The 127,977-nt window shown below is 53.5% G+C and overlaps 2 protein-coding genes and 1 long non-coding RNA gene across 8 annotated transcripts in view; all 3 read right to left on the bottom strand.

Annotated features, from left to right (window-relative positions):
- The window catches only part of LOC132085142 (uncharacterized), a 5,685-nt gene extending 3,782 nt beyond the window's left edge, over positions 1-1,903 (bottom strand). Inside the window, exons 1-2 of one of the 3 annotated variants that reach the window (XM_059490520.1) lie at positions 1,234-1,903; positions 1-1,179 (exon numbers count right to left, since the gene is read on the bottom strand). The exon at positions 1-1,179 is cut by the window's left edge and continues 2,407 nt beyond it. The gene's annotated coding sequence lies outside the window, so the exon portion shown is untranslated. The other 2 variants (XM_059490519.1, XM_059490518.1) reach the window with 2 other exon arrangements.
- A 4,437-nt stretch (positions 1,904-6,340) lies between these two features.
- Positions 6,341-50,849, bottom strand: MEF2D (myocyte enhancer factor 2D). 4 transcript variants are annotated; one of them, XM_059490144.1, is made up of 10 exons: positions 50,672-50,849; positions 44,849-45,052; positions 34,608-34,742; positions 30,961-31,171; positions 25,646-25,702; positions 18,627-18,820; positions 17,164-17,184; positions 12,893-13,022; positions 8,017-8,251; positions 6,341-6,696 (listed from the first exon to the last, which is right to left on the bottom strand). In XM_059490144.1, exons 1-10 carry the CDS (start codon positions 50,723-50,725, stop codon positions 6,366-6,368), a joined length of 1,572 nt encoding a protein of 523 aa, XP_059346127.1. In that variant the 5' UTR covers positions 50,726-50,849; the 3' UTR covers positions 6,341-6,365. The 4 variants fall into 4 exon arrangements, with proteins under 4 accessions (XP_059346127.1, XP_059346126.1, XP_059346129.1 ...); XM_059490143.1 differs by lacking the exon at positions 34,608-34,742 and adding an exon at positions 34,862-34,999; XM_059490146.1 differs by lacking the exon at positions 17,164-17,184.
- Positions 50,839-100,175, bottom strand: LOC132084871 (uncharacterized). The gene is made up of 3 exons (XR_009420110.1): positions 100,088-100,175; positions 71,348-71,416; positions 50,839-50,981 (listed from the first exon to the last, which is right to left on the bottom strand). It is a non-coding gene; the product is annotated as an uncharacterized LOC132084871 (long non-coding RNA).
- Between the last annotated feature and the right edge of the window lie 27,802 nt (positions 100,176-127,977).

Raw genomic sequence — 127,977 nt, forward strand, 5'->3', positions numbered from 1 at the left:
CACACCCAAAGTGATGGGGGGAACCCCCCAGACAAGCATCACAGGGGGAGGAAAAAGCGTAGGAAGTGAAATTTTCAAGGAAAAGGTGCGGATGTTTTTTTGTGAATTTGCTTTTTCCTTGGTTTGCTGAAATTATTCTGGAGAGGAAGAGGGAAGTGAAAAGGGGGAAGGAAAAGGAAATCTTTTCTTTCTCTTTGCCCCATTTTCCCCCAGGCCCATCACCACCAGCTCTGGATTTAACACTTCCACTGCCCCCAGACCCCAACCTGGCAGTGGCCTCAGACACCCCACAGCATCAAACCCCTCCCCAAGGGACCCCCAGAGTGTCCCTGCCATAACCACAGCCCCCATGGGGGTTCAGGTGCCCCTGACACCCCCACAGCCACTGCCAGCCTGCCCCAGCACTGAGCTCTTCATTCAAACACCCTGCACAGCCAGGCTCTGTCCCTGTCCCTGCACAGCCAGGCTCTGTGCTACCACCAAACAACCCCCTGAGCAGGCGTCACCCTGTGCACGTGCTGACCACCTGATTCCAGCTGACCATCCCATCCCAGCTGACCACCCAACCCCAGGTGATCTTCCAACCCCAGCTGATTCCAGCTGACCACCCAACTCCAGCTGACCACGCAACCCCAGGTGACCACCTGATTCCAGCTGCCCATCCAACCCCAAATGACCACTCCATCCCAGCTGACCACCCAACTCCAGATGACCATCCACAACTCCAGCTGATTCCAGCTGACCACCCAACTCCAGTTGACCATCCAACTCTAGCTGACCATCCAAACCCAGCTGATTCCAGCTGACCACTTGATTCCGGCTGACCATCCAACTCCAGCTGACCACCCAGCCCCAGGTGACCATTTGAGCCCAGCTGACCATTTGGGCCCAGCTGACCATCCAACCCCAGCTGATTCCAGCTGACCACTCCAACTCCAGCTGACCATTTGAGCCCAGCTGACCATCCTGCCTCAGCTGGTTCCAGCTGACCATCCAACTCCAGCTGACCACTCCAACCCCACCTGACCACCTGATTCCAGCTGACCATCCAACTCCACCTGATTCCAGCTGACCATCCAACTCCAGCTGATTCCAGCTGACCATCCATCCATCCCAGCTGACCACCCAACCCCAGCTGACCATTTGAGCCCAGCTGACCATCCAACTCCAGCTGACCATCTGATTCCAGCTGACCACTCAACCCCAGCTGACCATCCAACCCTAGCTGGCCACTCCACCCTAGGTGACCATCCAACTCCAGCTGACCATTCAACCTCAGCTGACCATCCAATTCAAGCTGACCACTCCATCCCAGCTGACCATCCAACTCCAGCTGACCATCCAACTCCAGCTGACCATGCAATTCAAGCTGACCATCCAACTCCAGCTGACCACCCAACCCCAGCTCACCACCTCCAGAGCCCCCAGAGCAGGCACGACCACCCCCACAGGTCCATCACCATCCTCACTGCTCCCAGGCAGCATTTTAGGCCCCTTTTAGTGCCCTTCCCACTATTTTAGGTGCTATCCTTCATTTAGGGTCCTGCTCCAACCCCAAATCTCCTGCAGGGCTGGGCAGGTGATTCCCACCCCATCCTACTCCTACAGCTGCCAGCAGCAGCATCACCTGAGCCACACCCTGGGAACTTCTCCCTTCTTCCTCCCTTCATCCTCCTCCTCCTCTCTGCACACACCACGGCCATCCCAGCCCATGGCAGAGCTCTGTGCCCCCCAAAGGATGAACCCCACACCGGAACACAGACCCCAAAAACGGGCACAGAGACTCCAAAAATGGGCACAGAGACCCCAAAAATGGGCAAAGACACCCCCAAAATGGGCACAGAGACCCCAAAACCCGGCACAGACACCCCAAAAAAGGGCACAGACACCCCAAACCCCAGCTTTGCCAAGCCCTGGGAAAGACCAGCCTCCCCAGGCCGGGGGTCACAGCCCCCCTGTGCCAGCCTCCCCGGCTCAGCCCCCTGGCACCCCTGGCACCCCGCGGGCAGGGGGCCGTGCCGCTGCCCCCACCCCGCCTTACCTGGGCTCAGGTGAGGGCTGGAGCATCCACAGAGAGAGAGTTTTAGAAGGTAAAAGATCAGAAACAGACTTTGGTTAAGTAACCACACGTTTAGAAAGGAATATATCAGTTTGGAAACATCTCAGTGCATACTTCTTATATGAAAATATACACAAATGTATTTCATTCTCCAAAAAAGGAACAATTAAAAACAAAAGCAAACTAGCCCAAACACAATATATTAGCTGTTTTTTTGTTGGTTTTTTTTTCTTTTTTTCTTGTTGTCATCCTTTAAAATCTTTAACGCTACACTTTGTTCAGGTTACACTTTTTTTGTCTTTTTTTTGGTTTTTTTGTAAATGCTTTTTTTTTTTCTTCATGCATTTTACACCTTTATAGCCTTTGAGAATAAATAAGCTCCATTTTGCTTCCACATCTCTAAAAACTGCAGCATTTTAACTATTGTCATTTAAATCGTGCAATTTTTTTTTTGCAACACCCCTTTTTAAAAAATGGAAAATATATATATATATTTTAAAACTAAACCCTATACAACGCAAAAATTCCAAATTAAAAAAAAATTATACACAATTGTAACTGTCAACAGTACAGATGAGCACGAGAAATAAAATTAGATCAGAAACATATTTATAGAAGCACAAAGGAGGGTGTTGGTTTCTTAGATTGTCATTCTTCTCGTTGTCTTTTGAAAATTAGGAGGAGTTTACCAGATACTACAGGCTGGGGGAGGGGGGAAATAAAGGATAATGACCTGGACAAAAAAAACCCAATAGAATATAATAATAATAAAATAACCCCAAGCCCCCAGCAAAGTGAAGACCCCGACAAACAGCCCCCAAACCCTTTCACTGTGATGTGAGGCCAACGGCGTGTCTGACCTGGGCATGCCCACCTCCCCATGAGCCTGGCACAGCCCAGGGGTGTGGGTGCCAACCCAGAGCTGGACCTGCCCCTGGCACAGCCCAGGGCTGGACCTGCCCCTGGCACAGCCCACAGCTGTATCTGCCTGTGGCACCAGAGCTATCCTAGCCCCGGCACAGCCCAGAGCTGTTGGTACCAACCCAGAGCTGTACTTGCCCCTGGCACAGCCCAGAGCTGTACCTGCCCATGGCACCAGAGCTGTACCTGCCCCTGGCACCAGCCCAAAGCCATCTTTGCCCCTGGCACCAGAGCCATCCTTGCCCTGGGCACAGCCCAGAGCCATAGGCACCAACTCAGAGCTGGACCTGCCCCTGGCATCAGCCCAGGGCTGTACTTGTCCCTGGTACCAGAGCCATCCTTGCCCTTGGCACCAAAGCCATCCTTGCCCCTGGCACCAGAGCCATCCCTGTCCCTGGCACCAGAGCCATTCTTGCCCATGGCACCAGCCCAGAGCATCCTTGTCCCTGGCACCAGAGCCATCCTTGCCCCTGGCACCAGAGCCATCCTTGCCCATGGCACAGCCCAGGGAGCGTCGAGTGCTGCAGCTGCAGATCCAGCTGGGCAGATCTGACCCTGCATGTGCCCATCCCAGCGTTTGTCTCTTGGTTCCATGGTTCCAGCCTCTCAGCTTCATGGCAGAAGTGTGAACTTGGGAGTCAGGGCGTGAAGTCAATGAGCAAAAATGGGTTTTTTTGGTTTTTTCCCCCCTCGTGATGGGCATCGAGTGCTGGGGGGTCTCCACTGCTGCCTCCTCTCTGGGGTCTCTGAGCCAGCTGGGCCCTCCTGCCACGCTGCTCCTGTGGGGTTCCTTGGGTTGAGTTTATTTTTTGTGAAGAAAAACAAAAAATAAAATAAAATACAAAAAAAAAAACAAGAGCGATGAGACGTCATTATCCCGCCTAATTTCCAAAGCAAGGCCGTGCAAAGAGAGCTCAGGTGCGCGTCCAGGTACGTCCGGCGGGGCGGGCGAGGAAGACCACGGTCCACAGCAGCTCTCCTGCTTCCCCAAGGGCTTGGCAGGGGTGAGGGAGGGAGGAAGATCAGCTCCTGGTGCTGGCATCGCAGAGGTGAGAGCCCAGCCTGGGTGTGGCTGGGGAGGGGGCACAGGGGGCTTCAATGCACAAAACCTGCCAGGGGTCCTTTCCTCCTCTAGCCCACCCAGAGCATGGAATTCCAAACTGATGGCTGGAGAAGAATAAAGCTGTCATTTGTGGCAGGAATTTGGTCTTTGGAGGTGTGGAGGGGAGGGTTTTGTTTGTTGATCTGTCTCCATGCCTTGATCCACGAGCAGGGATGGTGCTGAGGGCACCCAGAACGCCGGCACTGCTGAGCACCCACCACCCTGAGCCACAAAACCAGCTCCTACTTCTCACCCAGCTCCTGAAGGATTTCCTCTCCTCCAACCACTCCCTTTAGGCAGCCCTGTTCATCCCACAATAATCATCAGGGTGTTTTTTTTTTTTTTTTGTTTTTTTTTTTTGTCCTGTTTTTCCAATTAGAAACTTTTTGGTTGGGAAAAGTTTGTAAAACCCCATAAATTTGGTTTTACCCTCATCCTGGGAGGTTTTTATGCCATCTGCCCCATTCCAAGGCTGAGCTGGCTGCTGACACCTGGCAGAGGGATAAAGCCCACCCTGACTCAGCTCCTCTCCCTCTGCTGAACCCCAGGAACCCCCAGCTCCTCCACAGCCCCCCAAGGCTGGCCAAGCTCCAGCTGGCAAAGGTGGCACCTGGGCAGGTTTGGTGCCTGTTTGGGACTGTCACCTTGGGGTGACAGGGCAGCAGGCTGGGAGGGGACACCAGCATGAGCACCTGCAGGGACAGAGCCCATCCCTAATGGCAATGCCAGCCAGGAATGGCCCCTTCTCTAAACCCTCCAGGAACGGCCCCTTCTCCTCTAAACCCTCCAGGAACGGCCCCTTCTCCTCCAAACCCCCCTGGAACAGCCCCTTCTCCTCCAAACTTTCCTGGAACAGCCCCTTCTCCTCCAAACCCTCCAGGAACGGCCCCTTCTCCTCCAAACCCTCCAGCCATGAGCAGGTTGATGCATTTTGGGATCAGGGCACCGACACCCATCCCTGGGAAACTGCCACAACAAGTGGCAGCATGAGGAATTTTTCCTTTTTCCTTCCACCAAATCACTGCTCACTGTTGCATTTTGAGGCCCAGAAACCTTCAGGCAAAATCTCATTTTAGGATCATTACTTCAGTTGCATTTTTCAGTAAAAAAAATCATTTCTTCCCATTTTCCTGATTTAAAGCTTTGGCCCATGTGTAACATTTCTCAAATGTTTTTATGGACGTTGTTTGCTAAAATCCATAATTTTCTCTCCAAACCAGCACTAAAATCCCTTCTCCACACACCTGCTGTGCCCAGGTGGAGGTGAGGGAAACAGGAACTCCAGTGTTCCAGTGACCCTGGTGAGGAACAGTGGAGTTCCCTGTCCAGGTAGGAAATGGGACTGTCATGCAAATGGGACTAAGCCTTAAAAATCTCCCTCTTCTTCCTCCTGATGCAGCTTTTCCTGAAGCAGGCTGTGGATGTGGCTGCATCCCTGAGCTGCTCTTCACCTCCCTTCCCAGCTTGTGCAGGAAAACCCTTCTGGAGGAAAACCCTTCTGGAGGAAAACCCTTCTGGAGGAAAACCCTTCTGAAGGAAAACCCTTCTGAAGGAAAACCCTTCTGGAGGAAAACTCTTCTGGAGGAAAACCCTTCTGGAGGAAAACCCTTCTGAAGGAAAAGCCTTCTGGAGGAGAACCCTTCTGGAGGAAAACCCTTCTGGAGGAAAACCCTTCTGGAGAAAAAGCCTTCTGGAGGAAATGTCTTCTGGAGGAAAACCCTTCTGGAGGAAAACCCTTCTGGAGGAAAACCCTTCTGGAGGAAATGTCTTCTGGAGAAAAACCCTTCTGGAGGAAAAGCCTTCTGGAGGAAAACCCTTCGGCAGGGAAACCCTTCTGGAGAAAAAGCTGTGCCTACCAAAGCCCTTCAAGCTTCCACAGAGCTGCCTCATGTCTGACCTGCCCCTCCCTGCACGGGCAGCCACAGGAATGGCCAGGAAGGTGCATTTTGGGGTGCTCTGTGCCCCATCTCCCCCCAGAGCCCATCCTGCTGCAGGTGCTCTGCTTAGGGCTGGGCTCCCACCTCCCAGGGGGTCCTGCTGGTCCTCAGGGGAGCATCCCTGGGCTTGGTGAGCACACATTCACCCCCCTGCAGCCCCCATTCCCCCAGCCCTGGCCCGGATGCCCTGCATGCGTCCCTGCTGCTGTGCTAGAATGAACGCCTACAAAATCCTAAAGCTATTTCTCAGGCAGTTTATGATAACATCCCCCCCCCAACACCCCACACCCCATCACCCGTTTCACCCTCCCCCTGCCCTTCTGCCAGCCCCTCTGCGGCTCGCTGGTTATGTGACCCAGGTATCCAAGCGCATGCGCTTTACCGAGGGGCTCTCCCCCTCGGGCTCGCCGCTGGCTCGCAGGAGGCCCAGCGAGGAGCCAAAATCGGGCCGGGCGGGGTCGTCGCGCTCGCTGCTGCCCTCGTAGGAGCTGGTGTTGCTGCTGAGGCTGTCGACGGGCGAGCGGCCGGTGGGCTCGTGGCGGGGCTGGTGGGGGAAGGTGCTCAGCGGGGTGGCAGTGTTCCTCTCGCGGTTGGGCGACACGGGCTCCGACTTGATGCTGATGTTGGGGTTGGTGTTGACAGTCAACGTGGTGGTGTGGGATAAGTGACTCCCTTGTCTGGGTGGGGGAGAGGGTGGGAAAGAAGGAGGAGGAAGGGGGAGAAAAAGATGGAGGAGGAGATAATGGGAAATCGCTCATTAGTATCTTTTTGGTGGCCTTCTAGCCTCCAGTACACAGAATTCAGAACTTTCACACACTACCATCCATCCATCCATCCATCCATCCATCCATCCATCCATCCATCATCCATCCATCCATCCATCCATCCATCCATGCATCCATCCATCCATCCATCCATCCATCATCCATCCATCCATCCATCCATCCATCCATCCATCATCCATCCATCCATCCATCCATCCATGCATCCATCCATCCATCCATCATCCATCCATCCATCCATCCATCCATCCATCCATCCATCATCCATCCATCCATCATCCATCCATCCATCCATCCATCCATCCATCCAGCCCTGCATCCATCCATCCATCCATCCATCCATCCATCCATCCATCCATCCATCCATCATCCATCCATCCATCCATCCATCCATCCATCATCCATCCATCCATCCATCCATCCATCCATCATCCATCCATCCATCCATCCATCCATCCATCCATCCATCCATCCATCCATCATCCATCCATCCATCCATCATCCATCCATCCATCCATCCATCCATCATCCATCCATCATCCATCCATCCATCCATCCATCCATCCATCCATCCATCCATCCATCCATCCATCCCTTCATGGTGGAAATGTGGCTTTGGCTCAGTGTTTGGGCAATCATTGATCCTCCCTCTTAAATTCTTGCTTCTCTTTGTCCCACGGTCTCAATGTGATCATGGGCAAGTGGCTTAAATCTTTCTTTTGACTGTGTGTGGGTGCTTTATTCCAGAGTAAAAGCAGATCCACACCAAAAATCCTGCTCTAACGTGCAAGTGCCTGTATTTTCTGCCCTGGAGAAAATCAATCTTTTTGCAATTTTAAAAGCCACTTTCCTCTATTCCAGGCACCTTATCCTGCAATGTCCATCCCATCCAGCCCTACCTGTTCCCAGCTCCCCCCAGGTGAGTGCAGGGATCAACCCCACAGTGGACAGGCAGCAGGATGAGGCTCTGGGAGCATCCCCAAATACCCTGATCCCAGCCAGGGACTCTGGGTCACCCTTAGAGCCACAGGGACAGCACTGCCCAAACCCCACAGCTATGAACAGGCACACAGCTCCTGCCCCCAGGAACACAGCGTGACCCACCAGCACCTGGCACTGGGAGCCTGGAGAAGACAGAGGGCTCTCCCAGCTCTCTGGGGCTCTACAGATGTAGCACCCCCATGGAACTGCCCATTTCCCTCTGGTGTCACTCACATTAAGTTTCCTAGTGACACCGGGACCAGGTGCTGCTGCTGCGGCTGCTGCTGTGGCTGCTGCTGCTGCTGCTGCTGCTGTTGCTGTTGTTGCTGCTGCTGCTGTTGCTGTTGCTGCTGCTGCTGCTGTTGCTGCTGCTGCTGCTGCTGCCAGGCAGAGATGTTGCCAAGGGACAGCCCTCCAGGTGAGCTGAAGGCTGGCAGCGAGGAGAGCTCAGCGCTCGTCAGCTGATAATCTGCAAGGGAGGAGCCCTGCAGTGAATGCCAGGTCAAAGCTGTCCCCAGAGTGCCCTGAGCACTGAGGGAGGATGGACACACACCAGAGACACAAACACACGGTGTTTGGGGTGTCTGTGGTAAAGCACACAGCTCCTGAGTGCATGGCCTGTGCTGGAATCACAGAATCAATCAGGCTGGAAAGACCTCTGAGATCCAGCTCAATCTATGACCAAACATTCCATCAGCAAAGGGACATTTAAAGGCCATCTAGTCCAACATGCAGGGACATTCTCACTATCCCAGACTGTTCCCTGTTCAACCTGGCCTGGGACACATCCAGCAATGGGGCAGCCAGAGCTTCTGTGGGCAACCTGTGCCAGCACCTCCCCACCCTCAGTGTGAACAATTCCCTCCTTCCATCCAATTCCCTCCTTATATCCATTTCCCTCTTTCTATCCAATTCCCTCCTTAAATCCAACTCCCTCCTCAAATCCACTTCTCCTCCACCCAGAGGGTGCTGCTGGCAGGAGCTGCCCCTTCCACATCACCCCCAGTGCCCCTGGCCCAGCAGTGCCCATGGTAGCTGTGTCTGGGTACCGCAAGGAAGGGCCATGAACACATGAGACCCCCAGAGCCCCCTCCAGCCAAATGTACAGAGCCAGACACAGCTCCTGCCCTGCTGGGACAGCAAACCTGGCAGCTGGCACCCACCTGGGCCTGGGCACCCTCACCTGGGCTTGGGCACCTTCACCTGTGCCTAGGGCACCCTCATCCGTGCCTGGGGCATCCCCACCTGGGCCTGGGCATCCCCATCTGTACCTGAGGCACCCTCACCTGTACCTGGGCATCCCCACCTGTACCTGGGGCGCCCTCATCCATACCTGGGGCATCCCCACCTGTGCCTGGGGCACCCTCATCCGTGCCTGGGGCATCCCCATCTATACCTGGGGCATCCCCACCCATACGTGGCGCATCCCCACCTGTACCTGGGACACCCTCACCTGTACCTGGGCCGTACCGGGGACAGCCCCACGGCATGCGCCGTGTCCCGGGTGGCAGCAGGGGGCGCTCGCTGCCCGCCATGATGACACGGGACTGTCACCGTGACCCCCCCTCTCCACGGACACCACGGGACCCCTACCCCTCGTTGTTCCCACCCAATCCACGAGCACCCCGGGACCCTTCCCCACACTGTTCCACCCCCTCCATGGGCACTCCGGGACCCCCTCCCCACATTGTTGCCACCCCCTCCACGGGCACCCCCCACACCCCAGGACCCCCCCTACATTTGCAGGGCAGTGCCTGTCCGCATGCAGAACCCACTGAAAACCCCAATGGGGCACCTCAAACCAGGGTGGGGGCATTTTACAAAGAATGCTGGTGGACAAAGCCAGGGAGGGAAGTGCTGCTCCTTGAGGAGATGGTCAGACCTTGGTCAGCCGTGTCAGCCTGACACAGCCACCCAACAAACCCTCCTCACCCCCTCTCCTCCCCCTTCCCAGCTCTAATTTTGGGTGTCTCGTGGTTTCAGCCGTCCCCACCCCAGCAGCACACACAGAGGTGGCTGTGCTGGTGCTGAACTGCTGCCAAATCCCCAGCACACCCCACCCAACACATCCTGGCACTGGGTTCCCTGCTCCACACCCCCCTGCACTGCCTGGTCTGCTTTGGGAGCTCCTGACACTCCTGGCTGCCCCTCAGCCCCCAGCAGGGCTGGAGCTGGAGCTGCCCCAGGTCACAGAGCTGGGGATGGGCAGGTTTGACACCCAGCACAGGAATGGGCACAGAGCTGTGGGCAGAGGCAGCTCAGCACAGCCGCACCAGCCTGGAATGCAGGCAATGCCCACCCAGTGCCCACCCAGCTACCAGGTGAGTCCTGGGCAATGCTCCAGGCTGGGAGTTTGTCAGGGCATCTGCAGCATCACAGAATCACTGAATTATCTGGGCTGGAAAGGCTGTCCAGGACCATGGAGTCCAATTGCTCCCCCAGCACTGCCAAGGCCACCACTAAGCCATGTCCCCAAGTCACATCTGTTACAGTCACATCTCACAATCACATCTGTTAAATCCCTCCAGGCAGGGGGACACCACCACTGCCCCAAGGCACTGGGGTTCCAAGGCCTGAACACCTTTTCCTCATAGAATTTTCCCTAATATCCCACCTAAACCTCCTCTGGGGACGTTTTTTCTTGTCCTGCCCTTTGTCACCCGCGAGCAGAGCCCAGTCCTCTGTCCCCTCCTGTCAGGGAGTTGTGCACAGTGACAAAGTCCCTCCAAACCTCCTTTTCTCCAGGCTGAGCCCCCTTAGCTCCTTGTGCTCCAGACCCTTCACAAACCTTTTCCACATAGAATTTTTTCCCTAAAATCCCACCTAAACCTCCCCTGGCACCACCTGGAGTGTTTTCTCCTTGTCCTGCCCTTTGTCACAGGGGAGCAGAGCCCAGTCCTGGCTGTCTCCTCCTGTCAGGGAATTGTGGACAGTGACAAAGTCCCCCCAAACCTCCTTTTCTCCAGGCTGGAAAGGCTGTACAGGACTATGGAGTCCAATTGTTCCTGAGCACTGCCAGGGGCACCACTAAGCCATGTCCCCAAGTGCCACAGTCACCTCTGTTAAATCCCTCCAGGCATGGTGACACCACTACTGTCCCAAGGCAGTGAGGTTCCAAGGCCTGAACACCTTTTCCACACAGAAATTTTCCCTAATATCCCACCTAAAACATCCCTGGGGATATTTCTCCTTGTCCTGCCCTTTGTCACCCAGAAGCAGAGCCCAGTCTCGGCTGTCCCCTCCTGTCAGGGAGCTTTGCACAAAGTCCCTCCAAACCCCCTTTTCTCCAGGCTGAGCCCCCTCAGCTCCTTGTGCTTGAGACTCTTCACAAATGAAGCCAATTCCTGCCCAGCTAACAGAAGTGCCAGGTTCAGAGTTTGTACCCCACAGTGGTGCCCCCACAGCACCTGGGCAGCAACACAGCTCTGCCCACGGTCAGCTGGGAGAAAAAATAACTACAGAGAGCTGAAATTCAGGCTCCTCTGCTCTGAGCAGGGCACAGGCCTCAATTAAAACCTATTTTGGGGACTCTGGCTGACTGCTAAACCACATGGTCACACAGGAGAGCAGCCCCATCACACACAGCCAGCATCTCTGGGGCTGCACCTACTCATTAGGACAGGGAGTATCCAACTGCCACTTCTGCCTTCTCCCAGACAAGCAGCTTCTGGACATTTCTTGCCAATTTTTTTTTCTCAGAACAAGTTGCACAGGCAGCCAGCAAGGCCTCAAAGTCTTGCTGGAGGTCTGACAGGTGAGAGATGAGCAATTCTTGTGTCTGGGCACTGTCCCTGTCGCCTCAGGCTGCTTTCAATCCAGCACTCCAATCAGATGTGGCTGGGAGCAGGTTGGTTTGCATTCTTCCCAAACTTTTTGAGGGATTTTTTTGTCATTATTACAACACCCCCTGAGCTCTGAGAGCCTGGGGATGGGTGTAGCTGTAATTAGTATCCACAGCACAGTGCACTGGGCTGCACCAGCCCTCACAGCCCTGCTGGCTATGACAGTGAGCTCTCACCACTGACACAATGAATTTCCCTTGGTTTTAGTCCTGTGGGACCCTTGCACCATGTGCTGGCTGCAGTGCAGAGTTCCAGGAGCAAAACTGCAGCTGCTGAGGGAGCCCCAGGGATGTTCTGCAGCAGCACAATTCCCTGTGGGGCTAACTGAGACACCTGAGAGCTCTGCCCTGGCCAGGTCCTGTCCGTCTGTCTGTCTGTGTCAGAGCACTGTCCTGGCCAGGGCCTGTCTGCCTGTCTGTCTGTCTGTGTCAGTGCTCTGGCCTAGCCAGGTCCTGTCTGTCTGTCTGTCTGTGTCAGAGCTCTGCCCTGGACAGGTCCTGTCTGTCTGTCTGTGTCAGTGCTCTGGCCTAGCCAGGTCCTGTCTGTCTGTCTGTCTGTCTGTGTCAGAGCTCTGCCCTGGCCAGGTCCTGTCTGTCTGTCTGTCTGTCTGTCTGTATCAGAGCTCTGCCCTGGCCAGGTCCTGTCCGTCTGTCTGTCTGTCTGTATCAGAGCTCTGCTCTAGCCAGGTCCTGTCTGTCTGTCTGTATCAGAGCTCTGCCCTGGCCAGGTCCTGTCCGTCTGTCTGTCTGTCTGTATCAGAGCACTGTCCTGGCCAGGGCCTGTCTGTCTGTCTGTCTGTATCAGAGCTCTGCTCTAGCCAGGTCCTGTCTGTCTGTCTGTCTGTGTCAGAGCTCTGCCCCGGACAGGTCCTGCCTGCTCAGAGCTCTGCCCTGGCACCTGTGTCAGATCTCTGTCCTGGCCATGTCCCACCTGTGTCAGATCTGTCCTGGCCATGTCTCACCTGTGTCAGATCTCTGTCCTGGCCATGTCCCACCTGTGTCAGATCTCTGTCCTGGCCATGTCTCACCTGTGTTAAATCTCTGTCCTGGCCATGTCTCACCTGTGTTAAATCTCTGTCCTGGCCATGTCCTGCTTAAAGCTCTGCCTTGGCCGTGTCTCACCTGTGTCAGAGCTGTGCTGGCCATGTCTCACCTGCTTAGATCTCTCCCCTGGCCATGTCCCGCCTTAGATCTCTGTCCTGGCCATGCCCTGTCTGTGTCAGATCCCTGCCCTGGCCATGTCTCACCTGTGTCCTGGCCATGTCTTACCTGTGTTGTAGGCTGTGGGCATGGCAGAGAAGGGCAGCCCCTGTGTCAGCAGGCTCGGAGTGGCCACGGACACGACTGGTGTGGTCAGAGAGTGAGTTGCTTGAGAGACACCCAAGCGCTGTGTGTTTTGCTGTGGGAGCAAACAGGGAGGGAGTTAAAGCTCAGAGGGTTGCATTGGGTCATTTTCAGGGGTTGTGGCCCCCCCAAACCCCCTGGGCATGCACTGGGGCTGAGCATGGAGAGCGTGGGACAGGCAGGATTGATCCTCTGGCCATTCCACACTGCAAAAAAAAAGCAAAGTAAAAACCACACCAGCTACTGACACTCATGTGCAGGTCATGGCTGGGCTTCACCCAGCAGCACCAGCCATGCCCTGAGTGCATGGAGGGGGAAAGCACCAGGAGGCCTCAGACAATTCCTCACTGCTTCCAGAGTGAGCCTTGCAGTGACAAAGGCACCAAAGCAAAGCAGAACCAGCTGAGGCAGCACAGAGCTGACATCTCCCTGCAGCTCTGGTGGCCAGGAACAAGCCCCTGCCTCAAAGGGAAGCTGAGGACACCAAGCATTGGCCTCAGGATTTTAAAGGGACTCTGGAATATCCCTAAACTCCAAGCCCAGTGCTCAGCAGCCTGCTGGCTCAGTGCCCTCACAAGGTTTTGGTGACTCAGGTATTAACAGGTCCACCGTGGAAAAATTCTGCCCTTGCACCAGAGCACCCCAAACTCCCCCCTTGGTTTTCCAGGCAGTTATGTGGGCAGATCTATAGGTCAGATTCAGCCCTGTTTACAAGGCAGATAATCTGGGCTGTCTCTGCTGATCTGGTTTAAATCAGACTCAAGAGGCTTGACTCTAATCCCCAGCACCCAGCACACGTCACCCTGTGAAGACTGGGGCAGTGCCCAGCTTGAACCACGCCTGGCACCAGGGTGGAACTGAGGAACTGAGGGCCCCCAGGCTGGGCACACACTCTGCAGAGCTCCCCCATGGCCAGGGAGACTCTCCTGGGACAAAGCTGGATGCTGGCACCCTGCCCTGGCCACCTGAGAGCACCTGGCTGTGCAGGATTTGCTGCCCCTGCACCCACACAGTGCCCAGCCCCAGGTGCCCCCCGTGGCCTGGGCAAGGAGATTAGCAGGGCTCTGAGTGCTAAAGCTCTGGGGGGCTGCAGGAGAAGGTTTTCCTGGCACACATCCTGCTGGCAGCCAGCCCTGGCCGTGCTGGGTGTTAAGGACATGGCACTGAATGTCTTCACAAAGGCACAGCCCTGTCCCTGTCCTGCCTGCAGGAGACCAGGGGGATGCAGGGGCCACAGCCCCACAGCCCCATCCCCTGTGCAGCCCCCACACCCCATCCCCTGTGCAGCCCCCACACCCCATCCCTTGTGCTCACAGCCCCATCCCACCTGCTCCTCTCTGCAGGACCCACAGCCCCATTCTGCCCCTTTCCAGCCCCCACAGCCCCTATCCCTTCTGCCCCCATTTCCAGTCCCCACAACTCCATCCCTTCTGCCCCTCTCTGCAGCCCCCACAGCCCCATATCCCCTATGCCCCTCTTTGCAGCCCCACACCCCATCCCTTGTGCCCCTCTCTGCAGGAGCCACAGCCCCATCCCTTCTGCAGCCCCCACAGCCCCATTCTGCCCCTCTCTGCAGCCCCCACAGCCCCATCCCCTGTGCAGCCCCCACAGCCCCATTCTGCCCCTCTCTGCAGCCCCCACAGCCCCATCCCCTGTGCAGCCCCACAGTCCCATTCTGCCCCTTTCCAGCCCCACAGCCCCATCCCCTGTGCAGCCCCACAGTCCCATTCTGCCCCTTTCCAGCCCCACAGCCCCATCCCCTGTGCCCCCACAGCCCCATTCTGCCCCTTTCCAGCCCCCACAGCCCATCCCATGTGCCCCTCTCTGCAGCCCCCATACTCCATCCCTTCTGCAGGGCTCACAGCCCCATCCCTTCTGCCCCCCTTTGCAGCTCCCACAGCCCCATTCTGCCCCTCTCTGCAGCCCCATATCCCTTGTGCCCCTCTCTGCAGCCCCCACACCCCCATCCCCTGTGCCCCCCTTTCCAGCCCCACAGCCCCATCCCCTGTGCCCCCACAGCCCCATTCTGCCCCTCTCTGCAGCCCCCACACCCCATATCCCTTGTGCCCCTACAGCCCCACATCCTTTGTGCCCCCACACCCCATATCCCTTGTGCCCCCACAGCCCCATTCTGCCCCTCTCTGCAGCCCCCACAGCCCCACATCCCTTGTGCCCCTCTCTGCAGGGCCCTGTGCCATCCCTGGCAGGGCACAGGCACACCAGCAGGGCAGGCTGTGCCAGCCCCAGGAACCTCCCTGACACCCCAAGGTGAGTGTGGGCACTGCTGGCACTATTCCAACCCCCCGATTTTCACCACAACCCATGCAGGGAGGAGGTGTGCAAGCTGCCCCCCACACTGTGCCCACACACAACACTCCCAGCTGGTACCAACCATGCAGCATGCTGCCAGGGCATGGACCCTGCTGGCTCCCAGGGCAGGGATCCAGGGCATGGAGCCTGCTGCCCCTGCAGTGGTGGGAGTGTGGACAGAAATGGGGGGACACCTCTCTGAACCCTGGCAGGGAGGAAAGCAGGCTCAGAGCTGCAGGAGCAGCACTGAGGGTGCCAGGGCTGGGGCTGTGGGCACTGGGGAGGCACTGGAGGGATCCTGACCCATCTCACAGCTGCCTGGGGTGAGGTGGGAGCTGCCATTTGGAGAGAGGATCTGCTGGGCGGGTTGTGCAGTGTGGAGGGAGCAAAGGTTGGAGGAGCAGGGGGGATCTGTGGGGCACACACCCTGCAGCAGTGCCAAGGGGCCTGTGCCACCCTGGCCACATTTCATCACCCTCACTGGCAAACACCTCACTGCTGCCACCTTGATGGGGCGAGTGGCACAAACATCTTTTATGAAAAATCCTTTCCTTAGGAATTTTCCTCCTGAGAAGCTGAGAGGCCTCAGGAACAAAATGTAAACAATGATTATCTGCTGCTGTGGAATGCAACAGGTGCATCTGTGATTGGTCTCATGTGGTTGTTTCTAATTAATGGCCAATCACAGCCCAGCTGGCTCAGACTCTCTGTCTGAGCCACAAACCTTTGTTATCATTCTTTCTTTTTCTATTCTTAGCTAGCCTGCTGATGAAATCCTTTCTTCTATTCTTTTAGTATAGTTTTAATATACTATATATCATAAAATAATAAATCAAGCCTTCTGAAACACGGAGTCAGATCCTTGTCTCTTCCCTCATCCTCAGACCCCTGTGAACACGGTCACAGGTGAGGACGTTTTTCACTTCAGGTTAATTCAGCCCAACAATTAAAACTGGAAATGCCACCCCAGTGGATTTCCACCAATGCTCTGCAGTGTGCAGCCAGGGAATGGGCACAGGGATCAGGAATGAGCAGATGGGGAGTGGGGAAAACACTGGTCCCCCTCCATTCATGGGGAAACTGAGGCACGGAGATGCTGCAAGGGTTTGGGCACACAAAGAGCAGCAGAATTTGTGCCTGCCATGCCTGGCCCACCCTTGCCCTGGCCAGGAGTGTCTCTGCAGCTTCCAGAGGGATACTGGCTTTCTCCTGTGTTTTTGGAGAGCTTTTCCCTGGCTGTGTGCTCTGCATCCTGCAGCAGCTCCTGCCCTTCCCTTGCTGGCCTGACCTGTCTCCCATCTGCCCTGCACCAGAATAGCAACAGAGCAGAGTGAATCCTTGCCACAAACAAGGTGGCATTCACTTTGCTGCCAGGGAGAGGAGGGAAAAAAAGCCATAAAAATAACACAGAAAACTGCCCCGTGCACAAGGGAGGTTTAGGGAGTGGATTTCCACAGGCTTTAAATAATATCTTTAATATGGGAAGAGCCTGATTTACTCCCTGTCTCTCATGTGCTGGCCATGGGCCAGGTCTCCCTGTGCTGCTGGCTCCAGCCAAACCCCATGGGCAGCTCCAGGGCAGGGACAGTGCCCAGCTCAGCTCCACAGTCCCCAAAGGGACCCTGGCTGACCTCCCCAGGGGGACCAACGCAGCAATTTTGGCCTTGGAGGAGAAACAGGCCCTTTGCAGCTCATGCCAGCTCCTTTTCCACAGGGAACTGGGTTTTCCTAAGAGCTGCTTTCCTCTGGATTTATTTTCTGCGGCAGGATCCAAGCTGGTGCCCACATCCCACCACAGGAGCCAGTGCCCACCCCTGTGTGTGCCCCACAGAGGGGACAAACAGCACAAGTGCCACCACACCATGCACACCCAGAGGGGAACTCACCAGAGCCAGGTGGTCCTCGGTCTGTGCAGGGGAGAGCGGGGAGAGAACCGAGAGCACTGTTAGCTCACACTGCCCCCCCCAGCAGCACTGTGCCCACTGGCACCTCACCCTCACCCCCATGGGGCACACACGGGTCAGGGTGGGGAATGGGAGAGGGTTTGTGCCATTCATGGGGCACAGACAGCTTAAATGGTGATTGGGAGAGGGTTTGTACCAGCCATGGGGCACACATGGGTCAGGGGGGTGATGGAGAGAGGGTTTGTGCCATCCATGGGGCAGACACAGCTCAAATGGTGACTGGGAGAGGGTTTGTGCCATCCATGGGGGACAAACTGGTGAGAATGGTGTCTGGGAGAGGGTTTGTACCTTCCATGGGGGACAAACTGGTCAGGGGGGGTGATTGGGAGAGGGTTTGTGCCATTCATGGGGCACAAACAGCTCAAAATGGTGATTGAGAGAGGGTTTGTACCATCCATGGGGCACACATGGGTCAGGAGGGTGATTGGGAGAGGGTTTGTGACATTCATGGGTCACAAACAGCTTAAATGGTGATTGGGAGAGGTTTGTGTCATCCATGGGGCAATGAAGGTCAGGGGGGTGATTGAGAGAGGGCTGCACCATCCATGTGACACAAATAGGTCACAGTGGTGACTGGGAGAGGGTTTGTACCCTTCATGGGGCACAAACAACTCAAAATGGTGATTGAGAGAGGGTTTGTACCTTCCATAGGGCACACACGGGTCAGGGAGGTGATTGGGAGAGGTTTTGTACCATCCATGGGGCACAAATAACTCAGAGTGGTACCTGGTGTAAGGTTTGTACCAGCCATGGGGCACAAACTGGTGAGAATGGTGCCTGGGAGAGGGTTTGTACCATCCATGGGGCACACAGAGCTCAAAATGGTGACTGGGAGAGGGTTTGTACCATTCATGGGGCACCACCAGCTCAGATGGTCCCTGGTACAGGGTTTGTACCAGCCATGGGGCAGTGCAGGTCGGGTGGTGCCTGGTGTAAGGTTTGTACCATCCATGGGGCACAAACTGGTGAGAATGGTGCCTGGTATGGGGTTTGCATCATCCATGGGGCACAAACAGCTCACATGGTGCTGGTACAGGGTCTGTACCATCCATGGGGCACAAACAGCTCACAGTGGTGCCTGGTACAGGGTTTGCACCATCCATGGGGCACACAGAGCTCACAGGGTGCCTGGTACAGGTTTTGCACCATCCATGGGGCACACACAGCTCAGATGGTGCCTGGTACAGGGTTTGCACCATCCAAGGGGCACACAGAGCTCACAGTGGTGCTGCTCCAGCATGCTGCAGGCACCAATCCCATCCTTCCCCCTCAGATCTCCCCTCCAGCACGACCCCATCCAGCTCCCACCACCACAGCCCCAAATTGCCCCGCTGGCAGCCCCTTGGTGCCCCCTGGCAGCCCCAGCAGCGGCACATGGCACTCACCAGGTGGTGCATCAGCCCCTTGCTGCCCTGCGAGGTGATGACTCGCAGGTCGGGCTTGCGGCTGTTGGGGGCCAGCTGCGCTCCGTGCGCCCCCGGGGGCGGAGGGGACTTGGCCGGGATGATCTTGCCCAGGCTGCTGCCGTTGGACACGGGCAGGAGCCCCGGAGAGGCCCTGGCACTCACGTAGCCGTTCCCTGCAGTGGGAAAAATGTGTGTTTTACCGTTGGCTTTTCACAAGTGCTAAAATAAATATGATACGTGTTGTGTTAGAAAGTAATGCTGGGTTAATTCTCTTAAGTAGTGTGTTAAAGAGAGTTTTAGGTTATAAAAATTGTTACAATAGAAACTATGTAGGATACTTTTTGTAAAGAAAGGATTTGCAACAAGATAGCAGCCACAGGACACCTGAATCTTTCAGAGAAAGAGAATTTATTGCTTTCTTATCAGAAGAAATGAACTTCTTCCTGCCTCAAAAGCGCTGTTAGGATTCGGAGGAAGAAGTTGGCAACGACCAGACAGAATCCTGTGTTTGAATGGAATTTATGCATCATGTATGAGGTGTATGAATATGCAACAGGCTGTTGGTTTTAAGAGTTAATCCTTTCTTAACATGTGTCCTTCTTCGGGCTCGTGCTGCCCAGTAAAAGGTACCCAGACATCCATAACTCTTTGTCTCTATTGTCTCATACTGTCCTAATTCAAATTGCCCAAATTATAATTACTCTAATTGTATTACTATTTTCATAACCACTTTATTACTATTCAACTATTAAAATTTTAAAAACAAGTGACTGGCGTTTTTCACAGGGAGCACAGAGAGGGAGCAGGTGAAGGTTGGTGATGGTGATGGACACACTGCAGCTGTGGGGCTGCACTGGGGCTGCATCAGTGCTCCAGTGTAAGGGAAGATGGAACAGGGAAGCCTTCTAAATATGATTAGCAAAAGATTTTGAGAATATAGAAACTATAAGTGAGATTGAAATGAAAGCAAGTTTTGAGATACCTTGAACAACTAGAAAATAATGATGTGGCTGAACTGAAGGTGATCCCCTATTGATGGAACAACACCCTCTGCTTGCAGACAGCTCCAAGGCTCAGAGCAGACCCTGCCAGCTTGGCAGAAGGGGCCCAAAGAGGAGTTTTTAGGGTTTAAAATGTAACACAGTGTGGTAATGTAGTGATTCTTATAGGCTGTATGGAAATGCTGTAGGATTTGTATCTTGTACTAGACTGGTTAGTGAGAATTAGAATATTCAACACAGAAGAAGATTTATTGTATTGTAATGGGAACCTCGCCCTCTTACCCATTTTACTCCTTTACTCTCTCACCCTCTCACCCTCTCTCTCCCCCTCTCTTCTCTCAGTCCTGCTCTGAGCTGTGGCTGCAGCTCCCAGCAGGGCCCTGCACCCAGGCCCTGTGCAATAAACCCCAAATCCCAGCAGGCCCCTGCACCCAGGCCCTTTGCAATAAACCCCAAATTCCAAAAGGTCCCTCACCCAGGCCCTTTGCAATAAACCCCAAATCCCAGCAGGGCCCTGCACCCAGGCCCTGTGCAATAAACCACAATTTCCAAGCCCTGGCTGCAGAGATCTCTCATCTCCATCCATCCCGACCATCCTACACTCCATGACTGCTCCTCCTTGTGGGAAAGCAGCACCTCAAAATCCCCCCCAAATCCCTCCTGCACCCCAGCAGGTTCACCCCAGGACAGGCAGCAGCCCCTGAGCTCCCCAACCTGCAGGGACTCCCCTGTGTGTTCCTGCAGAAACACCCAGCAAATCCCAGAGCCTGATGTGCAGCCAGGCTCTTTCCCTGCTCTGCTTGGGCTCCACAGCCCTGCCAAGATGGGTAATTATTGGCAAATTCACTTTTAAGGTCTCTTTATGGTGCTGGGGCAGTGAAAAGGGGCTGTGGCACAGTGAGCACTCAGTTCACTGCTCCCACTGCCCCTTTGAAGATCTGAGGTTCTCTCCTCCTCCTCCTCCTGCTGCCCCACTTAAAGATTTTATGTGCAAAGAGAAAAAAAAAAAAAGAAGAAAGGAAAGGAAGAAAAAAAAATAAAAAGGAAAAGATTTGATGAACATCAGGAAAGGAATAAATTGGATCAGATTACAGTTCTGATGAGGGCTGGTTTTTTTTTCATGAATAGGCCCCAAAGATAGAAAGGCGTTCAGCAATCACCAGGATTCAGCCCTCACATTCACTGCACGTTAGACCGGGAAAAATAGGTCGCTGATTGCATTATTAATGACATGCACATCGAGCTGCAGCTGCATTTCACAGGGGCTGCTGCCACCAGCACTGCAGCCAGGGGGGCTCAGCAAAATCCCTGCACCCCTGGGGCTGCCAGGGTGGGCACAGCGGGCACGCGGGGTGGCATTGGGCACAGGGGGTGGCACTGATCCCCTTGATCCCACAGATGGCACAGGAGGTGGCAATGATGGCACAGGGGGTGGCAATGATCTCCTGGATCCCACAAATGGCACTGGGCACAGGGGGTGGTAATGTTCCCCTTGATCCCATGGATGGCACAGAGGGTGGCAATGATGGCACAGGGGGTGGTGATGTTCCCCTTGATCCCACGGATGGTACAGGGGTGGCAATGCTCCCCTTGATCCCACAGATGGCACAGGGGGTGGCAATGATGGCACAGGGGGTGGCAATGCTCCCCCTGATCCCACAGATGGCATTGGGGGTGGTGATGCTCCCCTTGATCCCGCAGATGGCACAGGGGCAGCAATGATGGCACAGGGGGTGGCACTGATCCCCTTGATCCCACAGATGGCACAGGGGCGGCAATGATGGCACAGGGGGTGGCACTGATCCCCTTGATCCCACAGATGGCACAGGAAGTGGCAATGATGGCACAGGGGGTGGCACTGATCCCCTTGATCCCACAGATGGCACAGGGGCGGCAATGATGGCACAGGGGGTGGCACTGATCCCCTTGATCCCACAGATGGCACAGGGGCGGCAATGATGGCACAGGGGGTGGCACTGATCCCCTTGATCCCACAGATGGCACAGGAGGTGGCAATGATGGCACAGGGGGTGGCAATGATCTCCGGGATCCCACAAATGGCACTGGGCACAGGGGTGGTAATGTTCCCCTTAATCCCATGGATGGCACAGAGGGTGGCAATGATGGCACAGGGGGTGGCAATGGTCCCTCTGATCCCACAGATGGCACTGGGCACAGGGGGTGGTAATGTTCCCCTTGATCCCACCACCTGTGCCATCTGTGGGATCAGAGCATTGCCACCCCTGTGCCATCTGTGGGGTCAGAGGGGAGTGGCACCAATGCTCCCCTTGGTCCTACAGATGGCACAGAGGGTGGCAATGCTCCCTTCTGATCCCACAGATGGCACAGGGGTGGCAATGATGGCACAGGGCCGGTGACACTCCCCTGTATCCCACAGATGGCACAGGGGGTGGCAATGATGGCACAGGGGGTGGCAATGCTCCCCTTGATCCCACAGATGGCACAGGGGGTGGCAATGATGGCACAGGGGGTAGCAACGCTCTGATCCCACAGATGGCACAGGGGGTGGTAATGCTCCCCTTGATCCCACAGATGGCACAGGGGGTGGCAATGCTCTGATCCCACAGATGGCACAGGGGGTGGCAATGCTCTGATCCCACAGATGGCACAAGGGTGACAATGCTCCCCTCTGATGCCATGGATGGCACAGGGGTGGCAATGCTCTGATCTCACAGATGGCACAGGGGTGGTGACACTCCCCTGGATCCCACAGATGGCACAGGGGGTGGCAATGCCCCCCTTGGTCCCACAGGGGCACTGGCTTTTAGATTTATCAACAACAAATGTGCAGAAATTCCTCAGGTGAGCTGCAGTGCTGGTGGCCATAGAAAAGCCAAAAGAAATGTTAAATCCTTTGATTTTCTCCTTCCCAAGTCCATGGAAAAGCCAAAAGAAATGTTGAACTCTGATATTCTCCTTCCCAGATCCATGGAAAAGCCAAAGGGAATGTTACATTCTTTGATATTCTCCTTCTCAAAGCCATGGAAAAGCTAAAAGAAATGGTAAACTCTTTGATATTTGTCGCAGACATCTTTTATGGAAAATCCTTTCCTTAGGATTTTTCCTCCTGAGAAGCTGAGACCTCAGGAACTAAATGTAAACAATGGTTATCTGCTGCTGTGGAATGCAACAGGTAGATTTGTAATCAGTCTGATACAGTTGTTTCTAATTAATGGCCAATCACAGCCCAGTTGGCTCAGACTCTGTCCAAGACACAAACCTTTGTTATCATTCCTTCTTTTTCTATTCTTAGCCAGCCTGCTGATGAAATCCTTTCTTCTATTCTTTTAGTATAGTTTTAATGTAATTTATATAATAAAATAATAAATCAGCCTCCTGAAACATGGAGTCAGATCCTCATCTCTTCCCTCACCCTCAGATCCCCCTGTGAACACGGTCACAGATATTCTCCTTCCCAAGGCCATGGAAAAGCCAGAAGAAATGTTAAATCCTTTGATATTCTCCTTCCCAAGGCATGGATGCACATGGGGCTCTCGTGCTGACCCTGTTTGAGGCACTCTCTGGATCACTGTGGGCTGGGGTGGCTCCCTGTGCTGGACTTTGGGTTCCAGTACTGCCACCGCTCACCCCCAAAGATGAGGAGTGGCCTTGGGCTGTCACTGCTGCTGTCACTGCCATGTGCACCCAGCATGGATCCAGCCAGACACAGAAGGGCTGCACTCCCACCAGGACCCCCCAGCCAAGGGAAGGAGTCCAAAAGAGGAGCTGTGACCGTGTTCACAGGGGTCTGAGGATGAGGGAAGAGACGAGGATCTGACTCCATGTTTCAGAAGGCTTGATCTATTATTTTATGATATATATTACATTAAAACTATACTAAAAGAATAGAAGAAAGGATTTCATCAGAAGGCTGGCTAAGAATAGAAAAAGAAAGAATGATAAAGGCTTGTGGCTTGGACTCTCTGTCCGAGCCAGCTGGGCTGTGATTGGCCATTAATTAGAAACAACTGCGTGAGACTAATTACAAATCTACCTGTTGCATTCCACAGCAGCAGATAACCATTGCTTACATTTTATTCCCAAGGCCTCTCAGCTTCTCAGAAAAGAAAGAAAGGATTTTTTCAGAAAACACGTCAGTGCCAGGAGCCCTCTGGGCAGCCTCTGCATCAGCCTGGTGTGAGTTTGAGCAGGGACACCCAGGGCTCAGCATCCCCCACGGGGCAGGGGTGGGTGCCGCATGCCGAGGGTGGCACAGCCAGGGAGTGTGGGCAGGATGCAGGGACACAGCACTGCAGGATCCGGCCAGAGGCACCCGCAGCTGATGACTCAGAGGCAGCAGGTGATCACTGAGTGCTGCAGAGACTGCAAGGGAGGAGGAGGACGAGGAGGAGGAGGAGGAGAAGGAAGAGACGTAGCAGGTATTTGAGACCTGCCAGAGCCACATCCCCTCCCAGAGGCACGAGGGGAGCCCCAGGGAGGGTGCAGGGCTCTGGGGACAGCAGGGCTGTGGGGCTGGCCCTGCTGCTCAGCCCCATTTCCTGCAGTGGCAGCAGGAACGCAGGGAATGCTCGGGTGACGTCAATGCTGACATTCAGGGGCCCTGCCAAGCTCTGCACCCGCAGGGGCTGCTCCGACAGCTGACACGGGGGTGGATGGGGGCCCCAGAGCTGCCTGGGGGCTGGGGCACCATGGCCCCTTCCCTGTGCCCTCCAGGAGCAGCAAAGCTCCGTGCTGAGTGATGGGAGACACTGCCCCACAAAGCACCTGCAGGTTTTGCTCTGGGAAGAAATCCCTGTGGTTCTGCCCAACACAGGGAAATGGTTATTCCTGAATAATCCAGAATCCAGAGCTGCACCATGGCCCCTTCCCTGTGCCCTCAAGGATCAGCAAAGCTCAGTGCTGGGACAGCCCAGGGAGACACTGCCCCACAAAGCACCCTGCAGGTTTTGCTCTGGGAAGAAATCCCTGTGGTTCTGCCCAATACAGGGAAATGGTTATTCCTGAATAATCCAGAATCCAGAGCTGCACCAGGGCCCCTTCCCTGTGCCCTCCAGCAAAGCTCAGTGCTGGGTGCTGGGAGAGCTCAGGGAGACACTGCCCCACAAACCACCCTGCAGGTTTTGCTCTGTGAACAAATCCCCCTGGTGCTGCCCAGCACAGGGAAATGGCTGTTCCTGGCACAGTCCAGAGTGCAGGGATGGGGTTGGGTGGCCACGGTGCTGCAGAAGCACAACTGGTCCAACCCCACCCAAAAACCAGCGGGACCTGGCTCCAGTTTGGCTTAAACTGGGGCGATGTGGGATTCCACACTGCTCTGTGCTGCCAGCTGGGCACCTACTGCAAAAAGGGGTGAGGAGTCAGGCTCAGGAGCTTTTGCTTCTGCCCTTGCCCTGGGAGGGATGGCATCTACCCTGCCAAGCCTGGGAGCACTGCCAAGGCCAGTGCTGAGAGCAGCAGCTGCTTCCCAGCACTACCCAGGGCTGGCTCTGCTCTTTGGGCTGTGCCTGCACCAGCAGCGGCCCAACATCCTCAGCCTGCAGATGGCAGAGGCAGATGTGGGCATGGAGATGTTGTTAGTGCATTTTACAGCTGAGGAGCTGAGCCACGAGGCCTGAGCCTCATTAGCACCGTGGCTCTCACAGTGGAAAAGGCCCTTAATGAGCTTCTTTTGCTTGCAGTAAAGTTCCTTTATAGGGCCCAAGCACGAGGAGGAGCTGGGTGTTAATTGATCATAGAATTGGCTGCAGCAGCAGGAGCTAAACCCAGAGCTACTCAAATCCTGGTTTTTGGGGGTCACCTCCCTGCTCTGCAGCTCTCCCCAGAACCCTGGGTAGATGGAGACTCCTTGGTCACTGAAACCAGCACCCCCACCAAAGGCAGCCTGGAGCTCCACATGCCAACTCCTTGGCAAAACCTTCCCCATGGGCTCAACAGCAAAGCAAAACCCTGTGGGAGGTGTGGGGAAAGCAGGAGGGCCCCACGGAGCCAGGCAGGGGCTGAAGGCTCCTTACTTACCCACAGGGCTTGGGCAGGCTCCGTTGGTGTTGTTCAGGTCTCCCCCAAGCATCGCCCCTGCAAAGCAAGAGGAGAGATGGCATCAGCACCAGGGCAGGAACAGGGGGAGCATCCCTGCCTTTGGGGGGCCCAGAGCACGGTGGAGGGAGGCAGAGGAAAGACAAAGTCCTGGGCAAAAGGAGCAGCATTCCTGGTGATCAGGTTGGGAAATGTTATCCAGGCAGATCCGTTTCCTTTGGGAAGGAGCCAAGTGCACAGAGCCTGCTCCAAAGGAAGGAGGCAACTTGGAAAACACTGCAGCTATTTTATTCCAAGCCCCCCTTTTGGGGGGGACACAGAGCTGGTGCTGCTGGGGAAGAGAGAGAGAGAGAGAGAGAGAGAGAGCCCCAGCAGCATGACAGGAAATAAAATCCCCCCTGTAATGTTCACAGGGATGGAAACCATCCCACACTGCCAGGACACCACAGTGATCCCCACTCCCAACACTTCCAGCAAAGCGCTGAAATCCCCACCAAACTGGGAAAAAACTGGACATTTTTATTCCCAAAAGGTTCAGACTGATGGAAACCATCCCAAACTGCCAGGACACCAGAGAGATCCCAACTTCTATTGCCCCAACACTTGCAGCATGAAATTCCCCACCAAACTGGGAAAAAACTGGACATTTTTATTCCCAAAAGGTTCACAGGGATGGAAACCATGCCAAATTACCAGGACACCACAGTGATCCCCACTCCCAACACTTGCAGCATGAAATTCCCCACCAAACTGGGAAAAAAATGGACATTTTTATTCCCAAAAGGTTCACAGGGATGGAAACCATGCCAAATTACCAGGACACCACAGTGATTCCCCACTCCCAACACTTGCAGCATGAAATTCCCCACCAAACTGGGAAAAAAATGGACATTTTTATTCCCAAAAGGTTCACAGGGATGGAAACCATCCCAAATTACCAGGACACCACAGTGATTCCCCACTCACAACACTTGCAGCATGAAATTCCCCACCAAACTGGGAAAAAACTGGACATTTTTATTCCTAAAAGGTTCACAGGGATGGAAACCATGCCAAATTACCAGGACACCACAGTGATCCCCACTCCCAACACTTCCAGCAAAGCGCTGAAATCCCCACCAAACTGGGAAAAACTGGACATTTTTATTCCCAAAAGGTTCACACTGATGGAAACCATCCCACACTGCCAGGACACCACAGCGATCCCCACTCCCATCGTCCCAACACTTGCAGCAAAGCGCTGAAATTCCCCACCAAACTGGGAAAAACTGGACCTTTTTATTCCCCAAAAAACCAGAACGCTTTGCCTCTCCTGGAAGAAGACTCGCTCTTTCTTCTGCCTTGCTCCGAGTTATTTCTGACAGCCACCGACTCCCCAGCCGGGGCTGCCTGACCGCGGCTGCAGCCAAGAGGCGGCGCGGAGGCTCCGGAGCTGTGACCGCAGTCAAGCCGGAGCCCCGGGCTGGCCAACAGGGGGCTGTGGGTGCCAAACCCCACCTCCGAGCACTGCCCAGCCCTTCCCGAGGCAGATGGAGAAACCTGAGACACCAATCTTGATCCAGCCCGCGGCTCTCGGAGAGCCCCTGGAAGCTGGAGGAGGCTGGGAGGGCTGAGCTGAGTGAGGGAAGGAGTTACTCCTCATATGGTCCTAAAAAAATTGTATGGCCTGAGGAAGGGTGGATGAGCCACTAGACGTGATTGCAGCATCTCCCTGAAGGGATGGATGCAAAGCCAGAGGTCCCTGTGCCTCCAAAGTCCCACAGAAGGGACCCTGTCGACGGAAGGAGACTCAGACATCAATTTGATCATCACAGGCTTTATTGGCAGATCCTCCTGGCAAGATAGTTGAAACCACCACTTGTTTGAATGCGCCCCAAAACCGTGGATCTCCTATCTGGCTGCAGTCTAAGTCATGTATGCTACGTTTTTTCCTGTTTGAATTTTGACTCAGCTGCATTAGCAAGGACACATTAGGATGAAACAGTGACAATTTTCCCAACCCACCAGGGTTTTGTGGCTGTGCCCTGCTGTGAGACAACACCAGCACCCCAAGCACTGTGCCCATGATGCCACAGAGGGCTCAGCTCCTTGGGTGAGTGATGCCAACCCAGCCCCAGCGCTGTACACCCCTCCTTGGCTGCCCTTCTCCCACAGCACCCCCGAGCCAGCAGCACTGGAGGGCACCCAGGGCCCTCCCTGTGCATTTGCTTTGGAAACAACACAACCAGCTAAAAGAAAATTTAGGGGAAAAAAAAGGATTTTTTCTAACATGCAAGGCCCTGGCTCCTACAAACAGGATTTCTTCCGTGTCCCAGGCACCCCCCTGAAGGATGGGGATGCAAAGCCAGAACTCCCGTGCCTCCCATGTGCAACAGAAGGGAATCCACCAAGATTTTGTGGCTGTGCCCTGCTGTGGCACCCCAAGCACTGTGCCTATGGTGCCGTAGAGGGCTCAGCTCCTTGGGTGAGTGATGCCAACCCAGCCCCAGCCCTGTGCACCCTCCTTGGCTGCCCTTCTCCCACAGCATCCCCGAGCCAGCAGCACCAGGCACTGTCAGGGCACCCACCCAGCCCTCCCTGCGCATTTCTTTGGAAACAACACAACCAGCTAAAAAACATTTAGGGGGAAAAAAAAGGATTTTTTCTAACATGCAAGGCCCTGGCTCCTATAAACAGGATTTCTTCCGTGTCCCAGGCAGGCAGTGAATGAGACACAGATGGCCAGACTTGGAACACCTCTGAGCTCACAACCACAAAATGATCCCCCTGAAAGGAGCAGGGAGAGAGCTGGAAACAGCGAGCCCCCAGAGGGGTCTGCTCCACCAGGAAGCCTCTGCTGCTCTCAGCTGAGGGGCCTCAGAGAGGGCAGGAGATCCCTGCAGCCTCAGCCATGGCTGCCTGTGCCTGAGGAGGGCTCTGCCACCCTGCCTGCAGTGAAATGCTGCTCTCTGGGATCAGTCCTGGAGCAGAATGAATCCTTTCTGCTCTCTGGGATCACTCCTGGAGCAGAATGTCCCCTCTCTGCTCTCTGGGACCAGTCCTGAAGCAGAATGAATCCTCTCTGCTCTCTGGGATCACTCCTGGAGCAGAATGATCCCTCTCTGCTCTCTGGGATCAGTCCTGGAGCAGAATGAATATTCCCTCTCTGCTCTCTGGGATCAGTCCTGGAGCAGAATTAATCCTCTCTGCTCTCTGGGATCAGTCCTGGAGCACAATTTCCCCTCTCTGCTCTCTGGGATCAGTCCTAGAGCACAATTTCCCCTCTCTGCTCTCTGGGATCAGTCCTGGAGCAGAATGTCCCCTCTCTGCTCTCTGGGATCAGTCCTAGAGCACAATTTCCCCTCTCTGCTCTCTGGGATCAGTCCTAGAGCACAATTTCCCCTCTCTGCTCTCTGGGACCAGTCCTGGAGCAGAATGAATCCTCTCTTCTCTCTGGGATCACTCCTGGAGCAGAATGAATCCTCTCTGCTCTCTGGGATCAGTCCTGGAGCAGAATTTCCCCTCTCTGCTCTCTGGGATCAGTCCTAGAGCACAATTTCCCCTCTCTGCTCTCTGGGATCAGTCCTGGAGCACAATTTCCCCTCTCCTGCAGCTCTGGGGTCTCATCCTGACACCTGAGTGCTGTGAGGCACCTTGGAGACTGTGGTGAGAGCAGTGAGCAAACAAGCTCTCTCTGCACCATGGTTCCTGCTGCATCCCATTCCTCCTGCGCACCCTGATCCAGCACAAACCTTCTGGAAGCATCTCCCAGCCTTGTCTCCCAACCCATCCTCTTTGCAAAGCTCCCCAGAGCTCTGAAAGCCCCAGGGGCCATAGCTGAGGACCCAATGTTCAGGTGGTCACTGGCACCAGCTCTGCCATTTGCAGCCTGGGTGACTTTTACAGTGACATCCAAAATAGCAGGAATATTATTTATGATCATAAAAGAGAGCCAGGCTGTGGTCACACATTGTCCTTGTCCCCTCTGCCACTGCGGGGTGACAACTGCTCTGCCCCAGCCTGTCCTGTGCCACCCATGGGCTGTCCCTGCTGGAAATGACTGCTCCTCAGATCTGTCAGCACAGCCACATGAGTAATCACCCACAGCCAACTGCAGGCAGCACAGCCCAACTCAGAACAGCCCTTTTTAGGCAGCCAGACCCATGTCACCAGAGTGCCACCAGCGAGCTGGGTGCCAGCAGCCACCCCCAAGCCTGGGCATGGTGCCAGGTGAGTCATCCTGCACTGCCCAACCCAACCCAGAGCCTGCAGGGATCCCACTCAGATCCTGCAGGAATCCAACCCAGAGCCTGCAGGGATCCAGCTCTCAAAGAGCCCTAGGTAAGGTGGGGAGGCTGCCCTCAGTTTGGGGCACAAACAGGGCATCCATGGCTGGCAGAAGCACACACTGAGGTGCAGCAACACTTTCAGGGTGCTTCTGCCACCCACAGGTGCTGCAATGTGGACCCTGGGCAGGGCATGGAAGCAGCAGGGGTGTCCCCCTCCCTCAGGGGTGCCCCAGACTGGGTGCTGCAAGCCCAGCAGGCAGGAAGGATGAGGAGGTGAGTGTTGGGGAAGATGGAACAGGAAAACTTTATAAATATGATGGTCTGGCAAAAGATTTTGAGAATATAGAAACTATAAGCGAGATTGAAATGAAAGGAAGCTTTGAGATCCCTCAGTTACTGAACACCTGGAAAACAATGGTGTGCTCACTGAAGGTAATCCCCTATTGATGGAACAACACCCTCTGCTTGCAGACAGCTCCAAGGCTCAGAGCAGACCCTGCCAGCTTGGCAGAAGGGGCCCAAAGAGGAGTTTTTAGGGTTTAAAATGTAACACAATATGGGAATGTAATGATTCTTACAGACTGTATGGAAATGCTATAGGATTTGTATATTGTACTATATTGGTTAGTGAGAATTAGAATATTCAGCACAGAAGATTTATTGTATTGTAACGGGAACCTCACCCTCTTACCCCTTTAACTCTCTTACCCCTTTTGCTCTCTTACACTTTTACGTTTTCACCCTCTCATCCTCTCTACCCCTCTCTTCTCTCAGTCCTGCTCTGAGCTGTGGCTGCAGCTCCCAGCAGGGCCCTGCACCCAGGCCCTGTGCAATAAACCCCAAATCCCAGCAGGGCCCTGCACCCAGGCCCTTTGCAATAAACCCCAAATCCCAGCAGGGCCCTGCACCCAGGCCCTTTGCAATAAACCCCAAATTCCAGACCTGGCCTCAGAGATCTCTCGTCTCCATCCATCCCAACCATCCAACCGCCGACACTCCCACAGGTGAGGGGCTCACAGCATGGCTCACCTGCACTGGCTGGCCTCTGTGGCAGCCCTGGGGACACGGTGTTCCTCTGCAAGGCTGGCTGCTGTGGGGACAGGAGCCGGGGGTCTGTCAGCGAGGAGGTCACCAGGGACTGGGTGACCAGAGAGCTGCCAGGGTTGCTGAACTGCAGCGAGTTCTGGTTGGTCACCGGCACCGTCACGGGCATGGCGAAGTTCGGAGCGGGCACTGTGGACTGAACAGAGAGCAGGGGGTAAAGGGGAGCCGGGTTCCTGCAGGCCAAGGGGGACAGGCAGGCTCCTCAAACCTGCACTGCTGTGCTTGAACCCACACTGGCACCTTGCAGGGGATGCACCAGAGCCCATTCCTCACCAGAAGAGTTCCTGCAGCACAGCACAGCTGCTGACCAAAGGGGGACAGTCAGGGTCCTCAAACCTGCAGTGCTGACCTGCACTGCTGTGCTCAAACCCACACTGGCACTCTGGGGGAAATGCACCAGAGCCCAGCTCCCCACCAAGAAGAGTTCCTGCAGCACAGCACAGCTGCTGGCCAAAGGGGGACAGGCAGGCTCCTCAAACCTGCAGTGCTGTGCTCAAACCCACATTGGCACTTTGGGGGGATGCCCCAGAGCCCAGCTCCCCACCAGGGAACACCAGGAAGAGCAATGGGCCATCCTCCTGGACATACCCAAGCTCTGCAAACAACTGTTGTGGCCTCTTTTTCAGGCTGTATTTATTTACCCCCTGTGTGTTCAGGACAGGCTGGGAGCAGCCCAGAGCATGAAGGTGGGCACCAGCCTGGTGGTCTGCCCCCACCAGCACTGACAGCAGCCCAGCTTGGCACTACCCCTCACCCCAAGCAAGATTCTGTTCTCTGTCCCTCAGCCAGCAGGAAGCCAGCAGTGGATCCCCATTCTGGTGGCCGAGCACTTGGTAAAGACTCATTTTGCTCCAGGGAGCCCCTGGGTCACTCTGAGATCCATCCTGTCCCCTCTGGGAGCTGCTGGGAAGGAGGAGCTGACCTCAGGAACGCAGGAGCATCACTAAAGCCCTATCCTTGGCTGTAGGTTGAGGAGCAGCTTCACCTACCAGCGTCCCGTGGGAGCCAGAGCCGCTGTGATTATCCCAGCCGTTTGTCTTATGTCACTGATTTGCTCTTCCTTAACAGGAGCTGGCACCTGCTTAGAGGCTTTAGCACGGGCTTTGCTTAAGTCCCATTTTAATTTGCTCTGGGATGGAGAGGGAGAGTAGCCCAGCACTGAATGGGACCATCACAGAGCCAGAGTGGAACCCCAGTGAGGGAAGAGGGACTTGCGGCCCCTTCTCCTCCAAAAATCTGCTCCTCTATAGCTCCTGCTCCTTAGGTGAGAGAGGGGGATGGCAGGAAGGAGTAGGACAGTGCTCACCCACGCCTCCCTGGCAGGAACTGTCCCCACCTGCCTCCCAAGGGCATCCTGTCCTTCAGAGATATCCCGAGGCTGCAGCCAAGCCGTGAGGGCAGCGGCTCCGAGCCTGCGCCCTCAGCAACTCCTACAGCACCAGGGAGAGCTGGAACACGGAGCCCTCCCTCTGCTCATCCTGCACGGCAGCAGAATCACGGGAAGAGGAGGAGGAGGAGGAGGAGGAGGAAGGTTTCTTGGGCGTTGCACGAACACTGGAGCGGCGTTGTGTAATAAATCACTGCCAACGCGGCCGTGTGCCTTCAGAGCTCCCAGCGAGGGAGAGGAAGAGCTGCAGCTCCTCCACACCACACCATGAGCAGTGCCATGGTGGGGCTGTGAGGGAGAGGAAGAGCTGCAGCTCCTCCACACCACGAGCAGTGCTATGGTGGGGCTGTGAGGGAGAGGAAGAGCTGCAGCTCCTCCACACCACACCATGAGCAGTGCCATGGTGGAGCTGTGAGGGAGAGGAAGAGCTGCAGCTCCTCCACACCACACCATGAGCAGTGCCATGGTGGGGCTGTGAGCTGACACAGCAGCCCAGGAGCTGAGATTTGCCTTAATGCACCTGCAGACAGGTGTGAGGCTGGCACTGCCCCGGCACAATGGCAGCTTGCACATGGCTCCAAAGTCTGGGGGAGAAGATGCACAAATCAGCCAAAATCCACCATTTCTGCTCTTGTTAGAAGGGAGGGCAAACACCAGAGGCAGAAGCCCCACGGGGCCCTTCGTTAGCAGACACAGCTGTCGTTAGGCTGCCCCTCTGGGTTAGTTCTGCTCACACACAAAACCAACCCAGCGTTAAAATGGAAAAGCGTCTCCTTCAACCACACACTCCACCTGCACTGCCCGGCCCCTTGCTGCCAGGGAGGTTTAGTGGGGGAGCCAGATGCTGTGCCCTGATGAGGAGCCACCCAGCACTTGAATGCCACCTGCTGAAAGGACCTCTGGGCACAGACTGTCCCTTTGGATGGGCCTGTCTGGATGATGAGAGCCTGCTCAGGGCCCTCCCTTTGCAGCAGACACGTTGTGAGGCTGAGCAGCCCCTGCTCATAAGGGTGTTCTGCACTAAGGACAAAGCTCAGGTGGCTTTTCAGCTTATTTTCCACCATGGCAGGTGCTGGGGGGCTGCAGGTCCTGCTGGGGCTCCACTCCCACCCCACACACCCTGGTAGGGTGGGAATCTGCACCTCCTTAGTGAAACCAGGGAGGCTGAGGTAGATCCATGTCCTGACAGAGCTAATCCTGCCCTGAACCCCTCTCCTCCAGAGCTGCAAGAGATCATCACCACCTGCACTTCCCTCCACCTCCTCAGCCCTCCCAGGTCTCAGGGCAGCCTCCCCACCTCCTCCACCCTGAGATCTAGGGGATCAAAAGCCAGATTTTGGGATCCTTGCAAGGCTCGTGGAGCAACACAGTGCTGAGTCAGCAAAAAGAAACCCCAAAACCTGAAGATTTCACAAGGCCCAGCTCTCAACAAAAGCCAGAATTCGAACTTGTGGGGGCTTGCAAAGCACAGAAGGGCAGATTATTTTGGGTGGGGCTCTGTGTGTGTCACTTTTGCTGTGCTGCATCCAGGCCTGGACAGGAGCCTCCCCCCTGCTCCCACAGCATTAATTACTGCTGCAGCAACTCGGGGCTAATCCCCTGAAGAGCCCTTGCCTGCATCAATAGTCTCTGCTCCCTTGAACTAACAACTAATTTGAAACGTGTCCCCCTCCTCCTCCTCCTCCTCCCGTCTCCTGACACAAATCCCTTTCAGCACTGTCCTGATGCCACCCCAGTGCCAGTGACAGCTCTGGGATCACAGGCTAAAACCTCCCTGGATTGCTGCCACAGCCACCAGCTGCCCTGAGGGCTCGGTGGATTTGGGGGGAATTAATGTGGAATAGCCCAAACCAGGCTGAGCTTTGCAGGGATGTGAGAGGTCGGCACTTGCTACCAGCTCACATGAACAGACAAAAATCTGATTTTTTTGAGGAAAAGAGGGTGAAAAAGGAGATCCTGACCCAGTAGAGGTGATGAGACAAGCTGAACTGCCTGGCTAGAACCAAGGAGGGTCAGGAATGATTCTCCCAAGGAAGGGCACTCGAGAGCCAGGTGCATTCAGGGCTGCAGGGGCTGCTGGCATCGGCTCCAAAGCAAAGCCATGCAAAATCCAAAATCCACCCCCCCATCACCTGGAGGCACCGGGGAGGGGACCAGGGGGTGCTGCAGGCCACCAGCTACTCACTGCGAGCCGGTAACTCTGCATCATTTTATCAAACTCCTCATCAATCTTTTTATATTTCTCCTCCGTCTGCGGGGTCAGAGCAAACACTTCGTCCCCCTCGGGGCTCTCGCACTCCCTGTGCTTCTTGTTCAGCGCCTGTTACGTGTGGGGGACACGGGGGGAGCAGGGACAGGGCGAGGGGAGGTCGAACAGAAGAGAAACAAAACAGAAAAGAACATATAATGAAGGATTTCCAGCCACGGGCAGGTACTTACACCATATCTCTTGAACAGGATATCCAGATCCTCGCTGCCTTTGCGGTATTTATCCTCCATCAAGGGGCTCTGGTCTATGGAGTCGTCGCCGTCGGGCTCTGGGCTGTCACAGCCGTTAAAACCTTTCTTTCTTAACGTCTGAAAACACAACCAGGACAGTCTGAGATGAGGAACAGGGGGCAGCTCCCTGTGGAAACCCAGGGCACCACTGGGAATGTTCCTCTGTCTGCTCTGGGGTGCCCTGACCCCCAAGGAGCTCTGGCTGTGACCCTCATCCATGGAGAAAGTTTCCTGAAATATTCCTGTGGTATATTTCCAGAATATACCACAATCCACTCAAGTGTGAAATAGATTATAGAGAGCAGTGTAGGTGCATCATTTGGTGAGAAATTGAGGGTTTTGGGGTTTTTAGTATGCTCTGGTCTATGGAGTCGTCGCCATCAGGCTCTGGGCTGTCACAGCCCTTAAAATCTTTCTTTCCTAACGTCTGAAAACACAACCAGGACAGTCTGAGATGAGGAACAGGGGGCAGCTCCCTGTGGAAACCCAGGGCACCACTGGGAATGCTCCTCTGTCTGCTCTGGGGTGCCCTGACCCCCAGGGAGCTCTGGCTGTGACCCTCATCCATGGAGAAAGTTTCCTGAAATATTCCTGTGGTATATTTCCAGAATATACCACAATCCACTCAAGTGTGAAATAGATTATAGAGAGCAGTGTAGGTGCATCACTTGGTGAGAAATTGAGGTTTTGGGGTTTTTAGTATGCACAGAGTGTCATCCTGGGTTTCTTCTTCCTTCTTCTTCATGGATTTGGGTGGCATTTTGTAATTGGGCAGAAAAGTCCCCATTGGGATCAGCTATTGGGTTAAAAGGGAAAATAATCCAGGTGTCAGCTCTTAATTGGATAGTTTAGTCTTAAAAGAACCTTGTAACAAAAGATTATTGGCCATTTTGTGCCTTCTAATGAAAAGCTGCCCAACTCATGGTTGTGAGGCTGTTTTACTGATAATAATAAACACCTGAGTGTTTATTTAAACATGAACTACCATCTCAAGTGCCTTCAATCCAGACACAGAGAAACCAACAACTGATACCAGGTACCCCCAAGAACCTCCCCTGGACCAGGACTTGCCCCTGTACAAATCAACAGCATCGCCCCAAGATATTGCTGACCTCGATGTGTTTAAAAAATCAGGATACAGCCCCTGGGTTTCATGCCAGGTTGTCTCTAATTTAGGAATTACAGCATGGGGAGCAACAGAAAGAAAATTCCTTGTTTTGTATACCAGGACTGAATTTGGTCCTGCATGAACTCAGGACCCCCAAGAACCTCCCCTGGCCTGCATGGACCAGGACTGGCTCCTATACAAATCAACAACATCACCCCAAGACATCAGTGACTTCCATGGCATTAAAAAGTCAGGATACAACCCCTGAGACTTGATGCCAGGGTGTCTCTAATTTAGGAATTACAGCATGGGGAGCAGCAGAGAGAAACTTCCTTGTTTTCAAAGGTTCTGTTTACACCAGGACTGAATTTGGCCCTGCATGAACTCAGGCATCTTTGTCACCTTCAGGTGCCACAACATCACAAAGGAGAAAAATAACCTTCATGCTCTTTGCTGTCCTGCAAAACTTAGGGAAAACCTGCTTACAAACAGCTAAATAGGAAAATAAACCTTGAAATTACAGGCAAATTGTCCAGTCTGACAGAATCTCCTGACAAAAGCAGACGAGTGGCATTTGCCAAACGCAAAGGTGCCACAGGAAGGGCATCACAGGACAGGGCAGGTGGCACAGTGACAGCTGGGGGTGACACAGGGGGTGATGGTGACAGCACTGGGCAGCAAACCCCACGCCAAGGCTGGGCTCACACACAGGAAAGGTTTGGGCACTGCTGCATCGAGGCAATGAGGGGAGATGCCAGGAGGAGCCCAGTGAGCACAGCGCACAGTGACACCCCAAAGTCCCTCTCTCATCTTCAGCAGCACACTGAGATCCACTTCCAATCCTTCTATTTTCAACACACCAAAAGCAATTAAGGCATTATGATGGAACCAGCACTTGCCAACTCTTTTTTCTTTTTTTGCAGGAGTCAAAGATACAGAATTTCCTGGAAGTCTTCATCCCTTTTCACGCCAAATTCAGCAGGGAAAAAGAAAAAAAAAAAGCCTTGACAATTCTCTGCCTTCCTAAACAGCAACAAACATCTCAGTTCTGAGGCCAAAGCTTATTTGGGAGTGGCTCTTCAATTACCTGAGAGCTCCAGGAAAGGAAACACAGGGCCTCTGGGGGAAATAAAACTGCAGTGAATAAATCTCACATGGGTTGGGAACACTGCTGGCAGGATCTGCTCAGCACCACAGGTTGGGCTCCGTGGATCCTTTTGCAAGCAATGGGCACCACACCCAGCCCAGCCTGTTCTGCATCCAGCTGAAGCTTTTCACAATATTTTCCATTAAAATTGCTCCTTCCTGGGCCTTCCCAGCACCACTTTCACCCTCATTTCTGGATTCACAGAGGGGAAATGTTCTTGTTCACATATAGAAAAACTCCACTCACTCCTGACCATGGTGGTGTCTGGTGTCACCAGTAATTCCTGACACTTAATAATTATTAACTAATTACCTAATAATAATGATTATAAATAATTCTTATAGCTAACATTAATATTATACATAAGATATTATATTGTATTGTATTATATTGTATTATATTGCAATATATTATATTATATTGTATTGTAATATATTATATTGCATTGTATTGCATTGTATTGTATTATATTGTATTATACTGTATTATACTGGATTGTAATATATTATATTATATTATATTATATTATATTATATTATATTATATTATATTATATTATATTATATTATATACGTTATATTACGTTATATTATTATATTGTATTATATTATATTGTATTACGTTATATTACATTATATTATGTTATATTATATCAATATATTATATTATATTAATAACTTAGTAATTCCTGGTGTCCCTAATTCCTGTCTGTAGAACGAGGCAATGGGAATCAGTCACTGCCATGATCAGGAGATTCCCAGGCCTTTTTCTGCCGTTTCCTCAGGACTTTTCCCTATTAATTTTCTATTTTTGTACATGTCCTTGTTTGTTCTCAGAATGGCCCAAAAGAGGAAGAGGTGCTGCTGCTGGGGAAGGAACAGCTTTGCTTTTTTTTTTGTTTGAAACTGCTTTTTGTGGATTTTTTTTTCCAAAACCTTTTGTTTCGCCGACGCAGCCGAAAGACGGAAAGTTGAGCTTTTCTCTAAAAAAAAATAAGTTTTTTTTTCTTTTTCTCTTTCAGAGGCAAAATGGAAAAAAGTTGTTCCATCAATGGAGCTGGGTTTCCTTCAGGCACTGCAGAAACTCTCTGGTGTCTAACACAGGGACAGGAGCTGGAGCTCTCATTTCTGCTCTCCCATCCCTGCCTGGGGATTGGGAAGGTAATCCCTCCAAAAAATCAAAATCAAATCAAAATCAAAATTTAAAACAAAATTAAAAATCAAATCAAAATTTTACAAAATCAAAATCCAAAATATCAAATCAAAATTAAAAAAAAAATCAAATCAAAATCAAATCAAAATAAAAAAATTTAAAATAACATCAAAATTAAAAAATCAAAATCAAATCAAAATCAAAAATCAAATCAAAACCCAAAAAATCAAAATCACATAAAAATTAAAAAAAAAAAAAAAAAAACCAGAAAATTCCTCTCCTCCAGCAACAGCTGTTGGCAGATTCAGAAGATGTGGGGATTTACAGCTATCCCCAAGGACCCCCAAAGAAGGGAATCTCACAATGGGATTTTTCAAAATGTTTCAGGTTTTAAAAACATCTTTTTTAAAGGGAGGTTTTTAGGCAGCTCCCAGACCCTCAGCTCTGCCTGTATCTGACACCAGAACCAAGCACAGGGATGAGCAAGGGGCTGACACCAGCAACCCCAGCATTTTGCCATAATAAATGGCAAAAAAAAAAAAAAAAAAAATTTTAAATTATAAAATAAAATCTAAAAAAATTAAAATAAAAAACATAAAATCATCCTGGGGGTTGTTCCTTCCACAAGGGTGTCAAGGAAAGCAGTGGAATGGGTGGATGCGGCTTTGCTCACCTACACCCTGAAATATCTCACAGCATCACCCCTTCATCTCCCCCCAGGTCCTTCTCTAACTCATTTTTGTTTTAGCTAACCAGCTTTGCCTTGGTGTTTTTGCTCTCCCCATAAAAAATCAGCCATAATTTCATTGTCTCTGAGCTCCTTGCAGGGTGGGTTTGCAGCAGCTGAACTGTGAGGGGCAGCTGTGGTGTCACCATCCCTGCTCCTGCAGCAAACCCACCAGCAGCCCCAGCATTTTGCCAAAATAAATGGCAAAAAAAATTACAAATAAATTTTTAAATTATAAAATAAAATCTAAAAAAAAATGAAATAAAACACATAAAATCATCTTGGGGGTTGGTCCTTCCACAAGGGTGTCAAGGAAAGCAGTGGACCTACACCCTGAAATATCTCACAGCATCACCCCTTCATCTCCCCCCAGGTCCTTCTCTAACTCATTTTTGTTTTAGCTAACCAGCTTTGCCTTGGTGTTTTTGCTCTCCCCAGCCACCAATGTTGTAAAATCAGCCATAATTTCACTGTCTCTGAGTTTCTTGCAGGGTGGGTTTGCAGCTGTGGTGTCACCATCCCTGCTCCTGCAGGAAACCCACCAGCAGCCCCAGCATTTTGCCATAATAAAAGGCAAAAAAAATTACAAATAAATTTTTAAATTTTAAAATAAAATCTAAAAAAATTAAAATAAAACACATAAAGTTATCCTGGGGGTTGTTCCTTCCACAAGGATGTCAAGGAAAGCAGTGGAATGGGTGGATGCGGCTTTGCTCACCTACACCCTGAAATATCTCACAGCATCACCCCTTCATCTCCCCCCAGGTCCTTCTCTAACTCATTTTTGTTTTAGCTAACCAGCTTTGCCTTGGTGTTTTTGCTCTCCCCATAAAAAATCAGCCATAATTTCATTGTCTCTGAGCTCCTTGCAGGGTGGGTTTGCAGCAGCTGAACTGTGTGGTGTCACCATCCCTGCTCCTGCAGCAAACCCACCAGCAGCCCCAGGAAACATCAAACCAGGGAAAAAAAAAAAAAATCCTTCCTGCAAACCTGTGAGCTGGGACAGCGACCCTGAGCTGGGATTGTGACCCTGGGGCTGGATTGTGACCCTGTGACACCGTGAGGAGCTGCAGGGAAGGGGATGGGGACAAAGCCCAGGGCTGAGCTCTGCAGCACAGCAAGCACCAGGCTGGAGTGGCAGCAGGACACGAGCCAGGGCAGCGTGCCTTGCAGCAATCTGCTGCTCTCTGAGACAACAAGATGAGAGCTTGGGGACAACAAAATGCCATTTCCAGCCATACGGGCGTTGGCTGCTGCTTCTTTTGGGTTTTTTTGCAAAAGAAAAATTAAAATGTGCATCCCACATTTTGAGCTTTTTTGTTGAGATGATGTAAAAGGAAAATAATTCTGCTGGAGCAGGAGTCAAACCCAAAGATTCCTGTGTTTGGGATCTCTGCAAGGTCTTTTAGAAAAGAACTTTCCTTCTCGTTCCTCTTCTTTTATTTTGCCAGGGGAAAAAAAACAGAAGATGCAAAGAGGTTTTCAGGAAACCTTTCTGTCACTGGGCTGCAGCCAGCAGAACACAACAATTTCTCATATGGAAGAGATTTAAAAGCAGTTCCTTTACAGCAGAAAATTTTCAGAGAGAACCAGGGGGAGAATTTCCCATTGCAAAGCCCACCTCGGTCATCACCTGCCCCTCAGATCCCCCCATTCCATCAGGACCCGCTGCACATCCTGCTTTTGCAGCCATATTCTCACTTCCATGAGTGCAGCTCTCAGGGGAGCAGATTTCCAATTTGAAGAGGGGAAGAGAGCAGCAGGAAATGCAGAACATGTGAGAGGAAACGATGCTCAACCAGGATGCAGCCCGCTTCCCTTAGAGGAGGGAGCCTCAACCACTCTGGCCTTTGGGGAAGTCTGGATGAGGATAAGGATGAGAATGAGGATGAAGACATTGACACTGGCAGCTGCCCCTGCATTTCAGCATCCTGCAGAATGTCTGATTTAACACATCCTGAGGAATGACAACCGGGAAAGCGAATCAGGGGGGAAAATCAGCCCCTCCAGGACACCCAGCCAAGGACAGGGCACGAACAGCTGGGTGCCTTTAAGTGGCTGTGGAGCATCCTGGTGCTTGGTGAGCTCTGCCCTGCCCAAGTCCCCTCTGAGGAGCTGGCACGTCAGCCGGGCTGGCAGGAAACGAGAAGCGACAGCGAGCCCCAAAGCCGGCGTGATCCCGGCTGGGCGGGCACGTGGCACCCGGCGTGCCCGGCTGGGGGCTCAGCTGGGCCCCCCCGACCCAGGAAACCCCCCTCTCTGCAGCAGGGAGATTTGCTCTGACTTAAAAGCCCGCAGGAACCAGGATTTTGTCTGGCGGGGGTTGTGTGGGTGAATCCTGATGGGCACTGCAGAGCCCTGGCACGGCTGGAACCCACCCTGGCAGCACCCAGGACATCCCTCTGGCCAGACCCCTGCCAGGGGGCTCAGAGACCCCGGCACAGAGCCCAGAATGCCCAAAATGTGGGTTTGATTATGACCCATGGAGCAAATTACCAACCTTAGATGAAGATCAGCAAGCCACAACAGTTTAAGTGGAATAATAGTGAAGTTATCATGGGGTTTTTGATAGGGGGGTTCAGGGGGCAGGATGGAGGGAACTGGGCATGCCCAGTCTTTCTCCTTCTTCTTCTTGGCCTCCATCTTCTGCTGTGATGGTGGCACTTTTAGATTGGTTTAGAGTAGAAGCTCACTGTCTGACACAGGTGATAGGCATTGGGAAGTAATTGTAAATATTGTACAGGTAGTTTTTAGTACAAAGACATAACACTGCCCTGGGGGCAGGCAGAGTGCCTGGAACTGTCCTGCTGGATGGACCTCAGCAGGGCAGGAGAAAATTTTTTATAGATAAGATAAAATAAACAACCTTGAGACCGAGAAATGAAGAGCCCTGACTCCCTCTTCAAGCACCAGGCTGGGAAAAGAGACTTTGGAACTTTTCTCAGGGTCACTCTGAGCAGCTAAAGGAATGACTGGGCCCCAAAAGGCAGCTGGGGTGTGGAACCCCTCCTGAGCTAGGGCTGGGTGTGCTCAGCATGGAGCAGCTCTGCCTCTCACTAAATATCCAGGGGAGAAACCCCTCGAAGACATTCCTGTGCCCTCAGTCCCACCCTCACATGCACCTCTCCAGCACCAAAAACCAGGAGATCTCATGTTTGTTGTTTTAAAGCATAATTTGGACAGAGCAACTCATCCTGCCTTGAGCTGTGGTACCAGTGCTGCTGGCCCCAGCCTGGCAGTGCTTGGCTTAGCCCTGCAGAGCCTCTGCTCGCTCTCCTTCCAGCAGAAAAACAAAATCAAAAGGTTTCTGCCTCAATTCCTCCAGGTCCTGGCTGCTCCTCATCCTTCCTGAGATGCTGCCAGAGCCACTCATGGCTGAATCCCTCGGCAGGAAAGGCAGGCAGACATCCCAGGGAAGGTGGGTTGATGCAGCAGCCCCTTGAAATCCACTTAAAAATCACATTTGGCGGCAAATTCCCAGCCTGGGTTGTCGCAGTCTCTACATGCTCGATGTGGGGAAGCTTCCAGAATGAGAAGATGCTTTTGGTGAGTCAAGTTCAACTGGGAACCACCAAGAAACAGGAGATAAATTGGATTTGTGTGCAGTGGGGACACAGCTGGGCTGTTGGAACCTGACCTGGGTGAGGAGAAACAGAAATCAGCCCCAAGAGCAGGAATGGGGGGCACGGGTGCAGAAAACATTAAAAACCCTCGAGCAGCCCCAACCCTGCTCCCAGACAAGACAAGGATGAGGAGGGGATGCTTGAGCAGCCTCCAAACCTGCAGGTTTTGCTCCATGAGAGCTCTGCCAGCAATCCAAGCCTAGCCCAGCGTGTTTGGGTTTTTTCCTTTGCCATCCACCAATATCCTTCCGCTCCCGATGTTCCTCTGGCTGGCTTTGGATGCAGATCCAGCTTTTCATGTGGTGCAAACACAACGTTCCTTTGGGTGCCAAGGACTGTGTGTAACTTGTCTGCTTGGGAGTGTTTGCATCTTGGACCATAAGGGAACAGAGAAGGCTGCCCAAAATGTTGATGGTATTTTTAGGCCAAGACAAATCTGTTTGATGCTGCGAGCGCGGCTTGAGCATCCCGGAGAGGCTGCCAGCATCTGCACAGCAAAAGGGGGCATGACCTGCCTCCAACTGGCCAAAAAGGACATTTTGGAAGCATTTTTAAGGCCCCTAAAAAGCTGTGCTGTGGCAGAAGGGTCTCCAAACCCCCAACTCACAACCCCATGTTGTGAGATGCTCGGCTCAGCCATGGGGTGAAAACCTCAAATCTCTCAAAAAGACACATTTTACAGAGAATAAAAAAGAAAAAGAAAGCAAGATTTTTGGGGGGAAGAGGCAGGCTGGGGTTTTTTTCCCTTCTCCTTCATGAAATCAAAGGCTGAGCACAGTGGCCAAGGGGCACCAAAGGAATTCAGAAGCAGAAGCAGAAGCTCAATTCCTCCAGCAGTGCAGGCTGTGCTGCTCCACTCTGCCACAGTGGCTCTGAGGGCATTAAGTGATGCCCATGATGCCACTAATTACAAACTCAAGCCCCTCATTTGTCTGTCTGTCCTGGTTTAATGGCAACTGCCCCCATGCTGAGGTCCCTGCAGCTCCAACTGCCCAGCCACTGTGAGGGACAGGATGTGACCAAGGACCAGGGCACTGCTGGCACTGCCCTGAGAGCCAAATGTGCCCCATGCTCCCTCTGCCAGCATCAGGGACAAGGGCAAAGCTCAGCAGAGAGCAAGTGTGGGCATCTGAGCATCTCCTGTGATGCCAGCAGGCTGGAGGAGAGCAGCCTTGAAGGGGGCACAGTTTGGGCATGATGCCAGTGGCAGAGCTGGGCATGGGTCAGGCTGGTGGTTGGGCCATCCCTGGAGAGCCACAAAACACAGCCAGACAAGCCTTGAGCAAAGCCACCAAGCCATGAGCTTGGCCACGCTTTGAGCAGGCCCTGGACCATCCCACCTGATCCATCCCATGATCACAGCCATGCTTTGAGCAGGCCCTGGACCATCCCATGATCTTGGCCATGCTTTAAACAGGCCCTGGTCCATCCCACCTGATCCATCCCATGAGTTTGGCCATGCTTTAAAAAGGCCCTGGACCATTCCATGTGCTTGGGCATGCTTTGAGCAGGCCCTGGTCCATACCATGAGTTTGGCCATGCTTTGAGCAGGTCCTGGACCATCCCATGATCTTGGCCATGCTTTGAGCAGGCCCTGGACCATCCCATGAGCTTGGCTATGCTTTGAGCAGGCCCTGGACCATCCCATGAGCTTGGCTATGCTTTGAGCAGGAACTGGACCATCCCATGAGCTTGGCTATGCTTTGAGCAGGCCCTGGACCATCCCATGAGCTTGGCTATGCTTTGAGCAGGAACTGGACCATCCCACCTGAATTCCCCTGCAATTTGGCCACTGGTGCCCTCCCACAACCCCACTGTGCCTGAGTATCAGGTGGGGGCAATGCCACCAGGTGTACCAGGCATTTCAGAACAATGCCACCAGCTGCACCAGGCACTCCAGCAGCAGCCCAAATCCATCTCCTGGTTTGCCTGGATTACACAGCAAGGTCCCACAAAGCAAACCTGCACCTCAAGCTTCAGGACATCAGGTCACCACACAGCTGGAGACAACTCTACCACCCAGAACAGAATATTTCCATGGGTTTGCTGAACCCAAACCATTCCAAATCCACCTGAGTGTGGCAGATCTGCTGGCTCCATGCCCTCCCAGCACACAGAGTGGTCCCAGCCCAAGCCCTGGCCCCACCCTGGTGGCACAGCTGGGCCTCACCTCGATGATGTCGGCGTTGGTCCGGCTCTCGTGGGGCTCGTTGTACTCGGTGTACTTGAGCAGCACCTTGTCCATGTCGGTGCTGGCATACTGGAACAGCTTGTTGGAGTGGTTGAAGATGATGAGGGCGATCTCACAGTCGCACAGCACGCTCAGCTCGTAGGCTTTCTTCATCAGGCCAAACTTGCGCTTGGTGAAGGTCACCTGAAAGCAAGGACAGCCATGGTCAGAAGCTGTGGCCACCCTGCTCCCAGAGAAAAACAGAATGACCACAGGAGGAAGAGCAAAAGGAAGGGGAATGCAGAAAGAATGTTCTGTCTCAGTTTCCCCAACTGGACCCAACCCCAAGCTCTCCTCTCTCGCCTCCCTCTCCCAACGGTTCCCATTGCTGCCTATTTTGGGATCCTCCAAAGGCAGACACTTCACAAAGATGATTATCAGCCTTGGAAATCACATATTGCCAAATCAAGAGAAAATAAATTTCAGCAAAATCCCCAGCAGAGCTGCCATCTGTCCGGGGGCTGCGGGTTTTGAAGTGGAATATTCGAGCCATGGAGATCTTGTCCTCGCTCAGTGCAGCTGCACTGAGAGTGCCCAACCCTGGGGGCCACAGAGCTGGGGCTCAGCACCCCAAAACCTCCCAGGGGTGCTCACTGCCCTGCTCACCAGCCCCCATTATCCCTTATCCAAGGGCACCACGAGCCCCTCTGTGCCAGGAGCTGCCCAGCTGCCACTTCCACCTTGCTGAACCAAAACCTCCCACCTTGCTGTCCCTTTGTGGGACCTCACTGGGGTGTTCTCCTTTCCATGCCTGCCCAACTGGGGTCCCCAGCCTGCCCTGCCTTGAGCTGGAAGCAGAGCAGGAGTGATCCTGGAGGGCTGGCTGGGGCTGGGTGCTGGCTCCAGCAGCAGCTCCAGCTGCAGGGCAGACGTTGGGCTCTGACTCCCAGCCCACGCTCAGCTCTCACCACCACACTGCTAACAGGAGCCAGCTGGGGCAGAGGGAGCTGGTTTGGGGCTCCCTGGCCCTGCTGCAGTGCAGACAGAGCTGCTGAGGGTCCCCCACCCCCAGAACACGCAGCACACTGACGGGGAAGGCACGAGGCTTTGCCAATGCTCTCTCAGCAAATAAAAAACAGAAAAAGAAAATAAGAGGCAGGAGGTCGTGGCTTTGTGCTAAGCATTGCTCTGAGGGCAAAGCAGCCTCCAGGGAAGGGCTGGAGACGAGCTGAGATGCCCTGAGGTGCCAAGACCTGCTCCCTCTCCACATGGGAAGGCTCCACTCCACTCTGGGCTTCCACCACAGCATCAATTTTGCAGCTGAGCAGCTTTAATTCACAGAGCTGAGGGAGGGGAGTGAATGAGGCTGCTGCACCCCAGCCACAGCCCATGGAGTGACCAGAGTGCAGCCCCAGGGTCCTGCAGCCCTCCAGACAAAACCACGTGTGGCAGGAGGGCAGAGCAGGGGCAGCTCTGGGCACACTTGGCAGGGGGAGCTGCTGCCCCTCCCCACCACCTCCCAGAGATAATGAAGCACTAATGAGATTCAGCTCTAATCGCCTCAGCCCCTGCAAAGTGCAGGGCTGGTCCCTGCGCTGCTGCGGCCGCCACGTGCTCTGGACACTCACATCACACCAGCACCACCCCAGCGCACTCTGCTCAAATCAAATCACCTTTGGGCAGCTCCCTTCACCAACAGCTCCCCCTCCCCAGCAGCATTCTGCACTTCTCAGCCACCCAAAACCTCTGCTGGGGGCAGCTCCCAACACCAGGAGCTGGCAGTGCCACAGGTGGGAGCCAGCTGTGGTTCTGCTCCTGCAGCTGTGGCAGGATGGGCTCTAAAACCAAAACCTGGTATCTCTGTCCCTTTTCCCACCAGGACCTGTCCCTCTGTCCCTTTCCCCAGCAGGACCTGTCCCTCTGTCCCTTCCCTACCAAGACCTGTCCCTCTGTCCCTTTTCCCACCAGGACCTGTCCCTCCATCCCTCTGTCCCTTTTCCCAGCAGGACCTGTCCCTCTGTCCCCTCCCCAGCAGGACCTGTCCCTCTGTCCCTGCTGGGGTGGCCTCCAGGCTCTGACTGACCCTCCAAGCAGCTGGAGGAGCTCCAGGAGGAAAACACGAGGGTGTCCACCAGAACAAACAGCCCAGGGCTGCTCCTGCAGCCACAGCGCCAGGGCCACCTGGCCAAACCACACCATGATGGGTTCAGCCACCAAGACTGGAGGCAATGGGGCGAGGCTGAGATGTGGGGTTCAAACAATGGGGCAGCTCTTGGCCTTGAAGAGCAGGGACAAACATGGTTTGGGTTCTTGAGCAGTGAAGAGTGGGGTGACCTTCCCCAAATGAACCAGCAACCCGAGCACACTCAGAACACAAAACACCAAATTATCCCTCTAGAGATGAGGGGATATTCCCTCTGCAGAAACCACACCTTGATGGACACCATGATGGGCTCAGCCAAGACTGGAGGTAACGGGGTGAGGTTGAGATGTGGGGTGCAAACAATGGGGCCTTGAAGAGCAGGGACAAACATGGTGTGGGTTCTTGAGCAGTGAAAAGTGTGGGGTGACCTTCCCCAAACCAACCAGCAACCTGGGCACAGCTCAGAACACAAACCACCAAATTATCCCTCCAGAGATGAGGGGATATTCCCTCTGCAGACAGGGCTCAAGAGCATCCCTCTCTTGCACAGAAAATCAAAGATTTGCCATTTAGCCAGCACATCACACAACAGCATCACCTACCAGGGCTTTGTGCATCCACTCATGACCTGGGACAGAAACCTCAAACCTCCCCTGACACCGTGCACAAGGCTCATCTCAAAGAATTAACCTTGTAAGTCTAAGAGGGTAATCATATCTCATGCTCCAGGGCATAAGCCGATCACCAAAGGGGTCAGGAAGGAATTACTGCCCCACACTAGCAGGGGATTTTTTGCCTTTCCCCTGATGTAAACCATATTGGCAGTTGCCAGAGTCAGCAGCCTGGCCCTGAAGGACTGATGGGCTGATCTGCTGTGGCAAATCCTCTGCAGTAATTCCTCTAATGACATTAGTGACTCTTGCTTTGCTCCTCTCCTCCCCTGGTCCTGGCTGCTGCTGGAATTCACAGAATCACACAGTGGTCTGGGTTGGAAAGGATCTAAAAGCTGATCTTGTCCCACCCCAGGTTCTTCCACTATCCCAGGCTGCTCCAAGCCCTGTCCAGCCTGGCCTTGGACACTTCCAGGGATGGGGTAACCACAGCTCCTCAGTGCCAGGGCCTCCCCACCCTCACAGGAAACAATTTTCTCCTGATATCCAACCTAAATCTCCTTCTTTTCAGTTCAGAACCGTCCTCCCTTTGTCCTGTCACTCCAGCTCCTTCTCCAAAGTCCCGCTCCAGCTTTCCAGAGCCATTTTAGATCTGCATGGAGCCTTCTCCAGGCTAAACAGCCCCAGCCTGGCTAGAGAGCATCTCCATGGCCTCCTCTGGACCCACCCCAGCACCTCCAGGAGCTCAAGGAGCCACCAGGACATGCCAAGGAGGCACCAGGATGTGCCAAGGAGCCACCCCGGCATGCCAAGGAGCCACCAGGACATGCCAAGGAGCCACCAGGACATGCCAAGGAGGCACCAGGACATGCCAAGGAGCCACCAGGACATGCCAAGGAGACACCCAGGAATGCCAAGGAGCCACACCAGCATGCCAAGGAGCAACCAGGACATGCCAAGGAGCCACCAGGACATCTAAGGAGCCACCCAGCATAGCAAGGAGCCACCAGGACATGCCAAGGAACCACCAGGACATGCCAAGGAGCCACCAGGACGTGCCAAGGAGACACCAGACATGCCAAGGAGCCACCAGGACATTCCAAGGAGCCACCCAGGACGTGCCAAGGAGCCACCAGGACATGCCAAGGAGTCACCCAGCATGGCAAGGAGCCACCAGGATGTGCCAAGGAACCACCAGGACATGACAAGGAGCCACCAGGACATGCCAAGGAGGCACCAGGACATCTAAGGAGCCACCCAGCACAGCAAGGAGCCACCAGGACATGCCAAGGAGCCACCCAGGACGTGCCAAGGAGCCACCCAGGACGTGCCAAGGAGACACCAGACATGCCAAGGAGCCACCAGGACATGCCAAGGAGCCACCCAGGACGTGCCAAGGAGACACCAGACATGCCAAGGAGCCACCAGGAGCTCAAGGAGACACCAGGAAATTCCAAGGAGCCACCCAGGACATGCCAAGGAGCCACCAGGACATGCCAAGGAGTCACCCAGCATGGCAAGGAGCCACCAGGATGTGCCAAGGTGCCACCCAGCATACCTGCAGCACTCCTTTATCATGCAATGTCCCATCTTCCTGCATGTCCTTTTCTCCCAAAGAAAGGGAGCAGTGACAATTGATGGCAAAGCTGTGCTGGTGACCAATTCAGCTGCTGCTTTGCTGCCACCCCATTTGATCAGGCTGGCTGCTGACAGCAAAGCAGGATGTGCTGCACTGGGCTGGGCAGCGATGCTCCCGTGCTGGGTTTTGGAAGAACCAGCCCAGCCAGGGAAAACCAGTGTCCCCCAGCCCAGGGAGCTGGGATTTGGGGACATCAGAGAGGCACTAAAGCCATCACACCCAGCCATGCAGAGCAACTCCTGCTGCCAAATCCCACCCAGGGCTGTGAGACCTCATCCCTCAGGAACATCCCATCACTCAGCTGCTGCCTCCTTCCTTCCCCCAAGGTCTATCCAGCCATTCCCCTCCAGCATTTCCAATTATTTTCCATTTGTCTGAACAAGGTTTCAGTCACTGCAGATCCCTCACTCCCCTCTGCACCCCATAAAATACACTCCAGATCCTCCAACAACCCCTGAGGCTCTGTTTCCTCCTCATGATGGATATAAACAGCCCCAGGAGCAACTGGGACATCAGCAGAAATATTTGATGCTCACCCCAGCCCCCACCATCAAGTTATAATGAGGAAAATCTGCCATTTCCCATTGTTTTGCTGAGGAGCAATAAAGTGGTTCATCCAATTCTGTTCTCTGATACTCTTTAAGGATTAGGAATACATCCACATGGTTCTTTTACTGGTTTTTTTCTGTTTTTCTAGAGTGAAAGTGGCAGGAAAGAAGTGTGGCAGCTCATGCTGGACTAAAGGCAGCTTGGATCTGCTGGAGCACAGAGAGCAAAGCCTGGAAGTCCTGTGGTAATAGGAAATACACGGACAGAACCATCCCAGAGCAAACCTGAGCTGGCAAAGTGCTGCTGCTCCAGCACTCCAGTTTAAGGAACATGGAAATTTGGGAATAATCTGCTGGTTTTTGTTTTCCCTCTGAGATACATGAATGCATTCCTGCACACATGCACATGCGTGTCTTGGGCTTGGCTTCAAAAGAGCCCAAGGAAAAAAGCCCTGGAGTTATTTAAGTCTACAATTGAGGAGGGAAAAAAAAAAAAAAAAGGAATAATTTGAGTTGTTTGCGTTCAGCAAAATGGATACTTGTTGTGGCTGTTTTTTATTGGAAAAACCACATGGAAAATGTCAACTGAAATATATTTTCTGCAAGACAAAAATAAATTTAAAAAAAAAAAAAAGGGAGGGGGGAACTAACTAAGTGGAGAAGATACTTTCTTCTGGAAAAGCACTTAGATGGAAACAGCTCCAGGAGCTGCAAGGATAGGAGCAACGCCTGGATCTGCCTGGATCCGGCCTAAATCTCTGCTTATTTTATGGAATGGGAGAAGCACAGCTCTGGTGGCTCAGAGTGGGATGGAAATGGGAAATTTTGGAGCCCCCAAGGGCAGCAGGGTGAGGAGAAGGGGCAGGGACACGCAGCACTGACCTGCCGGTTGCGCTCGTCCGTGATCCGCTGGATCTGGATCTTTTTCCTCCCCATCTTCTCGGCAAATCCTCAGCACAGCCGGGACCACTGGGGCTCAGGGAAGGGAGCAGCAACCCCACTTTAGGATGCTTGCATCCAAGAGCCTGGGGGGCTTTTCTCTCAGGCAGAAAACAAACCCAAAAAAAAAAAAGCCAAAACAAAAAAAAAAAAAAAAAACCAAATGTTTCGGCGCGGCTCCGTGCTCAGTTCATGGTACCGTCCTGCACAGCCTGATCCAGCGGGGATGAGACGTCAGCAGCTGCTCAGAAACCTGCACAGGGACAGAGACAGGAGTGAGATTCTGATCCCAAACCCCATCCAGCACCCCCTCAGCACCCAAATCCCACCCTCTGCTTCTTTGTCCCCACCCAGCTCAGGGATTTATTTCTCCAAAGAAACCCAAGGATGGAGGCCAGCAACACACAGGACACACGATGCTGGGTGAGGAGGAGGAGGTGGCAGCAGTGAGCCCCTGAATCCCTGCTCCTCTGTGACACTCCAGACTTTTTTTTCTTTTTTCTTTTTTTTTTTTTCTTTTAATAAAGTCATAAGCAGTCGAGTGGCTGGTGATTAGCTGGGGCAATTTAAATCCGTCTCCAGTTTCTGCACTAATCTCCCATTTGGAATTTTCAAATGTCTTTATTTGATTGCTTGAAAGGAACCTTATAACCAGGCACAGAAACCTTATTTTTATAGGGGAAGGAGGACTCTGAAGGCAGCTGAGACAGCCTGGCCTTCACTGGGCTCAGCCACAGGGTGTTTCCATGCATCTGGGGGGTGTCTTGTGCCCAAAACTCTCCCCAAAGGGACAAATTCTGCAGCTCTCAGGAGCTCCCATGTTAATCTGCATCCCCCAGTACCAGTCTGCATCCAGATGTCCCAGGGCACCTCTGGCACAGCCCCCCAGCCCATCTCATGCCATTTCCCAGCACTGCAGAGAGGGGACAAAGAGAGGAACTTCAGTTCATTTTCCACAGGTATGTCTTTCTCCCTGCTCTCTCTGAGCAGCTGGATAACAGCAGTGATAACACTGCATTTAAGGCAAGGTGCCCTGTGCCAAGAGCCAGGCAAAGGGAAAAGCCAGTCCCAAAATAGCTTCCTATCTGCCTCAACTTGGCAGTCCCCAGCCTTGTCACAAAAAGCATTGAAAAACCCAAAAGCTTTTTCTCCCGAATTCAAAGCAGCAGCCACAGCCAACCTGACCAAGCTGCTCCTGCTCCTCTCCCACCCCAGAGCACCCCCAGACCCTGCTGAAGACCTTGGCCCATCCTTGACCTCCTCACCAGACCATGCTCCAACAAAAAACCCAAATGTCTCACTCCCACACTCGGTTTGGGGGTTCACTGAGTCATGTGAGTCACTTCATCTTTTTCTCTGCTTTTTTGGGGGGTAAAGTTATTCATTGTGAGTAACTTTATTATTGGTTATTCGTCAATTTATTGGTTATTCATCAATTTATTGGTTATTCATCAACCATGTTCTGTGGTTTCAGTGCAGGAGAACAGGGAGTCTTTTCCCCATCCTGACATCCACAATTTGCCCTCCAGGGAGGATGAGGTATGAGGAGGCCAGGGAGAAGATCAGAGGGACAAAGGGCAGCAAAACCTGGGGTTTTTTACCCATAAATCCCATCAGTAAGACTCTGTGCAAGGACAGCTCTTACAGGGATGGCATTTAATTCTTGAGTCATTATTTACCAAAATAGGTGCATGTTCCCTTCCCAGCAACAAACAGGAGCAACCATCCAGCTGTGAGGAGCACTGTCACCATGGGGAACACTGGGCCAGTGCCACAGGCATCCTTTGGCTGCTGCTCCCCATCCCACCGTGGGAAGGCCCAAAAATACAGGTCCCAGAACATCACCAGTTCTGGGTATCACCAGCTCTGGAGCATCACCAGTTGTGGGGCATCACCAGTTGTGGGGCATCACCAGTTCTGGGGCATCACCAGTTGTGGGCATCACCAGTTGTGGGCATCACCAGTTCTGGGCATCACCATTTCCAGAGGATCACCAGTTTTGAGGCATCACCAGTTCTGGAGCATCACCAGTTCTGGGTATCAACAGTTCTGGGCATCACCAGTTTGGGGATATCACCAATTTTGGGGCACCACCAGTTCCAGAGCATCACCAGTTTTGGGGCATCACCCGTTCTGGGCATCACCAGTTTTGGGGTATCACCAATTTTGGGGTATCACCAGTTCCAGAGCATTACCAGTTCTGGGCATCACCAGCTACAGAGCATCACCAGTTCTGGGTATCACCAATTCTGGGGCATCACCAGTTCTGGAGCATCACTGCTCCGGCTCACACCATGTGAGTATCCCTCAAAGGTCAGTGATACAGCAAGAGCCAAAAGGAAAATGAGGATTTCTATTTCATCCACCTGCAGTGTATTTCCCTCACTGTGAACCCACAGCCCAAAGGCTCAGAACCAAGGTGAGGATTTTGCACACACAAAGAAATTTTGGAAGAGGAGGAACTTTTTGTTAGGTTTGCTTTGCTGCTTTTCCCTTCAGAGTCGCCACTTCTCTAAACTGGCTGAAAAATATTCACCTTCAGCATCTTCAAAACCACAAAGTAGCAACAGCTCCTCAAGCAGACACAGGGCAAGATGCTAATTCTTTCCGTGTGCTGCAGCTCTTGGACAGAGAAATGCTCTGAAAGACAGCAGATTTACTGTCCAAACCAGAGAGGAACTCTCCAGAAGCAACAATAAACACTGCAGAACAACGGGCAGTAAATTTCAACTGAGTGAAACATACTTTAACACAATTTCGTTGTGGGACTTGTTCACAGGATGCTATGGCAGCCAAGAGCTGCACAGTGCTCAAAGGGATGGGATGTTTGTAGGGATGAGGAGAAAACCCCAGAGCTGCTCATCCCTGCCCTCAGCCCCACACCAGCTGCTGTTTCTTACATGGGATTCCAACCACATTGCTCTCCCCAGCCCACAAACACACCCCAAGTGTTTCAAACCAAATCCCCTTTTTTTCAGCCACCAAACCAGGTTCCTCCTGCTGCTCTGAGCCCTGACTCTGCATCCTCAGCCCCTTGGCTGGATGAGGACCATGGTCCCAGCAGCCTCAGGCTTTGCTCATGCTGCTGGATAAAGTTTTCCACAGGAAAAAAGGTGACTCAACAGGTTTTTGGCTCATCATCATGGGGAGAAAAGGAACTCTTGACCCCTGTTCCCTGCATGAGAAGCAAAACACCCCATGGGGAGGGCAGCCCTTGGGTGGGGTGAGGAGGAGGATGGAAAAGAGCACAGAATGTTTGCTGCCCTCCAAATGCACCTGACAAAGGGGATTTCAAACCCCTCCCTTTTCTCTTCATGGAATTGGGGTTTTGGGGTGCGTTTGTTTGGTTTTAGGTTGGGTTTTTTCCCCCACCTTATTTTTAAACCCAGGTATTTTCACGTTTCCTGCCCAGGTGGCTCTTTCAGAAAGTCCAACCAACTGGTTTGAGTTTCTGAACAGCAGCTGGAAGAGCAAGAAACCTGGAGAGCACCCTCATCTCTGCTGGCACTGCTGCTGGGGCTCAGCCCCAAGCCAGGAGGATCCCCTCTGCCCCTGGGGCTCCCTTTCCTCCACCACCACATTGCTCTGGCTCCCTGATTGCCCACCCTGAGGCACCAAGATCAGCCAGGACCCTCCTCTGTGATCAGGTGGGATTTAAGCACCTGAACCAGCACCAAGTTCATCCAGGACCCTTCTTTGTGATCAGGTGGGATTTAAGCACCTGAACCCTGCACAGACAAGCACCCAGAGTGTCAGGGTCTCTGCTGCTCAGGGTGACCCCAAGAAAAGTTCCAAAGTCTCTTTTCCCAGCCCGGCACTTGAAGAAGGAGTCAGGGCTCTTCAATTCTCGGTCTCAAGGTTGTTTATTTTATCTTATCTAGAAAAAATTTTCTCCTGCCCTGCCAAGGTCAGCTCAGCAAGACAGTCCAGGCACTCTGCCTGCCCCCAGGGCAGTGTTATGTCTTTATACTAAAAACTACCTGTACAATGTTTACAATTACTTTCCAATACCTATCACCTGTGTCAGACAGTGAGCTTCTACTCTAAACCAATCTAAAAGTGCCACCATCACAGCAGAAGATGGAGGCCAAGAAGAAGAAGGAGAAAGGCTGAACCCCCATTCTGAAAACCCCAGAATCTGCTTTTTCACCCTGTGATAACTTCACTATTATTGTACCTAAACTGTTGTGGCTTGCTGATCTTCATCTAAGGTTGGTAATTTGCTCCATGGGTCATAATGAAACCCACAGGGGCATTTTGGGCTCTGTGCCAGGATCCCTGTGCCCCCTGGCAGGGTCTGGGTTGCTCAGGATAGACAGAGGGATGCCCTGGGTGCTGACACCACAGCACAGGACTGCCACAAGGAGCTAAGCTCCTAAATAACCTCTCACTTCTGGGGTCTGATATGATTTTACATACAATAACCCCACTCATTAAATCATCTCCTCTGACAGCAGCTTCTTCCTTTCTCCTGAGCCTCCTTTTCCAAGGAAACCATCCCAGCTCCCACACCCTGCCAAGGAGGGCCCAAGGGCATGGAAAAGGAGCTGCAAACCCGCTGGAAAAAGCCACCCTGACCCTGTTGCAGTGGCAGGAATGTCAGGCAGGCTCAGGGAACTGAGCATGAGGAGCTCTGGGCTGGAGGAGCTCCCCCCTCCCCGCTCTCAGCTCGCACAAGTGTGACTATCACGGCAATTAGCACACATGCCAATTAACTCCGAGCAGGTGCTGGTTAACTCTGTGCTGAGTAATTCATCCCCGGCTCGCAGTAAATTGCTCCAAATTGGAGAGACAGGCGAGAGAGCAGAGTTAGCATTTTGCAAATGGGGGGGAAGAAAGAAAGGAAAAGCGCAGAGGAATCTCAGCTGGGAGATGTTTTTACAAAACAAGGGATCTGGGGGGCTGAATCCCCAGCTCATGAGCTGAGGACACAGAGGAGCTGAGATCTCTTTCAAGTCTTTATTTCTGGATGATTTTTTTTAAATCTCCTGTATAAACTTCTGATGTGTTTCACCTACTTCTAAGTGGTTTCACCTTTGCTTTGCACAAGCAGCAGGGGCTCTGCGCTGCTCTGTCACTTTTCCAGCCCCACGTTTCTCTGGGCACAAGCAGGGGACACTGAGAGTCTCACATCCACTTTCTACAGCCATTTGCTATTTTTAATATACTTTTATTGCATCCCTTTTTTAGTTGCTCCTTGCTAAAGTTAGCTCCACACACCTCCCCTTCTCCAGAGCAAAAGGAATTCTGCTGGCCTTCCTTAACACCCCCCTTGCAGTGCTGTGTGCTCTCACAGCACAATGTCAGCTGAAAGAAACCAAACCTTGGCCATGCAGCTGCAGAGGCAAGATCAAAAAGATTAATCTGAAAGCTTTAGGAAGATAAATAAAGGCAAATAAACGCATCCTTTCCAAAAAAATGTTATTTTCCTTTGGAGCTCTTTGCTTTTTCCCAGCATGTGGCACCGTGGTCCTCGATGCAGGCACACACAGCAGAGCCAGTGACACGAGGGAGGGCAAAATTGGGATGGGTTGGCAGCAGTTCAAGGGATGTTTTCCTGATCTCCATCCCCAAAACAGGTCCAGGGCAACGAGGACATCCCTGGCTGCAAGGAAACCTGCAAAAGGAGCTTCAAAGGACATCTGAAGGTTGGGAAAAGGAGAAAAATGCTGCCCTGTGAACACACAGCTCATCTTATGGAGGCACACAAAGTCCCAGTTTGGAGGGAAAAATGCAGGTGACAGGCAGGGCAGATCACAGCCCAAGGCAGCAGCTGCTCCCCCAGGCACCCAATGCTCTCACTGAGGGACCAACCCACCTTTCACCCAAAATTTGCAGGAAACACATCCCCAAAATGTGTTTTTCCTTAACAGGAGCCATCAATTCAAGGTCTGGCTGGGAGTAAAGGGAGGCTCCTCTCTGCCACAGGAACTGAATTCATGGACCCAAGCCCCAAACACACTTTGGGGGGTGTCAGGTTTATCCACAGACAGAAATGACAGCAATAAACTGTCCCAGTCTTGCAGCTCCTCTGTGGGAAAAAGGTCATGGCAAGGGAGCCCCAGCACGCATCCAGGTGGGGTACAAGGTGGTACAGAACTGTAGGATGGTCAGATTCTTAAAGCTCACCTCATCCCACCTCTCTGTCACCCACTCACAGGGACACATTTCTTCCCATCTAACCCTGTCCTTGCTCCATCACTCCAGGTCCTTGTCCCAGGTTCCTCTCCAGCCCTCCTGGAGCCCCTTTACACAATGGAAGGAGCCCCAAGGTGTCCCCAGACCCCCCTACAGCCCCAGCTCCCCCAGCCTGGCTGCAGAGCAGAGGGGATCCAGCCCTCAGAGCATCTCCATGGTCTGTTCTGGACTCACTCCAGGACATTTGTGCTCTTCCTCCTGAGCTGGAGGCAGCACTGCAGGGCTGTCTCACCAGAGAGGGGCAGAGGGGCACAACCCTGGCCCCTCACATGCTGTGGGATCAGCTGGGCACATCAGTGGCTCTGCCAGCACTGCCAGCTGGGCCATGTCCATCTCCTTGTCCACGCCAAGTCATCCTGTCTGTCCACTGAGGCAGGAGAGCCCAGGTGAGGAATGCAAACTGAGCTGGCCTGCAGTGGGAGTGGATTACACCACACTGAGCCCCTCATTGTCCCTGCTGGGAGGGGGACAGGGCAGGGGAGGAGGAAGAAATGATGTTTGGAGGTGGCAGTGATGCTATGGAGGTGGCAGCAATGTTTTGGAGGTGGCGGTGATGCTTTGGAGGAGGCAGTGGTGCCCCTGAGGTGGCAGTGATGGTTTGGAGGTGGCAATGATGCTTTGGGGGTGGCAGTGATGCACCTGAGGTGGCAGTTGTGCTTTGGGGGTGGCAGTGATGCCTTGGAGGTGGCACTGATGCTTTAGAGGTGGCAATGATGCTTTGGAGGAGGCAGTGATGCCCCTGAGGTGGCAGTGATGCTTTGGAGGTGGCACTGATGCTTTGGGGGTGGCAATGATGCACCTGAGGTGGCAGTGATGTTTTGAGGGTGGCAGTGGTGCTTTGGAGGTGGCACTGATGCTTTGGGGATGGCAGTGATGCCCCAGAGATGGCAGTGATGCTTTGGGGATGGCAGTGATGCCCCTGAGGTGGCAATGATGCACCTGAGGTGGCAGTGATGCCCCTGAGGTGGCAGTGATGCTTTGGGGGTGGCAGTGGTGCTTTGGAGGTGGCAGTGATGCTTTGGGGATGGCAGTGATGCCCCAGAGGTGGCAGTGATGCTTTGGGGGTGGCAGGGGTGTTGTGGAGGTAGCAGTGATGCCCCAGAGATGGCAGTGGTGCTCTGGGGTGGCAGTGGTGCTCTGGGGGTGGCAGTGATGCCCCTGAGGTGGCAGTGATGCCCCTGAGGTGGCAATGATGCACATGAGGTGGCAGTGGTGCTCTGGGGGTGGCAGTGATGCCCCTGAGGTGGCAGTGGTGCTCCTGAGGTGGCAATGACACTCCTGAGGTAGCAGTGGTGCTTTGGGGGTGGCAGGAGCAGCTGCTGCATCTCTCCTGCCACAGAGCTGCCATTTTTTACCAGAAGCAGCTGCGTGGGGAGGTGAGGTGGCCCCAGTGCCCCAGCAGCCCCCAGCCCAGCTGAGAGCCTCCACCTGCTGCCAACAGCCCCAAAAGCAGCTGCAAATAAAGAGCAGCTGCTGCAGAAGTCTCTGAGCCTCACCTTGAGGACACCAAGTCCTGCCAAAGAGCAAAGTCACCTCCTCACCCATGGCCAGGGCTGGATCCCATCCCTTCAGGACATGGATTTAGCTCAAGTCACCTCTTGAACCCGCCTGTTTAACTGCAGTTCTTGCCTTCCTGTTTCCTTTCTTGCTGCCTCTTGTGAGCTAATTGTTGTTTTTTTAACATATCCTCCATGCTGACACCAAGGACTTTTAGTTTCCTTCTGTGTGGTTTGTGGATCAGCAGGACTGACTTCCTTCTCCTTTGCAAAGCCCCTTCCCTAAAACCCCCACGGCCAGAGCTCATGTTAACGCTGCTCTTCCTCTCTGGCAAAGCCCCTGGCACCGTGCTGCTCTGCTGTGCCGTGGGGGCACTGCTGCCAGGGCAATGTGGCACCCAGGAGGCACAAGGGAGCACCCTGGCACAGCAGCAAGGGAGGTGCCAGCGAGTCCCCAGCACCCTGAGGGACTCCAAGCCAGCCAGCCTTGCATTGTTTAGCACCTCTTTATCTCCAAACCGAGATAAAAACCGCACAAACACGCTCGAGTCTCCTCCAAAGCTTCTATTCTGGTTTCAGGATGATGCTATCTGGGTTCCTGTGTCGAACCTCCAGATGCAGGCAGGGGGAGGGGAGAGGAAGGCGCCCGAAACGTGGCTCCAGAGCAAAGCTGCTGCTCAGAAACTGCAGCTGCCTGACCCTGCCCGGAGCCAAATCCCACTGGGCACGCAGGTGCCAGCCCAGGGCTGAGCTGCCAACCCTGCTGCACCCATGGCAGGGCTCAGATTCCCTGGGATGGGCAGCCAAAGCAGCTGCAGGTAGCTCAGGGGAGCAGCAGTGAGGCTGGAATCAGCCAGGCCCCCAAGGAATTGGGAAGACTCACACACATCTATTCCTGACCCAGATTCAGCATTCTCTGAAGAAAACCAGATGCCAAGCGTGCAACCAGCTCTACTGAGCTGTAACAAAACCTCACATGGTGCCAAGGCTGGCACAGGCTGAGGCGAAGCACGGCCCTGGCACTGGAGTAGTGGGGTTTGCTGAGCAAGGGGGGGTTAAAGAGAGGATTTGAGGGAAATTATTAAACTGGGGGTGATCTTCTCTTCCCCCACATTGGGTGTGCCAGTGTGGAGTCAGAAAATATCAGCACAGGGTGACAGTGCCAACATCAGCACAGGGTGACAGTCAAAACATCAGCACAGGGTGACAGTCCCAACACCAGCACAGGGATGGGGATGACAGTCCCAACACCAGCACAAGGTGACAGTCCCAACATCAGCACAGGGATGGGGATGACAGTCCCAACACTAGCACAAGGTGACAGTCCCAACACCAGCACAGGGTGACAGTCCCAACATCAGCACAGGGATGTCAGTCCCAATACCAGCACAGGGATGTCAGTACAAACATCAGCACAAGGGTGACAGTCCCAACACCAGCACAGGGTGACAGTCACAATATCATCAGCACAGGGTGACAGTCACAATATCATCAGCACAGGGATGAGTCTTAACATCAGCACAGAGATGACAGTCCCAACATCAGCATAGAGATGACAGTCCCAATATCAGCACAAGGGTGACAGTCCCAACATCAGCACAGGGATGTCAGTCCCAACACCAGCACAAGAACTGGAGGCAGCCCCCAAAGCAGAACGCTGGTGCCCTACAGCCCAGATCACAGTTTCATCCCACACCACAGGGATGCCAGCACATCCACAGCACATCCCAGACTGGTGACATGCTCTGCACAGGCAGGGTGACAGCCAGGGACCTTCTCTGCACTGCCAGCACAGCCAAAGACAGCAGAGGCTGCAGGGGACACAGGGAAAGGAGGCTGGGCAGGAGCTGCACTGGCAAAGCCACAGCCCTGCCTGGTGCTGTCCAAAAGCCAACCAGGGAGTCCCCACCCAAGGTAAGGATCCAGTTTCAGGAGGGAAAAGCCTGTGGGACCAGGACAAGCAGGGACTTGCAGCCCCTCACACCACGTGGCTTCCCAGAGAGGCAGCTGATCCCCTCTCCTGGAGATGCTACAGGGTCACTGCTGGGCTTGGAGTTAAACAGCAGGGCTTGGACAGCCCCCTGCTAAAGGACCTTCAGAGCACCCTGAGAACAGCAACCAAAGGCTGATGCAGCTGCCAGATTAAGCCTCATGACCTTGAGCAGTGACCTTGGTGGTGGCATCCTTGCAGCAGAGGTCACCCAGCACCCTGAGCCTGCCTGTGGTGTCCTCAGGTGTGCACATCCAGGCTGGGAACCCCGCATGCCCTGGGGGCACCCCAGTATGCACTGAGGGTACCACCTTCCCCAGTGGTACCAACTGCATGCACAGGGCAGCCCTGTGCCATCCCTATCCATCCTCAGCTCCTTCTATCCTCACTCCCAGCCACCCCCATCCCCATTTACCCTCCATCCCCATTTACCCTCATCCCCATTTACCCTCCATCCCCATTTACCCCCATCCCCATTTACCCTCCATCCCCATTTACCCCCATCCCCATTTACCCTCCATACCCATTTACCCCATCCCCATTTACCCCATCCCCATTTACCCCATCCCCATTTACCCTCCATCCCCAACCACTCCTGTTGGGGAAGATGGAACAGGAAAGACTTATAAATGTGATTGTCTGCCAAAAGATTTTGAGAATATAGAAACTATAAGCGAGATTGAAATGAAAGCAAGCTTTGAGATCCCTCAGTTACTGAACACCTGGAAAACAATGGTGTGCTCACTGAAGGTGATCCCCTATTGATGGAACAACACCCTCTGCTTGCAGACAGCTCCAAGGCTCAGAGCAGACCCTGCCAGCTTGGCAGAAGGGGCCCAAAGAGGAGTTTTTAGGGTTTAAAATGTAACACAGTGTGGTAATGTAGTGATTCTTATAGGCTGTATGGAAATGCTATAGGATTTGTATATTGTACTAGATTGGTTAGCGAGAATTAGAATATTCAATATTCAACACAGAAGAAGATTTATTGTATTGTAACAGGAACCTCGCTCTCTTACCCCTTTAACTCTCTTACCCCTTTTTACTGTCTTACCTTTTTTACTCCCTTATTCTCTCACCCTCTCACCCTCTCTCCCCCTCTCTTCTCTCGGGCCTGCTCCGAGCTGTGGCTGCAGCTCCCAGCAGGGCCCTGCACCCAGGCCCTTTGCAATAAACCCCAAATCCCAGCAGGGCCCTGCACCCAGGCCCTTTGCAATAAACCCCAAATCCCAGCAGGGCCCTGCACCCAGGCCCTGTGCAATAAACCCCAAATCCCAGCAGGGCCCTGCACCCAGGCCCTTTGCAATAAACCCCAAATCCCAGCAGGGCCCCGCACCCAGGCCCTTTGCAATAAACCCCAAATTCCACACCCTGGCTTCAGAGATCTCTCGTCTCCGTCCATCCCGATCGTCCTACTCTCCATTGCTCCTCCACACTCCCATCCCAATCCACTTCACACCCAGGGAGAAACAGCCAGACCCCCAAATCTGCTCCCCTTCCCCCATATTCTCCATCTCTCACCATCTCCAGAGGCAGAGACTGGGGGGAATTTTTCTCTCTGCACTAAACTAGGGTTTTCTAAATGATGGCAAGCAAGAGCCCATTATCCAGCTCTTGTTGCCCACCCCCACGGCTCCCTGCAGGGCATGAAATAACCACCTGCCAGCTCCCCAGAGCCCCTGAGCCGTGGCAATGAGATCTCAGCTTCCCCTGTCACTATTGTCAGGGCAAAATTTAGATACCTGGTAATGAGGAGGTTTAATATGACAGATGAGAGGTTGACTCATTAAAAAAAAAAAAAAAAAGAGCGAGAAGGAGAGGGAGCTGAATTGGGGGTCGGATGCTGCTCTGTGTAAATCAGGAGCTGAATTCAGGGTTGGATGCTGCACTGGGTAAATCAGGAGCTGAATTCAGGGTTGGATGCTGCACTGGGTAAATCAGGAGCTGAATTCAGGGCTGGATGCTGCACTGGGTAAATCAGGAGCTGAATTCAGGGTTGGATGCTGCACTGGGTAAATCAGGAGCTGAATTCAGGGCTGGATGCTGCTCTGTGTAAATCAGGAGCTGAATTCAGGGCTGGATACTGCACTGGGTAAATCAGGAGCTGAATTCAGGGTTGGATGCTGCACTCAGTAAATCAGGAGCTGAATTCAGGGTTGGATGCTGCACTCAGTAAATCAGGAGCTGAATTCAGGGTTGGATGCTGCACTGGGTAAATCAGGAGCTGAATTCAGGGCTGGATGCTGCACTGGGTAAATCAGGAGCTGAATTCAGGGTTGGATGCTGCACTCAGTAAATCAGGAGCTGAATTCAGGGTTGGATGCTGCACTCAGTAAATCAGGAGCTGAATTCAGGGTTGGATGCTGCACTGGGTAAATCAGGAGCTGAATTCAGGGTTGGATGCTGCACTGGGTAAATCAGGAGCTGAATTCAGGGTTGGATGCTGCACTGGGTAAATCAGGAGCTGAATTCAGGGTTGGATACTGCACTGGGTAAATCAGGAGCTGAATTCAGGGTTGGATGCTGCACTGGGTAAATCAGGAGCTGAATTCAGGGTTGGATGCTGCACTGGGTAAATCAGGAGCTGAATTCAGGGTTGGATGCTGCACTGGGTAAATCAGGAGCTGAATTCAGGGTTGGATGCTGCACTGGGTAAATCAGGAGCTGAATTCAGGGTTGGATGCTGCACTGGGTAAATCAGGAGCTGAATTCAGGGTTGGATGCTGCACTGGGTAAATCAGGAGCTGAATTCAGGGTTGGATGCTGCACTGGGTAAATCAGGAGCTGAATTCAGGGTTGGATGCTGCACTGGGTAAATCAGGAGCTGAATTCAGGGTTGGATGCTGCACTCAGTAAATCAGGAGCTGAATTCAGGGTTGGATGCTGCACTCAGTAAATCAGGAGCTGAATTCAGGGTTGGATGCTGCACTCAGTAAATCAGGAGCTGAATTTGGAGTTGGATGCTGCACTGGGTAAATCAGGAGCTGAATTCAGGGTTGGATGCTGCTCTGTGTAAATCAGGAGCTGAATTCAGGGTTGGATGCTGCACTCAGTAAATCAGGAGGCTGTCACAGCTCAGCCTGCACTGGTGGGGTGCAGGAGGAGCTCTGCACCCCAAACCAGCCCCACTCTGGGCCCTCTCACTGGTGCTGAGGCCACAGGCAGGAAAGGGGAGCTATGGAGGGGCTGGACATGGCTGCAGTTTTTGGGGCCATGCAGTTCTGCTTCCCCCTTACTCTGGGGTGTGGGCAGAGCCCAGGAGAAGCTGAAATGTTTCACTCTGAGGGTTTTCCTCTCTCCATGAACCCCAGCAGCACCCCAACATTGCCTCCACCCTCCTTGGCACCCCTATCCTGAGGGTGCACCCATGCCCAGTGCAGCCTCACCATGGGTCACATCACCTCCGTGGTCACCAAGGACATTGAGCATTTGTCACCAAAAGGGGACAATCACTGCCTCCAGCTCCAGCTCAGGGCAGGATCTCAGCACTGGGACCCACTGGGGCTCCCAGGGGCAGCTCAGCAGCATCAGGGCAAAGCAAATCCCTCCCAGCTGGGTATTTGGGGGCTCTCCATGAAGGGATTTCCTCCAGCAGCACGGGGGACAAATCTCTCTCCTCCTGGCAGGTTCTCCCCAGGGGAAATCCCATCAGCCCCAACTGCTGCTCCAGGCCATCCAGAGAGCAATGGAAACCCTCAACAGCCCCACAGGGCACAGATGGGAGTGGAACTGTCCCAGAGGAACTCTGCTCTTCCCTCCTGTGTCACTGGGATGGGGACTGGGGAATGTCCTCAGCACCAGCCTGGCACATCCTCCTGCTCCTTGCCCAAGGGCACTGTGGCACAAATCATGAAATCCTAGAATGGTTTGGGTTGGGAGGAAACTTAAAACTCATCCCAACCTCTACCCCAGGCTGCTCCAAGCCCTATCCAACCTGGCCTTGGACACTTCCAGGGATCCATGGGCAGCCACAGCTTCTCTGGGCACCTGTGCCAGGGTGTCAGCACCATCACAGGGAAGAATTTCCTCTCAATACCCCATCTATATTCCCATGCTGGCAGTGGGAAGCCATTCCCCTTTGTCCTGTCATTCCAGGCTCTCATCCCTCCCCACCCAGGTCCAAAGCCCCTCTCCAGCTCTCCTGAAGCCCCTTCAGGTGCTAGAAGGGGCTCCAAGGTCTCCCTGGAGTCTTCCAACAGCTCCAGCTCCCTCAGCCTCATCTCCAGCTCATCTCATCTCCATCCCCAGCCCAGACAAATGTTCAGCAACTCTGTGCCCCATCCCCAGCTCTCCTGAAGCCCCTTCAGGTGCTGGAAGGGGCTCTAAGGTCTCCCTGGAGCCTTCTCAACAGCTCCAGCTCTCCCAGCTCATCTCCATCCCCAGCCCAGACACATGTTCAGCCACTCTGTGCCCCATCCCCACCCAGAGCACCCCAGAGCAGCTCTGCAGACCCTCCAAAGCCCAGGGTGGGCTCAGCCTGGGAGCCAGGGCTGCCTGGAGGCCCAAGGCTCCCAGTGCCACCCCAGAACTCAGCCCTGGAGCACAACTCCCAAAGGCTCAGCCCCTTCCCAAAGGCCACCAAGATCTTCCAAACCAACCTCCCACAACCATTTCTTTGTTGGATTTTCACCCCCAAGCACTGGTGAGTAGCAGCCATGGTGCCCAAAGGCTGCTGATTTGATTTAATTTGCATAAACTGCTGATTGCATCCATGCCCAAGGCTTCCATCACTTGTGGCAGGCCCCAATGCAGAGGCAGATGTTGCTCCTGCATTGTCCCAAATCAGGGTTTGCCCATCTGGAGCTCCTGGGAGGAAGCACCAGGTTGCCCAGGGGCTGCAGGGTCCAGAATTCATTTGGGGTGCAGAGGAGCTGGTGAAATAAGGAGCCCTCAATGCTGGGAAGGTGATGGTGGTCACCAGAAGGACAAGAAGCAAAAAAATCTTAATTTGTCCCTGATATGGCAATGCTAATTACTGTGAGGGTGATACCATAGCAGAGCTCACTAGAAGGAGATATGGATGGAAAAAATCTGGCCAACACCAAGAGGAGCAGGCAGGACCACACTCCTGCCTCCATCCCCGTGCTCACACTGCACCATCACAGCTCCAAGCTGTCCCTGGCACTTCCAGCCTGGAAACAAAGCCACAAAAATTGTCATCCTGGCCATCTGCCTGTCTCAGAGGTGACATGCCCACCCATCTCTGCACATTCCCCAAACCCATGCTGGTCCATAGCCCCAGACTCTGCTCAGAGCCACACTACACCAGACACTGTTATTCCATTTAATAAATGAAACAAACCTAACATTGGGGCTGTAAAAGCACCAAAAGCAGAGATCAAGGCCCTGGGAATGGGAACCTCTCTGAGGAGGAGCCACCAAAGCCCACCAGGAGGCACAGACCATGGTGTGGCTGCCACTGAGCCCCAACCCACCTCACTCTGAGCAAACAGGAGGAACTGGGACAAGATGCCACATGGCAAAGACTGGTTTAACTTCCTCTTCTCCTGTGCTGCCTTGAAAACACAGTGTCTGCAACCCAGCCCATAAATAAACCAGCCACCAGCAGCACTCTGCTATCCAGAGCCCAACAGGGCACCACAGGAGCATCCCAGGGTGACACAAACTCCAGGTCCCTCATCCCCCAGGATGTCCCCTGTGCCACAAAAGCTCTGCCATCGGCTGTACCCCTGAGCCAGAGGGGTGAGAACCCAGCCCCAGCTCACCAGGCAGCTCAAATCCACCAGGACAGCTGGCTCTCAGCTGTTGCTGCTCACTCACAGCACACACATTCCTGTCCCAGGCACACAAATCCTGTCCTGCTGCTCCCCCAGCACAGCAGTGAGGCCATGAGCTCTGCTGACCCCACAGCAGCCCCTACACACCTGGGTGATGGCTCCCACTGAGACAGATTCATCCAGAGCCCATCCCAGCACACAGGAACAGCATCCTGCCCCAAAAGGGGATTTTTTAAGGCCAAATTCTGTGTTTCAGCAAGGGGGATTTAGGTGCCCAAGCAGCTGAGCCCTTCTCTTCAAAAGAGGGATGATGATTGTGGCCAGCCCTGGGGGTGTGGATGTTGCCCACAAGGACATTCCAGCAGAGCATGGAGGTGACACTCAGGAGAGCAGTGGGAAATGCCAACATTTGGCACCTTCCACAAGCACCATCACATCCTGGTGTGGCACACTCCAAAATCTGTGCTGCAGAATCACTGGCACATGGCCATGGCTCAGGCAAAGGGCTTGTCATGGTTCCCAGCCATGTTATCATGGCAGAAAAGCCATTGGGATGCTCCTGAAGAACACAGGAGATGGACAGGGCAGGTATTGTGAGTGCGGGAATGCCATGGGTAAACACCAGCCACAATCCCTCTTGGAAAAGGGAAATATTGGGGACGAAAATCAAATACCACAGTTTTTTGTCAAAGGTGGGATGAGAAAAGGTAAGGCACGAATTTGTAGAAAGAAATGAAAATATTTAAATCAGTATTTTTGCTGAAGGATGGGGATGTAAAAATGTATCATTGAGGAGTTGCCCAAATGGGTGGTTTGCCCAAAAGAGGAGGAGGAGGAGGAAAGGGCTCTGCAGCTGTTGTTACCTTGGGACCCTGCAGTGCTTGCCAAACAAAGGAGACCACCCTGTGACACAAGGCAAGCAGAGGGGAGAACCCACCTCACCCAGCCAGCAATGGGAAAGGGCAGCCAGCAATGGGAAAGGGCAGGGTTTAACCCAAAGCACAGCCAAAGTTTATCCTCCAGCCCCATCCATGAGCATCAGAGCTAGAGCAGCACACGCCTGGGAAGGGAAACACTTCTCCCTCCTCCCTCCCTCCCTCTTGGGAGGGAAACACTAAAAGCACTTCTGAAAGATCCCCTTCCGACAGGTTCTGCACCTTCATTTTCACAGACATGGATATGAACATTATCAGCATTATTAACAGTTATCGCAAAGCAGCAACAGCATAAAAAACCCTGAAAGAATCAAAAGGAAAAAGATTTTTCTAGGACGAGCCAAGCTCAGCCCTGGTCCCAGCCCCACCACATCCATCCCCACCACATCCAACCCAGCCAGGCTGGGCTCTGGAGCAAAACAAACATTCAGGGAACAGTCAGGGGAGGAGAAGGAGCTGGACAGAGAGCCCCAGTGTCACACCTGGCCTGACACCATGCTGGTACCTGGCTCACCTCCGATGTGCCCGCAGCTCCAGCCCTGGCCGAGAGGACCCAGCAGCAAGCAGGAAGGTGTTAAAGTCCCCAGGACCAACCTCTGAGGAACCACAATAAATAACCTCTGAGTAAACACAGCGGCTGCTCCCCATTCGCCTTCCTGTTTGCTTTCGCAGATCCGGGCTGCGACGTCCACTTCCAGCTGCTGGCCCCGGCCCGTCCCGGCGGAGCTCCCGGCGGAGCCCCGGCACCGGCACCGAACCGGCCCTGGACAGAGGGCACGGCCTTCCCAAAGGGATTTATCCCCCGGGACACGCACTGATCCTGCCTCTGAGCCCGTTTCTGCTGCCTCTTCCTTCCTGGTTTATGTTTGTTTTGATTCCTCAAAGAGGAAATCCCAGCTCACCCAGTCCCCATCAGGGAGCCATGCTCACCTCTGTGCCTCAGTTTCCCCCTCTCTCCCCTCCCTGCTCAGCCAGCCCTGGAAAAAACAACAACAAAACAAAAAAAAAGCAACGGGTCCTGATTCCTGCTTTAAGGGCACTTCTGTGCTTTAGCACGAACACAAAGGAGAGGGAAAAAACAACAACTCACAGCGAGAATTTGTGTCAGGAGCAACAAGGGGGTCCGGGGCAAGCCCTCCCCTGGCAGGGCAGCGCCGACCGCGGAGGCTGACAATAGATAAGGGGCTAAATTCGGCGCTGGGCTCCGGCCCCGGGCTCTGTAAGGCGATCGGGGTGGGGGAGAGAGTGCCGAGCTGTTTATTTGGCTCCAAACTCCGCACCGACACTGCAGCGTCACCCGTGTTTAAAATAGGAAGGAACGAAAAGAAGGAGGGGGGAAAAATAAAAAAAAATAAAAAAAAGAAAGAAATAAAAAGGGAGAAAAGTGCACGCACGCGTTGAACAATAACAACAAAATAATATTTAAAAAATCAAGAGAAAAGGAGTCGGGGGAGGGGGGGTAATAAAAGGAAACCCAGTTGGGCTGGCGAGCTTTAAAGCGACGCCTGCCTTATAAAAAAAGAAGTTGCTAATTTTAACTCTCCAGTGGAAAGAGTGAGAGGTACTTACAGGAGACAGGGTGGCTGCGTCCTTCTCCGCGGCCGCTGCGCGCTGAGGGCCGGCAGGAAGCGCCGGCCGGAGCCGCCATCCCCGAGCGCTGCCCCGGCCCCGAGCCCCGGCACCCCCAGGCAGCGCGGTGCTCTGAAGGGCACAGGCAGATGCGGAGGCAGCAGGAGGGGCTGCTGGAGCCCGCAGGGGGGAAGGGAGCGGCCGGAGCTTGCCAAAAAGCAGCGGCCGGGCTCGTTTCCTCCGGCAGCCCAAAGCCGGGCCCGGCCCGTGGCGAGCGGGCGCCGCAGGACCCCCGGGAGGCGTGAGGCAGCTGCTGGGTCAGATGACATTTCTGCGCCGACGTTTCTGACCAAGCTGGCTTTTCCCCAAGGGAAAAGGGCTTTGAAGACACGGTTTTATTCCCCCCCCCCTCCTCCCGCCAGTGGTAAAATAGCGGATGAGCTCAGAACCCAAAGCGCAGGGCAGTGCCGTGACCAGAGAAGGCCACCCGGCTCCACGGGGACTGCAAAGGTGACCTCCAACAGCTCAGCCACATTTCAGCTGCGGCAAACACAGCAGGCACCCACTGCCTCACCAAATTCAGTATTTCATATCCAAAAGGGTCAAGAGTGGGGATTTGGTTTCAGTGTGCCCGCTGGCTGGATTTTACAAGCTCTCCCTGGAGATGGGGATCTTGCAAAGAGATCCCACCAGGTGAGGTGGCACACTCACACCTCCAGGACAGTGGCAGCCTGGAAGTTGTGAACTCCAGTTGCCAATAAACCTCCAAGAGAACACAGGAAGGCCTCAGGCAGCAGAGGAACAGACCTGGTGACCCGAGGGCTCTTCCCAAGCAGCTGGAAATCAGCCTCAGGACGCAAAATCTCACTAGAAGACATCCCTGCATGCAGGGCTGGACACATCATTTACCGAGCGTGGCTGCAACAAGACCAAGCCACCGTCTTCAGGACATGCAAGAGTGGACTCAATTAAGGTCACAGGCCCTAGAAGAGTCTTCTGTCACAGAAGAAGGTTTGCTGGCTGGCCTCAGACAAATGCCTATTGATGGCAGGCAGCAATGCTGCACGTCCAGGACGTGGCTTCACCGGGATTGAATCGCCCGGTGCCGCCGTCACAGCTCCCGAGGCTGGATCAATACTGCTCCTCTAATTGCTCAGCTCCTGTCACTTGCACAGCCAAGGGGACAAGTCCTAAAGGGGTCCCCAGAGATGCTGTTCCAAATGCTCCTCCCTGAGCAGTTCTGCAGTTGCAGCCATCACTGAACTGCTCCTCCTCGCTCAAAACTGTGTGCTGGCAGAACGAGGGCTCTGAGGGAGGACACTGCCAACCCAAACCCCAAGAATTTGTGTGAAACTAGAGAACAAGGAGCTGTTGTCACTGGTCAGAGCTGGGCAGTGATGAGGGGGAGAAGGCAGTGACAGACATCCTGCCACCGCCCACCTGCATCCGGGCTGGGGATCCGGTTGGGGCCCTGGCCTTGGGGTGTTTGGGAGCCAGGGAGGGTGCTGCCCTCCATGCACACCCCACAGCAGACAGACCCACTGCCCCAACACTCCAGTAATCACTCACCACGCCAAAACACATCCCCCTGAGGTAATACTAGTACTCATTTGTGCCCAGAGTGGATAAGAGCTGGTCCCGCACCAGCCCCCAGAACGCTCCCAGAGCACTCAGACAGACCCAGCCAAGCCCTCAAACCTCCCTGTGCCCTGGCACACACCAAGCACCACTGAGCCACAGCAGGGCCCTGCTGCTGCACTCCCCTGGCCCAGCCTGGGGAGCTGCTCTTGGTTCCTATCAGCAGATGAAGCCCTTGGTGCTGACCTTGCAGAGGACACAGTGATGCTGCCCCCATCTCACATCACCAGGCCTCCAAATAAATTACCTGCCCCCTTCTCCAGCACTAAAAGTCATCACAACCCCACAAAACTGCTCGCTAAGCAGTCGTGACAGAGCCCCCTCCGCTCAGGAGCTAGGGGTGTATTATTTTTAAAAATCTTTCCTTTTATTGATTTCACTCTCAGGTACAGAAGATGCATTTCATGAAACCATCGAGCCCTCATAAAGCAGCCCGCAGTGGTGTCTGTACCACAACCTCACTGCAGACACAGGAGACACAAACATTTACTGTAAGAGCAATAAACAGGCCAAGAAGGTTGAAAAGGAAGAAACCCTGGACATGAGGCCCTCTCCCAGCAGCACCTAATTTTAGAGGAATGCAAGGGACAAAATAACAGGAGGCTTGGCCACAAGTCTTGTCCACACTGGGAGAAAACAGGGCAGAAAAAACCCTCCTTTGCACTGATACACAGGGCTGTGTTGCAAAACACCCAGAGAACCCCAAATCAGTGCTGTGGCTACAGAGCTGTGCCAGCTGGGGAAGTGAAGGGGAAGATGGGCACTGGGGAACAGCAGTGGCACCCAGTGCTGGGCACCACCTCCCTGCCCTGCTCTGGGGCTCTGCTGCCCATCCCACACATCAGGATCCCCGTGTGCAGAGCAGCAGGGTGTTCCCTGTGCCCTTCCTGCACCAGCCCTCACTGGAGTGGTTGGCACCACTATGGTGCCAAGACCCTTGAGCTGCATCCTCTGTGGGACCTTGTGCAGCTCCCAGCCTGCAGCAGGGGAGACAGACACAGCCAAGCAAACCCAAAGGGAAGGCAGGAACTCAGAGTTTGGGATTTCCCCCATACCTGCTATGCAGCCTCCTGCATCTTCTGCTCCTGGCAGGGATGAGCTGCAGCCACCGCTCCTCAATCCAACTGCAAAGACAAAGCAAGAAGCTGTCAGTGTGAGGGGACAGAGGTGGGGACAGAGGCAAGGACAGGACGCCCCACGTGTCCCATCCAAGCACAGATGGAGGGAACAGTGAGGGGAGCCCAGTATCCCCTGCAGACCTGGCTGCAGGGTCCCCTCCTGCACTGCCCCGATCCTCAGCATCGCTGCAAGGGCCGTGCAGGCTGGGTGGGACCTGCAGGGATCCAGGGAGCCCTGGGGCTGTGCAATGTGGAAAGCATCTCAGTGAGACCAGAGGGAAAGAAATTAAAAGGAGCTCAGGAATTAAACAAATTATAAACCAAAAATTAACATGAACGAGGGATGTGGCCCAGGCAGACAGCGTGGCCAGCAGAAAATTGCTCAAAGCTGAGGTGAACTTTGTGTTTTCTGGGAAGATTCTCATGCACATCCCACAGGAAAAAGCAGTGACCAGCTTGCTCAGACTGTCCCAGGGAATGCATGCAGCACATGTGGAGAATCTGCCGTGGCCCAGAAGGAAACTCAGCTCCTAAACTCATCCCACTCACACTGGGAGATGGGAGGAGACCCATGGGGCAAAGCCCAGAGGCTTCAGCTGGCCTCGTGCTGGTCACCTACTGGTGATCACAACCATCTGAGACTTGTGCAGAGCCCATCACCAGCACAGCACACTCCCATGAAGGGAACGGTGTCGCAGACATCTTTTATGAAAAATCCTTTCCTTAGGATTTTTTCTCCTGAGAAGCCTCAGGAACAAAATGTAAACATTTATTATCTGCTGCTGTGGAATGCAACAGGTGCATCTGGGATTGGTCTCATGTGGTTGTTTCTAATTAATGGCCAATCACAGTCAGCTGGCTCGGACAGAGAGTCCAAGACAGAGCCTTTGTTATCATTCTTTGCTATTCTATTCTTAGCCAGTCTTCTGAGGAAATCCTTTCTTCTATTCTTTTATTATCGTTTTAATATAATATATATCATAAAATAATAAATCAAGCCTTCTGAAACATGGAGTCAGATCCTCATCTCTTCCCTCATCCCCTGTGAACACGGTCACAGAACGGTGCTGAACAAAAGGGAAACTGAGGCACAGCGCTCCCGAGCCGCAGCCTCACCCCCAGCACCTGCAGCAGAGCGAGGAATTGTGCTCAGCTTTCCGGCGTCCTCATCCTCCGCTCCAACCACAAACCAGCCTTCCTCCCCCGGCCTCCTCCCCTCCCACAGCCAGCTCATTTCCTGCCATTACAAAATTCCCCCTGAACAAAGCTGGAGCCGGGACCGGGGCTGCCCCTTCCTCCCGCCGCAGGAGCCAAGCACAGGGACACCCCCGAGGTGAGAGCGGCTCTCCAGCCCCAAACCTCCCAGAACTCGGGCTGGAGTCCTGCAAATGTCCAGGCACAGGGATCCCCTCATCAGGACAGACAGACAGTCTGTCCTCCACAACGGGGAGCAGCAAGGACAAGGATGGGGGGGTCCTTGTCCCATTAAGCCCAGACCAAGCTGTCAGCCCCTCACGACCATTCCTTCATTCCCCTGAACAAAACAGTGTCCTGCAGAATGACTGACCACTTGGGGACAGGGACAGCCACAGAAGAAGTGCCACGCTGCCAGCCAGGACGAGGGAAGTGCTGTTTAAGGCAAAGGCTCTCTCAGAAGGTTCCTAAACCTCCTCTTGGTGTCTGGCCAGCTCTCTCTGGTCTCAGCATGCAGAGCCATGTGGAGATTGGGGACCACAGGCTCCTAAACCTCCTCTCAGTGTCCCAGCAGTTCTCTCTGCTCTCAGCACTGCAGAGCCATGTAGGGGTGATGGCAGAGCCACATGGGGACCAGGGACCACAGGCTCCTAAACCTCCTCTCAGTGTCTGAGCAGCTCCCACTGGTCTCAGCATGCAGAGCCTTGCAGGGGTGGTGGCAGAGCCACGTAGAGATCAGGGACCAGAGGTTCCTAAACCACCTCTTGGTGTCTGAGCAGCTCCCACTGGTCTCAGCATGCAGAGCCACGCAGACTGGTGGCACAGCCATGTGGGAATCAGGGACCAGAGGTTCCTAAACCACCTCTCACTGTCTGACCAGTTCTCTTTGGTCTCAGCATGCAGAGCCCTGCAGGGCTGGTGGCAGAGCCACATGGGGACCAGGGACCACAGACCAGGCTGAGAGGAGGATGTGGCCAAGGCTGGCTCTGCTTTGAGGGGACTGGGGTCAGCTCCACAGCCCACCAGGATGCAGTGGGGGACATGTGGCCAGGCCAGACCTCAGATGTCTGTACAGAGCTGTTTTCTCTCAGTGGGAGATGCTGCTGGACACACCAGAAATGTCCAGGATGCCCGTGGTGCCATGGGACAGCCAGCACAGCCACACAATCACCACTCACAGATTCTGGCACTGACACAACTGCCCATGGCTGGTGGTGGGCACAGCCATATCTGGCTCCCAGAGCCCACCAGGCCATTAGGACAATGACTTTGGACAACAGCTGATCCCACCCAGCCCTTGGCCGTGCCACAGTCCCCAGATGGTGACAAATAACAGCAGTGCCTTTGCTGACCCAATCTGAGCTGCCCTTGTAGGGCCAAGGTGGGGAACTCCAGGGGGAGCAGGATCGGGTTTGGGGTGTTCAGCCTGCAGATAATTGTGACATTGCAGGGTTGAATGAACAGGGATGAACAGCACACGTGCGGTTACAGTGCTGGGACCCTGACCCTCTCCAGCCTGACAGCTTTAGAGCTGCTTCACCCCCTGCCCAAGCTGCAGAATCCACTGCTCTTTGGACCTTTGGTGGGACTTCCAGCACCAGCAAACCCCAGTGAACCCCCAAGTCCCTCTGACATTGCAGGGTTGCAGCCCAGTGTCACCTGAGACAGGGATGAACAGCACACATGGGGTGACACTCCTGGGACCCTGACCCTCTCCAGCCTGACAGCTTTAGAGCCGCTTCACCCCCTGCCCAAGCTGCAGAATCCACTGCTCTCTGGACCTTTGGTGGGACTTCCAGAACCAGCAAACCCCAGTGAACCGCCAAGCCCCCATTCTGCAACGTTCTGAGCTGGCACAAAGGAGCAAAGCCCCCACTCAGTGGCACTGCCAGCTCCCTTGCCTGTCCATGCTCGTCCTTTGCCCTCCAAGAGAGGACCTGGCACTGCTCCCAGAACCTCTGGAGCATTTCAAAAGTGACCATTCGACCTGCACAGGCCCTGCTGAGGGGCTGGGGCTGGCTCAGGCCACTGGCCAGGGCTCACCCCACCACACACGTGCTTTCCAAGCCTTCTCTTTATAAACAGAGAAATGCTGTCCAGGGAAGGGGGAAAGTATTGTGTTTTCAAGCTGTTATTTTATAAGCTGAGGGGAAAATAAACACATAGGAGAGGGATGGAGGTGGCAAAGGCAAGTGAATTCCTGTTTCTGAAAGAAAAAAGAAGGGGAAAGAAAGGGTAAAGACAATCTTTATGCCCAGCTTTGGGGCAGAAACGCTGAGGTGCTAACACTGCTCCTATTTGAAAACCAAAGCTTTGGTTTCACCAAGTAAGCAACCAAAATTCCTGAGGGCAGGAGAACCAGGGGAACCTCCTGGGATCCCCATTTGTAACTGACACAGTCAGGCTGGCACAACCTGCCATCAAAGGCAGCAGGGAGCTGCTCCAACCTGCCCATAAAGATCCTGGAGGATTCCCATATACATAGCCCTCTCAAAATACACGTATTCCTATATATGTAACCCACCAAATATATAGATATAAATTTGTATTATTTGTATATTTGTGTATATGTATATTTGTATATTATTTGTATAATTTTGTATATTTTGTATTATTTGTATATATATGAATTTGTATTTGGGGGTTTATCTATACATGTGGGTATATATATATATATATATATATATATATATATATATATATATACACACATATATATTCCCACATGTATAGATAAACCCCCAAATACAAATTCAATCCCATGTATATAAACCCCAAATACATACAACCTCTGCCTACATCATACATACATATAATAACATAAAATGCGCCCAAATAAATAACCATGGCCACTGCCATGCACACAGCTGGAAAGCCCAGGGGAGATGGATGGCTGACCCCACCCAAACACATATATATTCCCACACATATAACTCCAAAAAATATATATATTCCCATACCCACAGCCCTCTCAACATACACATATTCCCATATATGTAACCCACCAAATATATATATATATTTATTTCTTTGTATATTTGTATATTATTTGTATTTTTTGTATTTTTTTATATTTTGTATTAGCTGTATTATTTGTATATATATAAATTTGTATTTGGGGATTTATCTATACATGTGGGAATATTTTTATTTATATATATAAATATATATATATTTATATATATTCCCACATATATAACTCCAAAAAATATATATATTCCCATACCCATAGCCTTCTCAAAATACACATATTCCCATATATGTAACCCACCAAATATATATATATATTTATTTGTATATTATTTGTATTATTTGTATTTTTTTATATTTTGTATTATCTGTATTATTTGTAAATATATAAATTTGTATTTGGGGGCTTATCTATACATGTGGGAATATTTTTATTTATATATATAAATTATATAAATATATATATTTATATATATTCCCACATACATAACTCCAAAAAAAAAATATATTCCCATACCCATAGCCTTCTCAAAATACACATATTCCCATATATGTAACCCACTAAATTTATTTATTTATTTATTTGTATATTTGTATGTTGTTTGTATTATTTGTATTTTTTGTATTTTTTGTATTTATTTCTATTATTTGTATATATAAATATTTGTATTTGGGGGCTTATCTATAAATGGAATATTTTTATTAATATATATATTTTTATATATGTTTATATATTTATATATATTCCCACATATATAACTCCAAAAAATATATATTCCCATACACATAGCCCTCTCAAAAGACACATAATCCCATATATGTAACCCACCAAATTTATTTATTTATTTATTTGTATATTTGTATGTTGTTTGTATTATTTGTATTTTTTGTATATTTTGTATTATTTCTATTATTTGTGTATATATACATTTGTATTTGGGGGCTTATCTATACATGTGGGAATATTTTTATTTTTATATATATATATATATATATATATATATATATATATATATATATATATATATATTCCCACATATATAACTCCAAAAAATATATATTCCCATACACATAGCCCTCTCAAAATACACATAATCCCATATATGTAACCCACCAAATACATATATATATATTCCCACATGTATAGATAAACCCCCCAAATACAAATTCATTCCCATGTATATAAACCCCAAACACAAACAACCCCTGCCTACATCACACATACACAAAATCCCCCAAATAAATAACCATGAGGACTCCAAGCACACATCTGGAAAGCCCAGGGGGGATGGACGGGCAGGAGAAGCAGCTCTGGGGCTGGAGGGGCCAAGAGGGAGGCGCAGATTGCAGAGGGGAAGAGCCCTGACCGCAATCTCTCCTTCCCCTTTTTTCACGTTTCCTCTAGCAACGGGCTCGGGGCTGCAAACATTTGGATGCCAAACCCGAACTTCCCCACCTCGGGCTGCCAACCCAGCCCTCTGCTCCTCTGCCAGGTGCTCGTGGACTCCCATTTCCCAGAGCTGGGCCACGTCGGTCTCAGGGAGTCCCAACAACAGCAAGGAGCAGACAAAATAAAAAAAATAAAATAAAAAAAAAAAAAAGAAAAAAGAAGAAAAAGAAAAAATAAGAAAAATAACTTTCTCCATTTTTCTCCATTTCCCCAGTCCATGAAACTAAAGCATCTCAGCCCCTCAGCCTTCAGTTTGTACCAGCCAATATCTCCAAGGTTTAATTAGACCTGTTGAGCCTTTCCCAGTTGGGTTTCCTCTGGCTTGACCCCAAGAGGTGTGAAGGAACAAATTGGGAGAGATCTCACTCCAAGCAGGAGCATCAGGCAGGACAGGCTGGCAGTTAAACAGTGAGGAGCCCCAGGCGCCAGAATTCCAGGGGCTGGAAAGGGGGACAGGAGGAGGGAATCCATCTCCAGTGGCACAGAGGTGCCCAGCAGGACAGGGCAGAGCTGAGCAGTGCCCAAGAACCATGGCACCAGCCAGCTGTGCCAGGGGCACGTGCAGAGCGTGACCACCAGCACTGAGCTACTGCAAACCCCACACAGGGATGGCATGAAGGCACCCCAGATCCAGGCAGGGTACGAATTGTTGGGGTTCAGACCCTGCTCCTCCAAACCCCAGATCCAGGCAGGGTAGGAATTGTTGGGGTTCAGACCCTGCTCCTCCAAACCCCAGATCCAGGAAGGGTAGGAATTGTTGGGGTTCAGACCCTGCTCCTCCAAACCCTAGATCCAGGAAGGGTAGGAATTGTTGGGGTCCACCTCTGCTCCTCCAAACCGCACAGAGGGATGGCATGAAGGCACCCCAGATCCAGGCAGGATAGGAATTGTTGGGGTTCACCCCCTGCTCCTCCAAACTCCACAGAGGGATGGCATGAAGGGGTTCACCCCCTGCTCCTCCAAGTCCCACACAGGGCTGGCATGAAGGCACCCCAGATCAAGGCAGGGTAGGAATTGTTCGGGCTCACCCCCTGCTCCTCCAAACCCTACGGAGGGATCCCATGAAGGTACCCCAGATCAAGGCAAGGTAGGAATCTGGTGGGGTTCACCCCCTGCTCCTCCAAAAAACCGTGGGATGGCATGAAGGCACCACAAATCAAGGCAGGGTAGGAATTGTCAGGGCTCACACCCTGCTCCTCCAAACCCCAGATGAAGACAGGGTAGGAATTGTTGGGGTCCACCCCTGCTCCTTCAAACCCCACAAAGGGATCCCATGAAGGCACCCCAGGTCCAGGCAGGGTAGGAATTGTTGGGGTTCAGACCCTGCTCCTCCAAACCCCAGATCCAGGCAGGGTAGGAACTGTTTGGGCTCACACTCCTGCTCCTCCAAAGCCCACGAACTGGGGCTCACCCCCTGCTCCTCCAAACCCCACAGAGGGATCCCATGAAGGTACCCCAGATCCAGCCAGGGTAAGAATCTGCTGGGGTCCACCCCCTGCTCCTCCAAAAAATGGTGAGATGGCACGAAGGCACCACAGATCAAGACAGGGTAGGAATTGTTGGGGTTCACCCCCTGCTCCTCCAAACCCCACACAGGGATGGCATGAAGGCACCCAAATCAAGGCAGGGTAGGAATTGTTGGGGTCCACTCCTGCTCCTCCAAACCCCACAGAGGGATCCCATGAAGGCACCGCAGATCAAGGCAGGGTAGGAATTGTTGGGGTTCACCCCCTGCTCCTCCAAACCCCAGATCAAGACAGGGTAGGAATTGTTGGGGTTCACTCCCTGCTCCTCCAAACCCCAAAGAGGGATTCCATGAAGGCACCCAGATCCAGGCAGTAGGAATTGTCAGAGCTCACACCCCTCCAAACCCCAAGAAGGGATGCCATGAAGGCACCTCCGGTCCAGGCAGGGTAGGAATTGTTGGGGTTCACCCCTGCTCTTCCAAAAAATGGAGGGATGGCATGAAGGCACCCCAGATTAAGACAGTAGGAATTGTTGGGGTTCACCCCCTGCTCCTCCAAACCCCACAGAGGAATGGCACAAAGGCACCAAGATCAAGGCAGGGTAGGAATTGTCAGGGCTGTGGAAAGGGGGATAGGAGGAGCAAACTCCTGCTCCTCCAAACCCCACAGAGGGATCCCATGAAGGCACCCCAGATCCAGGAAGGGTAGGAATTGTTGGGGTCCACCTCTGCTCCTCCAAACCCCACAGAGGGATCCCATGAAGGCACTCCAGATCCAGGAAGGGTAGGAATCTGGTGGGGTTCACCCCCTGCTCCTCCAAAAAATGGAGGGATGGCACGAAGGCACCACAGATCAAGGCAGGGTAGGAATTGTCAGGGCTCACACCCTGCTCCTCCAAACCGCAGATGAAGACAGGGTAGGAATTGTTGGGGTTCAGACCCTGCTCCTCCAAACCCCAGATCTAGGCAGAGTAGGAACTGTTGGGGTTCACCCCCTGCTCCTCCAAACCCCACACAGGGATGGCATGAAGGCACCCAAATCAAGGCAGGGTAGGAATTGCTGGGGTCCACTCCTGCTTCTCCAAACCCCACAAAGGGATCCCATGAAGGCACCGCAGATCAAGGCAGGGTAGGAATTGTTGGGGTTCACCCCCTGCTCCTCCAAACCCCACAGAGGGATCCCATGAAGGCACCCCAGATCCAGGCAGGGTAGGAATTGTCGGGGCTCCCCCCCTGCTCCTCCAGGTCACCCTGCAGCCCTGGCTTGGGGCAGGGGAGCTGGAGCTGCTCTCCAGGCTCCAGGCAAGGTCCCAGCAGCACAGCTGTCACTGCAAGTGTTGCAACAGCGGCTGCTGGCCCTGCAAGGACCACGGGGACATGAGGGGGCGTCGAGGGGGGGGTGGTGGCACAAGTGCAACCGTTGGAGCCACCGAGTTTCACTCTGGCTGGCTGAGTTCCCCTTGGGCAGCAGAGATGCAGAAGTGAAACCTGCAGCTGTGTGGCCGTGGGGGCGGCCGGAGGTGCAGCAGGGCTGGGGACCCGGAGCAGAGCCACGCACCAGCACACAGTGACCAAAGCTGCTGGGGGACCTGGGCAGGCTGGGGAGCACAGGCACACTGGGGTTTGCTCTGCCTCACAGCACCCATCTTGTTTCTGCCCTCGCTGCACAGCTGGGCCACATCTGGTGGGAGCAGGAATGCCCTGGGTGTGCAGGTACCCACAGCTGGGCAGGGTCCCTGCTCCAGGAGCCTGTCAGGGGCTGGCACTGCTGCAGGACAGGGCAATCCCAGCCCATTGGGCAAATACTGGGCAGCATGGAGTGATCCCAGCAGCAGCAGCACCTCCTAATGCAGGGAAACTGAGGCACAGAAAGGGTACGTGAACCACAGGGCTGAACGCACAACTATCTCCCAAACCCCAATTTCCTCCCCCTGAGCGAGCCACTCACCTCCTCATCCCAACCTGCTGACACAGCAGCACAAGGAAGACCCCAAAACTGACCCCAGAACCCCCAGCACCCATCTTGTTTCTGCCCTCACTGCACAGCTGGGCCACATCTGGTGGCAGCAGGAATGCCCTGGGTGGGCAGGTACCCACAGCTGGGCAGGGTCCCTGCTCCAGGAGCCTGTCAGGGGCTGGCACTGCTGCAGGACAGGGCAATCCCAGCCCACTGGGCAGCATGGAGTGATCCCAGCAGCAGCACCCCAGCAAGGAAACTGAGGCACAGAGAGGGGACGTGAACCACAAAGCATCTCCCAAACCCCAATTTCCTCCCCCTGAGCAACCCACTCACCTCCTCATCCCAACCTCCTGGCACAGCAGCACAAGGAAGACCCCAAAACTGACCCCAGAATCCCCAAGGACATCATGGGGGTCCCTATAAGAGCACAGGGACAGCAAGATGTGGGTGCCCCATACCCCAAGCAGCCAGTGCTTGCCCTCACCCCGGTGACAGTGACAATACTTCAGGCCACATTGCCACCTGCTGGCACCAGCCCTGGGGGCTGAGAGCGCTGGCACCTTCCTTGATGGGGACAGCAAGTGGCTCTGTGCTAGGTATCATGTCCAGTGAGGAGAAACCACTCCTCACTTTCCTGAACTCATTTTATCCAACTTCATGGCAGCCTGGGCATGCCTTGCAACCCAAACCCACCCCAGAGGTGCTGAGAGGGGCTGTGGGGGCTCACAGCACCCACACTCTCCTGAAAGTGTGGTTTCAGGAGCGAAAGTGCTGCCCCAGGGCTGCAGGACCCTTCACAGCAGCAGGGAGAGCTGCTCCAGACCTGCAGTTCCAGCTCCTGCTGCCATTTCCAAGGCAGAGGTAAAGCAGAGGTGGCACCATCAATTGTTTTGCCACCCAGACTCCCTGCAAACCTCTCCTGTGTGCTGCTGCCTCTCCCCAGAGGCCACAGATCCAATTCCCACCTCTCCCTCCTGTCCCATGGGGGCACAGATCCTCTGCAGCCATCCATGCACCCAACCATTCACATCTCTGATCCCCACAAACCCCACCTGAGGCATGGGGGAGTGCAAATGCCACCTGCACACACCAAAAACTCATCCCTGACACTCTGTGGCCACTGACTAACCCAGCCCCACATGGGTTACACCTCTCACCTCCCACCTTGGGAAGGATCCTGCATGGGACAGGTCACCAAAGACCCCACAGGAGCTGCCCCAGGCAGACACAGCACTGGGAACTGGCTCTGGGTGTCTCCACCCTCGCTGGTGTCCAGCCCCAGCTCTGGCTCTGTCACACAGGTCCAAACTCCAAGGCCACGGGGTGAGGTGTGGCCAAGCCAGCTGGGGGAGACAATCACCACCACGGCCTTGCTGTGCCATCACCTGAGCCAGGAACCACCAACCACGGGGAAATCCTTCATTGCCACAGCCTGGGCAGGGGCTCAGGGCACCACCTGAGGTCACTCAGCCTGGCCTCTCCCCGTGGAAACCAAACAAATGTGATCAAACCTCCCTGCTCTGACAGGTGACAGCAGCTCCTAAAACACCTCTGAGCTGCAATATCTGACATGCTGGGCTGGCAGAGGGCTGGCTGCCAGGTGAGCCCCCAAAATCCCTTCCAACAGCACTGCAAAGGCAGAAGGAGGAGGTGGAGAAAAACCTCCAGCTGCCCCTTGCTGCTGTCCCCCATTCCAGCCTTTGTAACCTGTTTGTAAGGGCAGCTTGAGGAGGAGAAGGAGGAGAGGGAGGAGAGGGAGGCTGCTGTCAAACACCAGCACTGGGAGGCTCATACTTCATTCTGGGCTGTGCTGTGACCCCTTGGTGTGTCCAGAGTGGGGCCAGCCATGATTTATCCTGTTTTCTTCTTCAACAGCCCCTCCTGCACCCTGCCAGCAGTGCCAGCCATGGGCAGCAGCACCACCAGAGCAGCTGGAAAATCACCTGGCACTGACATGAGCTGAGCCAGAGGCAGGGCAGCTCGGCCTTGGGGAGCACAAAGTGTGCAAACCCTGACCCCTCATGCACACTCAGAGCCTCGTGGTCGAGCACAGATCTTGGCTGCATCCAGAAAAGCAGGTGGCACATCCTGCTGGAGCAAGGCTGCCTCTGAAAACCCAGCAGGGAAAAACCTGAGCCAGAGGCAAAATCATCCTCGGGGTTACAAATCACCCAGTTCAACCCTCAGCTCCCTTCACGTCCTTGGCAAATCTCTACTCCCCAAACTTCAGACCCACTATTTAAAAAAAAACTTAAAAATCACACAAAAAAAACCCCAAAAAACAACCAAAAAAAAAAAAAAAAAGATTGAAATTATTTCTCCCCAGCGAGGTGCAGAGAAACACACATTCGGTGCCGTCGTCAGCAACTCCTACACCACCCCCCACGTTCACCACTGCAAGGGGGGGGCAGGAGGGGGTTCACAGGCACCTACACTGAAAAAAAAGTCAGATTTCTGCCTAATTTGGTTAATCAGCCAAGCGAGCAGCATGGATCCATAGGAGACTGTCCTGTGTTCCCTTCATGGGGCAACAAAATCTCTGCGGCCAGTGCAAGCATCACCTCCCTGTGACAGAACCATGGTCCTTGGAAAATTCCAAATCCCAAATGCTGCTCCCAGTTTGAGCATACTGGTAACTGAAAATGCAAAAAAAAAAAAAAAAAAAAAAAAAAATGCAAAAAAAAAAAAAAAGGGTTTATTAAGTCTTGGAATCACCAGAAAAACTCATAGTGCTGTCAAAGGGGATCATGGATCTCAGAATCCTCAGTGATTCTTCCCCTCAAAACCCTTCAGTGGTTAAAGGAAAATTCAGGGAAGGGAAGGGAAGGGAAGGGAAGGGAAGGGAAGGGAAGGGAAGGGAAGGGAAGGGAAGGGAAGGGAAGGGAAGGGAAGGGAAGGGAAGGGAAGGGAAGGGAAGGGAAGGGAAGGGAAGGGAAGGGAAGGGAAGGGAAGGGAAGGGAAGGGAAGGGAAGGGAAGGGAAGGGAAGGGAAGGGAAGGGAAGGGAAGGGAAGGGAAGGGAAGGGAAGGGAAGGGAAGGGAAGGGAAGGGAAGGGAAGGGAAGGGAAGGGAAGGGAAGGGAAGGGAAGGGAAGGGAAACAGCTCACTGGCCCAGAAGCCAATTACAACAAATGGAAAGTGTTTTGCTTTTTAATCTCCTGGTTTTTTTAGCTAATCTCTCCTTTGGAAAGGGACGATTGGCTCAGCAGCAGGATGCTGCCAGGGGGATACAGCCCGTGTGGAGTCCCAGCTGGAATGGAAACTCAAGCCCTTGCTCTCCAATCCTGTCCTTCTGGGGTGGATTTATCCTGGTTTTGTCTCAGAACGATTGTACAGGGGCAGAGAAACAACAGCAAAACTTAGGGAAACTTCTGACCAGGGGATTTTGCTGTGTTTCTATCTCTCTTTTCTGAAGAGGGGAGTTTTCTCTTTTCAAAATACTCTTTTCACTTTGAGTTTTTCACCAGTTTGCACAGGAGGATTTGGAGGTGGGAAAACCCTCCCCAGCTGCTGCAGACCCTTCTGCTTCTGTGGGCTTTGCCCTCCTTGGAAGAAAAGCCAAGTCCTGCTCCTCACCTGCCCAGAGATTGTGTAATCACAGAATTACAGAATCCTTTTTGTTGGAAAAGACCTTTAAGGTCAAGAAGATGATCCTTTTCCTGCTGCAAAGGAAGTTCCATTCTGGGGAAGTCCATAAAAACGAGAACTTTTAGAACTCAAAAGGACCACACACACCCAAAACTGAGTTTGTTTCCTTCTCCGGTCCTGGGCAAGACCTCAACAGGATCCAGCAGAAGGGGAAAACCAGTCCAGGAGAAGACAGGACCCTCCTCATCCACCACCACTGGACAGCACAGCAGAGCTGGGAACCAGCTGGAACCTCCTCACCCACCCAGACTCTCCCGAGCACGTGGAGAGCCAGAGGAGGGAGGAGGCCCTTGGATGCCATCCCCAGAGTCCATAAATTACAGCAGGGAACAGAATTGCATTTGCCCTATTTCTTATCTGCTTGGAAATTGCGCTGCTTTCCCAGCTGCAAAGGCAGCTCTGTTCCCAAGAATTTCAGCAAAGCCATGACCTCTTTCCAGGATCGTACAGTATATGGTGGCAGGGAGCCAGGGCTAATTATAGGCACAGGAAAAGGGGAGAGAGGCATTTGGGAAAGCTCTACCTTCCCAGCCACAGGGAGGGAGTGGGGCAGCACAGGCACAGCCAAGCCCCTGGCAGGAGCACCCCAAAGGGCTGCAAAAACCAGGCAAGGAGAGAAAATCCCAGGATTTCACTACCCTCGTTTTCTGGAAAGGTGAGGAAAGATGGAAAGATGATGGAAAGATGAAAGCCAGCATAAATCTTATATCACAATAGTTCACAATTCCAGGGTGCTCTGGTGGAGAGGGGAAGCCCCTCGGGGGGAGCAGGACAGGTACAGCACCACCCCAGCCCCAGCCAGAAGCAGTCTGTCAGTCCCACACCTGGAGTCTGAGCAGCAGAATTCCCTGCAGAGACCCCATCTCCAGAAGGTGAACGATGCCACAAGCTCCTCACTGTGCCCCTGTGCCCCAGCCAGAACCACTCTGTCAGATCCAAACCCACAATCTGAGCAGAATTCCCTGCAGAGACCCCATCTCCAGAAAGTGAACAATGCCACCAACCCCTCACTGTGCCATTTTGCCCCAGCCAGAACCACTCTGTCAGATCCAAAACCAGAATCTGAGCAGCAGAATTCCTTGCAGACCCCATCTCCAGAAGGTGACGATGCCACCAGCCCCTCACTGTGTCCCTGTGCCCCAGCCAGAATCACTCTGTCATTCCCACACCCAGAATCTGAGCAGAATTCCCTGCACAGACCCCATCTCCAGAAGGTGACGATGCCACCAGCCCCTCACTGTGCCCCTGTGCCCCAGCACGACCTGCAGAGATTTTTAATTCCAATACAGAGATTTTCCCCAATCTGGAGGCAAATAAACCTGCATTAATTTCCACCCCAGCCAAGGCTCTCAGGCAAAGCCACGAGCAGAGTTCATTGTCACTCACTGAGCAATGTCACAGGAGCCACCTCCCTGCCTGGACCCAGTGCAGAAGTGGACAAGGACATGGTGACACATGTGCCCACGAGACCTTCCAGCAGGGAGGAGGCCGGGCAGCAAAGTACACAACAGGCAGCAACTCTTTTAACCACCAGGCTCCTCTTCAGAGCCACGTTTCTGCACGAAACAAAACCTGGGCAAGGTAAAAATCCCACCCAATGTTTTTCTTTGAGGAAGGAAAAAGAAAAGGCAGGAACCTTCTCGCTCGCCGCAATGGTTTTCATTTTCCACCAAATGAACTCGAGCCGAGCCTCTGGCTGCCGGCAGATCCCCTCCTGCCTGCTCACTGCCTGTGTGCTTGTGGGAATGTGTGGGTGTGTGGGTTTTGTTTTGCTTTCTGCACCGCTCTGCAGACCATCTCCTGCTCTGGGCCAGCGCAGCCTGCACGGCTCAGCCCAGCCCCATCACCCAGCAGGGTGGGCATCCCACTCCTCAGCTACACCCTCCTCCTCCTCCTCCTCCTCCAAGGGCTTCCAGAAACATGGCCTGCAGGGATCCCAGCCCTCAGGGTGCTGCAGAGCCGTTGCCATTGCCAGTCACTCTGAGAAGGTGCCTGTGTGGAGGGGAGGGTGCAAAGTGTGTGACAGGGGACAGCAGCACCAAGCAGGGCACCAGCACAGCCTGCAGTGGGAGAGCAGCTTTTACTGAAGGAAGGAACCTGCCTGCCCATGCTGGTCCAACTGATGCCCTTTTCTAATGCTCCTGTGGCAGAGGGAAGGGGGATCAGTGCACACCCTGCTCCGGGTGAGACCCTTGGCATCACCTCCTGCCAGCTTCCAGGGTAACAACCCCAGCTAAAACCCTGCCCTTGGTGCTGCAGGTGCTCCCAGGAATGACCTAAAGCAGCCTGCCAGCGGGAGAGCAGCTCTCACTGAAGGAAGGAACCTGCCTGCCCATGCTGGATCCAACTGATGCCCTTTTCTAACACTCCCAGGGCAGTGCACACCCTGCTCCTGGTGAGACCCTTGGTGTCACCTCCTGCCAGCTTCCAGGGTAACAACCCCAGCTAAAACCCTGCCCTTGGTGCTGCAGGTGCTCCCAGAAACAATCTAAAGACTGACAAAGCCTTGGTGCAAACCAAACCCAGCACTTTCTACGTGACACCCCCCCTCCCCAGCTCCAACACATCAAGGAATGGATGGGAAGGCAAACAGAAACAGAAACATCCCCACAGCTCACACCAAAAACCAGCACCCAGCACCCAGCCCAGCCCAGCACAGAGCACAGACACCCATCCCCACAGAGCTGAGCCCACCTGGCTGGTGCTGCTGGCACATCCTGGAGGAGGTTGGGCCAAGGCAGCCCCTTCCCTTCCCTTCCCTTCCCTTCCCTTCCCTTCCCTTCCCTTCCCTTCCCTTCCCTTCCCTTCCCTTCCCACCCAGCTCGGCGGGCGCCGCCACGCACGGCTCAGCCCTAACGGGATAACAAGCTCACAATGAGATCCTAATGAAGGATTAGCGAAATACAGTTTAAAGAGATTAAGGCTGGGTGCAGCACTGAAACTTTTTTATTTAATTTTTTTGCCTCCTGAGAGCCCAGCAGAGGTGAGACACAGATTAGAGCCAACATGGATGGAGCTGGCATTCACTGCTGGCTCCGGCGACTCGGGATGGTTTTCGCATCGCGTTCGTGCAAAGAGGGGCCAGGGCTGTAAAAAGGATGGAGGAACACACAAAAAACGGCTCGTGGCGCCTGCAAGCCCTGCCCAAGGCGCTTCACAGCCAGCCAGAGGCTTCCTTCATCTCTCCCCTCCCACAGCAGTCCCTTCCCATCTGCATCCCAGCTGTGGCCGATGCTCTCAGTGCCGTTCATAATGACTGTTGATGTTATCCGCCCAAGCCGGAGCCTTCCAAGGAGCCCCAGGGAAGCAGGTACTCAGCTCTCATTCAGGGAAAGTTATTAATAGTAATTTCTTGGCTCTACACAAACAGAGCAAGAAGTCAGCCCTGGCCTGGGAGAGCTTGGCGTGACTGCCAGCCCCACGTGCTCCGAAAGGTCAGGAGTCTGGTTAGCCCCCAAATCAAACGAGGATGTTTAAAATAGAAGGCAACACATCTGGGGTTGCTTTTTGGCTTGTTTTGACCACTCATATTTTCTTCTTCAACCACCAACACCACATATTTTCTCCTCCTGAGAAAGGGCAACGTGACTGTCGCCCCATCACGGGCACCCAAGAGTGGGAATTTGTTAAAGCAGCCCCAAGAGTGCAAAAATGCCCAGGGGGAAATGGGAGAGCAAGGCTGGTGCTGGGGGCAACTGCTCAAACCCACCCCTCATTCCAGCCAAGTCCTCAAAAGCCACACGACAAGAGGGAGGTGGGGAGCTGAGAAACATCCCTGTTGAGAGACTACAAAACAAATCAAATGAAGATGTTTGGAGCAGATCCAGATGTTTATTAGTGACGCACATGGAGGTATAAATAATTATCCGGTAGGAATTTTGTTCACAGGCAGCTCTCCCTTATCTAATCAGATCTCAGTGCGACATGGCCCCGGCCTCCCCCTGCTTAAAAAGTCTTGAGAAAACCAGATGCAAAAGAAAAAAAAACCTCACTAGGGGCACCAATTTAATCCCATTAATCACTGGATACTGGGAGCAGAGCTGCCAGCACTCAGATCTCATCCAGGCACAGCTTAAGGGAGGATTTTTTCCTCCAGCAGGAGCACTGGCAGAGGGTCAGATCCTGCACGAGGGTGCAGAGCAGGGCCAGGAGCTGAACCCTCACACCCTGCCCCATGTCCAGCACCAGGCAGGGGTAAAATGGCATCTGTGGGGACAGGAGCCACCGTGGCATTGGCTGGGCCCCTCCACAGCGGCACACAAGGAGCTGCACAAACTCCCTCCTGTAAGAAACCAAAGTGCTTAAAATATAACTGGCCAACAAACCCCTCCCTTGTCCGGCTGCGTGGTACCGAGCGGCCTCTCCACGCCCGGACACTGCAATTACCTAAAAATAAATGGACCACAAACCTCAAGAGGCCAAATGGCTGAGGGGGATGAGGACAGAAGGGAACGTGCCCCAGCAGCACCGAGCTGGCTGGAGGGACCAGCAGCCATGAGCAGCTCTCAGGCACCACCACAAAGCCCAAGCCAAAGGGTTCACATGCAACCAAAAAAAAACAGGTCGAAAAAAGGCTTTAATTGCTCAAAAAGTACCACCTGAGCTGATTTTTCCTGGCCCTTAGCATCACCTAGCCCACGGGAGGTGCTGGCCCACCACCCCCCCATCAGCAGCCCCTCACACTGCCAACCCCCCCAGCACTGGAAATGCCAGCATTTCCCATGGTTTTCCAAAAATTTAACCAGCCCAACCCACCAGAGGAGAGGCTGCAGAGGGTTTTGCAGTGGCCAGAGAGGAGCAGTGTTGGAAACTTACTGTAGGAAATTGGCCGCTCGGCTCCAGCTCCTTGTCCCTACTGGTGGGAAAGTCTATAAATCTCTAATAAAGAAAAAAAAAAAATCCCCTCCCATTTTATTCCTTCTCTCTCTCCCCCCCTTCCAAAGGATTGCGAAACTGAGAGGGCAGCCAGGGCTTGGATTCGCAGCATTTCTGAGTTCCTACAGAGTCTGGGCTCCCTGCCACCAGCAACAGCGGCTCTGGGGGTGTGGAAAAAGGGAGGAAAAAAAAATAAAAAGAAGAAGAGGAGTAAAAAAATTATATTTTAAAAAGTCCTGTTTATTTTGGGGGATGAGAGAGAAAGCTTGCAGTGCACAAAGCGGGGTGGAGGGGGAGCAAGGCTCTGGCACTCCTGCAGGCACCGCACGTTGGGGAATCCAAAGGGTTTGGTTCAAACACCTCAATATTGGGTGGGAATCCTGAGCTTGCAGAGGATGCTCTTTCCCAGAGTGTACATGGGCAATAAGAAGGCTCATTCAGAGGGAGGCAGCACCCCCCAGAGCAGCTGGAGATCCTTGAGGGCACCCATGGGTGCCAGCGGCAGCTCTGCCCTGCCCTGCCCTGACGCGGCCCCGGTGCTGTAAGGGGAATTACTGAAGACAGGCTGGAAGAAAAGCCTGCTCCAGCCATGACCCAGATTCCCCTCCAGCCTGATCCCTCACTGAAGTCATAATCCTTGGAGGGCTTCTGGTCTTTTTTTTTTTTTTTAAATACATCCCTGAGCGTTGCCATGGTGACGAGGGGGATGCTATAATTTCAGCATTATAGACTTCAGCGCGAGAACAGGAGGGAGAAGGTGGCGGAAATATGGATGAGTTGCACTGGTAATGCATTTTTAGGGAAAAAAAGAATTAAAAAAAAAAAAAAAGAAAAGAAGCAAGGCAGCACCTTGGCTTGGGCAGCAGAGGCTGGAGGAGCAGTGCCATGTCACAGCTGAAGGGATGCAGGGGATCATGGAATCATGGAATGGTTTGGGTGGGAAAGGACCATAAAGGTGTTCTCATTCCAACCCTTGCCATGGTCAGGGACACCTTCCACCAGACCAGGTTGCTCCAAGCTTTGTCTAACCTGGCCATGGGGCAAAATAGACAACCTCTGCCAGGGCCTTAGCACCTTCAGAGGGAGGAACTTCTTCACCATACCCCACCTAACCCTGCCTTCTGTCAGTGTGAAGCCATCCCCCCTTCTCCAGTCACTCCAGGCCCTTGTCCAAAGTCATCTCCAGCTCTCTTGGAGCCCTTTAGGCACTGGAAAGGACTCTAAAGTTTACCTGGAGTCTTCTCTTCCCTGGAATGGGGACCTGCTCCTGTGCCTCAGCCCCACTTTGGGGCATTGCTGGCACAGCAGCTTCCCTGGGCATGGGCACTCCAGACCCCACAGAGCTTTGGGGGATGCAGCTGCCACCCTGCCAGGATGCAGCAACAAGTCCTAAATCCCCCCCAAAAACCCTTGTGGAACACAAGGTTCCCCTGAGCACAACCACGCTGTTTTGGGGTGGCCTTAGCCCAGCCCTCCACAGCTCAGCACGCAGCCAATGCCAAAACTTTGCAAAGAAGCAGCTCCAAAAGAGCTGCCCTCTCTTTTTACCTCTATTTCCTACCACCTTTCCTTTCCACATGCAGGTCCCCAAGGTATCCCATTGTGAGCAGCATGTGGGAGACCCTGTGCTCCTGCCCAGCTCTCTGTTGGAATAAAACCCAACACTGCCTGTGTTTTTGCAAGGATATGAGATAGCTCTGGGTGTTCTTAAGGTCACACCACCTTGGTTCAGCCCTGGGGCTGATGTCTGTGAGTTTTCAAGCTGCTAGGTGATCTGTGACCCTACAGGAGAGATGAACCAGGAACCCACCACTGCCCATGAGATACCTCTGAGTGTTAAGGTGACACCACCTTGGTTCAGCCCTAGAGCCCCTGGGCTGATGTCTGTGAGTTTTCAGGCTGGCAGGTGATCTATGACCCCATAGGAGGGATGAACCAGGAACCCAATGGCTTCAGCCCCATGCACACCCCAGGGAGTTCAAGCTCTCCTGTGACACAGAAATAGCAAAACTTTACGAACAGAAGCCCAACCAGTTTTAGCCACGTTTCCACCCCACTGCCGGGCACTGAACCGGCACCTGCTGTGACGAAAAATTTCCGAAAGACGCACAAATAAAAATAAAACCATACACAAACAGCTCTGCCCAAAGGCAGCCCAACCAACGGCCCATGACCCCATCACAAGAGAGACGGGCTGCCAGGGACTCACGGGGTCCCAAAGGAAGCCACACTGCCCCTGGGGATGCCAGCTCCACACCACGCACAAGGGGAGGTGACAAAAAGCTCTAGGGTGGTGTGCATGGCACTTGGCACTGCATCCTCTGGCCGTGCAGCCTGCACCCCTCAGCCTCTCTGAGGGGTGGGACAGGGATCCTGACCACAAAATCCAGGTGGCCAGGGACACTGAGATATCACTGTGGTGCATGGCACTTGGCACTGCATCCTCTGGCCGTGCAGCCCGCACCCCTCAGCCTCTCTGAGGGTGGGACAGAGATCCTGACCACAAAATCCAGGTGGCCAGGGACACTGAGATATCACTGTGCCTGGGCACAGCTCAGTGAGGATCCTCGCTGGGACAAAAGGATCTCCTGAGCTCTAAAAGCTAAATAAAACCACAGCACATCGCTGCCAAAGTGGGACCTCCAGTGTGAGGTGGCATCCTGTGCCAAGGTCCCCCAGCAGGACCCAAGGTGTTTGTTCCTCGCTGCAAAAAATCTTGTATAACCTCAGTGGAAAAAATATCGTGACTGTTTTGTTTCCGTGCCTGAAGGGGAGCCAAACACCCAAACTACCACCTTCAGCATCTGACCTGTCAGGCCTTGGGCCATCAGGGAGCTTTCAGCAGTGCCCCGAGCTCCAAATTTAGCCTCGAAGGTATTTATCTCCGAGAAGCTAAAACCAAAGCCCCATTTGCATAACAAAAAGACCCCGATGCTCGCTGCAAGTGCTGCTGGCAGGGCAGAGGACATGCAAAGCAGCCTCTCTCTCCAAGCAAAGGCGCTGAAGGTCACCCAGGCAGATGCTGAGCTCACCTCAGTGGCTGGTCCTCTCCACTGGAAAGGACAAGGCAAGAACATCTCCCCATAAGGGAAACATCTTCCCAACCTTCCCACCTCGTCCAGTTGGAGCAGCTCTCTCCAGCACAAAGGCAGGTGTGAAAACCTGCTCGATAAAGCACACACTCTCATCTGGCCCTAAAGCTGGAAGACCTGAGGGCAACTACCAGGACTTTTCCAAACTCTCTCCATCTGTGTTGAGAGCTGGGCTCACCATTTTCCTCTCCTGTGTACCCATGGCTGGCACAAGGCCAGGCAGCTTTGTCCCCTCCAGAGCAGCGCCCATGGGGAAGCAGGAGGAACCCAACCCTTGGCCTTTCTTCAGCAGCTCCCACGACCCCTGGAGCCCCCAGAAGCCCTCAGGATCTCACCCCATGAAACCCCCACCTTTCCCATGGGAGCAGCTCCATGCTCAGCTGTCAGACACCAGGTCAGCACCCGCTGCCACGCCGTGCCCGCGTGCCCGCAGCTCAACCCAGCACGTGTCCCTGTGTTTTGGGACAAAGTCCCTCCAGGAACTGGCACCACCCGACCATCTCCTCCTTATCTCACACCGACTGAATCTCCTCCTGCCCTGCCATCCTCACAGCTCGCTCCAAGCTCATCTGTGCCAAACCCCAGGGCGCCACACCGAGCCCAATAAAGCATCGCTGCGCCCCAGGCCGCCCCAAGAGCCAGATGTTCACCTCTCCCCCCGCAAGGAAATGCCAGCTCTGGGGGAGAGGATTGATGGAGGAGCAAGAAGCAGCCACCAGCTGCCGCGGGAAGAGGCCTTGGCTGCCTTTCACCACCAGCATCTTGCTCCAACCATTTGTTCTGCTTCTATTTTCGAAAGCGCCGGGGCTCAGCGCTCGGCAGATCCCAGCCTCCCTCCCAGCCTCCCCACCGCCGAGCGAGGCGACAGATTTCTGCTAAGAGGCAGCGCAGGCTCCACTCCCCATCTTGGCAGCATCCAGGCAGGACTGGGGGATATTTTTGAGCGAGCGAGCCGAGAGGTGCGAGTTTTCCCGGCGGCTCGTTGCCGGCGCGTGGGAAGGAACGGCCGCGGAGTCAGGGAAGGTTGAGGATGGATCCGTGATGGATCCCTGTGCTTCAAAGCCTGGAGCTGGGGAGTCAAATCCTCCTCGGTCATGCAAAGCCACATGTCCAGTGGTATGTGGAGCTCTCTGGGAAAGCACCACCCAAGGGGTGAGGTTGGAGATAAGGCCTGGATTTGGCTGCATCCCAACCCCCCGAGCCCTTCCCAGAGCCCTCACAGAGGAGATCTGTCCATGTGATCCCAAGTGCTGCTCCTCACTGGAAAACTTGATGGAAAACTGCCCCACATCCAGATAAACGCTGCCTTCACCCAACTCTTCCACATCCAGTTAGTGAAATAAATTTGCTGCTACCACAGGGCAGAGCTATGTCTCCAGGGAACCTGTGGTTTTTCCCCTGGGATAAACCCAAGGGTTGGAATGAGAGGATTTTTCAGGTCCCTTACCACCTCAACCATTCCATGAGTCTGTGATAACTGTGCCTAGAGGCACCTCCTCACCTCCATGACCTCCCCAGTGGTGCCAGCACCACAGACACTTGGTAACACACAAACACTTTGCTTCTCCCCAAGATTCTTCCAGCAAGTTCTGAAACACTCCAAGCACCACATGTCCGACAGAGCCAGGAATTCCCAGCAGCAGGAGGGTGCTTGTGGCACAACCAGGCTGCAGCAACACCAGGATTTTCACAAACTGAGGGATTTTCAGCCACCCATCATCGAGCCGAGCAGCTCCAGGTGCCCACCCACCCAGAGGAGGTGACACGGGTGCCACAGGACACTGCACCCCAGGGATGGACACCATTCCCAGCCACTGGAATTTGGACAAAGTGGCTGCTCCTCCCAGGGCTGGCAGCTCGCTCAGATGCCAGCAAGAAGCCTGGGTGGGTACCAGCTCCACGGGGACATTTATCATGATATTTAGACAAAGCACAACAGCTCAACCCTCACCTGTAGTTACACAAGCACACAGCCACTCTGCCTCTGTATTTTGGGTGAAAAACACACATTTCTGGCTGTCCCAGAAGATCCTTCCCTATGGATGCCACCATGGACCAAGAGCACCCATGCCTGGAGCCTGATCCCTGCCATTCCCTGCCCCAGCTCCTCATCACAGTAATTTATCTCCTGCTCCCAGCACTGAGCACAGCAGCTGCAGGGCAGGACAGTCCTGGTGACTGCCTGTGCAAAATAAAAAAAAGCCTGGTCAGTCAAAATAATTTGTCCACATTCTTTATTGTAATTTTTTTCTTCCCTGCCAGTGGAAACTCCTGCTCCGGCACCATGTCTCAAGGTTACTGCTAGGGGTGGGGGAGGATTTCAGGTTTTACAACTGAAAAATTCCAGACAGAAACCCAGAAATGTTGCCAGTCTTTTAGTGAACAGAAGTTCTTTATCCAATTAATTTATTTAACTTTTTTTTTTTTTTTTTACACTTGATGCAGCAGGTTTAAGCAAACTCCTGCCCCTCAGATTTTAAATTCTCACTGATGCCATGAACATTTCCAATTCTCAATTTCCTTTTTAAGGAAAACCAAACCAGATGAATCTGACCCCACATATTTTCCCCACCTGCACGACATGGGATGTGTTCCTGGCTATGGCGCCCAGCAATTTTTCCCTGAAGCCTTCCAAAAATCGGAAAGGAAAAAATTTTGAAGAGTAAAAAGAAAAATTTCATCTTCAAAATAAGAAGAGAAAAAAAGATGCTTTCGAAAAGGATGGAGGAAAGTCACTTTGTTCCAAAAGGCACTTCCATTTGAAAAAGAAGATGAAAACTTCCAAGCAGGGCTATTTATAACCACTGCTTATATCCATCAATAAAACCTTGCACCTGAAGCTCCACCACATCCTCCAGAGCAGGCACCCCCAGGCCCACAGCCCCAGCACCCCCGGGGCCATGAGCTGCAGGATCCATCACACAGTAGATGCTGATAATCCCCCTAGGCAGAAGGAGGAGAGAGGAGAAGGAGAAATCCCACTAGAAATCCTAAGAAGATCCCTTGGCAACCCCGGGGTGGGCTTGGGTCAAGGACCTGGCCACACAGGCAGGTATCACTTCCCAAATCTCATTACTACTTTATGGGGATGGAAAAAAAAAGGTAAAAAAAAAAAATAATTTGGGAGCCATGGATTTGTCCTGCCTCCTTCCAAAAAAACAAAAAAAGGCTGATGCAACAGCAGTGCTGCAGTGGGAGGTCACCCTTCCCCACAGCCCCAAGCACCCAGCCAGGGGGGCTGCAAGGCTGGAAGCGGTTTGGGGTTTGTGCCGGACGCTTGCAGCAAGCTGTTTGAAGCTCTGGAAAGAGAAACCATTCCTCCTCCTCCTCCTCTTCCTCCCTGGCCAGAAATAGGTCATTTAATTACCCCCTTTCCAAGCCCAGGCAGCACTGACTCAGGACAGGAGGTGGGAGAGCTTCCACCCCGTGCCAGCAGCAGCCCAAAGCCACCGTGCTGGGCTCTGACCTTGAGCCGTGGTGCCAGCAGCACTGGGCTGACAGGGCACAGCCAGCACAGATGGCTCAGCTCCCCACCTCTGCATTCCAGCTCCTGCTGGTCACTCACAGCCAGGAGGGTCAGCCTGGGGTGCTGCTCCACACGCAGCCCCAGCAGGGCCATTGCTGCCTCCAGGAAAACCAAGGGCTGACGGCAATCTGGGAAATCCTACGTGTCCTGCTCAGCCCCTGGCTGCTCTGGGATGGGTGGGAAGGTCTGGTGCCTTCCTCACACTGGTCTGGGACAAGGACAGCAAAGGCACAAGGGCGAGAGGCCACCGTGGTCTTGGTGGAGCTGACCGAGCATCACTGGTGGCATGGTCACCACGGTGGCTCCTGGGTGGCGGCACATCCCAGCACAGGCACCATCCTGCCCTACCAGCTCGTCCTCACCGTGCACCAGGACACTGTGGCAGCACAAGAGCAGCACCACACACCTGCTCTGCTGGGGAATGGAGGGGCACAGAGATATCTGAAGTCCCACTGGGCAACACGGCATTATCCAGCACTGGGAACAGGCCCCAGCAGCTGCTCCAGCATTCCAGCAGTCAGCCATAACAGGACATGTCACCACCAGCAGAGTGGTGACACAGATCCCCACCACTACTGCATGCAGCTCATGTCATTGCCCCCTTTTCTATAGGGGAAGGTGCTCACCTAGAGCTAAGAAGCAGCCTGGGAATCGTGGAGCAGCTGCTGTGTCCCTCCAGCCTTGTTGTGACCCACACAAAAACAGGCCAAGTTTCCCCAAAAAATATTCTCATGCAGCCCAGAGACCCAAGTCCCCCATCTTCTGCACCCTCATTTAAGAGAAAGCAAACCTAGACCTCACCCCCCCAAAGTAAATCATTCCAAACTGGAGTATTTATCAAACCTTTGCTCTCCACATGGGCACTCTTTTAGGATATTTTAAAGGATGAGGGCTCTTGTCTATTTTGCAAGCAGCGGGGAGCTACAGCAGGGAGACACCAAGAGTGAGGGGAAAGGAAAAATTAAAGAAGAACCACAAGCAAAGCAAAGTGGAGTGCAAGATGCAAAGCGACAGATCCGGGGAGGCAGAGCTGCTGGCAGGCAGACGGCGAGATCCATCTTGAAAGCAAAAGCAAACTGCTGCTCACACAGGCAGAGGGAAAAACCTAGAGGTCTTCAGCACCGCCTGAGCTCTGATCAAACAAAGTGATTAACAAATCTCAGCTTTTTATTGAAAGCTTCTATCTAATTAGAGGAAAAAAGGAAAGGAAAAAACAAAATTAAAGCCCTGAGAGTCACAGTGAGTGGTGAAGTCCCAGACAGCGCTGGGGGAGGTGAGGGGGTGATGCACCCCACAGTCCTGCTGGCACAAGGAGAGGGCAAGCACAGCCAAGGGCACCCAGTGCCACACGTTGCCGTGCCTCCCCAGCCTTCCTCCTCCTCCTGCCTTCCTCCTCCTCACTCACTCTCTGCTCACCACGGCGGGCTCAGCAGCAGGGCTGAACCTTCCCGGGAGCAGCACTGTCATCTACAATAGAGTCACCTCTGAACCCGGCACGGCTCAGCCGCCAGGAACTGCCAAAATAGCGATAAAAATAAAGAAAGAGCCCCTGGCCTGAGGAGTTCACCCTCGGAACAGATGGGACGGCGGCGGGGTGAGGCAGGGGGATATTTTTAGCTCTGCTTGCAGATGGGGAAGTCCGGGACAGCACCGACACGGCCGCCCCACCGCCGCCTGTGCAGCTCACCGTGCCTTGGGTCACCTCCATGTGCGCTGCCGGGTATTAACAGGATTTAATGGGATGCTGCCTGCTCACTTCCTGAGCCTCAGGCACCACCTTCCAGGCCGGCTCACACCATCACAGCTCCACATGGCATCTCAGCACCGCTGCTGGGGCACCCAGTGGGGCAGTGGTGGTCCAGAGGAGCGGAGTGGATGTCAGCAACCCACCCACTCCCCGCTGCCTCTTTCCCCTTCACTCCCAAAAAGGCCACGTCCCTGCAATCCATCACAGAGGAGATGCCACGCAGCACCCACCGCGGGTTCCTCCCAGCACGCTCCAGGCGATGCCAACCTGACCCTGGTTTCCAAGCATTCTGGCTTGGAAAAAAAAAGAGGGAAAAGCAATTTCTGCCCCTCATCACAGACTCTTTTTCAGGCTCAAACGACTCGCCCAGGGTGTTAGACGCAGAGCCCTCCACACCTAGCTGAAGCCCTCTTGCTCCTTCGGGATGTGCCAAGCAGCATCTCCCCCTGTCCTCACACCCATCCTTCCCTGGTGAGCCAGGGCCTGCACCAGCAGTGTCACCTCCCTGCCAGGCAGCTCCCAGCACACACAGCAGCTGGGTCCCGCTCCCGTACTTTTCGTCCGACACTTTCGGCTTTGTTCTCCCTCTCACAAAGCCGCCGTGAGGCTGCCCTGGCAGCACGAAGAGACCTTGAAGTGGATGCAGTTTATGACCATATTTAGGCTCCTTTATGTTGCCAGAGTCACAGTAAAGGGCTGCAGCATTAAATGAGACTCAGACCCCACTTGTTTCACTTGGCAGCCTGGGAAAAATCCACCCCGGGTGACTCCAGCACCATCCATGCCTCCGCCCTGCCCGCTCGGGGACAGCACAAAATAGCAACAGCCCTTCCCAGCTCTGCAGTTGCACTTCCCAAGAGGAGCCAGCAGCCCCATACCAATGAGGAGGGGGGAATTAAACACACCAACCACCTCCCTCGTTCCGAGAGCACCACCAAAGCGCGGGGAAGCAAAGAGACGTGCCCAAGGTCACCTATTGCCAAAGAGTGCCAAGAGCCCCCCAGCAGGACTGAGCACACACTGGGACGTGACCGCTCAGCACGAGGAGCCCCCGAGCCGGTTTGTGCTGGGGGAGAGCCTGGGCAGGAGTGGAAACCCCTGAACCACCTGACACGGGAGCTGATGTCCCTTCGACAGGAGCTCGTTAAATCCCTGCTGTGGCAGAGGCACCGGCGAAACCCGAGCAGCGGCCCCCACTGCTGCTGCTGCTGCGGGGACATGGGCCACCTGCTCAGAGCCAGCACAAGTGCAGATGCCTCAGCTCGACAACTGCAGGGGCTGAAGGGCAAGGTGGGAGTGGAAAGGAGGATCCATGAGGCCCATCCACAGGTCTGTGACCTTCAGGAGCCCGTTCCAGTGATCCTGAGCGCAGGGCGAGCAGCTTGCTTTGGAGCTCCAAAGAGACAGGGGCAGCTCAGCGCTCCCATGCCAGGGCCACCTGCACTGAATCAGCTCAGGGAAGGAAAGAACATAATGAGAATAACCCTTACCTACACCCAAAACCTGCACCCCTGGCCTGATGAGCGTCCCTGTTGCACTGAGGCCGGCACAGCCCCTTCTCCATCAGCAGCAGGACTTCGAGCTGGGACAGAGGTTTGAGAACACCCACCTTAGCAAAGCAATACCAGCCCAAAAACCCATACACAGCCACGCACTGTGGGAGAAGGGGCTTTGGAGGGACAGGATCAGGCCGTTCCCGAGGAGGGGGCAGGCAGAAGCGCTGAGCTGAAGTGCCAGGGGAATTTGCAGCAGCACAGGTGTCCCTGTCCCTGCCCAGACCTCTGCCCATAGCAAGGGGGAGTCACAACCCAAAACCGCGTGGCAGCTCCGACACTTGTGGAGGATTAGGAGGGGACAACCCAGCTGGTGGCCATGCAGAGCTGGGGGTACCATGGGGTACCACGGTGCAGGGGTAAGAGCTACGTGTGTGGCACAGCTGATCATGCTGCTCTTGGGCGTGAGGAGAGAAAAGGCAAATAAATAAAAGAATAAAAACCAACGACAAAACCGAAGGGGTTTGGGAGCCGCAGGGAAGGGATAAGCTGCGGTCGCACGGGCGTCACAGATGCCGGAGAGCCGCAGATGCCGGGCGCCCTGTCAGCGCATCCCCGCTCAGCACCGCCGGTCCCTCCGGCCAGGGAAGCGCTCGGCACCGCGGGGAGGCCGCGGCAGCAGCGGTGACGCGGTTCGGCCCCACACGACACCGTGCTCCGGCCGCTGAGGGATGGAGCCGAGGCGCTGAGCCCCCCCCGGACAAACAATCCCAGCTGTCGGCTCCGGAGCCGGCGCACGGCCAAGGCATGGACGCTCCAGGACTCGATTTACCCAAAATCTGCTCTTGCCAATCAAACCGCAGCCCCCAGCGGCACCCGGAGCCGAGCCGGCGGGTCCCCCCGCAGCCCCCATGTCATCACCCCATGTCCTGCCATGGAGGGCACCCCCCAAGCCCGAAATCCGCCGGGCCCTGCTTCTCCCTGCGTCCCGCCAGGCCGCAGCGGGTCCCGCTCGGGGTGGGCGCAGTGTCGCGGGTGGGTTCGTGCTCTGTCGCCACGGGGGTCCCACGGGGACACTGCCCAGCGCCCCGCAGCGGGGTGGGCACCCCCAGCGCTGCCCCCACCGCACCGGCAGCACCCAGCGGGACCATCCCCGTGTGCCGCACCCGGCACCCGCATCCCCTCCGTGTCCCGTATCCCCTCGGTGTCCCGCACCCCCTCCGTGTCCCGCGTCCCTCCGCGTCCCGCGCCGCCCTCACCTGTCCCCGCAGCGCCCAGGCCGAGCCGCCACCTCTTCCCCTTCCTCCCGCTCCCTCCTTCACCTCTGCACCATTTTGGTGACGGTTTGTTTTGAAGCCGAGGGGGGAGGAGGAGGGAGGAGGGGGGCGCGGGGGAAGGATGTGCCGCTGCCGCCGCCGCCGCCGCCGCCGCCGCTGCTGCTCCCGCCCCCGCCCATCCCCGCGCCTCGGGGCGGCTCCGTGCGGCTCCGGGGGTCGGGGGGGGGTCCCTCGGCTCCGTTCCCCCCACCCCGAACACCGCCGGGCTGAGCGGGGCTCCGCGCCCCCCCAAGGCCGCCCGGGGAAGGAGGGGGGGGGGGGGGGTGCTGTTCTCGGAAGTAAGCGCCAGAAATCGCGAAACGTGAAAAGAAATCCAAAATAATTAAAAATAACAATTAGAAGGAGGAGAAGGGGGGGAAAGGAAAAAAGCCGACGGCGAAGAAGCGCGAGAGCGGGAGGGACCCACCTGAGCGGGGCGCGGACCGGCCGCTGCCGGGGCTGCGGCGGAGCCGGCGGGGAGCGACCATGGCCGGGCCCGGCCCAGCGTCAGGGGCGGCGGCGGCGGCGCGGGCGGCCAATGGCCGCGGCGGGGGGGAGCGAGCGGGGCCGGGGGGGACGGGGTGGGACCGGGGCCAAGGGGGGCTGAGCCGGGCACGGGGAGCCGAGGCCTAGCGGGGCCGGGCCGGGCCGAGCCAGGCCCGACGGTGCGCTGAGCCGGGCACGGGCAATGGCAGCCGGCGGCGGGGTGTGCTGGGCCCGGAGCTCCCCTCGGCCGCCCTCAGGGGCTGGCCGGGTCCCACTCGTGTTCCCCGGGCTGGGCAGGAGTGTCCGGCACAGCCCCGAGGCCACAGCGGGGATGGGGGCATGGTGGGCTCTGCCAGGCTCCCATGGGGGATTGGGCTCAGGACAGCCGGTCATTGGGGTCCAGGTGTCCCTAAAGCCACACAGGTGCCATCAGGTGTCCCTAAAGCTGCACAGGTGCCATCAGCTGCCCCAGAAGGTGCCAGCTGTGCTGCCAGCATGCTGAGTACAGCACTCAGACACAGTGCAAGGTCCCAGTTGTGTGTCTGGCACGGAGCCCTTGTGGGTACGATGCTGTCCCCCAGCTCCTAAAGTAGCTGCAAGCCACATAAACTGCTCTGTGCTACCCACAAGAAACCCAACAGGTCAAACAGTCTCCCCCCTCTCTACCAGCACAGTTTGGGGCTGTGAATTTGGGCAGGAATCTGTTTTTTAGGGGGTTAACTAGTTCTGTTCCTGTCTCGCCACCATGTCCAGTGCTGTGTATCCACAGCCTCAGAGCAGGGTCCCTGGTGGGCACAAGCATCCTTGTGGCTGGGGGGATGCAGACCACCCAGCTACACCCCAGGTCTGCACTGGTGGGAGCTGGAGATCCCGCTGGATGAGCTCTCCCACCGCTGGGAATGCTGGAGCAGTGCCATATGGCAGGGCTGGGGGTCAGCATGGGGCACAAGCTGTCCTTTCCCAGGCATGGCGGGCTGGGCAGGCTCCCACGTGCCACATGAAGCAGTAAAAATAAAAATCAGGCTGGTGGGGGCTGCTTCTGGCAGAAAAACACTGGTGCCAGGGGTCAGAGCCTCCCACAGCAGATGTTTCATGGGTTCCCCTGACTGGCAGAACGCAGCCCACCATCCATACTGGTGACACGGAGCCAGCACGAGTCTGGTGCAGCTCCAGTGCTCCGTAAAAACACTGAGCGATGGCTCTGTCAGATACAAAGCCACTGTCCCAGCTCAAGGGGGCAGTGACAGGGATGTCCCAGCCCTGCTGGGTCACATTCAGCTGGAGCACTGAGAATATGAGTGTTCCTAGTGTCACAGGGGAGCTGCCAGGCATGGGATGTTTTCACCCAGGTGGTGCCCATAGCCATTAATGCCGCAGCACATGGTCCCCGTGCACTGGGCACTGCACAAGCCCAAAACACCCAATTTCCTCCCCAAAGGCCTGGGGTGGGCTGGGATGGGCTGGGCTGTGCTCCCATCACAGCTGTTGGTCAGGGCCGGCTCTGCCCTGAGCCCCATCCCAGGCCAGGAGGGCAGGGAGAAGCTCCCCGCTGCCAGTGACTCAGCTGAGGGGGGTGTTTTGCAACACGCTGGGTGTGGGAGGCTCCTGGTGTGTGGAAAGTAGGCGGCAAATTATCCAAATGATCCGAGGTGTGTGCTGAGCTCAGGGCCTGGTGGGCACGGAGCAGCACTGGGGTGATGGACCCACACCCCAAACTGGGGCAGGGGGTCCCACTTCAGGGCTGTCAGTGCGTGCTGGTGACTCTGGGATCAGCTTCCCCTGGGTCTGGTGCCTTCCTCACGCTGCTCTGGGACAAGGACAGCAACGGCACAAGGGTGAGAGGCCACCGTGGTCTCGAGAGAGAGGCCGGATCTGACCCAGCATCACTGGTGGCATGGCCACCCCTGTGACTCAGTGACACAGTTTCCTGCTGGCTCCTTCCCCCATCCCAATATGTATTTCTAGGGGACTTTTCAATGTGTTTGGCTTTTTGGGGCTGTTTGTTGTCAGTTAGTTATTTTATTATATTTATTGTTAGAAATAAGGCTATTTTTAGGACGCTGTTGGTTTAGATAGAGATGGGATTACTCATCTCACCGAGAGCTGTTTGCAGTCTCTCCTCAAGGATTCTCTGGGGTTTGTTTTCCAATCAACTGAGATCATGTATCCAAAGATATAAAAAATAAAAATAGTCAGAATAACATGCAGCAGCCGCGCTCTGGTGCCTCTCCGTGAGTTACAGGATGAAAACGAGGGAAGGATCCAACCCAGGATATTTATGAGACAAAGACGAGAACATTACTATGAACCTCAAAGTATTTTGGAAAGTCAGTTTGAGCTGCTTTTTCTTTTCTTTTTTTTCTTTTTTTTCTTTTTTTTTTTTTTTTTTTGTCTCTTGGGAACCAAATGCTGAGTAACTCCCTTCCCACACCAGGCTGCTGCTTTGTACAGCTGGTGTGCAGCCTCTTGACAGTGGAAACTGCTTTCCCTTGCCCTATGCCAGCAGGAAGGAGGCAGGACTCCTGGGTCCTCCAAGATATGCAGCCACCTACACCCTCAGGCTATTAAAACAAAAACAAACAAAAAAAGAATGCACCCAAAAACCTAAAGTGGGAAAGATATTTGTTCCTCTCCTGCACAGAGCTCAGGGAGGGGAGCGGGGTGAGGGGCTGGGGGCAAAGCCAAGAGGCCCAGAGCAGAGTCTTGTACTGCAGAGCAGCATCTGAAGCCTCTTTGCCACGACTTTTTGTCTCTCTCTGAGTGTTCCTCCCTCTGAACCAAGTGGGAGCAGAGTTCCATGTGAGTTTTGGGAAGACCAGTGCAGCTCTTAAAGACTGAGGTTGAACACAGGGAGGAATCACGGTTTGTGGCTCATCTCATCCCTCCCTGCAGTGGAAGTGCTGCTCCAGCTTGTCCCTGGCAGTGCCAGGGCCATGGGTATGCAGAGCTGGAAGCTCTGGAAGAGCTTTGAAGGCTCTGGAAGAGGGAGGGGGATGGGGGTCCTGCCATGCCACATCGGCTGGACCCTGGCCCAGGGTGGGGGTGATGCCCTTGGGGTGATGCCCCACAGCCCATCTTGGGATGGGGAGAGGAGCAGAGATGGGCACGGAGGAGCACTCATGGGGTCATTGCCAGCTTCCAAACCCAGGGACAGCTCGGTGACCACCAGGGTCTCTGCCACCTGTGTTCCTGGGCTACCTGTGACCAGGGTCATTCTCAGCTCCCAAACCCAGGGACAGCCCCAGTGACCACCTGGGTCCCTGCCACCCCTACTCCTTAGCCACCCATAACCGGGGTCATTCCCAGATCCCCACCTCGAGCTCAGGGACAGCTCGGTGACCACCAGGGTCCCTGCCACCCCTGTTCCTTGGCCACCCATGACTGGGGTCATTCCCAGCTCCCGAACCCAGGGACAGCTCGGTGACCACCAGGGTCTCTGCCACCCCTGTTCCTGGCCCACCCGTGACCAGGGTCATTCCCAGCTCCCGAACCCAGGGACAGCTCGGTGACCACCAGGGTCTCTGCCACCCCGGTTCCTGGCCCACCCGTGACCAGGGTCATTCCCAGCTTCCGAACCCAGGGACAGCCCCAGTGGCCACCAGGGTCTCTGCCACCCCCGTTCCTGGGGCACCCGTGACTGGGGTCATTCCCAGCTCCCCAGCGATAGCCCCAGTGACCACCAGTGTCTCTGCCACCCCCATTCCGGGCCCACCCGTGCCCTCCTGCCTGCGCTGGGCTGGCACGCCCAGGGCACAGCCCGGCACGGTCGCTGCGTGCCCGAGCCGCGCGGGGACAAGAGTGGCACACGTGTGGTGACAATGCAGGGGGGGGGGGAGGCAGCAGCGGGCAGGGAGAAAGCGTCGCCTTCACGTGGCCCCTGGGGGGGCTTGGGCAAGGCAGGAGGATTATTGCCCTGGCAGCCGGCCCTGCTGCCAGCCGCGCCGGGCACGGGGTGGGCAGGATGGTACCGAGTGCCAGCGATGCTCCGGGGCGACGCTCCGGGCTGCGTGCGGGGTCCCTCCTGCCCCGGCCGTGCACCCCCCGCCCCTGCCAGCGCTGCCTTCCTCCCTGCCCCCCCCCCTTCCTCTCCAAGTCTAAATTCTCCCACAGCGTCCATTGACGTCCTGCCTGCGTCACCGTCTCCAGCACAACCAGACAGCACGTGGGAGAGGCAGGTTAAAGCGGCAGGGCCCTGGGAGGGCTCCAGCTGCGCGCCCCGGCAGCGGGGCCGCCTGGGGAGGGGCTGCCCCGGACCCCCCACCCAAACGGGACCCGCTCCCGGAGCCGCCGGGCGGTGCTTCCTGGGCAAACCAGCGCGGGCTGGGGCAGGATGAGGATTTTTGTCACCCCTCACAAGGGTTACACAGGACCGTGAACGTTTTGCATCCTCCCTGCCGTGCTCCCAACCCACCCCAAATGGGCACCGGCAGCTCTGTTGGAGGGGAAGGCAGCTTGCATTGGCTCCCAAAGGCAGAGCCAGGCTCGCAGTGGTTTTTCCCCCGGCTGCCGGGCCCCCAGCCAGTCCCTGTGCCTGCACATCTGGGCTTTGCCTCTGCCCGAGTTACGGTGCGGCTCCCGGGGGCTGGGAGCAGGGGAAGAGCCCCAGCTCTGCCCGGCCGTGGGATGCAGCGAGCTGTGCAAGGGCTCAGCTGCGGGCTGCAGTGACTTTTCCAAGGGCTCAGCTACCTGCCCTGGAACCCACTCATCATTTCTGCCCCGGGACATTGCCTGGCAGCCGCAGCACTGCAGGAGGTGTCAGGGTGGGCAGGAGAACACGCCGCCACCCCTGAGCCCAGCCCTGCTTCCTCGCTGTGTCCACGCTGCCACACGGGGGGCTATTTTTGTCCCTTCCCTTCTATTTATTGTGCTGGAGCCGTGTGTGGTTGGAGAAGGCTGTGCTGTTTGCTTTGTGATTGCTTCCTTCCCGCCCATAACCTTTTGCCTTAAAACGGGATTCGCCCTGATCCTGGACCCAAGGCCGGGAAGCCTGGGCGTTGTGCCATGGGCGCTGGCACTGCGAGGCTCTTGGGGGACACAGATTCCTGGCTCTGACCCTGGGTTTTGATGCAAAGCTGAGAGCAAACACGCTGCCCTTCAGCTCCCCGCGGAGCAGCCCTGAATCTCCTCCCCTCCAGCAGTGCCACCCGGGCTGTGGAATGCTCAGCTCAGACAGATGGGTGAGTGGGAGCCATCGTGGTGAGCCCTCAAACAGGAGAGGGGGGAAAATTAAAATAACTCATGTTGCAGAATGCAGCCACCCTAAGTGAGGGCCACCCCTTGCAGGCAACAGGCAGAGCATCCCCGGGCCAGCAGCACACTCACTGGGACCATCCTCATCCTCAGTGGCACACTCAGGGCACAGTTACCAGTCCTGAGCTTGGCTGCCTTGGCTGCTGCGTTTGGCGAGCACCTGATAAATTCAAGGGGGTCGGGGAGGACCCCACTGCCTTGGCCTGGCCACTGGTCAGGATTATTTATCAACAACCCCAACACACTCATCTACTACTGATGGGGATCCTTCACCCTGCTGCAGGGTGTGGGATCTGCTCACCAGGGCTGACACTGTGGGGTAACCACCAGGGCCAAACCCTGCTGGGAACTGTCCTAAAGAGAAGGACTTGGAGCTGTTGGGAATGAGAAGCTCGATGTGACCTGGCAGCCAACACAAGCAATGCTGTCCCACCTATGTGGGGCTCATCCCACAGTGTGAGCAGCACCCAAAGGGGGGGATTCTGCTCCTCTGCTGGGCTCTGGTGAGACCCCACCTGCAGAGCTGCCTCCAGCTCTGGGGCCCTCAGCACAGGAAGGACATGGAGCTGCTGGAGCGAGTCCAGAGGATGAGATATTAGAAGGAAATTCTTCTCTGTGGAGGTTGATGAGGCTCTGGCACAGGTTACCCAGAGAAGCTGTGGCTGCCCATCCCTGGAAGTGTTCAAGGTCAGCATGGAGGGGCTTGGAGCAATCTGGGATAGTAGGAGGGGGGTGGAACGAGATGAGCTTTAAGGACCCTTCCAGACCTGTAACTCTGTGATTCTGCAGGCAGCAAACCCAGCTGGGCTTTAGCTCTGCCCAAGCTGGCAGCAGCTTTGCTGGTCTGTATTGGACCTTCCCAGCTGGGGCAGCAGCAGCTCCTGGGGCAGAGCAGGCACAGCAGAACCCCCCATCTCTGCTGTGGGGGGTTATCAGCTAGGTAAGTGGAGGCTTAAGCCCTGCACAATGCTTATCAGCTAATGGAGACTTTGGAGCAATTCTAAATTCACTTGATCTCTCCTTTTTCTTCCCAGCATGAAATGCAGCCCGGTTCTGGTGCAGGCAGCCAGCGGGTAGAGCTCCAGAAGCTCCCCAAGCAAGTGTATCTCCTCTGTGTGTAGGAGTAGCTGCTGACTGGGAGCAGCACAATTTCCAAGAACTCCCAAAAGTTACAAGCCTTCACATCTTGCTGAATCAGTGCGAGATCCAGAGCAGCTCCACGCTCAGCAGCTCAGAGAGAGCAAAGCTCCGGGTTTCTGCAGCCACAACCTCAGTGCTGAACACGAGTACCTCATCCCCTCCTCCTCCAGATGCTCTCTGTGATTCCTGCACGCACACCTGGCCCTAATGAAAGGGCTCAGCACCTCCCCATCGCCCAGCCAGTTAAACCAGCACAAACTGAGCCCATCGCACACAAAAAGCCTCTCCTGGGTGAGTTCTTATCGCCAGTGAGTCAGGGCAGCCTCTGTGGCTGCTGTGGGTCTGACCCCTCCGTGGCACGGATGGGACCTGCACAGCACAGGGAGCCTGGATCCCTCCTGGGCCTGGAACTGTGCACAGGGAAGGGAAGGGAGCCTGGATCCCCCCTGGCTGGATCCCATCCTGGCCCCAGGGCTCTGCACAGGGAAGGGAAGGGAGGTTGGATCCCTCCTGGCTGGATCCCTCCTGGCTGGATCTCTCCTGGCTGGATCCCCCCGGCTGGAATTCTCCTGTCCCCAAAGCTGTGCACAGGGAAGGGAGCCTGGATCCCTCCTGGCTGGATCCCCCCTGTCCCCAGGGCCCTGCACAGCCCAGGGAAGGGATCCTGGATCTCCCCCCTGTCCCTGGAGCTCTGCACAGGCCCGGGAAGGGAACCTGGATCCCTCCTGGCTGGATCTCCCCTGGATGAATCCCTGCTGTCCCTGAAGCCCTGCACAGCCCAGGGAAGGGATCCTGGCTCCCTCCTGTCCCTGGAGCCCTGCACAGGCCCGGGAAGGGAACCTGGATCCTTCCTGTCCCTGGAGCCCTGCACAGGATAGACAAGGGATCCTGGATCTCCCCCCTGTCCCCAGGGTTCTCCATAGCCCCGGGAATGGATCCTGGATCACTCCTGTCCCCGGGGCCCTGCACAGGGAAGGGAAGGGATCCTGGATCTCCCCCCAGTCCCCAGGGTTCTCCACAGCCCCGGGAATGGATCCTGGATCTCCCCCCTGTCCCCAGGGTTCTCCACAGCCCCGGGAATGGATCCTGGATCTCCCCCCTGTCCCTGGGGCCCTGCACAGCCCAGGGAAGGGATCCTGGATCTCCCCTGGCTGAATCCCTCCTGGCTGGATCCCCCCTGACCCCGGGGCCCTGCAGAGCCCCGGGAATGGATCCTGGATCCCTCCTGTCACTGGAGCCCTGCACAGGGAAGGGAAGGGATCCTGGATCTCCCCCCTGTCCCCAGGGTTCTCCACAGCCCCGGGAATGGATCCTGGCTCTCTCTGGGCACCGTGACCCCGCTGAGGCTGCGGCCAGCCTGCCCTCGCTGCTGCTCACTTGATCCCGTCTCCTCCCCGCCTAATCCCGCTCCCCTCCCGCTATCCTCTGCTCCACTTTAATGCCAGAGCTGGCCGGCAGCCACTCGGCTCCGAGGACGAGGACGCCTTTTTTCCTGGTTATGCAACGCACGGCTGAGCTGTTTGCCTTTCTCCGGGAGGGGTTTGGGAGGCTGGGCTGGCTCCCCTGTCCGGCAATGGGCAGGGCCTGGGATGCCCAAATGGGGATGGAGAAGCTGCAGGCTGGACCCCTCTGTCTGCCCCAGGGGCTGTTGTCTGTCCCTAATGCATTCCCCTTCTCCTTTTCCCAGGTGTCCTCCGAGGTTCGGCCCTGCTCCCTTTCCACATGGCCTCTCCATGCTGCAGGAAGAGCTTTCTTCAAGCTCACGGTGTGCCTGGAACAGCATCCCAGTGAACCCTGCCACAGATCCCAGTGAATCCTGCCAGAGATCCCAGTGAATCCTGCCAGAGATCCCAGTGAACCCTGCCACAGATCCCAGTGAATCCTGCCAGAGATCCCAGTGAATCCTGCCACAGATCCCAGTGAATCCAGAGATCCCAGTGACCCCTGCCACAGATCCCAGTGACCCCTGCCACAGATCCCAGTGAATCCTGACACAGATCCCAGTGAATCCTGCCACAGATCCCAGTGACCCCTGACACAGATCCCAGTGAATCCTGACACAGATCCTGCCACAGACCCCTGTCACAGATCCCAGTGAATCCTGACACAGATCCTGCCACAGATCCCAATGAATCCTGCATCCCAGTGAGCTCTGCCAAAGCATTCCAGTGAATCCTGCCACAGATCCTGTGATCCCTGCCACAGCATCCTTGTGAACCCTACCACAGATCCCAGTGAGCCCTGCCACAGATGCCAGTGAACCCAGCATCCCAGTGAACCCTGCCACAGATCCAAGTGAGCCTTGCCAGAGATCCCAGTGAATCCTGACACAGATCCCAGTGAATCCTGCATCCCAGTGACCCCTGCCACAGATCCCAGCATCCTAACTAACCCTGCCATGGCATCCTGGCTGTCCCTGGCACACCATCCTGGCTATCCGTGGCACAGCATCCTGGCTAATTCTGCCATCCCAGTTGGCCCCTGCCAGCTCCCAGCTGGGATCATCACCTACCTTCAGTGTGGCAGTGCCAAGTGACACTGCAGTGCCATTTCAGTGTGGCAGTGCCATGTCACAGTGTGGCAGCGCCATTTCACCCTGCTCAGTGTGGCAGTGACGTTTCGGAGTGTGGCAGTGCCATGTCCCGCTGCAGTGCCACGGTGCTGCTGGCACTGAGTCTCATTTTGACTCCCCACATGACTCAGGGCACTGTGAGCCCCTCCCAGGACCACCCCCAAATTCAGCACCCCCAGTTCAGGGCCTCACCTCACTGCCCTTCCCTGCAGCCAAGGCTCCAGCAGCCCCTTCCAAGCCAGGGCTTTATCTGCTCCAGCACAGCCCCACTTCAGTGCTGGGAGCTTTGGAGATAAGCAAGAGCTCAGGAGAGTGCAGATTTAAGGCTCCAGCTGTCACTTCCAGCGATGCTGTTCCTGGGCTGCCACTCACAGCGGCATTTGCACCACGTGCTGGGTGGGAGCAGCCCAATTTCCAAGAACCAGCTGTGCCACCAGCTTGTTTTGGGGTAGATTTAGGGTGCCCAGGGTGGGCAAGATGCTTCCAGCCATGGTGTAGGTGCCAGGCCTTCCTTGCTGCAGCTGCTGTGCCCTTCCAAAAGCCAGCGTGGCATAAAAAGCTGCCAAAAAAAAAACTCTTCTAGGGAATGAACCATCCCCAAATCTGGCTGCTTTGGAAGGAGAGGTCCCAGCCACCTTCCCTGGGCTCCTGACATCCTGCAGCCTCCCTGCACCCCTCAGGAACCCACTGAGCCTAGGGTGGGGGGGAGTTTGGGACACTGAGGACACTTTCTTCCCTGCTGTCCCCTTCCATTCTTCTGCCACATATAATAGATATTGGGGCTATTTTTAGGCCTGGCTTGTTTAATTATTGAGAAAGGTTTTGAAGGATCTCTTGAAGGCAAGGAAACAAGGCCCTGGAGCACTCACTGGGTTTCCCTTCCTGAAGCTCAGGGCAGAGAGCAGGGATGGAGCAGCTGCAGCTGCCCTTGGGCACGGGAACCTGAGGGTGGCTCCAGCCTGGAGGGTGGATGGAAAAATGGATGAAGGGATGGATGGAAAAATGGATGGATGGATGGATGGATGGATGGATGGATGGATGGATGGATGGATGGATGGATGCAGGGATGGATGCAGAGATGAAGGCAGGGCTGGATGCAGGGCTGGATGCAGGGATGGATGCAGGGATAGATGGATAGATGGATGGATGGATGGATGGATGGATGGATGGATGGATGGATGGATGGATGCAGGGATGGATGCAGGGATGGATGCAGGGATGGATGTAGGGATCAGTGCAGGGCTGGATGCAGGGCTGGACGCAGGGCTGGATGCAGGATGGATGCAGGGATGATGGATGGATGGATGGATGGATGGATGGATGGATGGATGGATGCAGGGATGGATGCAGGATGGATGCAGGATGGATGCAGGGATAGAGGCAGGGATGGATGCAGGGATGGATGCAGGGATGGATGCAGGATGGATGCAGGGATGGATGCAGGGATGGATGCAGGGATGGATGCAGGATGGATGCAGGGATAAATGCAGGGAGGGATGCAGGGATAAATGCAGGGAGGGATGCAGGGATAAATGCAGGGAGGGATGCAGGGATAAATGCAGGGAGGGATGCAGGATGGATGCAGGGAGGGATGCAGGATGGATGCAGGGATAAATGCAGGGATGGGTGCAGGGATAAATGCAGGGAGGGATGCAGGATGGATGCAGGGATAAATGCAGGATGGATGCAGGATGGATGCAGGGATGGATGCAGGGCTTTGGAACCACTGGGTGACCATGAGCAGAGAGGCTCCAGACCCAAAACAAAGGACAAACCCCATTCCCAAACCAACACCTGCCTGGCACAAGGGGCTGTGTCAGAGCTGGGAAATGCTGGTTCTCAGCTCACAAAATCCAGTGCAATCCCAGCACCAGCTTCCACTAGGAATGAATGTGGCCCAGAACACACAATTTTTATTTTTAACTGAGCGGACACTTTTCTTGCTGTAAAATGACCTTATTCTCAGCTTGCCAAGCAGAATTGCAATGGCAGGACTTTTTTTTTAAACCAGTTCCTTTCTTGTTTCCACTTACAAAAAGCCAGAGAATGGCCTTTATTTGAGATTAAAGGGGTTTGGTCAACTTGAAATCCGCAGAGATTTCAGCAAAATGGTTTATAATGAAGCAGGAGCCAAATCCTCAACTGGTGTCCTTTGCCCTGGCTTCAGCAGCTTCAGCTTTCCAAAACCTCTTTGTACCTGTCAGCAACCTGTCCCAGGACTTCAAGGGAAACATTGATTTACCTCAGCTGCCAGGCTTAGCCAGCTGGGATTAACTTCCCCCAGCTGGGGATATCCAGGGTATCTGTGATGTGTCCAGCTTTCCTAAGGAATATGTGTGTGTACAGAAAGTGTTTGATCTGTTCATCCTCCCCCTCTCAATCCTATTAGGTACAAAGGTAAAAATATTAATTTTAATAGTGCAGATACAGGGGTGCTACTTATTATTGCATGATCAATAATTATCCTCCAGGACAGACCCTGGGGTAAATCTGTATCCCAAACATCAGGAATGGCCCAACAGAAGTGGTTCAAACCCCCCCAAAGCCACCTCTGCCACATCCCCCACCTGCATCTTGGGGTGTTCACCAAGTGATGCCACCGTGCCAGGATGCTGCAAGGAGTGCCCTGAAGGAATTGCTGCACTCGGAGCTGGTGGGATGGAGCCAGCTCTGGGCTGGGGACCTCGTGGCACAGCCAGGCTGCTCTGGCAGCACAGGCAAGGGGGGCAAGTTGTCATCCCCTGCTCCTTAACACCCTGACAAGCTTATAACTATTTCATTTGTTACACTGCGAACCTTTTTAAATTAATGAGCAGAAGGTTGTCACAGTTGCCGTGGCGACGACACGTTGCCGGGGCAACGGCAGCGATGCAGAGCCCGAGGAGTGGAATCAGGGGTCAGGCTGACGATGGAGCCAGGATGCGTGGGGGCTGTGGGAAGAGGCAGCCAGCCCCAGCCCCCAGAGCAGCCCTGAGAGGTGGGGAAGGCACCACTGCGTCCCTGGCACTGCCTGCAGCCCTCGGGGTGTGCCCGGTGCCAGCCTGGCTCTCGCGCGTGGCACAGCTCACAGAGCCCAGCCCATGGGTTCAGCACTGCCCTCTGCAACTTTCCCATCCCTCTGGCTCTCTCTGGGTCTCTGGTTCCTCCACCAGAGAACCAATCCCATGGGTTCATCACTCCCTTCTCCAACTTTCCCATCCCCTCTGGCTCTCTCTGGGTCTCTGGTCCCTCTGAACACAGAACTCATCTCATGGGTTCATCACTCTCCTCTCCAACTTTCCCATCTCCAATGGCTCTCTCTGGGTCTCTGGTCCTTCTCTCCACCAGAGAGCCAATCCCATGGGTTCATCACTCCCCTCTGCAACTTTCCCATCTTCTCTGGCTCTCTCTGGGTCTCTGGTCCTTCCCTCTGAACACAGAGCCCAGCTTATGGGTTCATCACTCCCTTCTCCAACTTTCCCATCCCCTCTGGCTCTCTCTGGGTCTCTCCCTCCACCAGTGAACACAGAACCCATCCCATGGGTTCAGCACTGCCCTCTGCACCTTTACCATCCCCTCTGGGTCTCTCCTTCCACCAGTGAACACAGAACCCAGCCCATGGTTTCAGCACTCCCTTCTCCAGCTTTCCCATCCCCTCTGGCTGTCTCTGGGTCTCTGGTCCCTCCCTGCATCCACCAGTGAACACAGAACTTATCCCATGGGTTCAGCACTCCCTTCTCCAACTTTCCCATCCCCTCTGGCTCTCTCTGGGTCCCTCTCTCCACCAACGAACACAGAACTCATCTCATGGGTTCATCACTCTGCAACTTTCCCATCTTCTCTGGCTCTCTCTGGGTCTCTGGTCCCTCTCTCCACCAGAGAACCAATCCCGTGGGTTCAGCACTCCCTTCTCCAACTTTCCCATCCCTTTGGGTCTCTGGTTCCTCCCTCTGAACACAGAACTCATCCCATGAGTTCAGCACTCCCCTCTGCAACTTTGCCATCTCCAATGGCTGTCTCTGGGTCTCTGGTTCCTTCCCTCTGAACACAGAACCCAGCCCATGGGTTCATCACTCCCTTCTCCAACCTCTCCATTCCCCCTGCCTCTCTCTGGGTCTCTGATTCCTCCTCCCACCACCCAAACCAAGGGTGGCTCAGGCAGAACTGACAAAAACTGTGGGGTAAAAACTGCACCTCCTGCACACCTCTCCCAAAGGGACATCAGGACATGTCCCAAATGGACATGAGGACACCAAGGTGGTTTTCAGGTGGTTTGAAATCAACTGCCTTGTTCTTTCCAGCAGCCAGGGGTGGAGGCAGCTCATGTCACTGTTTCAGCCCTACCCCAGCATGTCTCCAGCTGTGTGAAATCCAGAGGTTTTCCAGCCACAAAACTCTTTAAGAGCGTTTATTTCCCCCCACACCAGCACCAGGTTAGAAAAGGGAGGGAAGGGAGAGGGAAACCAAACGGATCTGCAGGGAAACTCCCCAAAATTCCAGCAGGAAAATGGCTTTGCAAGATCTCTGGGCACTGGAACCTTGAGCTTCTCCTCCTAAGTGCAAGCAGAAGGATGGATGGGACAAGGGGCAGCATTTTTAAACTAAAAGAGGTTGATTGAAGTTTGATTGAAGGAAGAAGTGTTTGACAATGGGGGTGGTGCAGCTGCTCTATCCCTGGAAGTGCCCAAGGCCAGGTTGGACAGGGCTTGAAGCAGCCTGGCATTGTGGAATGAGAGGAGCTTTAAGGGCCTTCCAAGCCAAACTATTCCATGATTTTATGAGTTTATGGCCTCCAGTCCCTGTCACTCCCCAGTAGCCTCACACACCCAGTTCTGCAGAGCTGCCCTGGCCATGGGGCATCCACACCTGTGGGAGAGATTTTACACCAAATTCTGTGAGCCAGAGCGGAGTTTGAGAAGATTTACCCCCGAAAGAATTTTCTACCAAGGTTGTTGACATAGAAACCAAGAAAGAAAGAAGGAGCACTTTGTTTGTCTTTCCTGACCAATGAGCAAATGTAAACTTAAGAGTTTTGTAAGAATTTATAAAAAGAATTGATAAAATTTATTCTATTTGTGTTTAATAGAATAAAACCAGGTTTGAAGCCTTCTGGAAATGGAAGTGTGGCTCTGAATCCCCCTGGAATGGGGCAGAGAAATGGGAGAAGCTTGAAGGAGGCTCTGAACCCCCTGGAATGAGGATGAGCAATGGGGAGAAGCCTGAAGGAGGCTCTGAACCCTTGAAATGGGGCAGAGCAATGGGGAGAAGCCTGAAGGAGGCTCTGAACCCCCTGGAATGGGGCAGAGCAATGGGGAGAAGCCTGAAGGAGGCTCTGAACCCCCTGGAATGGGGCAGAACAATGGGGGGAGCCTGAAGGAAGCTCTGAACCCCCTGGAATGGGGCAGAGAAATGGGGAGAAGCCTGAAGGAGGCTCTGAACCCCCTGGAATGGGGCAGAGAAATGGGGAGAAGCCTGAAGGAGGCTCTGAACCCCCTGGAATGGGGTAGAGAAATGGGGAGAAGCCTGAAGGAGGCTCTGAACCCCCTGGAATGAGGCACAACAATGGGGGGCAGCCTGAAGGGCTGGGACAAAGGGAGTGGGTGCAGGATGGGGGCTGACACCTCCCCAGCACAGGTGTGGTGCTCGTCCCATCAACACCCCAGGGTGTGAGCAGGACAAAAATGGGGTGGGGAAGGCGGATTGTGGGGCTGGGGATTCCTCTGCCTCCTGGAAAGGGAGGTGTGGGCTCATCCCAGAGCCACCTGCACAGAGCAGCAGCTCTGCTCCTCACTGACCTGCCCAAGGTCCCCAGAGCATCCTGCAGCTCCAGAGGGGGTTTCAGTGGCCTTTTCAAGGTCCAGACACCTCCTGATGGAAAAATGGGGGGCTGGTATGGACCCCAACCACCAGCCCCCTTTCCAGCCCTGACAGAGTCACTGCAGAACACAAAATATACCAAGATTTGTCATACATTTATGCTACTTATTTAATACAAAACTCCTACTATAGTGAGGTTTCACATGCTATATAGTATATTTTAATGTAGTACATGTATGTTTGTGTACACAAGATTTATATGTATATGTAGATATCTATGTATAAATATAAATATATATTTTATATAGGTAAATATATTAATAAATATGTAAATATATAAATATATAAGTATATAAATATATAAATATATTTATATATAAATATATTTATATATAAATATATATTTATATATTTATATTTTTATATATACATATATACACATTTATACATATATATAATATATAATATATAACATATAACATATAATATATAATATATAATAGATAATAGATAATATATATAACATATATAAAAAATATATAAATATATAAAACTATATATTAATATATGTGTATATGTGTATATATACATATATATGTATATATAATATATATTATATTATATATTATATATTATATTCTATTTAATATATATTATTTGATATATTATATATAATTTATATAATGTATTATTTATTATATATTGTATATTGTATATTATACAATATAATATAACATAATATACAATATATAATATAATATAATATAATATAATATAATATAATATAATATAATATAATATAATATAATATAATATAATATAATATAATATAATATAATATAATATATATAATAAATATAAAAATATATGTATATATAGGTATCCATATAATATATATATGTATATATATATACATATATATACACATATGTGTGTATATATATATTTTTAATATATATATATACACATTGAAAACCTCCCCAAAACAATCTCAAATGCATTTTCTTATCCAGATTTTGTTGGCAGCTTGGTGCTGGGCTGCTGGCAAGAGGGGTGAGCTGACTCTTCACCCTGTGGGTCTCCTGCTGCATTCCTCAGCCTGATTCTTTGTGCTGAGCTTTCCCCAGCACACGTGAGCAGTGCTGTACCACAGCTCTTCCAGCTCTGCTGCCTGTCAGGGAACTGTCTAAATATTTCTATTTTCCCCAAATACATTTTTTTCATCAGAATTGGAAAGGGAGAAAAAAACTTAAAAAGCCATGAAAACACTGAAATCCACAATAGGGCTTGAACAAAAGCAGTGTCTGAGCATTGGGAGGAGGACACACCTATGGGCCCAGGGATGGATCCCTCTCGGGTTGTGTTGATAATTGCTGCCCTGAGATGTGCAGGATGTCTCTGCTTCGTCCTGTGCAACTGAAGAACAGGTCTGGACTGTTCACTTTTTGGTCTTGAGGTTGTTTATTAATTATTATCTACAAAATTTTCTTTCTGCCCAGCCGAGATCTGCTCAGCAGGGCAGCCACAGGCACTCTTTGAGTTGTCCTTTTATACTCCAAACTATGTATAACATATTTACACTTAATACCCAATTATCACTATTATTCCCAATCACCTATGTTAGACAGTGCACTTCTATTCTAAATATAACAAATTTACAATTAATTTCCAATACCTATCACCTATGTTAGACAGTGGGCTTCTACTCTAAATATAACAAATTTACAATTAATTTCCAATACCTATCACCTATGTTAGACAGTGCACCTCTACTCTAAACCAATCCCAAGTGCCAACATCACAGCAGAAAATGGAGAACAAGAAGAAGAAGAAGAAGAAGAAGAAGAAGAAGAAGAAAGGCTGGACACGCCCAGATTCTTCCATCTTGTCCCCGTAACCAAAAATCCTAAAATCTACATTTTCACCCTGTGATCATTTTGTTATTGCACCATTCAAACCTGTGTGACTTTCACATCCTTATACAAAGCTGGCAACTTGCTCCAGGGGTCAAAATCAAATCCCCAGGTGCTCTGGGCTGTGTGCCAGGGTCTCTGAGCCCCCTGATGGGGTCCTGGGCAAGTCTGGACGCCCAGAGGGATGCACTGAGTTCTGACAGATCCCCATGCCTCTGGGGCTTTGCTGGGCTCTGGTGCTCTGCAAATCCCCTTTTCCATGCTGTGCTGGAGGAGGAGAAGCACATGGAGTGCCAGGGGACAGCTGGCTGTGCTATCTCCTGAGGATATCCAAGGAGCAGGGACCAGAGTGGAGCCTGGCCCTGCCTGTGTCCCAGATAATGCTGTCAAGCCACAGAAAGCAGGCTCGTCCCAGCCAGCTCAGCAGAGGCCAAGGGGTGAAGGAGATATGTCAGAGGCACCCTCCTGCTGGGAAAAGCAGGGCTGGGATGCCCAGGAGGGATGAGTGTCCATGAGAGCTGCCCTGCGTGGCCCCAGCACTGCTCTCTGTCACTCAGCAGCAGCTCTGGCGGAAAGCGCTCAGCTAAATGCGAAAATAAATAATTAAAAGAAGAAATTTCAAATGTGAAAACCCCTCCGTGACCCCCACAGGTGCTTGGTTTAACCTGGGGTTGTTTCCCATTGCCCTTGGCTGCTGCTGAGGTCCCTCAGTGCCTCTCCAGCCACTCCCCAGCAATGCTGCCACATTTCCTGGGGGCTGCAAGACCCTGCTTCCCTTTCCAAAAGGGTCATTTCCAGAGGCCAAACTATGCCCTGGCAGCCAAACCACAGCTTCCCCTTCCCACAGCACCAGAGTCAGCATCATGTGCCTCAGCGATGCCGCTCTGCAGGGATGGAAGAAAGGAAAATGGCAAACAAGGAAGGGGAAAGGAGCCTGACCTCACTGAACCCTGCCACTCCAAGCCAGGGCCAGCCTCAGAGAGGAAAGGACCAGCAAAATCTGCTCCAGCAGCCGTCAAGGCTAATTAAGGAGCGAATGAAGCCATTCCCAAAGGATCCAGCGCTCTCCAGCTGCTGCTGCTGCTGACCTGCAACCTTGGTGACCATGGTCACCCCTCCCAGGGCAGCTCAGCACCCCAACACCTGGGTGAAGCTCCCTGCTGTGGTCACCCCAGGCTCACTCAGGGCTTCCTGGGTGCCCCAGGGCACATCCCATGCCAGCCCATGCTCATCCCTGGTCACGCTGCCACCCTGCAGCTCCCTCTGTCCTGAGCTCAAAGTCACCCGTGCACAAAGGCTCTGCTGGCTCTCAACTTTGCTGGGCACGAGGGACTAATCCAGTTTTACAGATTAAGGAAGGATCCTGCCACGTGCTGGGCTGGAAACGGTGCCCAGCTCCCTTCCCTGCTCCCACCCACGGCCATTCCAGCCTGGTTTATTCTGTTTTGCCCTGGTTTACTCTGTTTTACCCTGGTTTATTCTGGTTTACTCTGTTTTACCCTGGTTTACTCTGTTTTACCCTGGCTTATTGTGTTTTACCCTGGTTTATTCTGTTTTACCGTGGTTTATTGTTTTACCTTGGTTTATTCTGTTTTACCCTGGTTTACTCTGTTTTATCCTGGTTCACTCTGGTTTACCCAGGTTTATTCTGTTTCACCCTGGTTTACTCTGTTTTACTCTGGTTTATTCTGTTTTACCCTGATTTACTGTTTTACCCTGGTTTACTCTGTTTTACCCTGGTTTATTCTGGTTTACCCTGGTTTATTCTGTTTTACCCTGGTTTATTCTGTTTTACCGTGGTTTATTGTTTTACCTTGGTTTATTCTGTTTTACCCTGGTTTACTCTGTTTTATCCTGGTTCACTCTGGTTTACCCAGGTTTATTCTGTTTCACCCTGGTTTACTCTGTTTTACTCTGGTTTATTCTGTTTTACCCTGATTTACTGTTTTACCCTGGTTTACTCTGTTTTACCCTGGTTTACTCTGTTTTACCCTGGTTTATTCTGTTTTACCCTGGTTTATTCTGTTTTACCGTGGTTTATTGTTTTACCTTGGTTTATTCTGTTTTACCCTGGTTTACTCTGTTTTATCCTGGTTCACTCTGGTTTACCCAGGTTTATTCTGTTTCACCCCGGTTTACTCTGTTTTACTCTGGTTCATTCTGTTTTACCCTGATTTACTGTTTTACCCTGGTTTACTCTGTTTTACCCTGGTTTATTCAGTTTTACCCTGGTTTATTCTGTTTTACCGTGGTTTATTGTTTTACCCTGGTTTATTCTGTTTTACCCTGGTTTATTCTGTTTTACTCTGGTTTACTCTGGTTTACCCTGGTTTACTCTGGTTTACCCTGGTTTACCCTGGTTTATTCTGTTTTATGCTGGTTTATTCTGTTTTACTCTGGTTTACTCTGTTTTACCCTGGTTTACCCTGGTTTATTCTGGTTTACTCTGGTTTACCCTGGTTTACTCTGGTTTACCCTGGTTTATTCTGTTTTACCCTGGTTTATTCTGTTTTACTCTGGTTTACTCTGTTTTACCCTGGTTTACTCTGTTTTACCCTGGTTTACTCTGGTTTACCCTGGTTTACTCTGGTTTACCCTGGTTTATTCTGTTTTACTCTGGTTTACTCTGTTTTACCCTGGTTTACCCTGGTTTATTCTGGTTTACTCTGGTTTACCCTGGTTTACTCTGGTTTATTCTGTTTTACCGTGGTTTATTGTTTTACCCTGGTTTATTCTGTTTCTTAGCTCTGATCCCCAGATTTTGGCCCTCCTGGGGCAGGGCTCAGTTTCCCCACCCGCCTCTGCTCCTTAATCCTCCTCATCCTCATTTCTGCCTCGGAGAGCCCTTATCTAAGGGCCCTTATCTGAGTCAGGGGCAGAGAAAACTCAGCATCTCCCACCCCAATCTCTTTCACAGTCCATTTTCTTCCTGCCCAGAGTTGATTTCCCTCACCTAATTGCCCAGAAAGCTCTTTTCCCTTCCTCTAATCAGTCTGGAGCAGACTTTCTCTAGATAATTGTGCTGAGACCCGATCACCCTTCTCATCTCCATCTCTCCAATACTCCATTTCTTCACTAAACTCATCTGCTGGAGCTGCATTCCTTGGTCTAATTATTTCTAGGCTCCGTTGAGTTACTTAATTGCTAATTCGTCTGGCACCCAGGATCTGGAAACTCCCAGAGCATCTGAGACAGGGCACAGGGCTGAGTTATGCTGCTGTCCCTGCCTTCCCAGTGGATAAAATTGCTCCAGGTGTGTGGCAGTGTGGGTTCAGAGCAAAAACTGCTGGAAAAAAAAATTAAAAATTATTTTTAAATTTTTTTTTTTTTGCAATTGATTTGCTCAGCTTGCCCAGAGAAGCTGTGGGTGCCCCATCCTGGGAGTGTTCAAGGCCAGGTTGGGATAATGGGATCCACTGGGATAGTGGAAGCTGTCCCTGCCCATGGAAGGGCATTGGAGGTAGATGAATTCTTAGGTCTCTTCCAAGCCAACCCACTCCATGATTCTGAGATTCTGTGCAGTGCAGAACTCCCTGCTCCTCTCTGGTGATGCTGCACTGCATCCCACAAACCACAACCAACAACAAACCCATCTTCAGGCCAGGTGTAATTCACTGAGGCCAAACTGAAATACGCCAATCTCATCCTGTAGCCCTTGAAGCTCCAGCTGGGACCATTTTCCCTCTTTCCACCCCTTCCCTGCCCCACACTCAGAGCTGTTGTGGTTGTTTGCACTGGCCCCACTTCCCCATCCCCATTATCACTCCTTTTTCCCAGGCTAATTGATGCGCTGTTTTGTTTCCTTATCAAATTGCTCTCAGCCTCTGATGCTCCTTTAATCAATGCCCAGCCCTATCAGTTCCAGGGGCTGCTGGGAGCCCTCCTCTTGCAGCCACCTCTGTGTCTTAATCGCCTGGGGACTTCACCTAATTGGTGTAAAACCTGATTTCTTTCTCTAATCGCTCCCAGGCCCTGATTCACTTACCTAATTGCTCCAAAGCCCAAGCCTTGCACACCTCTCCCACCCTGCCTTGTTCCCTCCCCTGCAGCTCTCTTGGCTCCCTAATCCCTCTGTTTTTAAGCTGTTTAAATAATCCAGCCAAGATTGGGCACCCTGGCTCTGCTCCCCTGACCCAGTCTCTTTTCTTCCTGCCCAGAGTTGATTTTCCTCACCTAATCCAGAAATCTCTGACTCCCCCAAGCCCTTTTCCCCACCTTCCACCCACCCCACAAGGCTCAGAGCCACCGTGGAGGGGTTCCTTTGGGAAGAAGGGTGTCCCCATCAGTCAGGGTGTGGTGGCACCTCGGTGACAAAGGCCCCCATGTCACCCCCCCTGCCCTCCAGGAATGTCCCCTTTCTGCTGGGACAGGGTGCACCAGCTCAACCAGTTCCCCCTCTGCTGCACCCACTGGGCTGGGCACAGGGAGGGGACAGCCTGGGACAAGGGGAATGTGAGCCCTGGGCCTGGCTGCTGGCAGGGAGGGGGTCAGGATGCTGCTCCCCTGGTGGCTCCTGCAGGGACAGAGCTGTCCCCAAGCCCTCTCCTCCCTCCCTCCTTCTCTGCCTTGTGAGTCACGTCCGCTGATTCAGGGGAGAGAAGCTGAGAGGGGAAAACATCCAGCAGTGCCAGCCCGGAGGGAAACCAAGGCTGAGGACAGGGTGGCAGGAGCAGAGGGGAGATTGATCTCATTTTCCCTGAAGTTTCATGGAAAGTGAATCCCATCCCTGGGTGCTCACGGATATCTCTCACCAAACCCCGGAATTTTGGGGGTGCCCAAACCCTGGCCCTGCTGCTCTCCCTGCAGACCCCAGACTCTCCCTGAGCGTGGCTCTGGCCCTTTTTGGGCAGCACTTTCAGCCCCAGGGCTCATTCTTTCCCCTGGAGCATCCGGCCTGAGCAAAAGCTTCCCCTTCTCGTGGCTCAGCCCACGCTGGCTCAGCAGCACAAGGTCGCTCCTGCCTTGGCAGCAGCTGCTCAGGGTGACTCACGCTGGCTCCAGCTTCTGTGGAGAGGATTTTTTGGGCTGGAAAACGCTGCCCTCCCCTCACCTCCCCATGCTGGGATATGTGGATTCAAGCCCAGCTCCAGCTTCTTCAGTTTTCCTTTGCACCCAGAGATGCTGAAAGCAAAGAAATGGGAATTGGGATGAGAGAGATGATTTTTGCTCTTGCCTTTTCAAAGAGAAAACAGAAAATCTCTGCATTTTTGGATTTTCCATACCCCATCAGAGTTAAAGTTGTGTTTGCTCCCACCCCAGGTGCCACCAAAGCCCCCCCTGCTCCAAGGATGGGAGGATGCAGGGGGAGCAGCACACACCCAGCCCTTTCCTGGGTCCCTGGCCTGCATGGAGCACGTTCCCAGAGCCCAGCAGTGGGAATTTGTGTTTATTTGCATTATAACAATGACCCCAGGACTTGGAGGAGAATGAGTCAGCTTCCAGTTTTCAGGGCAGGATTCCTCATCAGGCCTCTCTGTTAAAAAAATCACCATTTGGAGGTGCAGCAATTAAACAATCCAATTAAACTGGCACTTCTGACCAGTGAAAGGCTGAAACCTTTTAGTACCGGGCAGAGCCCCCAAACCACTGAAATCCCTCCCCAAACCCAGGATCTGCAGGCTCTGGGGGGATGGCAATGCCCACAGCCCTGAGGAGCCCCTGCACTCATCCCTGCAGCCCCCAAAGGGTTAACCCTCATCTCTGGAGCTGCTCAGAGCATTGCTGGCTCCCAGGGGCACAGCCCTCACCCAGCCCTGATTTTAGGCCAAATCCCTCTCTGGGATTTCAGCATTCCTATACTCCAATGTATTCCAATATTCCAACAGCCCTGTATTCCTGTGTTCAATATTCCAACATTCCCATATCCTAACAGTCCTGTATTCCTATACTGCAATATTCCTGTATTTCAATATTCCTATGTTTCAATATTCCTAGATTTCAATATTCCAACAGCCCTGTTTTCCTAAATTCCAACATTCCTAAATTTCAGCATTCCTGTATTCCAATATATCCCAATATATCCCAATATATCCCAATATATCCCAATATATCCCAATATATCCCAATATTCCAACAGCCCTGTTTTCCTAAATTCCAACATTCCTAAATTCAGCATTCCTGTATTCCAATATATCCCAATATATCCCAATATATTCCAATATTCCAACAGCCCTGTATTCCTATGTTCAATATTCCAACATTCCCATATCCTAACAGTCCTGTATTCCTATACTGCAATATTCCTGTATTTCAATATTCCTATGTTTCAAGATTCCTAGATTTCAATATTCCTAGATTTCAATATTCCAACAGCCCCGTTTTCCTAAATTCCAACATTCCTAAATTTCAGCATTACTGTATTCCAATATATCCCAATATATCCCAATATATTCCAACAGCCTTGTATTCCTATGTTCAATATTCCAACCAGAATATTGAACCAGAACCCACCCCAGGCCCTGGGATGTGAACCAGAACCCAACCAGAACCCACCCCAGGCTCTCAGATATGAACCAATGCCCACTCCAGACCATGGGATGTGAACCCACACCCACCCCAGGCCATGGGATGTGAACCAGAATGCACCCCAGGCCTGGGATGTGAACCAGAACCCACCCCAGGCTCTCAGATGTGAACCAATGCCCACTCCAGACCATGGGATGTGAACCCACACCCACCCCAAGCCATGGGATGTGAACCAGAATGCACCCCAGGCTCTCAGATGTGAACCAGAACGCACCCCAGGCCCTGGGATGGGAAAGAGAACCCAACCAGAACCCACCCCAGGCCATGGGACGTGAACCAGAACCCACCCCAGACCATGGGATGTGAACCAGAACCCACCCCAGGCTCTGGGATGTGAACCAGAACCCAACCAGAACATGGGATGTGAACCCACACCCACCCCTGGCTCTGGGATGTGAACCAGAACCCACCCCAGGCTCTCAGATGTGAACCCACACCCACCCCAGGGTCTGGGATGTGAACCAGAACCCACCCCAGGGTCTGGGATGTGAACCAGAACCCACCCCAGGCTCACCAGCAGTGCAGGAGCTGAGCTGTGCCCCAAATGTGACCCCACAAATGCCCTGCCCAGCCTCACCCAGCAGCCCATGCCCAGCTCCTCACCATGCTGTGCTGGTACCCACCGTGCTGCAGCCTGGCATCCCTTGCCAGCGTTGCCACAGCAACCACAGAAACACAACAAACACCAACAACACACAGCAGACAGTCGGCAAACATTCCCCTCTTATTTTCTCCCTGCTTTGCTTTGTGCTTTTTCCCCCTCTCTCCCACAAGGAAGCTGCTGCCATCAGAAGGGAACAGCAGAGTTATCCCTCAGAGCAGCCTGTGCCAACTGTGGGGCAGAACCCCTGGGCACTCTGGGGTTTGTAGGGACACCCTTGGGTTTATAGGGACATTCTGGAATTTGTAGGGACACTCTGGGCTGCAGGACTCCAACCAAACCAGCCTGGTGAGATGTGAAAGGCTGAATGCCTTTGCTGTACCCAAATTTCCTCTCTCTCTCACACATCTCTCCACATGCACCTACTTACACACACAGAGTTTTCTTAACCCTCCCTCTGTCACAGACACATTTTATGAAAAATCCTTTCCTTAGGCCTCAGGAACAAAATGTAAACAATGATTATCTGCTGCTGTGGAATGCAACAGGTGCATCTGGGATTGGTCTCATGTGGTTGTTTCTAATTAATGGCCAAACACAGTCCAACTGGCTCAGACTCTGTCTGAGACACAAACCTTTGTTATCATTCCTTCTTTTTCTGTTCTTAGCCAGCCTTCTGATGAAATCCTTTCTTCTCTTCTTTTAGTATAGTTTTAATATAATATATATCATAAAATAATAAATCAAGCCTTCTGAAACATGAAGTCAGATCCTCATCTCTTCCCTCATCCTAAGACCCCCGTGAACACCGTCACACTCCCTCATTCCTTTACTTTTTTAAACTTTAACTTTTTTTCCCCAAAGTCCACCCATCTGGCAGCTCCTTTGTGCTCCTGGAGGCAATTCTGGCAGTGAGTGAGGAGGGAGCAGGAGCAAGACTGGAGTTGCTGAGGGACCTGGGGAGGTGGCACCTTCAGCACAGCCCTGGGGATGCTGTATCACAGCTGGGTGTGCAAGGGGGTTAATGCAAGCACAGTGATGCCCTTTGGGGGCATTAATGCAAGCACAGTGATGCCCTGTGCCATGCAGGGAGTGCTGGTGGTGCCTGGGTGCTGGACAGGATGTGCTGGGGCTGGTCCAGGTGAAACAAAACCTCCCTGTGCCCACAGAGGGACAGGACACAGGGAATGGCTTCCTACTGCCAGCTGGCAGGGATGGATGGGATATTGGGAGGAAATTCTTCCTGTGAGGGTGGGGAGGCCCTGGCACAGGTGCCCAGAGCAGCTGTGGCATCCTTGGGAGTGTCCAAGGCCAGGTTGGAGGGGGTTTGGAGCACCCTGGATTGGTGGGAGGTGTCCCTGCCCTTGGCAGGGGTGGCACTGGATGGGCTTGAAGGTCCCTTTGAACCCAACCATTGTGGGATTCTCTGGTATGAAACACAAACCCCAGAGGGAGCCAAATTTTCTCCTTTTCCCCAATAACCACCTCAGGATGGTGTCAGCTTGGGGCAGGAGCTGCTTTTCCTCACAGATCCCTTTCTGTGCCCCAGGGCTCAGCAGGGGCTGTGCTGGAGCTCCTGCACCTCCAACCCTCAGCCCTGGGGTTGCCCTGGGGGATCCATCCTTGGAGCTGGGGCCACCCTGAGCCTCTGCAGCCACTCGGAGCCCTCACAGGGCTGTGCTCACCCAGCACCGAGCGCTTCTCTCCCCAGCTTGCAATGACATCTAGTGGAGCTCAGCCAGCCAGGCCTCCTCCAGCACTCCCAGGGATTCATTTTCCCCTCCCAGCTCCTCTCCAAAGCGTGTGGGCAGCAGGCAAGAGGTGGCACCCTGATTCTGAGTCATGGCTGGCCACAGCACGACTTCCAGGAGCCAAAAGCAAAAAAATAAAAATCACTTTTTCCACAGCAACACCGAGTCCCCTGCAGCCCATGCTGCAACTGTGCTTAGTGAATAGCTGGGATTGGTGTTATGAGGTGGAGTTCTTTACCTCAGGGTTCCCCTCCAGCCCCAAAGCACCCCAAAAAAGGGGTTTCAACGTGCCAAATGCTGCTGGTGCAAAGCCAGTGGCTGCTTGGCGGCTGGGGGAGGAGGCTGGCAGCAGCAAACCACAGCCAGAGACATGCTGGATCCTCCTCTAAAGGCAAGCAGGGAAAAAAATAAACAAATATGGTAAGCAGAAGATAAAAACCCATGTGGTAATGGGAATTGTGCAGCAGCAACTTTCCCCAGTATCCTGTCCCTGCAGATGGTGCAGCATCCAACAGGTTAATGGCAGCCTGGTCCTATTTTAAACACAGCAAAGTGCTGCAGCTTGATCCCACTTCATTCCTGTAGAGATATAATCATAGTCTTTAGGAGACATAATCATAGTATTTATTTAAGAATTAAGTGTGTCTGAAAGTGGCCTAAATTCCCTTCAGTGCAAGAGCTGAGCTGGTGCCTCAGCACCTGAGTCTGCACTGCTGGCAGCGGCTGCTCCCTGGCCAGGAACTGCAGGAAATGTCAGCAGCCTCAAACACCCTGGGAAACAAAGGGAGAGGAGCACAGGGAAACGATCATCCAGAGAAATTCTGCATTTCCTGATACATCTTTATTTTTACTTCTGATACATCTTTATTTACATCTTTACAAGCAGAGGCAGCACAGCAGCAATCCGGCGTGGATGGGGACAGAATAAGCACAGTTTGAGGCATTTTTATGAGAGGAGGGAAAATAAAACACATTAAAACCTCACAAACATCACTTTCCAAAGACAAAACAGAGCTTGGATGTCAATAGATCAGGTACCCCTGAGCTGCCTCAAGGTCCCATGGGATTTACTGAGCAGGGAGGGAGATTCCTACTCCAATTCCCCAAAAAACTTCCCCTGCAGCATGGATGGGGACAGAATAAGCACAGTTTGAGGCTTTTCTATGAGAGAAGAGAAAATAAAACACATAAAAACCTCACGAATAAACATGACTTTCCAAAGACAAGACAGAGCTTGGATGTCAATAGATCAGGTACCCCTGAGCTGCCCCAAGGTCCCACAGCAGTTACTGAGCAGGGAGGGAGACCTACAGCATTTTATAAACCAACACTTCACACGTGTAAACCTCGGCATAAAATTAAAATTTTTCTATTGCACCTCAATGTACCAGAGAAGAGCTCACAGGTGTCTCCACAAGCAGTTATTGCCTCTCTGTTCTGGCTTCTCATTAACCCTCCATATAAAAACTGATTCTGACATTTCCTAAGCCTTAGTGTGAGGAAGAAATATATTTATATAAGAAATATATTTTTCTATATCTATATTTATATATACCTATCCATATATATATGTATATAGATTTGGATATATATATATATATATATATATATATTTCTTTTATATTTCTATATTCATATATAAATATAGATATGGATAGATACCCATATCTATATGTATGGATACATATATATAAATATAGATATATATCTATATATAGATAGATAGATTAGATATATAGATAAATAAGATACCTTTATTATATCAGTAGAAGCTGTGTAGTGTCCAGAAATACAGAGTG

This window comes from Ammospiza nelsoni, chromosome 28 (genome assembly GCF_027579445.1).
Source record: "Ammospiza nelsoni isolate bAmmNel1 chromosome 28, bAmmNel1.pri, whole genome shotgun sequence".
NCBI lineage: Eukaryota > Metazoa > Chordata > Aves > Passeriformes > Passerellidae > Ammospiza > Ammospiza nelsoni.

What these genes read in the sequence shown, in the direction of transcription:
- MEF2D (XM_059490143.1), bottom strand. Translation starts at nt 50,725, where the DNA reads ATGGGGAGGAAAAAGATCCAGATCCAGCGGATCACGGACGAGCGCAAC. An exon ending in TCCTGTTCAAGAGATATGGT is followed by an intron (nt 31,172 to 34,861) that starts GTAAGTACCTGC and finishes CTCTCTGTTCAG; the next exon opens with TCCACAGTGCCCGCTCCGAA. An exon ending in AGGGGCTGATGCACCACCTG is followed by an intron (nt 17,185 to 18,626) that starts GTGAGTGCCATG and finishes TCCCCTGCACAG; the next exon opens with ACCGAGGACCACCTGGCTCT.